The sequence below is a fragment of the Topomyia yanbarensis genome, chromosome 2, assembly GCF_030247195.1.
Source record: "Topomyia yanbarensis strain Yona2022 chromosome 2, ASM3024719v1, whole genome shotgun sequence".
Lineage (NCBI taxonomy): Eukaryota > Metazoa > Arthropoda > Insecta > Diptera > Culicidae > Topomyia > Topomyia yanbarensis.
The window spans coordinates 20,941,710-21,049,920 of NC_080671.1; the positions used below are offsets into that span (position 1 = coordinate 20,941,710).

The 108,211-nt window shown below is 39.6% G+C and overlaps 7 protein-coding genes across 10 annotated transcripts; 3 read left to right on the top strand and 4 right to left on the bottom strand.

The window, feature by feature from the left end:
- Nucleotides 1-20,071: 20,071 nt before the first annotated feature.
- LOC131679223 (chromatin complexes subunit BAP18-like) lies at nucleotides 20,072-28,535 on the bottom strand. Of its 4 annotated transcripts, XM_058959887.1 has the most exons (6): nucleotides 21,644-23,843; nucleotides 21,261-21,375; nucleotides 21,109-21,200; nucleotides 20,936-21,037; nucleotides 20,626-20,863; nucleotides 20,072-20,553 (listed from the first exon to the last, which is right to left on the bottom strand). In XM_058959887.1, the coding sequence occupies exons 2-6, from the start codon at nucleotides 21,276-21,278 to the stop codon at nucleotides 20,437-20,439; spliced, it is 567 nt and encodes a 188-aa protein (XP_058815870.1). In that variant the 5' UTR covers nucleotides 21,279-21,375; nucleotides 21,644-23,843; the 3' UTR covers nucleotides 20,072-20,436. The 4 variants fall into 4 exon arrangements, with proteins under 4 accessions (XP_058815870.1, XP_058815869.1, XP_058815871.1 ...); XM_058959886.1 differs by lacking the exons at nucleotides 21,261-21,375; nucleotides 21,644-23,843 and adding an exon at nucleotides 28,240-28,535; XM_058959888.1 differs by lacking the exon at nucleotides 21,644-23,843 and having other exon boundaries at nucleotides 21,261-21,384.
- A 14,111-nt stretch (nucleotides 28,536-42,646) lies between these two features.
- Nucleotides 42,647-78,281, top strand: LOC131679221 (WD repeat-containing protein 75). The gene is made up of 6 exons (XM_058959884.1): nucleotides 42,647-42,921; nucleotides 42,985-44,011; nucleotides 44,067-45,354; nucleotides 45,414-45,574; nucleotides 45,637-45,837; nucleotides 77,859-78,281. The coding sequence occupies exons 1-6, from the start codon at nucleotides 42,752-42,754 to the stop codon at nucleotides 78,210-78,212; spliced, it is 3,201 nt and encodes a 1,066-aa protein (XP_058815867.1). The 5' UTR covers nucleotides 42,647-42,751; the 3' UTR covers nucleotides 78,213-78,281.
- LOC131679232 (uncharacterized) lies at nucleotides 54,194-69,170 on the bottom strand. The gene is made up of 2 exons (XM_058959906.1): nucleotides 68,332-69,170; nucleotides 54,194-55,247 (listed from the first exon to the last, which is right to left on the bottom strand). Exons 1-2 carry the CDS (start codon nucleotides 68,449-68,451, stop codon nucleotides 55,119-55,121), a joined length of 249 nt encoding a protein of 82 aa, XP_058815889.1. The 5' UTR covers nucleotides 68,452-69,170; the 3' UTR covers nucleotides 54,194-55,118.
- On the bottom strand, nucleotides 77,617-79,590 carry LOC131679229 (uncharacterized). Its single transcript, XM_058959902.1, has one exon. It carries the CDS (start codon nucleotides 79,575-79,577, stop codon nucleotides 78,318-78,320), a length of 1,260 nt encoding a protein of 419 aa, XP_058815885.1. The 5' UTR covers nucleotides 79,578-79,590; the 3' UTR covers nucleotides 77,617-78,317.
- A 9,620-nt stretch (nucleotides 79,591-89,210) lies between these two features.
- LOC131679231 (uncharacterized) lies at nucleotides 89,211-90,837 on the top strand. The gene has a single exon (XM_058959905.1). It carries the CDS (start codon nucleotides 89,409-89,411, stop codon nucleotides 90,648-90,650), a length of 1,242 nt encoding a protein of 413 aa, XP_058815888.1. The 5' UTR covers nucleotides 89,211-89,408; the 3' UTR covers nucleotides 90,651-90,837.
- A 5-nt stretch (nucleotides 90,838-90,842) lies between these two features.
- LOC131679230 (uncharacterized) lies at nucleotides 90,843-92,211 on the bottom strand. Its single transcript, XM_058959904.1, has one exon. It carries the CDS (start codon nucleotides 92,151-92,153, stop codon nucleotides 90,894-90,896), a length of 1,260 nt encoding a protein of 419 aa, XP_058815887.1. The 5' UTR covers nucleotides 92,154-92,211; the 3' UTR covers nucleotides 90,843-90,893.
- Nucleotides 92,212-99,390: 7,179 nt separating this feature from the next.
- Nucleotides 99,391-101,007, top strand: LOC131679227 (uncharacterized). The gene is made up of 3 exons (XM_058959900.1): nucleotides 99,391-99,670; nucleotides 99,732-100,163; nucleotides 100,221-101,007. The coding sequence occupies exons 1-3, from the start codon at nucleotides 99,488-99,490 to the stop codon at nucleotides 100,893-100,895; spliced, it is 1,290 nt and encodes a 429-aa protein (XP_058815883.1). The 5' UTR covers nucleotides 99,391-99,487; the 3' UTR covers nucleotides 100,896-101,007.
- The last annotated feature ends 7,204 nt before the right edge of the window (nucleotides 101,008-108,211 follow it).

The window sequence follows — 108,211 nt, forward strand, 5'->3', positions numbered from 1 at the left end:
CACTGGAATTTCCCATATAAATCGGTACAATCGTAATACCTCAGAGGCTAAAAACTATTGAAATGGTCACCAAATTACTTCTAATCGCAGATCTAGATCACTGATTGCCAATCAAACATTCTTTGAATATATTGTCCACTATCGACGATTCCGGAAGTCCGGAATTCCGGGCATATTCCACAAATAAAGTCACATTGGTTCTTCGGTGATGACTGAACCGATTTTCTCAAACCAAGTCTCAAATGGAAGGCAAAATATGCAGCTGAGTATTGCATCAGAGCCCCTCCGCCCCCCCCCCCGCCTTGCCCTTACATCTCCCTCCTTCATCACTACCGTCCCCTTGGACCACCCTCACGCCCGCATTTCCTTCATCCACCCCGTATACCAAAATAAGATGAGGGATTTCTGACGCATCCTCCACTCCCACTCTACTAACCCCCCATTCCCTCCACTTTTAAACCCATTCCACCAACATTTCAAAATATAATCACATGAAGATAACATTGAACTCATGCTGATTAAGCTAATTAAATACTATTCTTTTGCCTTTCTCATATAGAAAGGTTACGCAATTGCTCCAAAAACCGACTTGCTAACCGAGGCCCGGAGGGCCGAGTCTCATATAACATTCGACTCAATTCGCCGAGATCGCAAAATATCTGTGTGTATGTATGTGTGTATGTATATATGTATGTATGTATGTATGTATGTATGTATGTGTGTGTATGTGTGTGTGTATGCGACCAAAAATGTCACTCATTTTTCTCAGAGATGGCTGAACCGATTTTGACAAACTTAGTCCCAAATGAAAGGTGCAACGTTCCCATAGGCTGCTATTGAATTTCTAATGGATCCGACTTCCAGTTCCGGAATTACAGGGTGATGAGTACGATCACGCAAAAAATGTCGATTTTAAGAAATTCTGCAATGAATGTATAATGGTGAAAATTTTTCCAAAATGTGACCACAACTGCTTCGATTTGTAGTACTAGGTCATTAACAGCCATTCAAAGTCTCTTTGGTCACATTGGCCACCATCATCGGTTCCGGAAGCCCCGGCGGAAGTATCTAAATTCAGAATAACAGTCACATCGGTTTCTCGGAGATGGCTAGACCGATTCGGCTAAACTTGGTCTCAAATGAAAGGTATTGCGTCCCCGTAAATGGCTATTTAACTTCATCCCGATCCGACTTCCGGTTCCGGAGTTACAGGCCTGGGCGTGCGATCACATAGCAAATTGTGATTCAAACCGATACTCCGATGAAAGCAAAAAAGGTAAAAATTTCGCTAAAATGTCTCTCAAACAACTTAAATTTGCTGTTCTCGGTCACCGACGGCCAACCAAACTTTCGTTGACTACATTGACCACCATAGATGGTTCCGGAAGTGCCCGGGAAAAGCCACCTTTCAAAATTTACGAACTCACATCAGTTTCCCGGAAATGGTTTGGCCGATTTTCACAAACTTAGTCCCAAATGATAGCTATAATATCCCCACAGATGTCTATAAAATTTCGTACGGATCGCTTATATGGGTCCGGAAATATAGACTAAATCGTCCGGTCACATATGAAATTCCCATATAAGCCGGAACTCATTTTTTTTTTTTCAAAGGGGGGACCCCATGAAATTTCAGAAATCGAATTCGTATTTTTGATGCCAAACATCTTAAAAATGCATGAAACGTCGAGATTTTATGTTATCTCGAAATTTTTTTTTATAAAGATCGACTTTTTGGGACTGCCGATTTCGCACCTTTTTTTCAGTTCAATATTACCATGGCTGTTTTTTCTTTTTCAAAATTTTAGAACTCGAATAATGATTTATTTTCCTGTATATAGTTGTCATGTGATGTATAATAATAAAATGTAATATATGCATTTAAAAGTTTTTAATGAATATAAACAACGCACACATTCTCGTGATTCATGATTGAGAAAGGCACAATTGCACCGCTAGGTGGATTAAAACAGGTTTTTGTATTGTAGCATAACACTAAAACATACTGTAAATCATTGTAAAATTACTGTACTGTCACGGTGAAAATCATGGTTTTGTTACTGTACATTTCTATTCGGGTTGTCACCTATTTTTAATGGCGATGAAACGGCGGTGCTCTCTTTAAAAATGAGCCGCCTTGAATATTCAACAGTTTTTTAAGCTTTCTTATTTTATTGCAAATGAGTAGAGGTTTTAACGCTTTTATATTCGGGATTGCAGATATGTTGTCGCATGTAAATTTTGGGTGTTCGTTCATGTTATGGCACTGAACACGTATCCGCCGATCGGCCAACTTTTCTTTGGACTGAGCAAACTAATTGCTATGTTTGTTTAGGGTTTATTTTACCAACGGGGGAACCGATCCACAGAGCATAGGGAAAACACATGGCCTTATTTGAGTGGGATGATTTCTTCAATCATGTATAAGGTTTGAGAACTAGCAATTCGCGAGAGGAATCGGGGACCGGTTGGCAATTACCTTCAGTTATGTCAGCACGAAGAATCAGTGTTTTGCTGTCATGTTCATTGGTTAGCTTTCAATTCTATCTCATGCCCCCACGCGAGTCTAGGTCTATTGATGACATTTGGTCCTTAGACCGGCTCGACTGGGTGCTGTCGGCCTTCTGCCGATAGTGGCAGAATGAGAAAGTGCGAACGGATCTAGCCCAGAAGACAATACCGTAAAAATGAATAGTTGTTCGGAGGTCGGCTCCAATGGGACTTTGGTCACAGACTAACAGACATAACACTATGAGGGAATTCCCTCAAAAAACATCGATCCGACAATTTTCCCAGAACACTAGCTCCACCTTTTATTCACAGTCCCAAACACTCATTTACTGGTGGGTTACCCCTCAGGTTTGGGAACAATTTTTCACTAGTGGTCTATCCCCCATATGCTTGTTCATTTGTCAGTGGCGCCATAATTTCAAATGTGGCCACAGTCCCAACTACAAATATATGTAAAATGACCGTTAAAGCGGGCGAAGCTTCGTTTTTGAGTGTTATGTCTGTTAGTCTGTGCTTTGATTTAACTGGTATCGATGATCGCAAGTCAATACGAACTGAAAAGTCGCCGCGTCTGTTTTAATGAATCTAATTTCAAGTTCCGTTATTGGTAACAAGCCCGTGCCTCAGGTTAACGATCCTCTGTATTTTCCTTGAATGTTCGATGTAATCGTTCGTATACGTGTATTTCACAAACAATTCGATATGAAAAATAGGAAATACTTTCGTTGATCTCGAGCTATCATAACTCTTTGTCTGTATAACGTGTAGTAAGCAAAATATATCGTAGAGAAGGAATAGTGAAATTAGTCTAAATAATGTCGCAATAAATAGTGATCCGGCCCATTACGCAGATAAGATTAGTTTTTCTAGGCAATACTCCCACGGTCGGCTGTGTGGAGTTGAAATTGCTTTTGTTTAGAAAACATAGGATACATAGGATCTGGGTAGCCGGCTACCCAGAGTTTAAAAAGAACCAAAAACTAGACAAGATCCTCTTTTTCGAGCGATCGTGTTCTCGAAAACTAACTAAACTACAACCTTATAGCTATGCTGTACAGGTCGCATCGCTTGCTTGGAGCGATTCCTAGACCCTATTCCCTTCCAAACCACCAACTCCGCGACACCTATGGAAGAGTCTGATGAACCGTCGTCCTTCCGTTAAGTAGGTGGAGCATCAACACTTCCCGTCTACCTAATCCTTTATCCTTTCCCGTGAACGATGGAGATGGGGGCGGCCGGCAATGATGGCTATCGTGTTGTTGAGGTCTTAATATGGGTCGGATTGGTATGAATTCCTACTGACCACTTCCTACGCAACTCTTATTAGATAATCAGCAGTCAAACATGATGAAGTCTGTGTGTCTTCACAACGCAACACAACAACGAAAACAGTTTGCATTCCTGTTTTCACACTTCTTAATAAAGTTCAATATTAATAAGAGGCCCTCTTACTACGAAATCATTATACATGTGCAATTCCAACTATCTACAAGAATAGTACTCGACACAAGAAAAAAAAATAAAGACGCAGGCAAATACCTTCTGTATAAGATTCCGCATTTTATTCAAGCGATCGCCGGGTAAAATCAGCACCGACACGATAGAAACCACGAAAAAATCCGACGCGTGATTGAATATTAATAAAAAATATAAGCAGTGCTGCTTATAGCCGGCTATCCGGAGTTCAAGCTGCTTATTTTGTTAATCGTATTAATACAACAAATGATAAATTTCCCAAACTCTCGGAGCCGGCTGCCCAGAGCAATTATTACATGATAACGCTATTGGCACACTTACTAACAACTCTCCCTTTCCGGGATACATGTGGAGATGGAGAGATTTTCTCGGTCTCTAATAGCAACATGTATCGGACTAACATTCCTCCTTTCCCAGAAGATCTGCATTCGGATGTGGCCGGCGTCGGTATTGATCAGTATGCAGGGATCAAAATAGATTGTACAATGTGGCTCATCATGTTATTCTCAAGCATGTTGTTCCAATGAACATTTTGATTAATTTGGCTAATTTGGTTCTGGTCAATAACGGAATAGCAACTACGGGCGATCTCTTATGCTTATGCTTGTATGTTCACTAGACTGCCCAGAAAAATAATGAATTTTTGAAAACGCAATCGGCCCACCCCTGATTAGATTCCTAGTCTCACCAGGAGTACTTGCATCAAATTTGAAGCAAATCGGACAAGTCTAGCTACCGGACCAACGTGCCTGAAGTTTGTATGGGATTTTTCGACAATTTACATGGAGAAAACCTACTAACTCGCATTTGTGTCGCTAGGTGGCACTACTTGTATCGTATTATCACTGTAAGTGAAAATAAGAAAGATTATTTAATTGTCTACAACTTTGTCGAAGACTGCTAGTGAATCCGGCTTTGCTAAAAGAAGTTATTAAACTTTTAACGAAGTGATGTCTGAGTCAGTTTTGCATGGGGCCTAGCAGTGCATGGTTGTGTATCAGTACTCGATTCCCACGAATTATGAATTTTTGTGAAAAAATCGTTAGGTTTAGCCCAATAGTATGTTCAGAAGAATTATAAGACATAATACGAGTTATGTTTTGGTTGGAAAATTTTAGTTCCAAATGTGACCGCATAGAGGGCGCCAACACTAACTTTTCATAGAAGAAAGATAGAATATCACGATATTCGAAAGAATTATTGCAAAATGCCTCTTCTACAACTTTGTAGAAGACACCTAATTTCTATCTCTTTCCGTTGAAAAGTTAGTGTTAGCGCCCTCTATGTGGTAAAATGTGGAACTAAAATGATCTAACCAAAACATGGCCCGTATTCTTTACTACAATTCATCTGAACATACCATAGAGCTAAATCTTATGATTATTTCACAAAAATGTTTAGTTCGCGCGAATCGAGTACTGGTACACAACCATGCACTGCTAGGCCCCATGCAAAACTGACTCAAACATCACTTCACTAAAAGTTTAATAACTTCTTTTAACACAGCCGATTTCACTAGCAGGCTTCGGCAAAGTTGTAGACAATTAAATTATCTTTCTTATTTTTACTTACAGTGATAATACGATACATACAATGCCACCTAGCGGCAAAAATTCGAGTTAGTGGGTTTTCTCCATGTAAATTGTCGAAAAATCCCATACAAACTTCAGGCACGTTGGTCCGGTAGCTAGACTTGTCCGATTTGCTTCAAATTTGGTGCAAGTACTCCTGGTGGGACTAGGAATCTAATCAAGGGTGGGCCGATAGGGGTCATTTTTTCCCTGTCACTCTAATGTTCACCCACATTAAGTTCTTGAAATCAATGTTTTCATTTAAATGTTTATTTAAGCTAATTCTGAAAAGATACTCATTGTTAAATAGATGTTAATTGGTATTGTACAATGTATTTCAATATACTCTAATTCTGAAAACTTGTTCATCCACTAAATTTAATTTATTTCAGCGGTTTATCAATTGACAAAGAGTTTCATCCATTTTAACACGTTAGAGTATGGAATAGACACTTTACGAAACTTCGTCAAAATCAGGTAAAGTAAAATATTGGATTTTTGTGTATTTTGTACTCAAAAATCGCACATTATGCTCAAAAAGCATAACAAATCACTACTTTATAAGCTTAGAGTAAAACTCAATTCAAATGGGAATGATTAGGTACAATATTCTAGCTAAATAAGTAATCTACGAAAAAAGTTTTGAGTGATCAGTCTCCCCGATGATCAAAGTCACCCCGGTTTACGGTATGTTAGTCTGTGCATACATGTTAACAGAATGGTTACGAGTATACTCTCCGAACTGCAGAGGAAGTGGCGAAGGGACCGGCTCGTTGAGCAGACTAGGTCCACCGACGGGGACTAGACCGAGTCGACGGGGCGGGGAGCTAAATGGCTCATAGAAAGGTACATCGGTATCGGGAGCAATCTACCGCCTGGGAATTCACGGTAGGGTAGATTCGCCGCCGTAGACTACCCGACAGAATCGTAACGAAAAGGGGAGCTAATTGACTCACAAAACAGAGAAATCCCGCTGCCGGAGAACTCTCAGTTGAAGTAGGATAATATCCGAGTTGATCTCGATAAAGCTGGGAGCTAAATGGCTCAAGGAAGCGGGCATCGGGGTCGGGGGAAATCCTCCGTCCTCCGTTGGGGATTTATCAATCGGAGTGCGTAAGCTCTATCCATGTAGACCGTGATAAGGCGGAGAATTGAATGACTCACGGAGACTTGAGCTAAATGTCTCAAGGAATCAGCACCTAAACGGCTCACGGGGACGAGAGCTAAACGGCGACGTAATAGATGAAGACAAGAAGCAAGAGAAGAGCCGAGAGGTAAATCAAAGCTCATAGGTCGAGCCACTCCATGAACCAAGTGAGGCTCCGAGATAGTGCATAAGAAAGAGATGCGACGAAAGCACAACGATCCCCTCCACGAAGTAATACCTTGTCATAGTTCCGTGTGGAAGAAGGGCGTAAAAACTAAGGATTGTTTTTGGTGGTTAGGCACGAACGTGAGTCCCACACAGTGCTAATACACTACAGGCCAAGCTTTTGAAGCTTTTTAAACCTTACTACAGTCGTGATTCGCTGGTTGGACACTTTTTAACTGGACCGCTTTTTAGTTGGACCTTTAGTTGAGGTTAGTTAATTCATTGGAGTCAAAACTGTCCATATTAACGATTTCACATGTTCTACAATGCCTGTGTGTGTAAAAAGCGCCATCTTTTGGTGACATTATTTTTCTTTAATTGACCGTTTTGGAAGATGATAATGACGATTGCAGCATTCTGAGGTCCGGAAAACGACGGAAAATGACTACTAAAAAAACTTCCAGAAACGAATCAAGTGGTGAATTAACGGCTGCGTGCGAAACGCCTGTGAACACGTCAAAGTTACAGTCACTTAGGCCAGTTTCGCATGTTGCGAAAAACAGTGCAGTCTTGAAAATGGAGCAAACTGTTCTGTTCAAACCGAAAGTTGTTCAACTAGCGGAAATAACAAGGAAAGACATTCGTGAGAAGTTGGATCCAATTGTCTTCGATGTCAAAGAAGTGTACTACCGTGAAAATGGAGAAGCTACTATACGGTGTGGTTCGAACGAGCTTGCACTGAAAATGGCTCACGATGCTAAAAATAAGTTCTCCGAGGTATATGAGATTGAAAACCTGAAACCTCTGAAGCCAAGATTCAAGATAATAGGATTAAGTGACGAAATGCCAGAAAACGAAATAATCGCCAAAATGAAACAACAAAACAATTTGCCTGAAACGGCTGATTTGAAAGTTATTCGCGTACAGAAGTCCAAACGAACTGAAAACACAAGAGTGGTAGTGTTTGAATCTGACCCCTCGACGTTCTATTGTCTGATGAAAGCGCAACGGGTCAATATTGGCTGGGATCGCTGCCGAATCTTCGAGGTTGTTGATGTAATGCGCTGTTACCGCTGCTCTGAATATGGCCACAAAGCAGCGACATGTAAAAATTTAGTATGCTGTCCAAAGTGCGCAGAAGAACATCCAATAAACGAGTGCAGCTCTGATTTCGAAAGATGTGTTAACTGCCAACTATTTAACTCAGAGCAGGAACTTGATGCCGACAAGCTTGATTTTATTCATCCCTCTTGGAGCTCTGAATGCCCGCTGTACCAAAAACGCTTGAAGAAAGCCAAACTTAGAATTGACTACTCGACATAGCAACCAATGAAGCTAGCCATCCGCAATCCAAATGACGATGACTGCACGACAGTTTCTCCAGGTAAAGCCAAAGAGGGTATATGTCCTCCCGAAGTTACCTACGATACTGCACCCCCTCAAAATAATTTCTGGTTCCAGTCTACCGTTGAACAACCTACTTCCGGCTCCGTAGCTGATATTCGTCTAGCCATCCGCAATCCATATAATGATGACCGCAAGACTGTTTCTCCAGGTAAAGCCAAAGAGGGTATATGTCCTCCCGAAGTTACCTACGATACTGCACCTCCTCAAAATAATTTTCGGTTCCAGTCTACTGTTGAACAACCTACTTCCGGCTCCGTAGCTGATATTCATCTAGCCATCCGCAATCCGTACAATGATGACCGCAAGACTGTTTCTCCAGGTAAAGCCAAAGAGGGTATATGTCCTCCCGAAGTTACCTACGATACTGCACCCCCTCAAAATAATTTCTGGTTCCAGTCTACCGTTGAACAACCTACTTCCGGCTCCGTAGCTGATATTCGTCTAGCCATCCGCAATCCATATAATGATGACCGCAAGACTGTTTCTCCAGGTAAAGCCAAAGAGGGTATATGTCCTCCCGAAGTTACCTACGATACTGCACCTCCTCAAAATAATTTTCGGTTCCAGTCTACTGTTGAACAACCTACTTCCGGCTCCGTAGCTGATATTCATCTAGCCATCCGCAATCCGTACAATGATGACCGCAAGACTGTTTCTCCAGGTAAAGCCAAAGAGGGTATATGTCCTCCCGAAGTTACCTACGATACTGCACCTCCTCAAAATAATTTTCGGTTCCAGTCTACCGTTGAACAACCTACTTCCGGCTCCGTAGCTGATATTCATCTAGCCATCCGCAATCCGTACAATGATGACCACAAGACTGTTTCTCCAGGTAAAGCCAAAGAGGGTATATGTCCTCCCGAAGTTACCTACGATACTGCACCACCTCAAAATAATTTTCGGTTCCAGTCTACCGTTGAACAACCTACTTCCGGCTCCGTAGCTGATATTCATCTAGCCATCCGCAATCCGTTTAATGATGACCGCAAGACTGTTTCTCCATGTAAAAGTCAACTCAAAATGTACTATCAGAACGTGAGAGGACTACGCACAAAGATCGATGAGCTGTTCGTAGCTGTATCCGACGCAGAACATGATGTCATTATCCTGACAGAAACATGGCTGAACGACGAAATCAACTCGCTGCAGCTATTCGGACCTAGATATTCGGTATATCGTAACGACCGTGACCCGATCGCTGCTGGTAAAAAAAAGGGTGGTGGTGTACTTATAGCTGTTTCCAATCGGTTAGCATCTAAACAAAAGAGTTATGACAATAGAGGTCTAGAACAACTCTGGGTAAACATTAATAGCCAGGGTACTAACACATGTGTGGGCGTCGTATATCTTCCTCCGGACTCCGCAGATAACATAAACGTTATTCAAAATCACATTCAATCTGCACTCGACATCGCCAATTCGCTAGAACCCCAAACCTCTCACTTGTTATTCGGAGATTACAACCAGCCTGGTCTTGTCTGGAAAAGCACTTCCTTCGGCTACGCCTATGCCGACCCCTCTGACTCATCCCTTTCGAGATCCAGCAGTGCTTTACTAGACGGGATGTCTCTACTGAACATGCTGCAAATGTGTACGATTAAGAACGGACGAAATCGCACGTTGGATCTTCTGTTCATAAACGCAGACGCATACATGAACTGTCATGTGTACCAAGCAAATGAACCACTCGTTAATATAGATTCCCATCATCCGCCCCTCTTAGTTGAGCAGACCTGTCCACGACAGGTTATTTTTGATGAGATGCTGGAAGATTTCAAATATAACTTTTCAAAAACTGATTTTCTTGGACTCAACAACTCACTGCAAACTATTGACTGGATTACCTCGCTTAACAGTGCAACCGATGTAAATAACGCAGTAGAAATATTTTCGTCGATACTGATACAACTGTTTGAAATATATGTCCCAGCACCGCGTCCTAGACAGAAACCACTTTGGTCCAATCGACGCCTTCGAGAACTTAAACGACTGAGAGCAGCCGCGCTTCGTCACTATACCAATCGACGGAATCCCAATACAAAACGTGAATTCATTTACGCCAGCAACAGTTACAAAGCTTATAACCGCTTCCTCTATTCTCGGCACGTGCTACAAATGCAATCTAACCTTGAGCGAAACCCCAAACGTTTCTGGTCTTTTGTTAACGGGAAGCGCAAGGAGAGCGGACTTCCTTCCAGTATGACTTTAGCTAATGAAAGTTCTAATACGACTCGTGGCATTTGTAATCTGTTTGCAAAACATTTTTCGAGTGCATTTGAAACAGTTCCGACTACTCCAGTACAGGTTGAAATCGGACTACGCGATGTTCCCAGTGACGTGATGAATCTAGGTAGCATCCGTTTTTCCGAAGAAGATATTGTTGCTGCCATTGAAAAATTGAAATCCTCGACATCGGCTGGTCCAGATGGGATTCCTGCTATTATTTTAAAAAGATGCGCTAGAGCCCTTTCTGCTCCTCTAAAACTGATCTTTAATCAATCGTTGTCGCAAGGGACGTTTCCTCTGTGTTGGAAAAAGTCAGTTATGTTTCCTGTCTTTAAAAAAGGTGATAAGCAGGACATAGCAAATTATCGAGGCATAACCTCTCTCTGTGCGGGGTCTAAGCTGTTCGAAATTTTAGTAAGCAATGTGTTGTTCCGGGAAGCCAAAACATATATATCGACGGATCAACATGGGTTCTTCCCAGGTAGATCAACATCAACGAACTTAGCGCAGTTCACTTCACATTGTATTAAAAGTATGGAAGGCGGAGCACAAGTAGATACTATTTATACTGACCTTAAAGCAGCGTTTGATCGTGTTGATCACTCGCTTCTACTGGCGAAAATAGAAAGGCTGGGTGCCTCACTCAACTTCACTAAGTGGCTGGAGTCATACCTTGTTGGCCGTACCCTATCTGTCAAACTAGGAAATATCGAATCACACAACTTCATAAATTTATCAGGTGTACCCCAGGGTAGTAATCTCGGACCCTTGCTGTTCTTCTTATTCTTCAATGACGTTTGTTATATCCTTCCACCAGGATGCAAACTTATCTATGCAGATGACCTTAAACTGTTCCTCATTGTGCGATCTGAATTGGACTGCATCGAACTACAGCGACAACTAGATGAGTTTTGCAACTGGTGTGCTCGAAACCGGTTGACTCTCAGTGTATCTAAATGCTCAGTAATTTCTTTCACGCGTAAAAAAAATCCAATCTTGTGGTGTTATACTATCTCAGGGAAAACACTTGAAAGAGTGTCAGTTGTCAGGGACCTTGGAATACTGCTGGATTCTAAATTGACGTTCAGAGATCACTATTCCCACATCATTGCGAAAGCCAACAGGAACCTTGGTTTTATCATCAGAATAGCCAAAGAGTTTACTGATCCATATTGCCTGAGAGCACTGTATTTCTCTCTCGTTCGCTCTGTCCTGGAAGCTTCAGCTATCATCTGGTGTCCGTATGCGAGTATCTGGATTAACAGGATTGAATCTATACAAGCTAGATTTCTCCGATTTGCTCTTAAATCTCTGCCATGGCGCAACCCGATAGAGCTGCCACCTTACATTGATCGTTGTCGTTTGCTTGATATGGACACCCTTTCAAAAAGACGAAATATCTCCAGAGCAGTGTTTGTAGGAAAAGTTCTAACAGGTGAAATAGATGCCCCAAATATACTTTCACAGATAAATGTAAACGCACCCCCTAGAAGCTTAAGATCGTGGGATTTTCTAAGACTCGACTATCAAAGTACTAATTATGGACAGAACGAACCCGTAAGGGCGATGTGTAGTGTTTTTAATAGTGTGTATGAATTTTTTGACTTCTCTGTTTCATGTGATATTTTTAGAAATAGGCTTAAGCGGTTGACTTAGTGCATTAGATTTTGATTTGTTAGATGTATTATTAATTAAGTAATGTAATGTAATTTAACGTGCAATATTATTTAATGTGTATGTGTGAAAAGATAATGAGGTTTTTACGCCCATTTGGAGGGTGTCACACTAACTGCAAATGGGCTTTTCCTCATTCCATATTTCATGTAGACCATGTAGGTCAGATGGAAAATCAATAAATCAATCAATCATAGAAGGCTACAGAAAATTTGCCTTTTGAACCGAAAGAGTTAGCGCTTGGCCATCATCGACAAAGTTGTATAGGAGAGTATGTTTATAAATTTTGCAGAAGACATGTTGTCTCTGTCACTCGCATCCCTATCAGCTGTCCGCCAAAACACGCGATCTAATGATTATTAGTCTCGAGATTCAGAGATCAAAGACCCAGCACTCGCTCGGATCTCCCACTCTTATCAACCACCCAAGAGTACGCGCCCTTAGGCTCATCATCGAAGCCCAGGGATCTTGACCTCTGAAAAGTTTTTGAACATTTATTCCACTTTAAGCGTGACTTTATATTTTCATACTTCATGTTTTTTGTTAGACTAATTTTGTTTCTGAAGTTGCAATAATTTATCAAACTTATAGGCGGACAATTAATCAACGGAACCAGACCTACGAAAACACGGATAATTCGGACGAATTAAAGAGTTACACGACCGCGCACTTTGAACAACGTGTTTTATTTCGATGAACTCAGCGCAACTAGCAAACGTCAAAATAGAACAACATATTTCTTGAGCGTTTTTTCAAAACGTCATATCTGCAATGAGTTACTCTCTTTGTTTACTTTCTCTTTCGATTTTTACGGCGTCACTATAACACTTTTCACTTATTTTACAGTACAGATCGAAAGACGGTGTTTTCAACTAGCATATTATGCAAAGAGCTGTGGGATAAATGTTAAAGTGACCGAATTATTAACAGAAGAGAAAGTAAACAAAGAGAGTAACTCATTGCAGATATGACGTTTTGAAAAAAACGCTCAAGGTTTATGTTTTCTCTACAGAGTTCTGTTCGAGCATAAACATCTAGCGCAACATCTGGAAAGGGCGCAACACTCCTTCTCGCGAACTCCCGTGTCTCTCTAACGGCATCCTCCTCGATCGGCACGGTTGCAAATCCCATCTTTTCAGCGAACCTCTTGACCTTGGTTGACCCTTGCAGCTTAACCAAGATATCTGCAAGCATGTACTTCGATGCACAGTATTGAAGCTCGATACCGCCCGATGAACTGCAGCTCCTGGTGAAGTGACAGCGCGTGTCTATGTGCTTAAACCTTTTCTTCTGCTGATCCAATACGACGAAATCTAGGCAACGCCTGTTATCATCTCTCGTTCAGTGTAGCTAGTAAACGTCATAGCCAAACAACTTGCTGCGTAGGCTCTGAGAGGGCCACGTATTCGGCCTCCATGGTGGATAATGCCACGCAGCTCTCCTTCCGGGTCACCCAAGTCATGGTCGTTCCTCCTAGACTAAACACAACCGGTACAAGATTTGTAGTCAATACTATGGCCCGCCCAATCAGCATCGCGATATCCAGATAGCAGTAGCTTTCGTCCACTCCTTCCAAGTGTCAATCCGTAGTCAACCGTGTGTATCAAGTAGCGCACTATGCGCTTCGCTTCGATCCAGTCGGTCACCGACGGTCAACTAACTTTCCGACCCAAGACTGCCGCTGAGACGTCTGGACGGCTGTTGACGGACAAGTACAGCAGGCAACCGATCAACTTGCGATATTACTTGCTACTCTCCATTTTCGGACTATCCTCGGTCACCTTGTAGTATCCCGGATCCATTGGGTACTTCGATCCTTAAGCGTTGTCCAATCCAAATCGTACCACCACTCTGTTTATAAAAACACTGGGAAATCACGAAGAATCCGTCCGAATTTCTCCGCACACGAATGCCTAAGAAACTTCGGATGTCACCTAGCCCTGTAATCGTCAGTCGCTCCTGCAACGCTTACTCGACCTGGTCGATTTCCTCATCCTGTGAACAGACCAACAACAAATCATCCACATATAAGAGCAGCAAGATCCACCCATTCTTCCCAATCTGTTTTTGAAATTAACAAGAATTGGAACTACACTGTTCGAATCCAAGCAGCTTCAGTATATCCGTTAGTGTCTAGTGTCAAACTCTTGCCGATTGTTTCAAGCCATAAATGCTTCGCTTTAGTCAGCACACTTTCTTCTCACATCCGATCGCTACGTACCCCTGAAGCTGGCGCATATACACCACCGTGTCCAGATACGCAGATTTAATACCCAAGTGTTCCACGTACATTTGTCGATGGCCTGCAACAGATAACAACACACGGAAGGTAGAGCATATCACCACTGGGGCAAATATTTCTTCGAAATCAAATCCAAAACGATGGCTGCATCCTTGCGCCACGAGTCTGGTCTTCATTCTCTCGACCAAGGTGCTTAGAGTTATAAGGTGATTCGTCTTTGGCAGTAACTAGGAGAGAAGTGAAGTAAACTTGCAAGGGATCATCCATAAATGACGTAGCATTATATGGGGGAGGGGGGAGTTTTGTATTTTGTGATGAAGTGTGACGACAGCGGGGTAGGGGGTCATGTCATGCTACGTAGCTTTTTTAAAGGGGAATAATTAACATCGTTTTTTATATTTTCAAAAAAAATTGCGGGTCAAGGGGGAGGGGGAGAATTACCGTCAAGCTACGTAATTACTAGGGGGTATTTATAGGTTTGTGACGAAATGCTACGATGAGGGAGGGGGGTGTTAAAAATCACTCAAAAAATGCTACGTCATTTATGGATCGTTCCCAACATGCTGTGGGGGAGAAAAATGACAGCAAACAACTTTATGTGCAAACCGAAATCCAAGCAAACATTTATTGAGATGTATGTATCTTCACTGGTAACTAGTAAACAACGTTTTTGGCTGTCGAGTTTGAAACCAACTTGGCTGATAGGGATTTTTGATAATCGTATCACCCGAATGAAAGCTCCTTGCTCTCGACCTTACTGTCCGCATCAAACTTCCTCTTGTACACCCACTTGATACCGACAATGTTGCAAGCAGGCGGCGGGTCCACAAGCTTCCGTGTATCGTTCGATACGAACGACTCATACTCAGCATCCATTGCCGCAATCCATTCCTCCTTGTCAGAGCAGCTGACTGCTTGCTCGTACGTAGCCAGCTCATCCTGATCCACCGTTGCCATGCCAACAAAATAATCTCCAAATCGCGCCGGCAACACTACCCGGGTGGAACGACGAGGATTCTCTCACTGGTTTTCATTCAGCAGAACAGGAGCATCTCCACCGCTACACTTCTTCAGACGATTCACATCTATGCAAGTCTTCTTCATCCTCAGGATCTTCTTCGAATGCAGGCACGGGTGATTACCGGAGGAACCGATAGTGGCTCCAACTCAACCTTTATGCTATAGGTCTTATGCTCTTTGGAGTAGTCTGCAAATACCATCTTGCGTGCTTTAGGCTCCATTTCCCTGCGTGGCTCGGCTGGAACGCGTACCCAGGCTTCGCAGTCGAAAATCCGGAATTGCTCATGCGATGGAAATCTTCCATACTATTTCTCGTAAGGACTCATCTCGATGGATCTGGAAGGTACCCGATAATGAATATAGTTTGCCGTCAGAATCGCCTCTCTCCAGTACTTTCGATCCAATTTCTCCTCCAACAGCGTACAAAGTACCATCTTTTTCAGGTATTGATTTTGCCTTCTTCCGCAACGTTTTTCTGCGGTAAGTAGGACGCGCTAAGCTGGCTCACACTACCTTCCACTTGGAGAAAGTTCTGCAAATCCTTGCTGGTAAACTCTCCTCCACCGTCTGATTGCAGCACCTTACCCATCTACATCCTGCAGAAGCAAATGAAGTCCTTGATTTTCTCTGCAGCGTCCGACTTCTTCCTCAGAAGGTACACGAACGCCTTTTGTGTATGGTCATCGACCAAACAAAGAAAGCATTGGTTTTCATCGGACCGCTAAGGTCTGCGTCAGCGATATCCAGCTTTTCCTTGGAACCTCACACTTTTTAGAAACGGTGCCTGTGCCATCTTTTCCTCTAGGCCAGTGATTCTTAACCTGGGGTCTTGGACTCCTAGGGGGCGCGAAGTCGTTGCTGGGGGTCCGCGAAGAAAAATGTATGTTCCGAGTGCAGATTGAAATTTCAAGTCTTGTTTCCTAACAAACTGAATATAACATATTGATAGCATACAAAATCGATGTTTATCCGTGGGGGTCCGCAGCAACCCAAGGCGATTTCTAAGGGGTCCGTGGTACGAAAAAGATTGAGAACCGCTGCTGTACGCACTCCGCAGTCCATGAGCTTTATCCCATCCGCTTGCTTATTAACGACCAGGCGTCTGTGCCACGTATACAAGCAATGCGACGTGTGCGACGTCTGGACACTAATCATCGCCTGCTCCGGAACACACAAACGGTACAAGCTTCGGTGTCGCTCGCCTACCGCCTACCGCACACACCGATTCTCAGTGAGCACCACATCAAAGCTCTTATTCGCAAGGATATTCACCGACAGAAGTCCACTGGTAAGTTTCTGCACGTACAATACCTCGCTCAACTCGATGTCTATCGGTTCTCCGGTAGCGGTCACGCCAACGATGATTCCACGACCAATACCAGCTACTTCGGCTTGCTCGCCATCGGCCAACATCACGCTCGCACCACCGGTTTGCTCCAACACAGTGAAGAACTTCCGATTCTCCGTCATGTGCTGTGAAGTACCACTACCAATAAACCAGCTCGACGGTTCAGCTTGTCACACTATCCACGCCAGCGGTTCCTCGGAAACTGATTGCGCCTGCTTGGCTTTCGGTTCATCTGACTTTTTCTTTATCGGTTTCGTCGCGGATTCGCCAGCTGCACCATTCGAACAATCTTTCTTCAGGTGTCCCGGTTGTTTACACTAGAAGCAGGATCGCGTCTCCGTTTATTTACTTCCGGCACCAGCAAACTTGCTGCCATCACTTCCAAGTTGCAACGCCTGTCTACTGCTCGAAGTAGCACCTCCGCTGCGCTTCTAGCGTTTTTCTGCTACCGCCAGCAACTTGAACTTCACCAGTTGTATCGTATATTCGTCCCGTGGCCGTTGCTCCGACGCTGTCGCAAGATAGTCAAAGGAGTCTGGCAGCGAACACAACATTGCGACTTGCAGCTTTTCCGGAATCTTAGTCACCAACATCGGCGATCCGTTGCAGCATATCGGAAAAAAGTCTGCAAATGTTGCTCAATATCGTCGCCCTTCTTGAGCTCCAGATGTGTCAGCTTCTTCAAGAGGTAGACCTCCGACCCCTTGTCGTGGTAGGTCTTCAACGCATCCCATGCGTCCTTCGCATTCGCACAATTGCGCACCAAACTTGCCTGGTCGTCTTCAATGCAGAGCCCGATTGTCGCCCGAGCTTTTGCATCCGCTTTCGTCCACGCATCTGTTACTGGGTTCACTTGGGGTTCGGAGATGGCGTACCATATATTCTCCCGGATCAGGAATATCTCCATCTTATATTTCCACGACCGGTAGTTGTGGTTGTTTAACATCTTCAATGCAAGCCTCTGAGAATCCGCTATTTTGCTGCTTGCAGGAATCTACCGGCCGGAGCTAGACGCCGCAAACATATGACCGATAAAACGAACCGTTCCGTGACTTTTCTCTTTCTAACAAATATCAAAATGGAACACCATATTTATGTTTTCTCTACATAGGTGTATTCGTGCACAAACGCCTAGCGTAACATCTGGAGAGGGTGCAACAAAACTTTCATAAAATTTAAGCATTTTCTAGAAATCAACGATTCTCATCTAAACAAACCTCCTCCCACCCCCTAAACCAACTTTCTAGCTACGTCACTGTGTTCTCGAGAAGTTTATGTTTCCGTAGAATTATTATTACTGTAGCATACGCAAGATCTCACGGCTCGTACCTACCTACCTATCTTATCTTGTTGGCTACAGCGTCATCTTGCCAATGCTGGGCGTATCGTAGAGCTCTATCTTTGACAATCTTGGAGACTTCCTTCCAATTCCCCGTACGACTGAGATCGACGTTTGCAGGTTGCGGGATCTAAGCTGGCTATGTAGACCGTAAAAGCTGCTGCTGGCAGCTGCAATAAGCCTTTTTCCTTCACGGGAAACATCGTTGTCGCAAGTCACAAGTGTACCAAGATAAACGACGACTTCAAACACGTCACCATCAAGCACTACCTCGGAACCAACACCACTAGACCAGCCTCTCTCTCTGTACCTTCGACCATGTACTTTGTCTTGGCTGAGTCGATGACTAAGACTATTCTCGCAGCCTCCCTCTTAAAAGGCACGACGGCCTCTTCCACTGCTCTACGATCGATTTCAATTACATATATCAATAGTTCCGTTTCTTTCATGCGCTTCAGCGATCACACTTTCTTCGTTCTGCCTTTTCTTTTCGCGGTGGATTTGTTTCTCGGAACTTCATGTTTCCCCGTACCGCTCTCTGCTGAAGCGTATACCTGCCACTAGTATCCGACTTCTGGCCGCATTCTTCTCGTTCGTCACTCTTCATAGAACCTACCGCTGAGCTGTACCTATCGCTTCTCGCTATTTACTCATCCAGATTCTGGCGATACTCAGTTGCTACAGCTTCAGCCGAAAGACGTTGGATATAAAATCGCATCGTTCTGTTCTTTCTTGGACTCGTGGCGCTGAATAATCGTGCGCGAATTTTTGCTACTACTAGATAATGATCCGAGTCGGTGTTTGGGCCTCTGAAGGTCCTCACATCAATAATGCCGTTCATCTACCAGTGCGTGGTCTATTTGGGAACAAGTACTGCCACTTGGGTGTCTCCAGGTGTGCTTTCGGATATCCTTACGTGCAAAATAGGTATTACTTATTGCTATCCTCCTAGCAGCAGTGAAAGTTACAAGCCGCAGGCCATTATGATTGGTAGCAGAATGAAGGCTCTGCGTACCAATAATTGGGTGAAAGAACTGCTCCCTCACAACATGTGCGTTAGTATCGCCGATGACTATTGTAGCATCTTGTCTTGAGTAATCTCCGTAGGCTTTATCTAAGCTCTCATAGAACGCGTCCTTCATATCATCGAGTTTTTCGTTAGTTAGGATATAAATACTGATCAGGCTGTAGTTGTAGAACTAGCCCTTAATTCTTGACAAAAAGATTCGGTCGTTTATCGGTTTCCACCGAATAGCTCGCTTCATCTGCTACTGCTTCTACTCTTTCACCACCACTGTAGTAGATGTGGTACCTGAGTTAAGTATTCGCAATGGGGTCCACTGCTCTGAATTCGCGTTCTCCGGTTTTCAGCCATCGTACTTCCTGTATTGCTGCCACCTGAACGCCAATATTACGCAGTTCGCAAGCCTAGAGCCCTGCGCGTTCGGGTACATTCAAAGTTCTTACGTTCCAAGATCCGAGCTTCCAATCGTTACCCTTTATTCGTTGTCGGGCTAGTACGCTGCATAAAGAAACGTTCCTGTCGAAATTTAAACATGAAACCAATTTTTTCGTACACGGAAATCAACTTCAACAGTTAAATTCGAATAGTTACTGTCCATTGATCTATTATTACTAATGCCGTGTTTGTTTGAAGTGAAACTGAGACTTACCTTACCAAACAAAGGTCCATTGCTGTATTAAAAATTCGACTCGGCAATCAATCAGCAATACTGCAAAAATACTCTGCATAAGCTGATTGAAAGATCGATTTTACTATCATTGTTCGTTCATCTTTAAGTGTATGAAATGACAGCGATTGGGATTGAAACCTGACTCAGTTTTGGGGTCAAATAAAACCGGCATAACTTTTCTCAGTGTAGAACCGCCCATATGCATCGGTTATTCTAACCTGAAAAAAATGTATAAAATTAAAGTCAGCACAGTAAAAAACTACAAAAATGCTTCATATCTATTTTTATTTATGTCATCATGACTGGCTACAACATGAAAGCTACTTTCTTTTAGCGTATTTGTAAGAGCATCTCAAAATTCGTCTATACTATAAGAAGCCCAGTATCGATTGATTTGTTGCTAAATTTAACCGCAAAATTCATTCAGCATTTGTTGATTATATAGTTCGTCTTTACTTTACCATTCTCTACAAACATCATACTAAATGATATACGTTTAATTAGAACAATGTTCGAACTAATATAACTTATAAGTGTAATATTACAAAAAAACAAAACGCGAAACACTGTGCGCCTACACCCGCGGAGACACACCAAAGTAAAAGGCCACCTCATCTCACCCGGCAACTTCCTCCGCACCGGGCTCGAACTCTAGCTTGACTTCAGACGTGGCAAGACCCTCGACGTCAGCTTCGGACTCCTGTACATTCAGCCGGTTCAGTGTCATCATCATCTGAAGCGAGAAGAAATGTATGATTAATTTGTTTGAAAATTATCTACGTTTTAGCAGGAAACCAATTATTACATTCGGGGGCTGATTTAAATAACCTGCCTCCCCGACAGAATCGTGCTCTTCCTGTTTCACAATTAAAGTCGGCTGCTGATCGGTTCCGCTGGTGGTCGGCTGTGCGCTTTGCTGTTGCTGCTGTACTAGAATGGCTTGCTGTGATTGTATCGGTTGTTGCTGCTGCGTCGGTTGTTGTTTCATTTGAATTCCTGCATCTTCAAAGGCTTTTTTCTTTAACGTTTGTCGAATTTGTGATCTGAAAAAAACGGCAATTAAACACTGAACTTTCGTCTGTCCGTAACAGGACAGATGAAGAAGCAGAACTTACACCGTCCGTCCCTTGATTCGTTGGCTGACTTTGTTGAGATCTTCGCTAAAGCGGGTCACAGCCGAGCGAAGCATTTCTATTTCTTCATCTGTCCATTTACTCCTGGGAGGGGGAGGCAATCGTTTAGAGATCGTAATGTGGGTAACACAGATAGTTTTCCTGCAGGAACTTACCCTGTTGGAGAATCGGAAGATGGATGTAACTGCATCGTCAGTTCGCCCAAGCGGTTGAACGCGGCTCCGGCAGCGGTGAAAATTTCACCCACCTAAGGTAAGGATGCATATGGTTTATACTTTAATTAATCTAATCGCACAGCAATATTCACTTTGGTGGCTGAATTCATGGCAAAATCACTTTAATTTGCCCAATTTCTCAAGACAAATCTAGTAAACAAACAGTCCGCGAGCGGTGAAAATCGATTCGCTTGCGGAGCAGACAGGGCAGCTGTCCAGAGATGCCAGGTACTTTTTTCAAATGTCTGCAATAATAATTTTAAAAGTCTGGGAAGAACAAAAAATGTGAGGCAAGCTAGTGTAACCAAAAGCCTTTATATTCAAAAATCTGCAAATATCTGCAACCAAACTAAAAAATCTGCAAATATCTGCAACCAAACGGAAAAATCTGCAAATATCTGCGTCATCGAAAAAATCTGCAGCTTAAATTAAAAGTCTGCGAATTTGCAGACTTGTCTGCAAATCTGGCATCTCTGCAGCTGTCAAACTTCAAACCGCGGTTGCGTGTGGAGACCCGAGAAAAAAAACAATTCAAAATGATACTGGCGCATACAGCGAAGTGAACAACGAAAAGGGCGAAGTCGGTTACACACGTGTCCATCAATTGATATTTTTCAGTTCGATAAACTTTTGAGAAATTTGGCATTAGGTTATGTTACAATACAAAAACGACGATTTTGGCAAACCTTTTTTTTCACATACAGGCGCTTAGTCAGAGCTTCTACCACTTCTCGTATAGTTCAAACAATTTTCTAGCAAAATATTATACACACAACCTACTGTATGTTTCTAACAATACAGGAAATGATAAGATTGTATTCTACTATACTGACAGTGGTGATTATCGTGTATTAAATGGTTTGATTATCTGTCTGTGTCATTTGAAACCAACAAACGACCTCTCAAATCCAATATCACATTTCACTAAGAGCCTTAAAGAAAGCATTTTTAACAGATTTTACTACAACAAAATTCAGTGTTCACTATTACAGGAATGGCGTAGTTAACGTATCTAAATGAAAAAAATTGTTTCCTACATTACATACTACTTACTTCAGCAATACTGTATACTAGCACTATATCAGATATGGATACCACTTAATAAAATGTATAATTGAGTTTTTTCTGTTTGCAACAATATTTAGGTTTATCATTCCATCAACCTATTATCATACTAGAATTTATATACTTAACATTCTAACCTTCTACTTCAACGATGCATTACACAACATCAGGTATTAGCACAATTGCAAGTATGTATTTTTTCTTCACTCCATGTACATGATATTATTGTGAAAACAAACTAAATTAAACTCAGGAATAGCCGTAGTCCACACCAGCTATCATTATGAAAAGGCTTTAGTCGAATGAAAGCTGATGTTTTCTTTGTGTCACTTTTCGGCGAAGACTGATACCTGAAATGGTGTCTACATTGGACCAGGAAATAACTCGGTAAAATGATTGCCTGTTAAGGTTTCAATGAAGGTTCCGATGTTATCAATATTATTAGTACTCCAGCACCGTCCAGGATACGATATAGCCCAGCGACTATTTACAGCATTCGCTGTATAAATCGGGATCTCAACAGGACCGATTACTATTCCCGTCTGAAAATTCCAAAGCTAATGCGTTTAACGCAAAATAACTTCACGGACGTCGAAATTCGTTTGCGATTACACGACAGATGTCTTTCCGGCGGCATCCAAAGAACCCGACTGGCGGAATGAAATTCTCGGTGAAGAGAAGAACCGCAATCGATAGTCGAATCGCTAGCAGCGGAAAAAACTCCCATTGATTGATGTTATGCAAGATATTTTAGACATTTGACGATGCCTAGTTTTGAGAAGTTAGAAAAAAATATATTGAGTACACCGGTGCACGGTTACTAAACTATAGTTTTTAACTAGCTTAGATATACATTTTCGCAAAGTACTTCACAATACTTGCTTTGCTTATATGCTTCACTGATCTATTACTACAATTCTATATTGTAATAAATACAATACAATAAATACAATTGAAAATAATTCGATACATACTCGCAATGGTATGTAAAACACAGAATACTGCAGTGTTCAAACTTATTTTCTCAGGAATGTGATTCAATCTAGTGCAATTAATTCGAAAACTTCACCCCATTAGATTATTTTCTCAGATATTGGTTTGCAAAAAACAATCCAGAATTAATTTCAGTTCAAGCTATCCACATTAGTTCAGTTACTGGTTTGAAAGCAATCACTACGTGAGCGCTGTAATTTCCCTATAGGTGTTCGCTTATATTCTATCTTCGTCTCTTTTATTATTTTCTACGAAAGGATTTACAATTTCTAAATCCTTTCGTATTTAAATACAGTATTGCAATTAGAGTTCAGCGAAGAACTTGAAGAACCTATGTTCACACTGCTCTACTTCCCGTACAAATTGCCTAACCTTATAATATAATAAATTTATAAATAAATGGAATGCATAGGATACAATAAACTCCAATAAAAATTTCTTGTTGAATAATTTGTAGTCTTTGTGGATGCTGATGAAGGTCCCAAATAGTGGTCAAAATTTGTGCGTAATTCGTCCATATAAGTAAAATGACAGTTGAATTAAACGATTGAAAAAGTCCTCGGAATGTTTGCTCTACCAAAAACAAATGTTATTATGGTAAATAACAAAAAATAAGCAATTCAATATCTTAAACATCTAACATCTCGTCCAGATCATCACTCGCTCACATTGCGTACGTACTGAATCATGATAGAGAATCCATGTGCCTCCTTACAATGCTCCTTGTACTGTTGATGCACATTGAACTCCGCCATGCAAACTTCACACGTGTACAACTTGGCGCCGGTGTGCAACCGCTCGTGTAACCGGAGATCCCTATTTCTGATGAACCCTTTATTGCATACTTTACAAACAAATGGACGGATACCCTCATGCACCTTCGCCTCGTGTCGCTGCAGATCCGACCGGTGTGTGTAGGCGTTCGTACAATTTTCATAACAGCACTTGTACTTCCGTACGCCACCATGCATTTTCGATATTCTATAGTGTCTGTTAAGTGTCTTCTGGTCCCAGAAGATATATCGTCTACCGGCTGTTTTGCACAGCTCACACTCGAACTTTTCAACCCTGTTGTGCGCTCGCCAATGGGTCCACAGATTTTCCTTTACCGTAAATTCCTTTCCACAGATTGTGCAAACGTATTCTTCCACGCTGGTGTGACCCCTTTCTTTGTGCCGTCTTAAATTTTCCGCATTAACAAACGATCGCTGACATTCGTCACATTTAAAGTCACGCTGAACTTCAATTTTCTTGTGAATCTTTTTCATGTGTTGCTGCAACTGGAAAGAGGATGCCATCGTTACGCCACACTTATCACAAATGAAATCTTTAAACTTTGACTTCCGGTGAAGCTTGAGGGCTTTTCTTGATCCAAAATTGCAATGGCAGATCAAGCACACATTGGTGGACTTTTTCCGACGCAGCTCATTTTCCAGTCGCTTCGCTTTGTGAACCTGGTCAACGTGTTCCATTAAGGCCTGCTGAGATTTAAACATTCCTAAACACTTCCGGAAGCAACATCGTCGTTCGCTGTTGTCATTCGTTACGTTTGAATCGTCTTTCGGTTCGACTTTAATCTTGTGATCTTGACTACGAAGATGAAATCTAGCAAACACAATACAAGCTGTTCGGTAACTGCAAAACTCATATTTACAATAGTATATCACTTTAGCGCTAGCATTGCGAAGGTGGACTTCATATTTGCATTTATTTTTGAAGGCTTGGTGGCATTTCATGCACCAATAACCTTCGTTTTGTTGTGAATCTAGTCTATTTTGGTGATGAACATCCGCCAAGTGTTCGTTCAGTAGCTCTTCCTCGGGAAAACATTGGAAGCATTCGCAGCACAAATATCCTTCAACTGGAACTTCCTGAAATACTTCTTTTACTTTGTCGAAATCTAGCATAGGCTTGTTGTGTATGACAGCAGATTTCATGTGCCGATCAATAGCACCTTGGTCCCAGCAAATGTAACCGCATAAGTTGCAAATGTATAGCTTTGGAATGGCCCGTATACTCTGGTGTCGAATTTTGTGGTTTAAGCTTGGATAACTTTTATGGCACAGCTCACAGTAGTGTGCTTCAGGTGGATCTTCTAGATGATGCTTTTCCCGACAGTGTTCTTCCAGTGATTCAGTATTTATAAAATATCGATCACATCCACAGCATGATACGCCATTATAATAAATCACTCCGTACTCTCCATGATCCTCCCGATCAGCTATCATTTCTTGTGGAGGTAGTTGACATGCCGCTCTTTTCCTTAATGGTCTTTCATTATTGTCATAAACTTTGAGAGCAATTCTTTCACCTTCTAAACTAGACAATTCAGCTTTAATCAATTCCGTCGGCGAACTTCTAATAGAACTTTCTTCAGCGCTTAAGTCATCCACTTCAGCTACTTCATCACTTGCAAAGGAAACAGTTTCTGGTTCATCAACGATTATTTCGTCAGCTTCAACAAATTCATAATTTGAATGAGAAACATCTTGCGGCTCATCAGCAATCAAATCGCCAGCTTCAGCTAATTCATCACTAGAAGGAGAAACAGGTTGTGGTACACCAGTAATTAGCTCATCCAAATCATCATTTGAAGCAGACATAGCTAGTGGTTCACTAACGAATTGAACTAATTTATCAATTGTAATAACAACAGCTTGTGGTTCATTAACAATTAATTCGTCGGCTTCAGCTAATTCGTCACTTGAAGGAGAAACAGGCTGTGGTTCACGAGAAATTAACTCATCAGCTACATCAAATTCATCAACTGAAGCAGACATAGCTAGTGGTTCCCCAACGAACAACTCATCAGCTTCAATTAATTTATCATTTGTAGTAGAAACAACTTGTGGTTCATTAACAATCATCTCGTCGGTTTCAACTGAGCCAACTGGAAGGGAAATAGTTTGAAGTACATTTTTAACTAACATATTATTAAAATTTTGATCTATTGATATAGGCACTAGTTCATCTGTAGTCTGTAATTCATTTTGAAGATCGCAATTCTTTAGTTCCTGCAACTGCAATTCATCGTTAAGAAGATCATCTCCCACTTCGGAAGGAACTTCGTGATTCTCCAGATCGACATTTTTGTCCAGAACGTCTCCATCGACGAACCGTTCCTCCTCGATTATTTCGTCAAACATCTCCTCTGCCCGTCGTGTCATTAAGTCAACTAAGATTTCGTTCTGATTTTTCGGTTCCGCCGCCGGTAGCTCCATCAACTCGTCAACAATTTTGTCCGGCAGTTCTTCGTCCAATTCGAACTTCTCCTCCCCGTTGGAGAGATTGGGTAACGGTAGTGATGCACCCGATTGATCGCGCAGTTTGTCATCGCCCGCGCGACAACGCATGCAGAACCGATAAGCATCTACCAGTTGCAACCAGCACCCAGTGCAGATGATCTTCGGCAACGCATCCTCGGCTGTGATCTGAACCGTGAAAGGAACCGTGAAAGGAAATGTTGCTGTAATTTTCATTTTGCTGATCTGATTAAGCCAAAATTAAATCACTTTTTCGAACGGTAAGCATGCTCAGAATATCTTGGTGCGCTGAAAATCAAGAAATGTGCTAAACGGAAAGTTTCTCTTAGAAATAACCGGCTACAACCAATAAATTTATGTGATTGAAGCTCGAATCGATGCATCGGAAGTAAAATTTGCATGAACACAATCATCTACAAAGAATAACGATGTGTTTAAATGTCTTAAATTATCAAATAAAACGTGAGTTATTAAAACAAGTTCAGATAAGCAGATGATCGTTGCGTTTGCTAACATTCCATACAATCTAAGAAAGTGTTTCAAACAAGTCACAGAAATTAACATGAATAAATATAAAGTTTATTGCGGAACCCTGCATAAATGAACCCTGATTCGATTTGTTTTTGTTATATTCTAACGACATTTGATTAGCAAGGGACTGAGGGATATGAAATGTTTATTTAGAGCCATGGTACCAGAGAGCCTCTGGATAGACATCGGCTGTGCGAGAGACATTGAACACTGCAGCGGCAGCGTTTTTAACTTTAGTACCATGAGCTTATTTGTTCGAACATTTCTGCTAAGTCTACTCTTTGTACTCAATCCATTGATCTTATTATTAAGCAATTTATAAACAATTGTTGCCCTGGTCTAGCTGTTCAAAGTCACTAATTTCATAAGCCACTCGTCGTACGTTCGAGCCCCAGCCAGTTTGATTGCACCACTAAGAATCGGTTGCTGAGTCTGACGAAGCAGCCCGGATAGAACTTTACAATAGCATTTACCCTACAAACAATTATAAAACAATAAAGATTATAGTTATTACTGTTTCAACATTGTTCGATGCCAAGTTCTCACAGTAGATTTACAATAAAATGTCATGTAACAATAAATTTCAATGTTTAGCAAAAAACTGATACAGTGCCTTCACATTAAATTTTACTGTTTTCGAGAAAAAAATGCATGGAGAAAAATTGATTTTTTTATTGTTAAGATACATAACCACCCCTCTTTTTCACTGTAAAAATCTATTTTACATTGAAATTTACTGTAAAAACGTTAAAGATTATTGTTTTTGTATTTGGTTTTTGTATTGTAGCATAACACAAAAACTTACTGTAAATTATTGTAAAATTACTGTACTGTCACAGTGAAAATCATGGTTTTGTTACTGTACATTTCTATTCGGGAGGCCAAGTTCTGCTACGGAATGTAATATCAAGGCTTTCCTGTGCATTTGTTTAGGTATCCTTACACGAGGTGTTAGTAATATCATTACTAAGCAGTAATGTCACTTTTTATGATCGTATTTAGCTCGGAATTTCTTCTCAAAATATATTTGTAAATGACGTGAGTCTGAGAATCACGCCCTTTTACATAAGAACCGTTACATAATAGGGGTATAATTTTTGCTCGGGTCATGCAATGTTGGTAAACAAAAAAAATTTAAACAACTTGAAATAAATATTTGCCAGGAACCATCAAACTCATGCACGTAAATTACTAATAGAATGGGAAATCAGACACTTACCAGAAGCTGCCCGCAGAAGGAAATCATTTCGGCAAGAGATTTCCCGTCGTCCCTCTCGTAAATCGATACGTACTGCACTTGGTCACAATCGATCGTGCAAATACGACACAGCATTGCCGTGGTGCTCTCCATTTCGGGGTAATCAATTAAAACTAGCACTCTGCAATATTACCACAGAATGTTTCGAGATTTCCGGTCAAAATACTGGACCTTTCCCGAATTGTTGAAGTTGATATCAGAGCGTATGAACTATTTCCGTGACCTGATGACCTGATCGATGGATCAATAAAATATAAAAAAAACTATTTTGACTGTACTGCGACCGCGAGGCTCGACCTTTCATAAGGGCGTGCGCTGAATCAAGTGAATTCGACAAAATGTTAAAATTCGAGCAGTATGTTATGTTTTATTGGAAACGAGACTCTCTGGTGTTTTTCCAATAAAATCATCCGAAATTTAAATCAATTGATTTTGAATGATTTTCTTCGGGATTTTTTTTTCATTTCATATGCAATAACTGATTCTGAAACCGAATCAGTCGGAAGTATTTCGAGCATCATTGGTAAAATCACAGATAACAGACATTTAGGCTAGAACAAAATTTCTTAGAAAACATGTGTAAAACTTTTAAATTGATAAAACGTACACTGAAATAAATCCAAGCGTTACTTCTATTTGTTTCAAACCACTTAAAATCTATATGAAGAAGAAATGCTAATGTTATCACGCCCACATACCTTCTATGTGTGAACTGTATAAACTATGTTTGAGCACACAAAATTTATATGTGCGTATTGTTATAGAATCGGGTTTTATGTACCATATAGTTGTGATTGTATGATTAATATGTCTTGGAAATTCACACATTAGGTTTATGTGCCAGCAAATAGTGTCTATCTGCCTTCGCTAATTGCAAAAATCTATATGTAAAATCAATAGGCATAACGTTTACATTTTTTTGAGTGTGGGAAATCCGTGTTTCACTATTGCCATCTACACAACCGTTTGCTACACATGTTTGACAACTGCAAATTCCCGAAATTTTCAGAAAACGGCTTCAGCAAACCAAGGTTGTACAATTTTCATTCGCCTGAATGCGAAATGAACTCATTTGCCGAATTGCTTCGGGTGCAAGATTTATCGGAAGGCTTGAATACTTGAAAGAACCATAGCACAGATTGAAAACGAGAGCCGAAATCAAGCTCGAGGGAGTGAGAGCTTCGGGAGAGAGAGAGTATAAACAAACTCACAGCATAGGTTCATTCATATGTCATTCTCCTCAATACATTTTCGTTTAGGCCGTGAGTCCACGCTCGCACGAATTTTCGGAGTCTAGAATCATGAGAATGAAATTCGCAATAATTGAGTGAATCGCTGTTCGTGAGCGACAATTCGATGCCAGTGCTGCTGCTCTTCTTGTACGCATTGGTTGTAGATCCTAATTGATTCGGAATACTGCTAGTGGATGGAGACTATAATGTGTTGTGCCCAGCGATGCCAGATTCTCGCGACATTAAATCCGTAGATTTGCTCTGCACTCAACAAAGAAACAAAAGTATTCTGAATTAGGTTTTACACCATCCGACATAACCCCACAAAATGATGAACTTCGTTTGACAATTCTCGGTGGTTTGTGTACATAGGAGTTACGTGAGTTCGAATGTGATTTTTTTCAATAGGCTAGTATTAATTCAATAGGCTTTTTTCAATAGGCTATTATTAATTCCCTCGCACGCAATCAACTATTGCGCGCGGAGCTTTTTTACGTTGTGGGGGGCATTTGTAGCAATGCATGACGGTCATTCAGTCTTTGGTCGTCACTTCGCCCATGCTAACAACGCAGCAGTTGCCTTGAATTTAACGGTCGGTTGGTTTTGTATGCTTCTTCGATTTGCTGACTACGGTCGTGAAACCTTCTGAAATGTCCCACATCAAATTGCACCACGGAAAAACGCTGTAAAAAATTACCTAGTTTGTCCGATTCTTTTCAAACTTTCAGACAATGCAATATAACCCATTAGTAAGTTTTTGGCATATTTATTTTATTCAACTACAACACCTCAACCTTACGCTCGCACATTACGCTTAACTTCCCTCATTAGTTTCTGTACAACATCTAGCTGCAGATTCTCCTGTACGGAAACCCATTTTTTCTTCATGTCTTCCTCAGTTTTGACTGCCTTGGGATGCTTCCGTAGTGCCTGCTGTATTTTTCGATGGGCCTTAGTTCTGGTTCATTTCCTTGGGTACGAAAGTAGCCCCGTTGGCTTCGTACCATTCCAGGACAACATTTGAATAGTGGCTCGAAGTTAGATCCGGCCAGAAGATCGTAGGACCCTCGGGTTGTTTCAACAGAGGAAACAGACGCTTCTGAAGACACTCTTTGAGATAGATCTCCCCGTTTACAGTCTCGGTAGTCAGGAAAGGCGTACTCCGTTTGCCACAAACGCAAATCGCTTGATAAATCATGTATTTATTGGCAAACTTTGAAAGTTTCTGCTTCCTTACTTCCTCCGGAACATCAAATTTGTGCTGGGTGGTGAAAAATAGTTGCCCCGGAAGCTACAGAATGTCTGCCTTGACGCAAGTCTTATCATCCATGATGAGATAATGAGGCTTCGTCAGCATCTGGGTGTACAGTTTTCGCGTCCATGGCTTTCCCATAATATTTTTCCGTTCGTCACGATTTGAAGCCTTCTGCACTTTGTACTTTGTCTCTCGCAGTCTTTGTCTCTCTGAACCAAAGACTTGGACAGATTCAACTTTTTGGGCACACCCCTGACCGAAGCATTGGATTACGCTTAAACTCTTTCACAACACGTTTGTGATCTTGACCACTAATAGAACATCCATTCTACCTGCATTTCTCCTTCCATTCGATGCTCACAGTTTAGTAGAACCTTTTAATCATACGACTCACGGTTGATTGTACAATTCCCAATTGTTTTCCGATGTCCCGATGAGTGTCGCAAAATGAATTCGCGACGTTACTTTTCGTTCCAATTTTCGAAAAACTGACAGCTAAAGACGCAGAATTACTGAATAAAGCCTCGCCATCTTATCCCAACTAAATAAAATGGTTTTCTGCAAACTAGCACCACTGTCACAGCGTTAACTTTTGTTGACTCGTACACTACAGTTACCGAAGAGTTGCAACGTCGATAATTTTTTCATCATGAAGTGCTGTGTGAAGTTTTGTACCTATAAAACTACCACCGGTTTTAAAAATATTGGTTTTTTCGCTTCCCGGTAAACTACAACCTTCATGCGGAATGGGTTCGGTTCTGTGGTTTACCAAAAAATTACAACATAACGGATAGCTGCAATGGTTAAAGCAGCTTTTAGTATGCACCGTAATTATAAAAGTTATATGTTTTATCTTGCCTTAGAGATTCGATTCAGAAATTTATTCCAAATATTTTAACTCACTGTCACAATAGTTTACAAAATTCATTAATAAGATTGCAAAATTTGACAAGTCTTCTGCTCGATTGGAATGACACTGACAGATAAATGGTAAACAAACGATTGACGTGACGAGTCTTTATCCAGAGGGATTCAGCGTCGTTCTGGCAGCGATAAAAATACAGTGTAATAAATACTTTCTAAACCACTTCTTCTCACATTTTCAAGAGACAACATCCCGATGTGTTGTTTTGTGCAGCTTTTTTTTTCATGATGCAGTTTAATGAATCTTTATCTACCATTTGCATCTTGTTGGGCGGTGCTATTTGTTGCTATAAAAGTACTGGATGTAATCGTTGAAGATTCAATATAAGATTTTGGTTTAGCTGTCGTTGCGGGTTGGACCACTTACGTTTTAGCTTTCGGAGTTGAAATCGAGATTTTTTTTTGGTTATGGCAAAATTCAATGTATGCCCGCCGCGCTGGAGGAAATATTGCAGTTGTTGTCCTTAGTTCGTTTGAAGCAGCGCGTTCATTCAGTTATTTTCGATTCAAATTCAACTTCATAGATTACACAATTCACTTTTTCTCGAATATGTAACAGATGCTACCTTCTGCTTTTAATTAGGTGAAAGCATTAATATTGCCTCCGAGCTGAAGGCTTTAGACTCTGCTTTAAACTTCAGTCAAGATGCAGATTAAAGAATGAATAAGGCGTTGAAACTGAATCCTGGTTGCGGTTAATGCAGCAGAAATGGGCAACAAAGGATTTTATATCACTGTTTTCCATAGTTGTTTGTAGAATTGAAACGTAACAGTTTGTTGGTTATATGTGCCAGTTGGTTCCATTTTCCAGGGTCACGAAGAAAGGAATGGAGTGTTCTATCCGCATTCTCACAACCCGGACAGCTTAGGAAATGGGGAACAAATTCCTGAACACGTCTTTATCGGAGACAACCTCATCGTCTTGCGACATGAATCTACGGATAACGCCAGGTGTACCAGGAGACAAATCATGTAGTCTTCCGTCGATTGCACCGCCCTCCTTGTAGACGGGGACCTTAATCTTAACTTAATCCTGTTCATAAAGATGTGTCATGCTGTTACTGTAGATAAATTGATCTAGTGAGGCACGAGCTATGCAAACCAGAGCCAAATTTCGAACATGTTGAAGCTGATTAACGTTATATCTGGCAATACACATATTCCCTTTTAACGTGACGTTGGTTGCTGGAAGATTTAGCTAACTCTAATTTCTTTAGTAATAAAAGTTTTTCCTTATCGTGTTGTTGATCACTTTCACGCGTCATTCATGGTAAAGATTTCCTGATTTTTGTTGTACCCTCATTCGTACGATGTGGACGACCATATCGCTCCTTTTTTACGTATAACCGCTGTAAGCATTCGCCTTCTAGTTTGGTCAAGTACAAATCCCACACACTACCAGAACATGGTCAGAAGCGACGTTTGTTTCTCAGAAGGTCCTGACATCAATGACATCGGAGAAATACCCAGCTGATTTTGGATCGCGTTTTGCCACTCAGGATTTCCAGTTGTGCTTCTCAATAGCATTTCGTCTTAAAAAGTGCTACAGATATTCATATTTACATCGGGCCGCGCCGAGGTTGGTCAACCAATATTTTCAACTATCAAATACAACTGTCACGATACTCAGTGTCCTTTTTGCTTTTGCCTGAACCAGAGCGAATCCATCGACAAATCAGCTGTTAGGCTGCGTGCACGAATCAAATATACGAATTAAAACAGTTATCTGGATCCAAGATATCGATTCATCAACAGAGGGGAGAAAACGTTGCTTGAATTCTATAAAATAAACAATTTATCATTTGCAGATGAGACAATAAATTAAATTCTATTCAATACGACTTTACTGGATTTATTGATTTGAATTACATATAATTTCCCCGACTCATTATCGCCGAAATGCGGTATAAGTTTTGGAAGGCGTTTTATAAAGCAGGGTCTATATTCTCGAGTTGAATTTTCGATCGCTGGTATTTATTATCGCACAACGTGGTTTTGCGGATTCTCCATTTTGTTAAGATGATTATCCAATAGAAAAAATAACTGTCGATCATTGGCAACCTTCTTCAAAAGTACACTGAGATAAATCCGTAGATTTCCGTAGAAAAAAATGGATTTCCGTAGATTTTATCTACGGATCCGTAGATCCGTAGAAAACCTCCAAATCCGTAGATCTACGGAGATATCCGTAGATCTGACATCGCTGGTTGTGCCTCGTTTCCCTGAGTAGGAAGGAACTGATTTTGGTGGGCGGCTGCTGTCTCCGGGAATTGAAATACTGCGTGCAAAATTACCCGATATACTAAATGAAAGCACGCACTTCTGTCGTGAAATGGAGCATAGTGTTCAAGGCATGCCAATAACCTGCCAGACATGCCACTCGAGATCACCAGTGTTGCAAAAATTTAACGGCCTTTTCAAACGTTAGATTACCATTTCCATAACATTCCGTGCTCACGGCAAGAGGCGCGCGACCTCGGGGCAGATCACTCTAGAAATGTATAACAAATTTGCATCAAATTAGAAAAAATGCATTTAATTTCCATTTTTGCATCAACTTTGCACTCCCTCGCAGAAAAGTTTGTTTAACAAACGTCCTACGCTGATTCACTTTGTTCGACGTTTTGTTGAATGTAGGGCTAATTTTTTGTAGGGTTTTGACGTCTTACACGCAACGCAAAATACATTACGAATTTCTATTTTGATGGAAAGAAATGCATTTAATTTAGCTGATTTTTAAAAATGCATCACAAGTGATCTGCCCCTAGCGCGCGACCGTATGCCATGATTGACAAAAATACCCAAACATATACCATTAAGCGACCGCGTTTTGTTATTGCCGTTATTGTGCTAAATGAACTATGCTAGGAACAAACAAAAATAAATTGGTCCTCTACAGTTGATTGTAGTAACCGGTCGTCTTGAAATCAAAACTTTAAGGTGCTTTCTGTATGAACAAAACGAGGGTAAACTTTAGAGGAGCAATATATGCAGGAAGCAGTGGCCATCAAAATGCACCGCGAAGACGATGATTTTGGCAGAGCTTGCAATTAATCTGCTGGCCATAAAATGAGAGTCGATTAGGAAATTATTTGACACATTGTTAAGAGCTAATATTAATCCAGTTGAAAACAAAATAATGAAAATCAAATGGCATTGTGTGGAAACATTTTCTTCAATTTCAATTTAGTCAAATAAGCACTTTCCACAATCTTCAGCACAACCTGTGGGGAACAGTTCACATCAGAGTTAAAAATATTCAAATTCATTGAATGAAAATTGATCATATTCAGCCGCGTTCATTTTCAATATTCAGTGACGCAGCTGAAAACGTCAAACGAACAAACCGCTCATTCATCATCATTCGGCTCCGATTATTACACGAAGTGACCGTGCAGCAACGAATCAAACGCATCAAAGTAGGCCCTGGCACAATGTAAGCGATGATGATTGTTGTTTCATATGCTTTATCGGCATTTGAAAACATTTTCCTAGATAATTAGTGTAATGAATATATTGTACGATATTCAACCGAATGAATAAGATGGATAGTTGAATGAATATTTTTACTATTCACCGCAAGTCGCAACAGGTTCATTTTCAGCCATCAAAAAAGAGCTTCGATTATTTTTAACTCTGATCATAGATGGTTTTACATTTCTTATAAAAGAAATGTATAGAATTCGCTCAAACTCTCAAGATTTTTTCCGAGGCCCGGAGGGCCGAGTCTTATATACCAATCGACTCAGCTCGACGATTTGGGACAATGTCTGTGTGTGTGTGTGTGTCTGTGTGTGTGTGTATGTAACGGACAAATTCTCATGCGTGTTTCTCAGCAATGGCTGATCCGATCTTATCCAAACCAATTTTAAATGAAAGAACTAAAAAACAATATGAACGATATTAATTTGTTTTTGATTCTGATGTTTAGTTTCCAAGATATGAATGTTTGAATGTGTAAAAATGGCGTTTTTTGCAGTTTTTTTAAATTATCTGCCGAAATTGACAACATAGATTAACACTTTATATGTTTTTAGACAGCTTTAACGAATACCTTTCAAACAAGCTATAGATTGTTGAAATCGGACTATTATCAAAAGAGATATTTAACATTGAATGCGGACGAAAGATTTTTATCATTTCCCATTGCCAGAAATATGACCAAAAACATGTAATCTATTATTAACGCCAAAACGGTTTATTTTAGGTCAATAGTATCTTCGGAGAATATAATGGAGGCAATACGCCCTTTCTTTTGGTATTGTGCTTTTACTGATTAATCTCCCTATGAGTGAGATATTTTCACAAATTTTCTTGGAAGTGGTTATATCGAAATGATGCCTTCAGCAAATTTGTAGCTCTTACTTTTGCGAATAACTTTACTGAAGACATAAAATATCTATTTTGAATACTTTAAAAGTTATGGCTTGTTGTTTGTGGATTACCTTTTGTCGCCCATTTATTGTTCAATATAGTAATAATCCATTGAAATAAGCCAAACATTATTACGATAAAAAGAATTTTGTATTTCATTTTTTCTATCTACAACCGCTAGAAATAATCACCGAACACTTCCAAGTTGTCTGGAAGGAACTTGTTACCTTATCAGTGCAAAAATGTTCATTTGTACGAACCTTCTGACTGCAATTTTTCTAACTTATAACCAACGGATCGATCGGAAACATATCGGAAAATGAAAGTGAAGTAAATAACTCCAAGCAACGGCGTAGCCAAGAGAAGGTTTTGGGGTTTAACAATTTCCCTCCCTACCACACCCAAAAAATATATTGGATTGCAATTGAAAATTTATTGATGCAGACTGATTTAATTCAGTATTACAATAACAATTATCTGAGCCGTACATTGATAACCTGTTGTTGTAAACATCATGAGGACTTTTGATAAATTGTCAAAATGGGGTCCTGATATGTAATTGATCTATTGGTCTTGATTTCACAGTTGCCTAATAGCATCAATATCAAATTCCTGCCTGAAAACATTCCAATAGAAAATTCCAGAGTTCTGTAATCAATCATAATCCTCAGATTTCTTTTCAAATTGAGCTCGCTTTTGTAGAGATGTACTGTAATGAGGGTCTTTATTTAATAGAAAGCGAAGTTAAGATTGATTTAATGTCTATGAAACATTTGCTAAAAATGTTTTTGCCTTTCTCATTCACTCTAAAATTCGTCAATCTAATCCCGACCCGAAGAGCCGAGTGTCATATGCCAATCGACTGAGAACGTCGAGATCGGAAAATGTCTGTGTGTGTATGTATGTGTGTGTATGTGTATACGTGGAAAAAATGTGACCCCTGTTTCTCAGAGATGACTGGACCGATTTGCACACAGTTAGTCTCAAATGAAAGGTACAACCTTCCCATCGGCTGCAATTGATTTTTTTTATTGATTGGACTTCCGGTTCCGGAGTTAGGAGTTGAAGAGTGCAATCACACAGCAAATTCCCATATAAACTGAAATGAAAAATGTTCAAAATCAAATTTGTATTTTTGATGCCAAATGACTTTATAATGCATGAACCATTGAGATTTGATATAAACTCGAAAAAATAATGTTTGAAAAAAATTGATTTTTTTGGACTTTTTTGCCTTTCTCATATAGAAAGGTTATGCAATCACTCTAAAAATCGTCAATCATACCGGCCCGGAGGGAGTATGCAGTGAGGGGTTGCTGTTTTAAAATTAAAACTAGTTTAAAATTTTTTAACAAGTTGAAAATTTTCGGCAGGACCCGGACCTCCCGGATCTTACTATGTGATACTGAAACATCGCTTGAAACCAGCGGCGGTCAAGCGTTGTTTCAGTATCACATAGTATCTCAAGATCGTGGCTGTCGATCCATTGTACGTATGTGCAAATCGTACTGAACATGTAATATTCATTTCCACCATCGTATTGAACATAACCAGCCATGGAATCGTATTCTGGACAAATGAGAAAAGCCCAATTGCACCACTAGGTGGATCAAAATAGGTTTTTATTTTGGGAATGCGTCGAGTTGAGACGAAAACGTAATATGATTAATAACGAGGATAACACTTTCCGAATGTAGAGCGAAATTTATGAAAAATGACGATTTCCATTCGACTTTAGCAGGTCCTGGTCGATTTTGATGAGAATTTGATTTTTGTTGTATGACCAATTATATGTATAGGTCAAATGTTCCAAAACAATAATTTAAGGTCAAGATAGCATCATTTTGAAACCGCCAATTTCGGAGGTTTAGTATCTTCGATGAGTTTTACAAACGAACAGCGCATCATTTGATAAAGTAATTTTGACGGTATATCGTCCAAGAAATATTTATGGTGAATTTTCTCAGGTTAATATTCATGACTACAATAAAGTCTCAACAAATTTGCTAAAGACACGAACTCTGTTACTATTGTCTGAAAAATTAATTCTGCATAATTTTAAAACTTCAAAAATTACGGTTTCGGAATTATGCCGTTTGGACAGTAAGATCGATTTTCACCAAACTCCCACAAATTGTAAAATTGGTATTGTAAAAAAACATAAGGGCGATACTTCAATGCTGATAGGTGGGACCGAAAAATTAACCAACGCCAAAGGGACTATATTCTATATATACTATCATTTTGTCAATTTCAATAGCAAACACAAATTTTAATTTAATAATTTCAAATACTTTATGAAGTTTTGGGTTTCGATCACTGAATCATGCAATCTAGGATGTAAAAAACACAATAGTTCTTAATTAGGAAATAAAACCAAGTCTGGAAATATTCACTGTTGATTTTCTTTGAATGGTATCACTGCTACTATCGCTTTTTTTCAAGAAAAAGCGTTGATTTCTTAGTTCTCAGTCGCGTTGTAAATTTGAGTAAAGTATAAACTTCAAATCGATTAAAAAAAAATCGATTTTTTGGCTCAGTACAATATACATAACCCCTTTAGGAAAATTCAGTTTTCCCACCACAATGCGTTTATTGAGGAATTTAGATATTTTATTAAAAGAGCATTAGCAATAATTAGTTTGTATGTCTATTTTATTGGCCATTTTTTCGCTTTCCCATTGATTTGGTTTGAGATTTCTAGCACTGATGTTGTCCTATGCTGATTTGAGCGATTCTCTGAGTCCTGCCACTATCCCATGTAGTATGTGTTATCAAAAACATCGCGAAGCATCAAGTTCTAAAAGTTCTCAAACGATATAATATCCGAAGAGAGTGATAAGAGTTATAAGAAATGTCTCATCACACTGTTAGGTGGATTAAACACGTTTTTACAATTGAACCTTACCGAGAAAATTGACATCAATCATTACCGTGATCACGAGACAGTCTTCCTGGAGAGCTTAAACATTATGCTTTTTATGTCGTGTTCGACACAACAATAATGACTGTTAGCACAACAGATGGGTACGTCATTATTACGGGCTGTCGATTTAGCAGGACATGGGTGTGAAGAAAGGTACCGGGAATATATTTACAGGAATAATACTGCTAACGTCTGGAGGTTCAGGCACAGACTGACAGACACAATAATATAAAGAAATTCCAATTTTCCTCATCGCTTTCTATGTTTAAGATTATTCTTTCTAGGCAACATGACCTACCCATTGCTCAGTTTCCTCATATAGTGGAGTTGCCCGTAAAGAAGCCTCTACCTCTCCTAGAATTCATTCATTTCGGAATACAAATTTAAAGGTCTAATCTGACTACCGTTTAATTGATGTTTGTTGTTAGGTGCATTTGCCCATAATAACTACTTACGAACACCAATGTACCGTCATGTCAAATGTACAGATGTGTCAAACAGATGATATAGTTCAAAGAATCTCCACGAGGCGGTAATAGTATGCCAAGCGAATTTAAATTGGAAATGATGATCACGTTTTATTCAGTGAACTGTTCTCAGTGTCATGTCTGGTAGGTCTGTGCAATAACATAAATCATAAATTAATTTGGTGGAAAAAAACATCGCACGGAGATCAATACTTCACGCTCATTGAAAATAGCTCAAAAGTGAGTGACCAGCCACTCAATTCCATAAAAGTGCACATGGTCAAAAATTGAGTTTTTCTCACTTACTCAGTTTTGAGTTCGGGTACAAAATGTCAATTTTGAGTACTTTTTACGCAAAGACAAAATTTGAAATTTAACCGATCTGTATTTTAAATAATACTAACAAACGCTTTAATCTGTATATAAAATTCCACTTACCTGTATCTCTAGTTGTTAATACGATGCTTATAAATAGGATCTCGTGCTACTGGATATGCAAAATAATAAAGTATGTTATTTTAAAAAAGAAACCACACTTGCGAAAACTTACCTTTTAGTATTCCGAATGTCTCCTCGTTGATTCTTTTGCTGTTGAATCAACATTTGAAACTATTTCTACAATAAATTCTGGTTTTGACGTTTCAAGATTTCAATCACATCGTCGGTTGAATCAACAATATTAATGTTGAAACAAATTCCAGTATTATTGATCTAATGTTTTGAATGCGATTGGTTAAGCAACATAATTTTGTTGAAACAACAACGAATATAGTAAATATTTACTCTTGATGTTTGATAATAAATAGAATATTTTTATTGGTGTACTATTAACTTTGCTGTAGATTTGTAAATGTAGCAGAATCGTTTGCCAGCTATTTATTTCCAATATGTTGCGGTTGTTCTGTAAGTTCAAAGGTTATGTTACTTACATTGTTAATAATTATTTCAACATTGACACTTACCACAGAGTTCAGCTTGCTGTGACTGGACAACGAAATTTATCGAAACCGGAATTCCAAATTATGAACAAACCAAAATTAATTAAAATTTGGTTGGAATAAAAATAATATTGTTAGTTCAATAATAAAATATTGTATGTTTGACAATTAAAGAGTTTCGAATCAAAAATAGGTCGTCGAATAAAATCAAAAATGAATTTTGTTGATTTAATCATGTGAAATTTCGCTGCGTGTATTTAAACAATTATATATTGCTTTCGTCTTCCACTTTTTGGGATATCATCACATTCAAAACATACAAAAGCATTCAAAGTATATATACTTCCCATCAACAATTTCTATCTAATAAAAGCGTCTCGTATGGAGCACAAAGTAGCTAAAGCGACAATTGGGTAATCTAAATTTTGTTTCTCGCGAAAACTTGGTTTTTCTGTGGTAGTTTTTTTTTTCACAAATTGGGTCATTAAGCTATATATCTAGGGGCAGATCACTCTAAGAATGTATAACAAATTTGCATCAAATTAGAAAAAATGCATTTAATTTCCATTTTTGCATCAGCTTTGCACTCCCTCGCAGAAAAGTTTGTTTAACAAACGTCCTACGTTGATCCACTTTGTTCGACATTTTGTTAAATGTAGGGCTAGTTTTTCTGTAGGGTTTTGACGTCTTACACGCAACGCAAACAACATTACACGCAACGCAAAAACATTGCACGCAACGCAAAAACATTGCACGCAACGCAAAATACATTATGAATTTCTATTTTGATGGAAAAAAATGCATTTAATTTCGCTGATTTTTAAAAATGCATCACAAGTGATCTGCCCCTAGCTATATATAGTTTTCCGTTCCATTCGATAAATTTTAGGTCCAATATACATAATATAACATTATTTAAAAAAAAATTCGTTGTAATACGTAAAAACGATTTTTTTGTTTTTTAAAATAAATCTTATGTAAACTTGGCAACCATACATAGGAAAACTGCGGTTGTTTACACCTGGCCTATCAGGACAACACCCAAAATGAAACAAAACTATATGCAATGGATGGTGCTTATCTCAAATAAAAATAACCCTGCGGGAAAACCGAGAAATCATGCCTTAATTTTTTCTGACAGGGCATCATTTGTCGTGAAATTCGATATGTCAAATCCTTCCTGTAGTGTCAAATCCAGACTGTCAAATTTTTTTCTTTATTTTAAATTTTAATATTATTTTCACGTATCCTGAGTTGAAAAAAACATTGTTGCAATCACGAAAATCAGTTTTATCGATGTAAGTAATAAAAAACGACTTTTTTTCTCATTTAATGACCCAATTCGTTCTGTAAAAAAAAGTTTTTAAATATACCCAGGGAAGTTCAGTCGGAAATGAACCGGCTGGTTCTAATTCGTACTCCTACACAACCGATTCAAGTTGTGTCACTGGAGTCTGGAGTTTTAGTTGACTATTTTGCCTACGGATCGAATGTCGTTCAGCTGCTGAAAGATAGCTCGGTTGGCTTTAAGGCCAGTGCGAGAATTGTATCGTCTAAAAGTTTTACCCACTCAAGTGCCCATTGAACTTACGCAAAACTGATCTTAGTGACATTGGAACGATTTACACAATCTTCATGAAAATCAATCAATGTGTTCGGGGCATTGTTATACTGATTAAATTCGTGCAAATTCTCCAAATGGTGTGCAAAAGTGGATGTTTGTTTTCAAACATGGCTCAAAATGCATTTTAACATGTAAAATACTAGAAAAAATTATAGCGCTAGTTTGGTTTGGCTCTATCACAGATAACAGACATTTAGACTCGATTTGAATGTGTAAATACCCGCTACTGAAACTCCGAATAAATAAGACGCCTGAAACACGTTTGGCAAACGTTTGTAGATGTCGCAGTGATCGATACAATGCAGTTAGAGTGCAGCTGTCAAACATGTGTAGCAAACAGTTGCGCAGATGGCAATAGTGAAACACGGATTTCCAACGTTTATCAATTTGAAAATTTACACAGGTTTTTGAAGAAATTTTGTTCTAGCTTAAACGTCTGTTATCTGTGGCTCTATATAGGTTTGGCTTATCGCAAGGCAAACTTCACAAAATTTTCTTACGTTGTTCTAAAAAATTTCGAAGCAAATGATTCGAACTGCTCGAATTATTAACTGTAGGTGAGGAGCTGACGGCGCCCATGTACTCGCTTGACATTTTGCTCTAACCTTAAAAGTCACGTGCTTTTGTTTTTGTTTTGACATCCACTCTTCACCGCAGTAGTATCGCGTGTGCTGTGGACTAGGTGCCCATAGCTATAAATTTCTATTCCTATTACCGGTCAAAATTTAGTAAAATGTGCATTGAAACCAGTGAAATTGTACAGCCCAAACCCGTAACTAGTAACATGAACAAATCGGTCCTCTCAGATAAGTGCGAACAAGATAATGGTGATGGATTGCGAATTCGTCGAATTGCCGGAGGGTGTATGATAAATCGTCCACCGTTGTTTTCATCGGATGGGGAGTGAGTATTGCATAGTTTTTCCTTTCTTTCTCCGGATATTAATCAGTTTTGGTGGATTTGCAGTGTAATTTATGTTATCTGGGACAGAGTCGTTCGGGCGTTCAGTGTGACTACCGGTGAAGTTGTACGAGATTATGACGGAACGGATGACGATATTTTTGGTATTCTGATCGATCGAAATAACCGGAAGTTACTATACGGATGTACCCACAATGGTCTGATTTTGAGTTGGAATGTTGATTCTGGTGTACTCCACGGCAAGAGAGAAATTTTACAAAACACTAAACTGCAAGTGAACCACTTCAGCATATTGTACGATGAGAACGATGTAGCAACATTTCTCATTAGTGGTCAATCGAGCAAAAAGCTCATTTTGATCTACTGCCCTGCCAAACAGAAAATTCTCCAGTCTTTCTCGCTAGATGGAAAGGTAAACAGTACCAAAATAATACTAGCATCCGGTGGAGACAAATTGAACTTCTTCGCCTTCATCACGGATTCACTGTGGCACTGGGCAGTAATCAAACCAGAGATTCGAATAACAACGCGAAAGCACTGTAACGATGTTCCGCCGAGGGTTGTGGCTTGTCATCCGACGCAGGATATTGTGGCCGTTGGCGATAACATCGGAAGGGTGGTTTTGTATAAAAACTTCCTCAAAACAGCACAAGCCGTCCCGGAAACATACCACTGGCACGCAAACCCGGTGCAGTGTGTGACATTCTCTCACACGGGAACGCACTTTTATTCCGGCGGACTGGAAAGGGTACTGGTTAAGTGGACGGTAGGGGATCAGGCCAATAAGGAAATGCTTCCCCGGTTGTCGGATTCCGTGGTGCAGATTGCCGTGGCACCGGAAAATGTTCGCCTAGCATTGTGTACCGCTGACAACGGAATTCAAATTCTTAATGCACTGCAGAAGAAAACCGCCACGGTGCAGAGCTTTTCGAGGATTTCCGATGATTATACTGGGCGGAATCCTTTCCCCATCGGGATAAGGGTTAATCCCAGGACGCAAACGATGATTTTGAATGGTAGAATCGGATGTATTCAATTCTTTTCGACTTATAGTCGATCCTTGCTTTACACGGTAAGCTTAACATGTTTTGACTAATGTTTGCTTCATACCTTTCCTCACTTTGCAGCTGGATATTACACTGAAAAATTACAATACCGTAGAGCAAAAGAAAGTCATCTATAATACCGTGGTCACGAAGGTTGCCGTCAACTCCTGCTGGTTGGCTACTGTTGAAACGTGGAACGATAACCGTTACTCGACGGAAACACGACTGAAGTTGTGGAGATATGACGAATCCCGCCAAAATTACACACTCAACACAAACGTGGAAAATGTCCACCAGGACGGCGTCAACGGGTTGGAATTCTCCAGCAGCATCAAAGAGAAGAATTTGCTATGTGCCACAGCTGGAAAGGATCGTTGTGTAAAAGTATGGTCCGTTGAGGAGATTGAAATCACCGGCGGAGGAGAGAAATTGGTCTGGGTGTGTGTTGGTCGAGTGGACTATAAAAATTTTCCGGTGCAAGCGATTTCCTTCTCCCAAGATGGTTCTTTGCTGGCTGCTGGTTTTGGGAATGTTCTGTGTGCTTGGAGTGCTGAAACATTACGACTAAAATGCGTCCTGTCTGCTCCCGCTGGTTACGATGGTGGTGTGAATCGAGTAGTGCTCTCCGTTCCTAACAAAAAGAAGACAATCAGTAAAAATGAGTACATGGAAAAGAGATCGAAAATCATACAGCAGATGCTGGAGGTGCTGGAGAAGAAGGATGCCACTGCATTGTTTAAAAATGCAAAAGCTAAGAAAAAAGATCGTTTAGTGAAAAACAATACTAATCAAGTTGAGAAACTTTCTTTGGACGAGAAAAAGCATGCTTTCAAGAGAGTCCAGCAGCATAACGAACTTTCACTGCTGCAAAAAGCGGAACTCTTCTACAGACTGGGTATTCAATGTAAAACAACTGAACAAATGAAGCAAAAAATCGAAAAGAAATTGACTAAAGCAAAGAATATATCGACACAAGCCGAAAATCACCTTCAAAAGGCTATTAATGAACTTTGTACGGATGTTAAATTTCGAAGCAAAAGAAAATTGCACTGCTACCAGCGACGAAAGGCTTTCAATCCAGGTTTAGCTCAATTTACCTCTTTGTTTGACGGTGGGAAAAAACAGCAATCGTCGAAACAGCCGCAGGAAAGTTACAATCAACAGCCTATAAAAACCGTAGCTTACGTCAAACATGTTCTTTTCTGTCACGGAGAGTATTCACACTTGGTTGTGATGTGTACGGAAAGCAGGCTACTGGTTTGGAATTTATTGACCCTAAGGATTCAAGTAACTGTTAATCTATCCGTGGAAATGATTGTCATTGATTCATTCACAAATCTGATTGCTGCCTTTACCAGTGATAAAGAATGTGAGTCTTTATTTGTCTAAAGTTCATTTGACGGAGCTAATCGAGTACATTTATTTTAGTGTATATTTTTCTACCAAACATACCGATGCCACTTTATCACCGGAAAGATCTACCAACGGTTTACGGTTCTGCTTGGATACCGCGCAGATACCCGAAATCCCAATCGCTTAACGTAGACTGGCAGGCGGTGTCGCAGCTTTACTTTCTAAATCAAAATCAGGTAATATCGGTGTTGCACTATTACGGTGCCCTTGAGTACTAACTTTTCCCATCACACCATAGGAACTCCTTCATTTGGTGTCCGATAGCGACGAAGAATCGCTTGGCCCTGTTGTATACATGAGCGAAGTGCTCGGCAAAGGACTGCCCAATACACCATTTGCGGCTATGTTGACAAAGCAAACTTCCGGAGTGCAACCTTCGGCGAACGTGAATACGTCTGTTGGACCAATTGGAGTAGCTGGCAGGAGCAGTGTCAAGGAGGTAAGTAAAACTAAAACAGCGTATACCGGTTGCTATTTTATAGGCCTTTGTGATTTTAAAATGTGGATTATGTTCGATTTCTATGAACTTGAAAGGTATACAAACTTTAAGGAAACCCTTCAAACTTCGAGAGAACTCAAAAAGCCTGTCATGTTACACCTGCAGGATCAACGACAAGATATTATTTTACTGCGCATCAAGTATTTGTCCCGTTCCCAAACTGGCGACCGCGATGCGATGCCGGAAAATTCAAGAAATTTTACAAAGACAAGAATGGCTGATGCTGTTGCGGTGATACTTCCAGATTTTGGAAGTCGGGTGCTCTAATGTGGTTCGTCCAAGCTGAGGTTCAATTCTTCTTTGCTGGGATCCAAAATCGGTTCTTCGCAATATTTTTGATCCGGTAGCACAACTACTAAGAAGCGAACTAATACAAAGCAGTTAAGGACCGTCTAATCTCTCGAGCTATCAACGCAGGCTAAATTAGAATATCTTTTGAATTCTTTCGATTCGGGCGACATGCGTGCGATCCATCTCCTTGCTTCAATGGAAGAACTTTCTGCTGGGTTTAATATAATTGAGGAACTCCTAAAAATACTGTTTTTACAACGAGCATAAAAGCTATCCTCTCCATCAGCGACGGTAGTCTAACCAAACTTGCGGGAATGGCGGATAAAATATGCGTTTCATCAGGTCTGCAGGATCTCGATGCTCATATTGTCGCACTCTTTGCAGAGGTTCGCCAGTAGAAGATTATATCGACCGCTAGCCGAAACCGAAGCCGTTCATCTGTTCGACAGCAAGATGCCATCTGGTGGTAACACAGAGAATTTGGTTCTAATGCTCAACAATGCCATTCGCCGTGTCGTTTTACAACTACAAAAAACTAGGCACCCTCTCATCGCAGACGGCGGAGCTGGGAAGTTTTGAATTCAGTACTATATCAGCCGTCTTATAGTTTTTGTTAGGTAAGCAAATAAGCTTTTTCTGATCAACATCGGCTCAAATCATTCGATCATTCCTGCCACGTCGAAGGAAAAACTGAAGTCGACCGAACCTGGCCAACTTCACGCTGCCAAGGGAAGTATTATAAAATCGTATGACAGCTGTTTTATAACCACCGACCAAGGTCATCGCCGAATATTCAACTGTAATTTTATTATCGTTGATGTTAGCACGAAGCTGATTTTCTGATCGCCTTTGGAGTTATTGTTCATCTTAAGTATCGTCGGTTGATCGACTGGAAGAATAATCTGCATTCACTTGGTGGAATATCAAATACTACTTTGCATAGCGTACCGACAATTAACATCGAAAATCCCTTTCGCGAAACGCTAGTTGATTTCCGAGACATTTCACTACACAACACTCGGGATCACATAATGATATTCCTCACCATATTCAAACCAAAGAACCTCCACAATCGTGACAAGCTGACGGTGAGCTTCAGACAAGTTGAAAGCCGCTAAGAAGGAGTTCAAGTAGATCTGAAAACTTGGAATCTGTCGCCGTTCCAGTAGCTGCTGGGTAAGTCTTTTGCATTGTATCCCTAAAAAAGGGTCAGTGAATGTTCGTGGGTGAAACTGAACGCTGTAACAATACCTGATCGCTGCCCGGTACCGCATATTCATGCTTTGATGAATGTCCTGCACGGTAAATCGATCTTTACTACTCTAGATTTTGAAGGCGCACATTATCAAATTCCAGTATGTGATATACCAAATGGACTGTCATTCAATTTCGCAAAAAGTATTTTCGCACAGAAATATGCAGAATTTCTGGGAATCAAAAACGATACAAGGAAACTGAAATAGGATGAGCAAGCCTTATCGACATTTGCTACTGCGTAACCCGGATCTCTCCAAGCGATTAGGATTGAAGATAGATCCTTCCTTATCTCAGCACACCGCAAAAAGAGGAGGATATCATGCCCACAAAGTCTTGTGGGTGCTTTGCTGTATGCAGCAGGAGTGTACGAGACCAGGCCAGAAATGTCCGCGTCCATATCCTGACGAAAGGTCAGCAAACTGACGGATACTAACTGGACTGAAACGAAACAAGCGCTACGATATCTGAACTGGCACTGCGCAGATTAGGCTCTGTCTCGGCGGTCCGTGCCCTCCAGAAGGATATGCTGATGTCGATTGAGCGGGTGATTGTTGGGATAGAAAATCGAATCACGGATTTTTAATGAAGCTAGGAATTGGACCGATTAGCTGGGCTTTGAGAAAACAATCGTGTGTGATTTTCTTGTCGACCAAAACGGAGTTCATTGGGCTGGCGGGAGGAGTTCCTATAGCTAGCAAAGTTGATGCGTGACCTTGGCGAGGATGTTCTGTAGTAATCCACGAGGACAACCATAGCTGCATCAGCATGCTGCATAGAAAAAACGATACTCGGCGCACCAAACTATGACTTTTCGATGAAATATTTCTCAACGGAAACGGTGAGAGTCTACTCGAACCTTCAAGAAGGCCTGAAATTCGTAACCAACGGCACCCTCAGCCAGCTTAAGCTCAGCTTTCGGATGGATCAAAAACGAATGACTAAAAATCACTCCAATTTGTAACCTCCAAATTACTACGCTACTACGACCGTCAAAAAGCACCGTTCGTCGTCAATGTACAAACCGCACAAATGCACCTCGAAATCCAACGAGAGAAGGCCATTGTACGCAGTTTTGTCTACTGGCCTCAACTCAACGAAGAAATAGCAAGCTACGTTCGATCTTTCTACAGTCGAATCTTTGCTGCAATATCTGCATTAAAAGCAGCAATTGCTTATGATTACGCAGGCCCACTGGAGGGCGTGTTCTACCTAGTCATCGTGGACACATACAGTAAGTGGTCGGAGATTCTTTAGACTAAGTCGATCGTTGCAAAGGCCACAATCAACCTCTTATAAAGTGTGTTCGTCAACAAGAAAATGTCATATATTCTAGTGTCAGATAAGAGCACAGTTTACAAGCGCTGAATTGGTTAATTAAGGTTGGACAGAGAAAGGGTAAAATTCGCAAACGAAAAAAGCAGTTTTTTTCCACACCGTATGTCAGATCTTCATAAAAATCAATCAGCAGTACTGTAACAACATTCTACATACGCTGATTGATTTTTATGAAGATCTTACATACGGTGTGGAAAAAAACTGCTTTTTTCGTTTGCGAATTTTGCGCATTCTCTGTCCAACCTTAAACCATATGCTGCTTTTGTCTTTTTCGATCCAGCTGACGTTAAAGATACGAACTTTTTATTCGCTTGTGGGTACGTAATATGACAAAAATAAATTATTTTATAAAAATGAATTATTATGAGCACACCTTATATTCTATCACGTTGGCTCCTATCCTTTTGCTGGATTAACTGCCAAAGATGGCAATAAGCCCGATGGAAGATCGCCTGCAGAAGCTGATGTACAAAAGTTGACTCAGAACGTCGTTAGAATTCCTACGTGTACCACACAACCGAGCAGCAAAGTCGACGAATACGGACACGGATCATCAATTCTGGTTGTTCGTTTCGAAAGACACCATGTACACCAAAGTATACGCTTACAATAAGTGCACCTGGACTGGTTGTGGAAAAATCATTACTTTGTCTGAGTAAATAACAGCAAGATGATCCGATCGCACATAAACCAGTTTCAGAATTACGGTATAGAAATCCGCCGACCAAGAGAAAAGCATATTTTGCTGCTGGGCATTTTGCTGAGCGACTCGTAATCTAGTACAAACAACATCCTCGCCGGAATCCCAAATGGAACTACAGACTCGGATGTCATCTAATTCGGAATCAAGGAGATAGAATGTTTCGCCGTGAGACGATTACGCCATACCTGATTGTACAATACAGTGCAGCGAAACAAATTATGGCAGATAATGTTGCTATTGAACATGGCTTTTCGACAAAGCTGATTAGGCTGTTTTGTGCCAAGTGAACCACAGGCCTCTAGATTTAGTGTGAATTGTCTCGAGAACAAAGGAAACAGTGGATTATTCTTGTCATCATGAGTAAAGTTGACGAAAAAGTTTTACTTTGACCCAACGTTGCTGCTGGAATTTTGTTCAATACGACCGAGTTTTTGTGAAGTGAAGGTGAAAATCAACACGTTAGCACAAGCCGAGTGTCCCGTTTTACAGAAACACGTGGTTTAAAGTTACAACGTAGAAATCAAGATTTCCGCGTATAAAGAAAATGAGTAGATAGATGCAAGGCTACGTGACCTATCACTTCGTACCCCTGCTGAGCCAATTGCAAAATGCATGTCGCAATAAGGAGCAGTAGAATCCGTTACACCTGATACTTGAAGAAACTTCTTCTTCCCTGCCTGAACCACAAACGGTGTCCAAATTTTTGGCAGCTGTTCAGACCACAATAACAATCACAAAAGAAGCATCCGAAAAAATCATTTGTAAGTCATCGGCAAGGAAGGTAATAGCAATGACGACGGGTTTACACGGGTCAACCGAAAGAGCGAGAAGTAGAGAACGTCTGATCGCGGGCTCTAAGACAGCTTCAACGATGATGATCTGGACGCGAAAAACAAGAGCTAATTAATTGACTTCCTTCCTCAGACATATGTTACGCCCGCGAAAGAAGGTCTCCAATAACTAACAATAAAAAGTTACGAGATCCAACGGATAAATAACATTTGCTTGTTTTTTGACATTGAAAGTGTCTTACTGCACTATCTGGGGTGCGGTGTCATTCTAAAATCTAAAATCTACGCTTCTATGAATGACGTCATCCTCGACTATTTAAAGAATATTGCTCGAGCGAGTTCATTCTCCCGTCGAACGTTTGGTCGTAAAGAACAGCAGTAGCAACCAGGTATGTTGACAATGCGCTGCGATGAGTGCTGCATTTGATCACTGCTACCGCTGGGGGTGGGGACGACGGCAGGTCTAGGCATCCAGCGGCCAAGCGCTCGCGATGTCCTCTTTCCATGGCTCTGATTGGCTGTATTGATTTTGCCGATGACATCATCCTCGGATATATCTTGAGCGTTTTTTCAAAACGTCATATCTGCAATGAGTTAATCTCTTTGTTTACTTTCTCTTCTGTTAATAATTCGGTCACTTTAACATTTATCCCTCAACTCTTTGCATAATATGCTAGTTAAAACTACCGTCTTTCGATCTATACTGTAAAATAAGTGAAAAGTGTTATAGGGACGCCGTAAAAATCGAAAGAGAAAGTAAACAAAGAGAGTAACTCATTGCAGATATGACGTTTTGAAAAAACGCTCAAGATATAACTTTAAGCATTTCTCGGGTGAGCTCATTCTCTGGTCGAACGTCGGAGCGGAGACGAAAGCAGTAGCCGACAGATATATTTAAATTATGCAGTGCGCTGTGTACTGCTTTGCTCATCACAACTTGAGAGTCACGGCACTCAGTGCTAGTTGAGAGCATGCCGTTGCGATGAATCTAGTACCGCGTTGCTTTTGCGACACTAGAGCTTATAAACTGACAAAAAAAAACAAATCGGTTCTCAAATTGGGAAAGCCGATTGTTTTCAGCTTCATGGAACACCTTAAAGCTCGGTGTATTTACACAGGCACACTCTCGTTCATTTCGATTTATTAACCGCACTGGCTGTTGTTTAAAACGGTATGCATAGATCGAAATGGTAAAACGAAAATCAAAGCGCGACTAAAATATTCGCTAATTTTAAGTCATTTAAATAAAACGAAATATATTATAATTAAAAGAAAGAAATATATTATAATTTAACTCGAAGTTGAACCATGGCGACTGAACAAAAGTAGGTTTCAAAGCAATTGTTTAAATACGCAATAAATAAATTTTCAAATGAATGCATATCATATGCATGGTTTAGCACTGTCTAAGTACCTAATAATATATATTATACACGAACTTTAATCCATGTAGTCCTACGATTCCAGGCTCAGGCTCTCGAATCACAACATGTTTATTAGGGTAGTTCTTTCTAGCTTTCATATATGTGCGGTAAAACTGTACACACTTTTAATATTATGACAAACGATTTAAAATGTTTGAAGTATTCGTAAAATATATCGGTCAGCGACTTCTCGACAAAATGAATACTTTGTCCGACCATATCCGTGAAGAGAGTAAACGTGCGATATTTCGATTATTGTATCGATTTTGCGGGCTGCTTTAGGCAAGACTAAGAGAAACGAAAGCAATGAAATTGAAAGATAGGTATTCTAGAGCAGTGGTTTTCAACCTTTTTCGTTCCATGTACCCCTTTCCGAATATTGATCCCCATGATGTACCCCTTTCTGAAAATTGTTTACCATCATTACCCTGTAGGGTTGCTACCCCTCCGGGTTTGACCCGGAGACTCTAGTTTTTGGAGAGGATCTCATGGCCTCCGGGTTTTGCATCTATTTCTCCGAGTATAGTGATACGATGAATAATTTTAATTCAATATGTTAAAATAAAATCTCCGGTGTTAATGTTGACTCTCCAGAAGCGAACCTGGCCAGGTAGAAAAAATTTGCTACTTTGTTGGAACCTTCCTAGCGACTATGATGACGAATAACCAAATAATTTGAGCCCAGCAAAAATTTCTCAGTGTGCTTCACAGATGCTACCGCTTTCCTGCCTGCTTCACGGTACTTAGCTGGGGCAGAGAGCAAAGGTTGTTCGGCTGCTCCTCCGCAGCGTGAGTAGCCGGTGCTTTTGGATTTTTTTTTCGATAGCCAAGGAAGTGAAATTTCACACCTATCTAAGTGGACAATACGGTTTACAAATGCGATAAATTTACAGCTAATAAAAAAGCTCAAAGTAGTGGTGTGCATCATGCTTTGCCAAAACCAAACAACAAACGGTCAATGTGAGTCAATATTGCTGATTGATACTTCGACGAGTTACAAAAAGAATGAAAGAGTTTTTACTTGTCTAATTTAAACTCAGCAGATAGATCAGATAGGTTTGAAGTGATTCTATAAAAGTCTATTCCAGGTGAGTAAAAAATTTCTGGCGAAGACCTTACCAAAGGTGGTAACCATATTACCCTGTAAAAAAAGATTTTTAATTGGATGAATGCCACAATTTTACAATAAGAAACCTGTTCCAGGGCACTCTCAGTAAGCATCTCAATTCTTGACATATTGACACAATATATAAAGACAAATACCCGACGGGAATGTTTGGATAACAAGTTAAAATTTGTCCTGCATAATTCACCCCCAACAATCATCCAATTTACCCCTGGGGGTGAATTCACCCCCAGTTGAAAACCGCTGTTCTAGAGGGAATCAGTTTTAAACATAACACAGAAAACTAGGACTAGGCAGGCTCATAAGGCCATGATCGAAAGGATATGTGAAGAATCCATTGCCTTCTGCTGGTGGGCTTTCCAACCAAGTCTGTCGCATGGTCGCTGATAGAGTATAACTCATCATCATGTTTTACCGCCAACGCCGCGAATTATATTGCACACTATACATTTTCAATGTCACCGTGCTCGTGTCCTGCACACAACCTTTTAATTTTTTTTATTTATGCATATTGTAAACATATAAAAGGTTCACGGCTCCGTTAAGCTACCGCCACAAGCCATGTCAAAAAACGAATTACAAAAAAGGAATTATGTAAACCGTGAGGTAAAAAGGCATGTTGCGGCTGCAAATTCGACTTTCTATAGTTTGCGTTGTCAGCTACAGATACGCACAAAAACTCCTCTATAAAAAATCTCGGATGCTCCCTGTTGCTCTGTTCGCCATGAGACGTAACCGTTGAAGGGAGCAGAGTATCGGGTGCTCGGTGTGTGTGTTCTACATTCAATACTCGGCGGCTTAGTTGTACATGGAGGATAGCGCAGACGCATGTACCATGAACTGAGTTGGACGTGTAGTGCGAATGCCGGAAGATTGGCCATCTAAAGCTATACTCACCAGAGAACCTGTAAGAAGCCGTCAACTTCGGCGTAGATCCCATCCTCGTTGGCTGTGTGCAATCTTGGAAGATGAGCGTGCGGTGGGCGTTCAAAGAGACTGGCGAATGGTTTTATCTATTGTTTTGTCAATAACTCATTTTCTCATAACATACACAAAGATTCCTCATGGGATGGCAGAAAATACAACGAGTGGCTTTCAAATGAGTGTATCATTTCCACGTTGCCACCCTGTATACCAACAATGTGGAAAATCCGACGGAACGTGACTTGTATTTCTTCAATTGTGTTATTTTTTAGGGGCATTTAATTTAAATTTTATTATAAATTAAAAGTTGATATTAAAATGTATACGAACATTGTTACATTTTATTGGTATAGTAACATGTTCTATGCTTATGAAACTTAAATTATTGATTATTCACAGCATTTTCAGGCCGGTTGCATTCAAAAATGTGGAAGTTATATCTGTGTAAACACCATTGTCAAGCAAATGTCATACGTAATAGCATCGGAATTGATCGCATATTTCAATATAAATTTTTAATTTGACTGCTTTCGATAATGGTGTTCGATCCGTTTGTAGGAAAGAAGGGAATGCAATTTTACAATAACCGAACGCATCACCATACGACTGCATTAGCAATAGATTAGTTTATAATATTTTTGTTTTGTTGTTATCTCGACAGTTTTCTGCATTTTCTTACGCGTATTTGTCACATAAAAACCGGAACTGGTGATAATTTGCATACTTTTAATGCAGAGTTAGTCGCGGTTTTTCCATATGGTGGTCTTGCTCCGCGTTTCCATACGAGTTTTTAAAAGCTGTTCAGAAATTGTCCATCAAAGATTGTACATACATTGAATTGAATTATACTATTATAAGTTTATTATTGGTTTGCGTTGATAAAATAGCTATCATTTATTAAAATAAAATTACAAAATAAAACTAAAAACAGCCACAGTATTAAAAAATGTTATGCCATATATGGATAAATAGATGTTTGATTTGTGCTTGCCAATAAAAGCGCTAATTGCTAATATAGTATAAAATTGAATGCCACTTGAAAATTGTCCAATTGCTATGCGTCTAATCTAAACAGTGTTCATGATTCTTCAAATTTGTAGTTGGTTTTGCTCTGTTTTAAGGATGATAGAGATAATTGTACTGCTCTAGCATATTACTATATATCATTTTGTGGTTATTATTATAATCTTTATTATAACTGTCTTATGACTGGAATAGATGACTCAATTCTCATGCTACTGCTACGAGATTGGCTTCGTTTGACTGTGCATTGAAAGTGTTCTTCTATATACTCGTTTGGAGATTCAATTGCCTGTTCGCAACAGGGACGAAGTCGTTTCCGCCTGCAGTGACATATCTCCCGCTCCATTTCACATCATATCGTTCGGTCGGCGTAGCATATGAAGGCGATAGTTCCGGCAGCGCCGCATCAGGTGGACATCGTGTTTGAAGTATCGCAAACAGTGCCACTGGGGTATCTCTCGCATCGATTGAGCTGCCTGTAATTGAAATAGAGGGAAACTGTATTAGTGATCTTTAGTGGTTCGTTTGAAAATGACGCTTTTCATGAGGATTTAATACTATTCTTAAAGTTTGCTTGAAATCGTAAAAAAAAGAGTTTCTTCTATCCTGGTAAATTGGGCTCACACCAATCTTCCAAACTAATAAAATCAAGTCAAGTTTTTCTTAGTGACTTGCAATAAAGGCTCTGTTGATCGATTATCGTTCCCTTTTAACCTGATTGTTTATTTCATCGCCATAGCATATATCCACCGGGGCTATTATGAACCAACCAGTGGAAAATCTTCTCATATCTAACACACCTCACCGCATACGATTTTTAAGCAAATATTTGACGTTTCATTTCCATGGCTATTTTGGGCGTTCCATGGCGGCCAACCGCGGAGATGGTGTTGTTTACGTGATTGTTATTTTCAATATTATCGATGTATCATCTACTCTGTACTACTATGTATAGTAAATCATGCCTCGGCGCAATACCGAATGGATGTTATTGAGCCATTTATTGCGATATTTTTTTTGGTAGTGCATTCAACTCTTGATATGAACTCCTTTGAGCAAACAAGTCACGAGGAACGAATTGCCAGTTATTTTTCATCAATCATTCAAAGCATTTTTTCTTGCCAATGATGAAAAAACGAAGCGTAAAAAATCATCCATGAAAAGAGGATTCATCAAAACATATTCATTTTTTTGTTTTTTTAGCAATTAAAATTTACGCAAACGGAGTTTTTTAATAGTAATCATGTCTTGTTTTCCTTTTTATGGTGCGTTTTGGTGGAGTACTGAGAATAAATAAAAAATAAAAAGTGAAAGTTTTCCTTTTGATTCTACTTGGTAGTAATTATTGAATTGAATGACGTGAATGAAATAATAAAATGCATAATTTGAATTAAAACAATAAAATATATGAAATGCATTCAAGAATACAATGAAAAAGCGGTTCAAATAAATATAATAAAGATTCGACAAAATCAATCAAATAAATAAATTGAATGAAATGAGAACACAAAATTAATAAAAATTGCAATACGATTTGGATAAAATATAAGAAACTAACAAATCAACTCAAGGGTGTTACAATCAAAAATTGATCGAACAAGAATGTGTGTAAATCGGTCAAACTTTTCACTAAATCAAATCATGTTTCATTTGCAAATTCAATTCACACAGGACCAAGATAAAAAAAATTCACTCCAGTTGCGTTATTTAGCAAATGCGATTTTTCGGGCCTTTCCAGGCATTCCTCCGCATATATTTTTTTACAGGCATTCCTCCGCATATATTTTCTAGACGATAGTCCCAGTAGCGATGTAAATGTCGCTCTTCAAGTCGCACGAACAGATTGCCTGCAACACGAGATATTTCTTTGCGAACTTCGATATCTTAATAATTAATTGACGAATAATAATCCTGGCCAGGAAGCGTAGCTTGTTTGTTGTTGTTTCCAAAAGCAAGACGCAACAACCGGCTTCTCATTTTTCTTTTTTCTCGGTAACTTGCACTACTGAAATATTTTTGGCATTTGGTGAGCTAGATTTACAGTGCTACTGTTTTCATGTTGCATGGATTCACGTATAGAGTGCTTCGCAAGTTCGTATAAATGTTTACACACACGCTAAGGCTAGATGCGTAACAGGCCCTATGTGCATTCTACCATCAACTGCGATGTTGGTAGACTTGATTGATTCGTAGTTATGCTGCCTAAGCTCGACTCCTGCCAACAGAAGACAAAAGATTAGCTCGATAGATTTTAAGCTTGTTCCTAATGACCCAGCCACTTCTAGTTTTCCGATCTTTATTACATCTTAAATTAGATTCGTACTAACATTCACTAACACAATCAATTTCTTATTCCCTCATATACACTCTAAATCTCTCCCATTCCAAACGTGCAAATGCTTGTGGCGTTCGCGATAACACAAACGCGAACATGTAATTGCAATCGTCTTCGCATACTTATGCCCGCGATCTCGCCTTTATTAAACCATCCTGGTAACTGAGTGAACATTTTAGCACAGTGGTTTTCAACCTTTTTCGATCAACGTACTACTTTCCGAATATTGATCCCTATGATGTACCCCTTTCTGAAAATTGTTTACCATCATTACCCTGTCAGAAAAAAATAATTTTTAATTGGATGAAAATCATATTATTACAATCAGAAACCTGTTTCGGAGCACTCTCAGTAAGCATCTCTATTCTGGACCAGTGAAACAATATATAAATACAAATATTCGACCGGAATATTAGGATAACATGTTATACTTGTCCCGCATAATTCACCCCCTACAATAGTATATTTTACCCCTGGGGGTGAATTCACCCTCTGTTGAAAACCACTGTTTTAACACCTAATTTACAATTTACAAACGTGGTCTCAAACATTAACCCACAGGTCACGCGATCATGAATCGTCCGGATATGAGGAAACTTACTCTCTTCCAGTATCTGAGTCATCCACTAAAAATTAACTATCCGATTTACGGTCCGCGCGCGATTATTCAATATTTCACGCGAATATGCGAATGTCCGCACGGTTATAGAATCAAATGTGTGCACGAGAAGTTATATACACGCTAGCACACGCGAGAAACACGTTAACATACAAACGCTCGAGCGCTTCGCGATCATCTACGCACACCTACGTCCGCGATCTCGCAAACAGGAAAACACTAAGTGAATGTTTTAGCACTTAGAAATTTACAAACGCAGTCTCAAGAGTGAATCTACAAACGCCCGTGTTCGCGCGATCATGAATCAGTTACATCCGGAAGTCCCTACTCTCGGCTCTAGCAGCCTAGGTCCATGCCTTTAGAAGACGTTCATATCCACTGGAAAACACGTTCCATGGAAAACATAGAACTCTAGTAATATGGGAGAACCTACTTTTCTAGCATCTGATGCTTAATTTTCAGTGTACAATACTGAACATTAAGTATCACATTCATGCTCCGAGCGATCATCAATGAACAGACGTGAATATGCGAGTTTATATACGCGAAGTTATATACACCCTAACACATACGAAATACAAATGTCCACGCGACATACAAACACTCATGTGATCGAACACTTGCAAACGCCTCGAGCCCTTCTCGATGATACGCAAAGACGAATATGCAATCGCGATTTAGTGAACGCTACAACACTTATAATCCGATTAACGCGGTCTTAAGCGCGTATAAATATACGCTCATACTCCGGCGATCGTAAGGTCTCTACGCCCGCACATCTGAACCGTACACTCAATATCACAGTCAGAATCACGGCTCGCTGCAATTGGCCTTAAGCAGTGTTTTAGTGTTAATAACACCATTTAATCGAAATGTTATTGGTTCCATAAGGCTTATGTCAAATATCAAATTGATCAATTGGTTCTGGTTTGCTCACAAGAATTTTAAAGTTTGTATGAATTGGATAAATTCAGTAAAAATTCCAGTACAGGTCGGACTCGATTATCCGGGGAAAATGATTCGATTATCCGGGTGTTTCGAAAAAGATTCAAATTTCAACTACACACTCAATTTGGCCTCGGTAATTTCCCAACAGCTGTGAAGTCAGCAAATCTAGAAACTGATATCTCAGTAAAGTGAGATTAGTTTCCTGATTTTCGGTGAAATATGTCCCGAATCACAGCACTCAAACGTCACTTTTACTGAGATTTCAGCAAAGAAAATTGTTTGCTGTATTTCAGCTGTTGAGATTTCGGCAAAAGATGCAAAAAAAGCTGAAATTCGGCAGAAAAAATTAAGTGTGTAGAATGTCTGATTATAGTGCTAATTCGATCATTGCAGTCAACAAAACTTTTTTTCGGGGGTCTAGGGTTAACCCAACGTTGGTTAACCTCCTCACAAAGTTTGGCATACCTCAAAAAGCTTATATATGGGTTATTCCGCGCAGTGGCAAAAAAACAAAAATTAGAATCGACCTTCACGAATTGGAGCCAGCTTTGAATAAATTGTTCATCTAGAGTCAATATGTAATATCCTAAATTATTGTGTCATATTCAACCACCACTCGGTTAAAAAAAATAGTTGTTCTTCGGATTATATCTCTGGTACTCTTTGCACTAGAAGCAATCAGAGAGATGATTTTTGAAGGATTTGTTTAATGAATTTGGAAAAAAATGTTAGTTTTACGGCAGTGTTGCCAAATATGCAACTTTTTAGTTTTAAACTAAAAGTACATTTTCTTGTAATACACATATCGGTTACTGCAGGCCTTTTTTACACATAAAATGTCATTATACTTATTCGGTCGGTTTCTGACACTCTTTTGGGATAATGATGACACGCTGTTCAGGATTTTGTTTGGATACTATCTAGGATTCTGATCGAAGTATTCTTAGCATTCCGATGGAATCTATTTCAAAATTTCCGTATCCGTATTTCTATGTTTTTTTCTGAATTTTGATGAATCCTGCTCAAACTAGCATTCTGCTGAAGATTATGATATTTTCCAGATGCTGATAGAATCATGATCCTATTTTCAATGACATCCGGTGTAAAATTCTGATGAATATCTTGCTTTGAGTTCCAGTTGACTTTGACACAATATTGCTCTTCTTCCATTATCCCCTTCAACAATTGATTCCTGCTCCGAATTCCATTGGCATTTTTAACCCATTCGTGCCAATGTTGTTGATATATAACCACGTTTTTAAACGACTATAACTTTTGGTTTGCTCAACGTATGTTTACAACGACAAGTAAGGCTAATAACTGGGACTAATATCTTTCATTCGAGCAGTAACAGTTATTAATATGATGAGTAGAAAAAAAGTTATCACAATTAATCTGATTGGGTTCCGCTGAAACAGTGCTGCCAGGGATAGTTTCTGTTAATGGTGAAAGTGAAATTTTGGAATATTTTCGTAGTCAATATGTAAATATTATTGTAAACTGATAGAACTTTCTAATTTAGACTGCCTTCAAGTACCTTTTTCATGAAATTGGACTTGATCGGAAGGCAAGTATTGAGCAACTTCTAGTACTGCGAAAGAAGCACCTATTTCTATTAAACCAGATTTTTCGTGTTTCATGATGCCAACAGTTCTAAGAAAAAATAGTTTTGGAACCCTATATGCGGTAGAAAAAAGTTGGTCGAGAAATGGTTAACAAGATTCTGATAAGACATCCGGCAGTCACTGGAGGCAACTTCAATTCTTGGGTAACTCAAGCAAAAGTGGATGTTAGGCTATGTAAAGAGGGTGCTAGCAGTACTTCTGAGACTGCCGGGAACCCATTATCTACATAACTTTCTGTAGTTCTTCGCTGGTGGCAAACATGAACAATAAATTTAATTGTCTACAAGTTTGTTGACAACTAAAAATTGATCTGAAATCACCCGGAAAAGTTGTTTAAGATTTTAACGAAGTTATATCTAAGATAGTTTCACACGAGGCCTAGAGGTTTGGAAATGTATTTTCTCGTACTTATTTCACTACCAAAAAAATAATTGGGTTTATTGACATGAAAATATTTGACGGGATTCATTACAACTTCTTCGTTGACAATTCCTATTGACCTTCTGAAAATTAGGATGTTTGACAGAGACAGAAAACTATTTGTGCTTTTGGTTCAAGTTTGTAATCTTTCCCGATAGGTTCGAAGGAACTACCATTCATCGGAAGGTATTGCTTGGTTACAAGGGTTCGCTTACACTTATGTTTTAGAAAGGATCATACGTCGCATAATTTAGGTTATGATCGTTTAAGTCAGCTATTATAATTCTGTTCAATACGAAATGTTGGGACACACAGTTTATAATTGAACGCAAACCACAGAAGTAACTGTCCAAATTAGTGGTTAGCGTGAAACGATTTATTCAAATTTTTTCGGCAAAGTATATTGTGGCAGTTGGATTTCACGGCCATTTCCTATCAATTATGCGAGAAATCGTTAATAAATTGATCCTAGATTATGCGAAATGTATTACTTTTGAAAACAAAATATGATTTGAGTACAAGAAAAACCTTATATACATACAAATACACGAATATATCTCAAAAAATATCTTTATTCAAAAACTCAAAGTTTTTTGTGCACTGTTTGTCACATTGAGTTAATTTTGAAAAAGATAATCAGCGTTTCTAACCAAGCATTGCAATGAAATTTTGCGAAATATTGCAATGGTGTTAACAATTTTATTGAGTTTGTTCAAATATAAAGGTTGAAGTTCAGAGCAAGTGAATTTTATACGAAGATGCTAGCAAAGTAGAAGGCTCATGCAAGAATAGTCATCAGTCATCCCCGAGAACAATCGAAAAAATGAAAAAGGTATGCCTTCTTTTTCATCATTGAAAAAAGCTGTTTCTGCGGGAGGTATCACTCACCATCTTGGGAAAGTATAATAATGTCATACTAGTTTGGTCAACACTTATCTAAGACTTTTCATCCCAAAAATATTAATGGTGCCCTATATCAGGAGGAATCTGGAATTATAATTTTCAGCTGGAAGATGAGACTTTCCAAGCTCTCAAATTCCGCTGAATGCACTGTTCAACTAAACACAGGTATTTGGCAAATGCAAAAACAAACCAGTGGGGTTTCTGTGAAGTTGTTAACAAAGTTGTAGACGATTAAAATATCTATCAGATTCTCACTTTTAGTGTTGTCCGAATGTCTAAAGCACCATCTAGGGACAGAAATATGAACTAATTTTATTGTAAAATCTATGTTTTTACGAAAAAAACTTCAAAAAAAAAGTTACTCTAGGCCCCCCGACGGATTATTTTGATGTTGGTTTCAAATGAAAGGGGAAAGCCCATTCTTTCATATCCTGAAGTTTCAGAGATGCTGAATTTTTTTGCATAAAGTTGTTAAAAAAAGACACCGTGAACAGACGACCCTCCGTTTACTTACTTTAATTTTTTCTAGTCTACGAGTAATCGAATCATTTACCCCGGAAAATCGAAGCCCCAGGTAATCGAGTTTGCCCTGTATTACAGAAGACACACCTTATTAAAAAGTTTGTTTTAGAATTCTTGCGAATAAAGCTATGAACAACTGATACATACTGTTAACTAGTTACGAATATACAAAATAAATGAAAACCAACTTAAAATACACGCCTTGAAATTCTGAGAAATCGACTAGGGTCAAAATAGGTACATTTACATTTACCATGATAGGAAAATTTAACCAGACCATTTTAATTCCAATTTCTTTGCGCATAAAGCTTATATTCATAAAATAACACAAAAAAAAGTTTGATTCAATTATCCGGGTGATTTTTTTTTTAAATTTCCGGATAATCGAGTCCGACCTGTATCACCTTGTGCATTCATAATTCTCCAGATATACAGGGTGTTTGGTTCATGAACCTCTCGAGGGGTGATAGACTATAATATTTGGAGAAAAAAATCGTTCTACACATACCATCAAATCTCAACCGTTCCAGCAACGACACGACTAGACACTGCATTCCAAAACTGTATCACAAATATGACTACCCCTCAGTGACTCAGGTAACTGGTACTATCAAATTTGATGTTTGATCAGAAAATCCATGAAACTAGCAACATCGGTGAATCTAATGTTATTTTTTTCAAATAGCCTATTAGGTTTTACACCAACCGACATAACCCCACGAAATGAGTCAGATGAACTTCGTTTGACAAACCTCGGTGGTTTGTTTACATAAGAGTTACGTGAGTTCGAGTGTAACAGATGAGCACCCGTTGCACTCGAACTCACGCAACTGACAAGTAAACAAACCACCGAGAATTGTCAAACATGAACTTCATTCATCATGAGTTCATTTGTGTCGTCATGTTGTAGAACTCAATAGTAACCATCGCAATGCTTGGTTACACAGGGAAAACAAATGTAACAACAACAAAACAAACTATTAGTTCTGACGGAGCCTCGAAAATCTTCCTGTGCAGCACAGTTCATCGCTTGAAATTGTCACCTGATAGGCAATTGCTCATAAAGGGTGCTCTTCGTAAAATGCCCTGCCACATAATCAGGATGTGCTACAAATTGGGGAACGAAATATTCGAGCAGGTGTCCTGGGAAGTGCTGTGCTGAAAATGTCATGTATAACCGATAGGAAATGATAGTTGGATCGGGAGTGTTGCTCCATTTCTCGAAGGTATCCTTATGCAGGCACTGGAACCGCCGGAAAGTATACAAAGTAGTACGGTCGATTTTCATCACCTTGTGCTGGTTTCATGCGATTGATGATTTAGCTTGAGTTTCCACGATAAAGTTCGCTATTTGGCAAAGAAACGGTTCCAAGTCGCTTTAGTCATGTATGTGACCAATTTACTAGCACGGGCATCTTGTGTTTTCACGTGAGTTTGTTGAATATTTAACAAAAAGATTATTAAATAAAAAACATTTGAATCGACAGAATCAGTTTCAAGGATCTGCCCCTGCCATTGGTTTTTTTCACGGCGATTAAAGTGAACAATGTTTTACGCAATGAATCCCTGTAGGACTGTAAAACTCTGTGCAATACATTGGCCGTTGGTTACGGAGAGAATCTATAAACAGTTATTAGTTACTGAAGAAACTGGGATAAACAGATTTCCCCTGCTACTGTTTTTATTTGAGACTGAAACTGAGTCTGTTGCTACACCAATAGCTGAAAAAGATTAAGTTTCGACTCAACAAAAATCACAATAAGAACACCAAAGCTTCACCAGGATATTGACTCAAGTTATAGTATCGAAAATTTGCCTGAATCGCTGTCCAGTTTACCGGCAAAACCGAATTGTAGAAACCCTATATTCTGAGCAGTATGGGAAAAAGCTATGCTGTCAAACGGTCGGGAAAGAGAAGGATAACAAGGAAAACTTTAAAAAAGTGGAAAATAAACCACGAAAGTACGATGTAAATTTGTGGTGTTATAATGATGTCGGAGAATAGCCCTTATTCTTGTTTACGACGAATGGGAGATTCGTTCGAAAGTGGTTTGTATTCCCGTTTACAGCAGCAAAATTAAATGGGTTTACTATTAATTCGATTCGCTTTCAAACGAATCTCCCATTCGTCCCAAACAAGAATAAGGGTAATACCAACGACACGACAAGACATACAATTTCTTTAAATGTCTGTGATACGAGACACAGGCATTTTGAGACATACAAAAATCGTAAAAAGAACAACCGAAGTCTCTGAATACGTCTACGATGGCTGCTGGAGTAAGAATTGCACGTAAAATTTCTTGTACGACACGGCGCATTGGAATCGACCATTGTATCTCGGATGAAGATTTCGAAAGTACATTGCTAGTCTGAATTTGAATCCGGATCACCAGCTAGGATAACGCTACCAGCCGTATCACGTAGAGTATTACGTTGATTGATCAAGGCCAGAGAAGGCAGACAAAGGCACAAAGCCATCCTTATCGAAAATTTTATAAATTATAGTTTGTTTCTACTTCTATTCCGTTGATTATGTTGGACAAAATAGTAAAATTACAACAAAGTGTTGTGCGTGAGTAAAGATAGCTATTTATGGATATTTTTTGTTGGTTAAATACAGATTTGCTTACTCTTATAAAAATTGATGCAGGATTGGTTTTTGGATCCGAGTCAGAGTAGGTTCGCTCTCATATTTACGAAAATGAAGGTTTATAACTACTAGAGGTCGCATGTCGCTCCTACATATGCTAGGCCCATTAGTTTGACACATATTGCCCCGGATACACATATGTCAAAGCAATGGGATACAATATGCTAGAGCGAGACCACATGTTTCAGTCCGTGAATACATGGAGACAGTAGCGCTTTGCTTTGCTAGTAGTTATAATCTCTTTTTTTTGTACGAATTTACCCCGATTCGAATACAAAAACGAAAACAGTATAAAACGACGTAATATGCCATGCCTCGGGGAAACTGCTCAAAGAACTGGGAAACTAGAAATTCAGTATTGCGCAGGGTGTATTATTTGGTCCTTGTATGCTAGTCATAACGGTCAGCACTTGCTGGACTATTTTTCATATTGTCCTGAAATCGAAGGTTTTAGTAGAAAGTAATTCATTAAGTTTAAAACACTTCGCAGAGGATTTCCGAAAAGACGTTTACAATTTCATTAACTAGACTCAATATAATTTGTGGTTTCTGAAGTCTTGGTTTCTGTAATCGCTTCCGATGGTCTAGCATTCCCGTAGTTCTATCATTCCCGTACGCATACAGAGTGCTAGTGGCAGAACGGTGTCGACACTGCCCTGAAAGCGAATCGATTGATCGTGATGTTAGTCGCCGACATTGCGACGATTCGATCTGAAGCGTAACCTGGTCGCTGAAAGGGGTGTTCGTGAGCGGCTCCAGGAGTGGGTCTTGGACTGCCGTGGTGATTTAGTATAATCACGAGTAGTCGAACGATCGCGGGTAGTCTTCCTCGGTGTTTTGGATCGGGCACGGTGGTCGAGGTCATGGCTCGGCTGTAGATATTCCTATGAGTTTACAGCTCACGACAGCGCGAATGTGGAATCCCGGGTAAAATGACTTCCGGGTATAATGACTTCGCCCTCCACTCGCAGCATCTGTCGTCCGGATGGAAATTACCCCGACCTCATTTGTCACGCCCATGCCGGTAGACAGTTCGACGCGAGCACAACGACCGCAGATTGTTTTTCCAGCACCACGCATCGAATCATCTGCGTCACGGGCATCTTCAAATTCTACAAATGAAAACCCGGGTGGATTCCGAGAAACCCAAACGTTTCTTAGCGTACCGTAATAAGAAAAGGCATCCTCAATCTCTTACTTGCAGGATCCAACAAAACTTTTCCGCATTCGCATTCGATTCTTGCGGCAAGCGAAACAGAATGTTTTCTTTCCTAGCTGTTACGGATTTTTGTTGCTAGGGTATGCAAATAAACATTAAGAAAATTGAGGCAGTGTTGCGTGAAAAATTCATATTTCACCACTACCGAGGGGTCGCTCAATGTACTGGTAACTGGCAGTTAATTTCGTGGACACTTTTTCTTCGGAATTTTTCATGAAGTTTCAGGTCGTGTCGTTGGTTCCAGAGTTATTGAACTTTGTTTTTATGTAAATATCTAATTTGCTTTAAAACACCTCTAACTCAAAAAGTTTGGAGTAGAGTGGGGTCAAGTAGGTCAGTTTTTTTTTTGGCGAGCTCGTGCTCTGATATTTTTGCACTGACTTTGACGAACATGCACTCATTGGAAATGTTATATATCTGGCAACGTTTTGGCAATAATGATTTTATGCATGGTTGATTATTTTTCAACCTAAATTCAATAAGGCCAAGGTACTTTTTTCGATGTTTTTAAATCTGGGGCTAGGATGGGTCACTACACTGCTAAAAATCCAAACTTATATTTTATGTATTCCACACACATGATATGCATATGCATAAAAAGTGCCAAAAATATAAATAGTATTAATCACACACATACATTTTATGCGAAATCTGCTATGACACAAATTTCTATGTGGCAAAATTTCATACTTTTGATGTACGCCACATGAATTTCAATAGTTTTCACATGCTTTTATGAGTGACATATAATTTTTATGTGCTGCTAAAAATTGCAAAAAATATGTGTGAAATCTATAGATTCAATATAGTGAATTTTATCAGTGTATATTTGAGGTGCAATAAAATAATGTACACACCTAGAAAATCAGCGGTTCAACTGTTTTTTTTTTCATGGTGAAACCTTTAAACATCTTAATGTAAAGTCCTTCACCTCCCCTTTTTAACGTATTTTGCTATGTTGGAGACGATTGATGTGCCTTATTGCAGTTCTTACATGTTGACCTTCTTCATCGACAATATATAGTTAATCGTATATAGTGTTCCGGAATCGTATATGAGTTATTGATATCGTATAAAATGTGAAATTGTCTCGATTATGCATCTGTAAATGTCTCTAGAATCGCTTTAATACGAGAACGAATCGCATTCAAGGTGTATATTGCTGACAGGAATCGTCAATTTTAGCAGCTTTGTGCATATATGGCCTCCAGTTTGGAACGCATATGCCATTTTTCTGCATTTAGTGCGACTCTTGTGGAGGTATATCAAAACTTCTTATTCAGTTGCAAATTGAATTTACCATCAAAAAGGCTGGCTGTGATGCTAATTTGATCGATATAATATCCGAAGAGGGAGTTCTAAAAGTTATAGGAAATGTCTCATCACACTGTTAGGTGGATTAAAACTGTTTTTGTTAAAATAATAATAATACGAGATTTTGAGAATGTATGGTGTATGGTATACAGTATGGAAATTGACTTAAAAGACAAACACACTTTGCATGGCGGAAATTGTTTAACTTTTAACTGCACTAAAAGAACTGTGACGAAAAATCATAGCAACTTTTTCAAAAGCAGCATTCAGGAAGGTCAGTAATATTTCCAGAAAATATTTTGCATAATTTCAATCACGATTATTTAATGAATCTTCTGCTTTTGCAGTTTGATAAAGGTTTTGTATTAATAAACCTGGGACATTGTTGAGCACATTTTTTCTAGACCTGCTATCAAAGGTTCTATTCTTACACACGCTCAATCAAAGTTTCTGGAACCCTTGTACCTTGTAGCACCACCGTAATTTTTTAACCTGCTAATAGATCAGAGGTATAGTGGGATAGAGTCGAAAATTCCATTCAAATACCAGACGCATTTGCACAGGTCATTTTTGGGGCCCATTTCCAAAATCTGTACAGTCCTCCTAAATGCTTTACAGTTGATAAGTTTGAATTATTCCAATCCATCCAAAGTTTTAACATGCTATGAAGTTCAAAGCTCTTGCACATCGTATTCGACATTTTAATTAATTTATTATTTTCACTGTTTCTATAGCGACACAAAATGGCAAACACAGCCAATTCAATTAGAATTTATTATGAAAGATAGTTAACCACGCGCTATTAGGGTAAGTTGTTCGGAACGCGTTTCATGCTCAAAAACATCGAGTCAAATTCCCTTTTGGTTTTGCGATGAACTATTCGATTAGAAAATCATTATTCTATATACTCAAAGCATTAACCGCAACCAAAAACATTTTTGAAAAACAAAGCGTCATTTTCAACGTGGGAAATTTCTATACTCTTCATTAACAATACATTACCACTTCCGGATTGGAGAAAATTAGGTTGTCCACCACGTCGGGGTTGACTGGCAAACATCGCACTGTTTCGAAGCAGCACAGAGCCAGACCGAGCGATATCAGCAGACCCACGATCTGCATGGCGATATTTGACTGGCAGTCAGCTAACTTTCACCACAATCGGTTCCCGCGTTCAATCGGTTCCGACCACCTACACAAACTGACTGAACAGAAGACCGATGTTTGCAATTCGAGCCTGCCAGCAAGAACTAGGCACCTGCGTTGTTTGTGTTGACCCCGCTATGTTACACTATCTATATCCTTCCTATCTCGTTGTAATTGTCGGTATATAGTTCAAGTGTTTGTTGTTTTCAAATTCACGATTTACAAACGTAGTCAAGTGCGAGGAAATTCGTGTCACGGCTCGCGGATGAATAGAGAATTGTTCGCCAGGCAATACTTCACCTCTTTGTCGATTTGATGAAGAAGGAAAAAAACGCGCGGCTCGAGCAGTTCTGCTTTCCGACAACTAGCACACCACTGTAAAAAGGATTTCCCGGTGCCGTTCGGCTTTTATATACGAACTGGCGCGGCACTTTAAAGACTGCGCGCAACCCTTGTTGATTGTATTTCTGTACTTTCACCTTCCCGAGGGTAGCGCGAGATAACTACAGCGGGGTGAACCTCTTAGCAGCAGATGCACCTACTTTTTGTTATTCCGGCTTATCACTTTGTTAATTATAAGTGATGAGCAAGTGCCCACACACGCACACGCCAGCTAGTTCGTAGTCAGTTAATCCTGTTTTCTAATCGGTGTAAGTCTGTTCCTTCTAGGTCGGACGACCAATACCGATTGATTGATGGAACCTAAGGAGGATATCCTTTTTATAGGCACGCATCATACACCAGAAAGATACCGCTTGTGGCTGGCTCAGGTTGTAATAGTCTTTCCACTCACTGGCAGTGACACACATTGTAGGACCGCTTAGTTGGTTGGATTCTCCCGAGGCAATAGTTTACCTCTTGCCCATGCTCGAATTCTTCCTGCTGCTGCTGGTGGCTTATGTAAGGAGGAAATATGCCTGACTTCGGTTTATCAACTGCTCGCGCTGCTTCGGTTGTAGCATGGTTGGTAACATGTGACACCGATCAGGTGCATTAGGGTTAGGGAGGAGCAAATAGATGTGTCAATTTTCGCTGGATAGAAGCATTTATTTGTACACTGCAAGGCAATCCCTGTAATTTGTTGCATTGCAGTAAGGGTTTTCCTATTGGATACTATGAACGAAAAAAAGGATTTTGTTTCTCTAGTAGATTTTGGTATAATTCTGAATAACCATTTTTAACAAATCTTTAGTGATATGCGAAAACTCCTTTATCACCTCTCTTCGGGTCCTTAGAAGTGGTTTTATTTAGTTTGTTTATCTGATCTGGCAGGTTTGCGTTGGTTTGATTGCGCCAACTTCTTTTTTTCCCAGCAGACTATTTAAAATTAGGGGACTAGAGTTTGAAGTTATTCTAATAAGAAAGTTTATTTGATTTAATAATTTAAACTAACTAGCTATAAATTCGACTTGTTGTAAAAGACGAATTTCGCGCCAAGTCGAACAAATGTTGGCAGAACTCTCTCAGATTTTAATGAAACTTTCTGTACATGAGAACTTTGACACAAAAAGCCACTTTGCATTTTTTGTTTTTCCAATAATGATCTAGACTGTGTTTTAAAAAGGGTCAAACTTTTTGACGTAGGACTACGTCTTTGTTTTCGATATAGGGGTGCACGTTGAAAATTCTGCAAAAATGGTATGTAACGAAATGTGGTCTAATTTTAAACGCATATAATTCAGCCATCTCACGATAAATTTTCAAATTTTTTGCACAAATCGCCCCGAAATACTTCTAAGAATAGATTCCAATAGATAAACCCAAAGATTTTTGATATCATAGCATTAAAAAATTCAATAATGTACAACCTTGTCAAAATATCGCGCATTAACATACAGAAGATAGCGCTTCCCAAGTCCAGCACGACAGATTGGTGTACCTAGCGCGCTACGCTTCTATGAATGACGTCATCATCGACTATTTAAAGAACGGACTTGGCCAGACACGCTCAGTTCCCTGTTGAACGGCTGGCGAAGCAGATCACTGCGCTGTGTTTTTTACAGCCAGTGTAGCTGAGTTAGAAGTCCGTTACACTAGCTGTGGAAGGACGCTACCCTGTGTCGTCCAACAGGCGACCGCTTCAACTGCTTCCTAAATGCCGCTGTAATGTTGCCAGTAAATTTTTGGTTTAACTAGCACATGTATTTGCTATTTGCGCTTGAAATTAAGTAATGTAGTGGTAGTAGTAAGCTTCCCATTTTGGTTTAAACGCAAGGACAGTTTTTAAAACAGGATTTGATAAATTAGTTTAGCTCATCTAAGCAATTTTATCAATTTTGTAATTTAAAAGGAATTTTACGGAACTTGGTGAATTTGGACCCACTTGCAACTGGTATAATCAACCTGCACAAAGTGTTGCATAACGCAGGGCTGTTTTTTGAAACAAAATGTGTTATCATTCAGCCTTTCGCTATGCAAAATCACGATATTATGACAGATGGGCTAAGCGCGGCCGTTCCTTTCAATCGGGAAAGGCCGCTTGGAATTTTGGTGAAAGGCGCTAATAGTGTCGTGGTGGTACTAGTTGTCTCTTTCGCTCTACCCATCATCATCAGCGTTGACTCATTTTGCATTGTGCGCTTGGGTTCAATGTTTGGGGCGAATGTGTTAGTAGGTAGGGGAACTGGCGGTAAAATGAACACGTTAAGCAAAGTCATTATTTTCTAACTAATAAGTGAATGAGATATTACAATTACCTTATATGTTTCTTGTTAGACATGTTTTGTACATATCTGGTAAAAATACTTCTTCATAAACACATTTTTTCAAACATGATTCTTGATTTCTAAACATGTCCAAAACTGAGACATGTTTATAGCGAGTGGGTAAAATGAACATGTGGCGGTGGTAAAATGAACAGCTTCTGGTGACCTGCAAAATGTCCTGTATGTATGCGCAGCGTTGGAAAGCATTTTCCGATCAATGCAACAAATCATGAGCTTTGCATACACACAGGGCATTTTGCAGGCAAAAAAAATTGTCACGGAAGAATTGAATTTTCATGACGTAATATTAACCATTTTACAATCCTGTGGCATCGAAACACATCTACAAACTTGGGGTTATCCATGGGTGTTTGAACTTTTAGGATCTGTTTGAGAGCAACTAGAAAGCTTGGTCTATACATGAGATGTGATTATATTGTCTAAAATTTGATTTTTCTTCACCGGTCCGGGTGTTTTTTCCCACACACTAAGTACTAAGAAAATAAATATTTTACATTAAGTAGTATAGTCCTACGTCTACAGTTCGTGCAACCCCATAGGGCTGCCCCTTGTAGTTTTTCCCAATTTTTTTTTTTCAAATGGCTATAGTTTGAAAACGACAAATCCTTCAGAAAATGCTGTAGGAGTGATTTTTATATAAATAGTCAATTTTTTTAATTAAAATATTGAAAAAATTCTTCGTCGACTCCTACACTGAAAAAAATCGATTTTAAAAATTTAAAGTCGATTTGCAAAAAAAACTCATCTTTGATTTGGATGAAATGTTGTTCCAAGATAGGTAATTATGTTCCCTACCTACCGTCAAAAATTCAAGTTAGGCACTTTCAAGAACAAAAGTTATTTGAAAAAAACTTTTCCTTGCCCAAACTGAATTTTTTTCAATGTATTTTTATCGAAAACTAAACCAATGAAAGTTATAATCATCTCAGAATTCATTTTCCCAACTGCTAGTTGCCTGATACATGCAAAAAGTATCAGTAACGAATTTGGTATAAATTCAGAACAAACTTGAATGAAGACTGGAAGACTGGAGGACTGGAAGTCGGGAAGACTGGAAGACTGGTGGACTGCAGTTCAGTTGTTCATCTCAAAAATAATAAATTTTATGGAACAATTGACAAACTTTTTTGAAATTTATTTTATGTCTGATGGAGCAGTAAAACAATACAAAGCAAAACTTTGTACGCTGGCATTTTTGGCATTTTTAGCAACAATATGAATAGACTGATAAAAATATCACAAAACAAAATTTCTGCTACATATCTGGCACTTGGAAATTCCACTGTTTTGTGCCTATTCCTGGTGGCAAAGTAGAAGCAAAAGGGTATTCCAATTCAGAAGATGAACCAAAAATATTCTCCTTGTATAGAAATAATACAAAATAGCATGCATGAAGATAGTTTTAAGACACATGCTATATATAAAAATAAATAAAATAGTTATGTAAAATTCAATACATAATGTTGTGGTGGTTATTTCTTTCTCTGATCATTTATCGGAACTAAACAAGAAAATAAAGAAGTAATAATGTAATATTTGTTTTACGACAAACTCTTTTCAATGGGATTCTTGATTAATAAAAATATACTTAGTTGCTAAATTAGACAATATCTTCTCACAATTATGATTTTCATTGGTTTAGTTTTCGATAAAAAAGATTGAAAAAAAAATCAGTTCGGACAAGGAAGTTTCTTTCAAATAACTTTTTTTCTGGCAAGTGTCCAGTTTGAATTTTTGACGGTGGGTAGAGAACATAATTACCTATCCTAAAACAAAATTTCATCCAAATCAAAGATGGTTTTTTTAAATCGACTTTAAATTTTTAAAATCGATTTTTTCAGTGTGGGAGTCGATAAAGCATTTTTTTCAACATTCTTAATTATAAATTTGACTAATTTTGCGAAAATCACTCCTACAACATTTTTTGCAAGAATTGTCATTTTTAGACTATAGCCATTTGGAAAAAAAAAGTTAAAATAAGTTTGACCCTTTTCAAAAGACAGTCTAGATCATTTTTGGAAAAACAAAGAATGCAAAGTGGCTTTTTGTGACAAAGTTCTCATGTACAGAAGGCTTCATGAACCTTCCGGCAATCGCGCTAGTGCACTAAGTGCACGCTGCTCTAAAAATCTAGCGAAATCGTCTTAAGGCACCAGCGGCTGCTCGTTCAGTGGGCCATAAGCGCGACTTCCGGAGGGCTAAAATCTGAGAGGGTGCTGCCAACTTTGAATACGATTTAGCGCGAAATTCGTCAAAAGCTTAAAATTTCCCTGACGTTTTCCGTGGGAAATTAATTCTCACAACCGAGTAGCAGAGGCCGTATCAAGGAAGGGGAAGAGAGGGCTTACCTTTGTGGGCGAATAACGTTTAAGTTTGAAGCCCCAAATAAACAAGGGCGAACCTTAATGACAGGTAAAAAGAAAAACACAAACTTGTAGCTTTTTGGTAAACAAAAGATTACTGCCACTTTTCCTTGCAGTCTCAAAATAGGGTTCTGAGAATAGCCAGTTACAAATAGGTAGATAGGGACCCTAAGGGGAGATCTCAGGTAGTCAACACATCCCAAACTGGAACGCTGGATGGTCTTCCTCGGGTCCGAACTCGAAAGGAATTGTTTAGCTGATATCTGGCACCACAATACTCGGCGCATGACCAGACAACATGTGCGATGTCGCGATAATCGTCGTTACGAGCGCACGAACCCAATACAAGGACCCACATCCATGCCTTTGAATCACGGTTTCGTCGTTACTTTGGAGATAATAGAATGTACCTTTCCAAGAGTCCAAGTGACTTTCGAGCATCCTTTAATGAAAACTACTGAAAAATTGGTTGACGCTAATTGGTCTTTCATAAATATCACCTTCTAATGCGGCCGTCTAAAGCCCTGTCATTACCCGGTACGGAGCAATGCGAAGGGACGCAAACCAGGGTAATGGTATGATTTTTCGGATAACGTACATAGCAGCTCCTGTATTTTCCACAGAACGCTTCATCGAACAGAGTGCCTCTATGGCACTTAAGCTGAAACTTAAGTTGAAATTTTTCGAACAAATTAGGAAGATACACTATGCTGTGTTTAGTCTTTGTGGAGACAAAAAATTAGGAATTTGCGTCAATCCCATGCTAGTTTCTCCCTGCCACTAAGTTAGTGTTGGCTTCTGATGAGACGCAGTCGAAACGCAAATTCCAAAATTAATTTAGGAAGATAGTTTTGCAATCGACCGGTACGAGTTGTGGTCGGAGGTTAGTTTTTACTGGTTTTGCAATAGTAATGACCTTCACTTGCCTGCAATCATGAGCGACAAGGTTACCCTCAAGGATTTTTTTAAATAAATTTAACAAGCGCTTCTTCACAGAGTCAGACAGATACCTCAACAAGTTGAATTTGATTCTGTTTAACCTTGGGGTGCTATTGCTGAATGATAAGGGAGCAAAAAAGAACTTCATCATAAAAACCAGTGATTTATTTGCAGTATTGCGGGGAGACGCAATGCGCTGGGTTTTCTGTGTCGGGGCGGATTCCGGACAAACCTTGGCGAAATCGAATATGCAACGATTTGAATATTCTACGCTATCGTTAGTAATGTTAACGATTTACGGAAATTTTCCCTGATAGGTCTCCAACAGAGGTACCTTGCCTCGTCATTTACTAAATTAGTCATGGAATTTTCGTTTCGACTTCGTCTCATCAGAATTCGACACTAACTTAGGAAACGGAGACACAATTTGTGTTCCTGAGCAAACCCCTAGTCAAGCGTAATGTACCGCAAGAAAAGAAGCTCATTTTAAGCTACGATATTCGTACTTCAGACCAGGTTCAGCGACAACGACATCGATCTCCACTGCCTTTGCAGGTACGTTTATACGAAGTTGCTTCGTAAAACGCCCGCAGTAAGCAATCTGGTTTTCCTGATCGAGGTCACTCACTATAACATGTATCTTATTAAATCACTGAGCTCCCGTGAGATCTCTAAAATATTCAATGATTTCGAGTTGGGTCAGAAGTAGGTCATCCTGGGTCCATTTGTACTGACTGGATGGTTTCTATGTGCAGAGTATTGGGACAATCAGGGAAGGGAGTTAATTTTGGAACATCAATGGTACTTTGACCGGCCATATCTCAGCTGTTACTTAATCGTTTTTAAATCTGTGTTCTTCACTGCAAAGGTATATCTTTTGTTAATGCGTCGCTAAAAAAGCAGAAGAATAGAGGCGGCTACCGTAAGTTATAGCAAAAAGAGTAAAATAAAGTCAGCGAAAAAAAAATGGGAACGCTATTTTGACTTGCCATATCTTAACTGTTTGTTCACCGATTTCAAATTTTTCTTCACTATTGGTCAGGTATACTACCCATGATCGCATAGTTGTCCCGTTTTCTATGGGTTTTCCTATCTTTATGGGACTGATATGCGATCATGGGCAGTATATCTTTTACAAAAACGGTGATCACAAAATAATGCAAAGCAAATTTGTATATCCAAAGTAATTGTAAAAACAGTAACTGAAAGTCAGTACAAATGAGCTTTTCTGTTGAAGCAATCGTATCTCGGCCGTTTGTGAGTCAATTTCAATTTTCCTCGCACCAATGAATTCCTTAGAGATTCTAGATTTGTAATGGATGCAAGAGATAGTAGATTTTCAAAAAATGCTATACTTTTTTGAGGATTTAGGCGGTATGATTTTCACAATACACCACACACGGTTATTTAGTTTTACGGTTTGAAATGTAACATGTTTACTCAATAGTTCTACATATTACATATGGATATTATTATATCGAAATGTTCGTACAAACGTGGAGAATCGCAATTTTGTATGTAAGTTACAAAATAATAGTGTGTAATAGGAAAAAATTAAGTAAATACGAAGAAGTTCAGTATTTTTTAAATATTCGTCATATAACTTTATATATAATACGATGACCTATGCCTTTTTATATATTAATCAATTGTAATTGATGACGGCTACAATTTTTGAAAGAATGAATTCAGAAATTTCATTTAGTTGATAAATAACTTCGAAATCAAAACGATGACCTATACCGTTTTATGTACCAATCGATTGTAATTAATTTCGGCTACAATTTATGAAATAATATTTTCATATTTTCTGAAAAAAATTGACAAAAATACGCAGGACTATAGAAAATTCCTTTAGTTCTCAAATATCGTCGAATTGAAAGGGACGATTTATACCTTTTGTCTATTTTTAGAAAAAATATAAAAATTGTTCTTTTAGAAATTGCTGCCGAAATCAATTTCAGTCGATCAGTTTATACAGATGGATAGGTCATTCGAATTCGAAATTATTTGCCAACTAAAAGAAATTTCTGTAGTTCTACGTATTTTTGTCTATTTTCTGAGAAATAGAAAAATTGTTCTTGCAGTAATTGTAGCTGATATCAATTACAATCGATTGGTGTATAAAGATGTACAGGTTATCGCTTTGAAATCGAAGTTATTTGCCGACTAAATGAGTTTTCTGTAGTTCTACGTATTTTTGTCTATTTATGTTCCGGAAGTCCCGGGCTCCGCACATATTACAGAATTAAAGTCACATCGGTATTTCTGTGATGACTGAACCAATTTTCACAAACCAAGTTTCAAATGGAGAGTATAATATGCGGTGGGGTGTTGCGCCCTCCATCAAGCCCCTCCCCCTCCCCCTCCCGTCACCCTTTCCTATAACAGCCATCTTCTCTACATAAACCACCCACTGCCTTCTAACATGCCCTTCATTCGAGCCATTACCAAAATAAAGTTAGGGGGTTTCCGACGCTTCCTTCCCCCTCACATTTATTATCCTCCTCCCTCTGTATTCCAAAATATGTTAACATGAAAATAACATTTAACTCGCTGATTATGCTAATTAAATATAATATTTTTTGTTTCTTCGACATGTTGCTCATCAGATTCGTGGCCAATGAGCGCTTGTATAAACGTGCCAAGTGTAATGAGCATGTAATTTCCACAGTTATATTGAACATAGTGAACTAATGAATCATAGTTTGTATAAATTAGAAAGATACAATTGCAGCACTAGGTGGATTAAAAGAGTTTTTTTTAACTGTAGCAGGCGGACAATTTGAGGACTTTGGGACTCAAAAAAAATGAATAAACTTGAAAAAAAAGTGTTGCGTCAAAAAATATTCAATGAATAATTTGAAAAGGGCTCAAAGTCGCCTCGGTTTACCGTACACAAAAAGAGTGACAATTTTAACATGTCCTTAGTATTAGTCATACCCCCTTTTTAGATTATCGCATTATTTTCGTAATTTATTCCTATTCTTAGGATTTATTTAACACATGTTTTAGAACACATTCAAATCACATTCTAACGCCGTTTTTACAAAAGCCATCTCCAATTTTTTGCTTCTACTTGCGTCATCATTAGGTGTATTTCAAACTAAATGTTTTGGGTTTTCTTATTTATATTTCGGTAACTTATCAATGAAGAAGACAAACTCGACTAAATTGATCTAAATACTCGTGCGTGTGCAAATACATGTGACTTTGCAAAACATTCGTTCCATCAACGCTGATCAGCAGGAGGGCATCTGTTTCCGCCGTCTGCTCCGGACCAATAATCACACACAGCTGCAACAGACACTGACAGAGTAATCTTTATTTTTTTCCCATCCTTGATTATTTCCAGATTGCCTCCACCGCCGCCCATACGATGGCTCCGATCAGTCTGCTATGTCGGGACTTTCTCAAATCGCTACTAATAGTCGAGAAACGACGACGGGAGCGTGATTTACTTGCCGTTGTGGATGGGACAGCTGCCACAACTGCCACGAGTCGTGCCGTTAGTGATGACGACGATGCTACTGAGTCGGATAGTGAATCAAGCCAGACGGCAGAGGTCAGCGCAAAGATTGCGCACCGAAAGGTGGCACTAGAGTCTATCGAGCGGGCTAAGTTGAAACCAGCCAACCGTGCCGGACAGCTCGATCAAGATTCAAAACTCAGGAAGCTGCTGGAGGATAATGTTGACATTGAGTTTTGATTAGCTGTAAGTAGTATATACGAATATAACTTCCGTAAAAAGTTTTTCAGATCCTTATTCAAAACTATATGAGATAATGTTTATATAGTAGGATTGAAAGAAGTTCTATTTTAATTCCAGTCCAAAAACGTCGACCATATTTTCAATAATGTCTATCATACGAGTGCGGTAGTCTAGTTCTTTGTCAAATGTTTCCAAGATCCTCTTAATTTTAGCCTGCCCGCAAAATTTGGCATAACTTTCTGCAGAGGAGAAAATGTCATCCAAAATACTCTTCGGAAGCAGAGTAATGTGACTTATAATGAAATTTTCAATCGCTGCTGACTTCCGGTAGTACTGGCACGATTCTCGAAACTCATCTTGTGATAGCATTCGCTCAATTTCTATCTTATGACGATTCAGCTCCGCTCGTAGAGATTGATAATAGTAACCTTGAAGAAACGTGTAGTGTTTACTTCGGAAATCACTAGTCGTAGTCAGTGTGGTCAACATGTTGAAATCATAAGCTGGTGGTACGTACCGGGATAGTTGATAGTCCACGAGCAAACTCTCGACCGGGATTCCTGAATCGGAGTAACGGAACATAACGTTGTTATTCCAAAGATCTCCGTGGCTGACTACATTTCTATACATCTGAGATGTCTTCACCAATTCGTAGATTTCCCGTACACAATTCGGCAGCAGTTTGATCAGAGTCCCAACTCGTTTCGAATTCTGTTCCGAGTGTGCCACTATTGCGCAAATCACGTCTATAACACCTTCTAATTCGGTCACTCGCGGATAGTTCTCTTCAAGCAGCCATGAATTCTCTTCCAACAACCCAGGATACTGCTCGACAATGAGCTTGCCTTGTTGGGCTTCCAGCGCAAAACTTGTGGCGTGAAGCCTTGCCAGTGCCCTGAGAGCCTGTTCCAAATGAACCAAATCAAGCAGCCCGCCGTTATGGCTCAATACACGAAATCCCTCCAGTTTGACGTTCTTGAACACAATCAAATTATTACCCTTTACAAACACGGCCTCCGGGCAGAATCTGCCGAATTCTGATAGCCGTGGAATCAGTTGACTAAACAGCTGCGCTTCTTTTGTGAAAGCTCTCATTTCCTCCAGGTATATTGCCAGTGTAGGAATTGCAGTGGGTAATGCTTTGACGAACAGTTGGATATCTTGTTCGACGCGATCGGTTTCTCCGTTACTCATTAGTACGGTAAGTGATAGCAGGAAATGATCTCCTAAATAACCGGTTCGTTGCTCATCCAAGTTGATAACCGTCGATGAAAGTATGTCGAACTGTGCTGAATTGGGTTTGAGATAATTTTGCACAATTTGTCTTTTGTCGGAAGCCGTTAGATCGAGTTGGTTTGCCATCTTTTACATATGCTAGGAGGAGAACTACTGACATAGTTTAAATGCGATGCACACTGGAATGGCGCGTCGGGTAAAATAATTTATGGTGATTGTATATTATGATGTAAGGTGTGGATGTATTCCAAAGTAAATTGGCGTTGAAGGCGATATTTGCACGTGCATCAGGTAGGAGATTTGATTTATAGCAGGTAGTTTTAATTCGATCAAGCCGCAAGTTATTTCATAGAATTTCTCTCTGTTTGGGTCCCTAAAGAAATGAAATGAAACGGAAGCTAGAAATTCAAAACTTCATATAGATGCTGAATGCAGTAACGATTCAACTGCATTTGGCTTGTTTCATGATATGACGAGGAAAAGTAAACTAACAAAAGATTGGTTTACGTTTAATTATGTAATAACTTTGTTTTCCTTTTCTTATAAAAGCAAGGTACAGAAATCGTAGAACGCAGTGGCGGGCACAGCGTAGTTGGTATTGCTTGTACGCAGCTCACCTGGATTCGATTCTCGATCCCGCACACAGGGTTAGAGATTTTTCTAACCCCAAACCTTTGAAACCAAAAGAGTTAGCTCCGACGAATTTGGACAATGTCTGCGTATTCCGCAATCCCAGGTGTATTGCTCAGGAATGGTTGAATCAATCCTAATCAAGCTCAAAATGGAATGGTTTGTATTCGGATAGTACGCTATTAATTTCCTTTACTTTCTGAAATGTAGTACTCCAGATACAGTAGTAGCTTAATGTCTACTTTTTCCTCGACAATCAGAATAATTCCTCCAAAAATCTCAATGGCTTCTTTTGAAGGGTCTCTTCTATCCCCTATGAATAATTTGCATGCTAATAAAATAATTTGTGTTGAAAATTGGTTGGGGGGGGGGGTTGCTTCTCCAATCTTCCGGTCATCACATCACATGATTTGGTATTCTTAGTATGCATAACAAACATAAAGATGTGACACAAGGTGCTAAAAATGCACAAAAATCCTTTTAATCCTGGATTTTCTGTTCTAAAGATATTACCAAGGGCCGTTCATAAATGATGTCGCGTATTGACAGTTGGGGAAAAGCCATGAATTAGCGAGAGAAAAACTAAAAATTTGAGACGTACTAGTGGAGCAGGGTAATAAAACCAATAACAATTTGAAGACTTTTTTCTGCGAGACATTGTTTATGAATGGACACCAAACAAACAATATTCCGTAACGAATATAACGTAACATCGATGACAGAGCAGTGGGATCAAGGCCAAGTTTCCCCTGGGTCGTGCAAAACTGAGAAGCAACATCAATTTCGGCACAGAGATGAGAGAACAGACTTCCATCTCAACCATAAAAGTTGAGTAAAAGGCACATCCAAAGGTAATCGAGAGGTTACCACCAAAGGTGGTTCTGTCATGCAGTTCAGTGCGTGAGTGCTCCTGAATTGATATCCAAGTGATTGTTCTAATTATGGGAAACAAAATAAAATTTAAAATAAAAAAAGCTATTCACGAAATGGATAGAATGATTAACATAAATCAAATTAATAAAATAAATAAATCAAATTAGCTCAAATTAAAATTAGACAATATTAAAAAAAGTAATGAAATTAAGAGAGTAAATTAAATTATTTCAAGATAACAAGTTGTCATACAATAACAAAAAGGACTGGCTAAACCGAATTGATAAAAAGAGGAAACTGAATAACTGTGAACTGGGAAAATAGTTTTAATAAAATGGATAAAATAAACAAAATAAATAATATGAATAAAGGGCGAACACGAAATTATTGCGACACATTCAACAGGGCATAACTTTTTTTACCATAGGGTAAAAATCAACCAAATTTTGCACACTTTCTCATTGATGTGTATTGTTTACATGCTGTCAAACTCGAAGTCGTGTTTTTCGATTCAACGAAAATGGAGGTGAACCAACGCGAGTCGAGAGAACAAATTCTTTCCAAACACCTGGAATTTCCTGACCTGTCGCACCGGCAGTTGGGAAAAATGTTGAACATTCACCATTCAACCGTCTGCAGAGTGTTGAAGCGGTTCCAGGAGCGGTTGACGTTGGACCACGGCAAAGGAGCTGGAAGAAAACCGGGACCGTAGAGCAAAAAGACGGAGGGAAAGGTGAAGCGGATGATTAAAGCAAATCCCAACGTCTCAAGCCGTGACTTGGCTAAAAAGATCGGCATGTCGCAGAGCTACGTCCAGAATGCAAAGAAGAGAGCTGGACTACATACATACAAGGTACAGAACCTCCCAAACCGCGATGAGCGGCAACAATCGACGGCTAAAACTCGGGCATGGATATGGCTGCTGTGTGATGGACGACGAAACGTATATAAAAGCCGATTTTAAGCAAATTCCGGGGTTAGAGTTTTTCACCGGCAAGAGCAAGTTCTATGTGGACGACAAATTTAAGAAGAAGAAAATGTCGAAGTTCGCCTCCAAATATCTCATTTGACAGGCCATCTGCTCTTGCGGACTGAGGAGTGAGCCTTTCGTGACAAAGGGCACAGTAAATGGCGAGATCTACAAATCTGAGTGCCTCGAGAGTGCCGTTCTTGCAGCAGCACGACGAAGCTCCGCTATTTTGGCCAGATTTGGCATCATGCCACTATTCTAAAAGTGTCCTGGAGTAGTATGAGGCCAATTCTGTCCATTTTGTTCCAAAGGACATGAATCCGCCAAATTGTCCGGAGCTGCGCCCGGTGGAGCAGTACTGGGCAATGATGAAGCGGAAACTTCGGAAGAGCAAGAAGACAGTCAAAGACGAGAAGGACATGTTAATAAAATGGGAAAAACTGAGAAACTGGTGCCGGATGACACTGTAAAGACTTTGATGGAGGGCATCAAGCGAAAATGCGTTCAATTTTACACTCAAGGCTCCATCGATTAACTTTTCTTTTGATTTTTGAAGTAAATATATATATGAAACTACCCTAAAATTTTGGTTTGATTTTAAACATTATAAGAAAATTGGCATGACATTTTCGGTGTCGCAATAATTTCGTGTTCGCCCTTTAGTATGGATTAAATTAACTCTTTCATACCTAATTATTTTCTAGCACATATAGGGTTCCAAAACCGTTTTTCTTAAAAGTGTTACAGTAAAGAAACACGAAAACCCTGTTTTGATCAAGATAGATGCTTCTCTAGCAGTTTTAGAAGTTGCTGAATTTTTACATACCAATCTTTAACACACATATCCTGCAAAGTTTTCAATAGTTCGTTTGGGCAGAAAAGGTAGCCGAAAGCTGTCCAAATTAATAAGATTTATCAGTTTTCTAAAATATTTCTGGCAGCACTGCTCCAGTGAAATCCAATCAGAGCAATTGCAATAACTTCAGTTCTACGGATCTTTCTTGTAACTATTAGCGCTCAAATAAACGGTGATTGTCACAATAGCTTTACTTTTTTGTGAAAAAATCTTGTCCAAACCCAAAGTTATACTGCCCATGAACGCATATTTGTCCCGTTTTCTATGGGATTTCCTATCTGTATGGGACTGATTTGCGAGCATGGGCAGTAGAGTGTCCAGAAAAATGATGAATTTTTGAGAACTTTATCGGCCTACCCCTGAATCGATTCCTAGTCCCACTAGGAGTACTTGCTCCAAATTTGGAGCAAATCGGACAAGTCTAGCTACCGGACCAACGTGCCTGAAGTTTGTATGGGATTTTTCGACAATTTATATGGAAAAAACCCACTAACTCGCAGTTTCGCGGTTAGGTGGCGCTGTATGCATCGTACTATCACTGTAAGTGGAAATAAGAAAGATAATTTTATTGCCTACAACTTTGCCGAAGACTACTAGTGAATCCGGCTTTGTTGAAAGAAGTTATTAAACTTTTAACGAAGTGATGTCTGAGTCAGTTTTGCATGGGGCCTAGCAGTGCGTGGTTGTGTATCACTGCTCGATTCCCACCAATTATACATTTTTGTGAGATAATGGTTAGATTTAACAGAATAGTATGTTCAGCAGAATTGTAGTACATAATACGTGTTATGTTTTGATTAGAAAATTTTAGTTCCACCTGTGACCGCATAGAGGGCGCCAACACTAACTTTTTATAGACGTGTGATAGATTATCGAGATGTTCGGAAGAATTATTTAGAAATGCTTGTTCTATAACTTTGTGGAGGACACCTAATCTCTATCTCTTATCGCTGAAAAGTTAGTGTTGGAAGACTCTATGCGGTAAAATGTGGAACTAAAATTTTCCAATCAAAACATGACTCGTATTATTTACTAGAAATCTTCTGAACATACTATTGACCTAAACCTAACCATTATTTCAAAAAATATTTAGTTCGTGCGAATCAAGTACTGATACACAACCATGCACTGCTACGCCCCATGCAAAACTGCCTCAGACATCACTTCATTAAAAGTTTAATAACTTCTTTTAACGAAGCCGGATTCACTAGCAGTCTTCGACAAAGTTGTAGGCAATTAAATTATTTTTCTTATTTTTACTTACAGTGATAATACGATGCATACAGTGCCACCTAGCGGCGAAAATGCGAGTTAGTGGGTTTTCTCCATGTAAATTGTCGAAAAATCCCATACGAACTTCAGGCACGTTGGTCCGGTAGCTAGACTTGTCCGATTTGCTTCAAATTTGGAGCAACTACACCTGGTGAGACTAGGAATCGACTCAGGCATGGGCCGATAGGGGTAATTTTTTCCTGTCACTCTAATGGGCAGTATAGCTATTTGAAAATGTTGTTGTTCATAAATAACAGGATAAACAGAGAGTTAATAAAAACAAAAAAATGAATGGAATGAATAAAATAAACAAAATGAAGAATTTTTATCACAATAAAAATGTTTTCTGTCTATACTTTTCATAATTTTTTTCATTTTGTTTGTTTTTAAGCTGGGAAATTTTTTAGGCGCATTTTGAAATTGATTTACGAGCCATTTTGCCAGTTTTTGGGTTCGGACACCTACAGCCGAAATAATTTCCCTGATTTCGTTGCTAGGCTTATGAATTTTCGAAAGTCCATTTATTCTGGGTAAGGAAGGGTTTGAAATTTTAAGTCCTGCTCCTGCTTTTCTCCCAGGATTGGTTTGCACTATTTGAGGGATTTATCCACTCGGTTGATTATTTCCGGGAGAGGGTTTATTTTCTGTACTCTATATGGGCCAGATGCAATTTTCTATCTCATGTCAGCGTAGTATTGTTCTTTGTCCATGACTACTACTTTGTTTCCCTTGTCAGCCTTAATATGAAAGACCGGCCTCTATTCTTTAATTTTTGATTCTTTTGTATGTTGTTTTCTATGACTAAATCTGCTGTTATAGTTCTAGCGTTGTTAATTTCTAGAATAGGAAGCTTATTCGGTCCTGCCTTGATGTCAATAACTCTTTGTTGAAATTCGGTTTTGATGCTATCGCATAATTAAGTCCTTGGTTTAGTAATTTTGATGTTCCTCAGTGAATAACGGTTGATCACAAATATCTCGACAACCTGTGCCGTTGGGGGAGCGTTCAATGAAATATTTCTATTTTAACCCTCAAACGCTATAACCCCAAAATTTTCTATTGCCGTTATAAAGGGTCATTTTCGACCCGTCGTTAAATTCACGACAATTTTTATGCTTGGAGATTTGTAGCGTGGAGACCTTGGATTCTGGTGGTCCCTAGAATCTAGTAGCAAGATGGCTCGTGATTCAGGTGGTGGATAGAAGCTAAGGGATACCCTGATGACTGGCAGATTGAATTATTTTTGCTGTCAATTCAACTAGATTCAGACCGATGTAGTATCCTATGGTTGTTGGTTCATTACACTTAATCGAAATTAAATATTCAATTTGCACAATGTTTTAAAAGTGAATTAGCCAAACTATTGGGTTCATACCAATTCAAATCAAAATTTAACGTAAAAATCACTCAATTGCATCATGTATTAAATTAGGAAGGATTACCCACAATTGTATCATATACGTCAGCTATGCATCCATTCCTTCAGCTGTCACAAATACTCAGACGAATACATGCTGATCACGATTGCCGAAAAACGGACGAGATTCGGTCGGGTGGTTTTAACATTCATCCGTCGGAAATGAAAATAATTGAAATTACTGAAAATTTTCATCTTTTCCGAGTTGAAAAGGTGAATTGACGGCAAAATTATTGAAAATTTTCACCTTTTCGTAGTAGTTTTCTAAAGATTTTTCAGAACACTGTTTTTTCGATATTAATGCATGTCCACACGAATATCATTTAATTCAACACTGCTAGACATATTTTCAACAAAATGGAACGATATGAACGTGCCAAATTTTACACAGCTTTCCTTCCGAAATTTTGAAACTGGTCCTCTATACATATTGAAAAGTAAGTAGTTAGGCACGACAGATGATGAGTCTATGTGGATAATTCCCGTATCCCACTCTCCTCTTCATGGACAAGCGTGAGCTTTTTCGTACCTCCTATCATCCCCTAAACTGTTTGCATATGCGGATGACAAAGCACATTGTGCAGTGCTTTTGCGACATGAATTTCGATGAGAATTGAAATTTAATTTATTTAATAAATTCTAAAAACAAGCACTTTTCATGAACAAATTCAATTAACGAACCCCCGTTTCAGTGTAGTTCATAAAAAAATTGTTCAAAAATTCTATACAATAGCTTTCCTTATGTTCTGCTACAGTAAGCTGCTTAAGGGGTTGTATACAAAGTTGGAACTCAAAAAATCGATTTTTTTACTGAATATTCTGAAAGTACATACTTTTGAAAATATCTGTGCGAAATTTCATTCAGATCGGAGCATTAGATTTTAAATTACAGCCGTTTGCAGCGCGCTGGTTCTTCTACGAATAAAGTGCACACAAAACTTTAAACGCAATTATCTCGGAATGAAGTTTTTTGGAAAATACCGTTGCGGTGAACGTAATATCTCAAAAACTATTCATCCGATCTTCAATTTTTTTTTGCGTTGTTTGTATTTACATTCTCGTGTACTTGAACGGTTTCTTTTTCATCCAAAAAATTTCGATTCTTTGCAGTGAATTTTTGTTTAAAATTTTGAACACCACAAAACTCAATTTATTGGTCAACATGATTTTTTTTGCAAAAAAAACAAATTTTTATTGGGAAACCGATCCATTCAAGTACATCACAATACATTTTTCCTCGCCATTCTTTTTAGTTTTTGGATTTCAGTTGAGTGGTTCGGCTGGGAGAGTGTTCACCGCAAACCTTTGCCAAAAAACATGCTTCGGGGGATGGGCCATAACTCCGACAACCTTGAATATTTTTTTTTAATTAAACTTGTTTTTTTTCTATCTTGGGGGGAGTTGCTTCTCTAATCTTCCGGTCATCACATCACATGCTTTGGTATTCTTAGTACGTATAACAAACATGAAGATGTGACACAAGGCGCCAAGAGCGCACTAAAATCCTGCCAACCCTATTTTTCATTGGATTGTCTGCTCTAAATATATCACCAGGGGACCATTCATAAATGATATCGGATATTGACAATAGGGGAAAAGCGAGATAAAAACTAAAAATTAATAAAAATTAATTTTAGACGTATCAGCGGATCAGGGATAAAAAACGAACAACATTGTTTATGAATGGCCCCCAAACAAAGAATATTCCATAACGAATATCACGTAACATCGGTGACAGAGCATTGGGATCAAGGCCCTCCTGGGTTGTGCAAAACTGAGAAGCAACATCAATTTAGGCACAGATAGCAGACGTCCATTCATTTTCATTTTTTTGTTTTGTCTTTTCATTTGTTTCTCTTGCTATGATGTGAGCGGCTCGGTACGGGAGAGCTGGACGGCCAAGGAAACGGAAATCCGGTGGCCCAAACAGATCAGGAACAGGAGGGAGGACTGCGAACAGGGAAACAGACAACAGATGAGAAATCGTTTACTTATTTATTATAACTACGATACTAATCACAATTGTTTTGCTTTTCTTGTTTCGTTTCAGCAAACCAAAATCTATACGGACATACGAACAGTTAGGCTTTGTAGGTTCTCATCTTGAGAAATGACAATGACACTGTACGAGATGGCGCTGGGCATGTGGCCTTCGACTGGCATGGTCCATTCTCATTGATTCGTAAGTCTTCTTGGCTGGTTGGTAGATATGTGCTCCTACTTGCAAGTTGATCAATTCGCTTGGGTGGAGGACATGTGGATCCTACTAGTTGTCGACTCTTTTGATCGTGAGTATGAGGCTAGTTCAGGAAAGGAGTGCAGGACTGGCACCTAAGAGATAGTTAATTATTCAGGACTTGTTCTTATGATTACTAAACTCGACCAAGCACACCGGCTCTCAGAAATGATAAGCAACCCTTTCGGGTCGGTGTGGTCTATTCGAGTCGAACCAGGCGGACATTCGGTTCGAGCAAACTTTATGGTTAATAGTGGATAAATATTTCTTACGCCTTTATTGGCAGAGATTCTTTTTGCGAAATCTTAAAATACCTTCACTGATATAGCAACTCAGGATAATAATAATAGAAAAATTAAGGGTTTGCCTGGTCCATAATATAATGAATATGTATATTGACTAGAACAGGGATAATCGAGTTATGCTATAAGATAGAGAAGAAACAGCACAGTTGAAGGAAAAGTATTCGCGAGTAAGGACTAATACTGCTAGTATGTTTACCGTTTCAATTAATAGTCGATTGATCTGCTTCGGACCTAGGAGACAAAAAGGAGATTAGGAAGAGACAGAAGCGGATGCAATACGAAATTTGCCAATATATGACGTTGACCCCAAGGCGACGGTAGGATGATTTTCCATAGGATGACAGACTAGATGACACGACGTTACACGTTCTAAACTTGTGCCAAATAGTTTGAATCTATGTATGAAATTCGCGGACATCACGGTTGACTGCGATCTCTGATTTACTTAACAGTCGATTGATCCGCTTCTGACCTAGGGGACCCATGAGGAGATCAGGAAGAAAATAGAAGCGGAATCAATGCGAAGCTTTAATTGCATCACTGACGACTTAGCACGCGTTGTTAGGAGCGGGATACATTGGACCAGACAAAATAGAGAACTTGACGTTACACACTTCGAGACAAACAGGCGCAAAATTTAGTCCCGAGGACCGGTGTTAATTGGCGGACAGTCGCTAATCTTTCCGATTTTGCAAATTTTTTCTCGCAGGAAGGCACCGAGATCCCTCAAGCTATAAGCTGCAGTCTTATTAGCCCGTTAAAAAAAGCTTGTTTTTTCTATCTTCGGTAGTGTTACCAACGAACAGTCTTTCGCTTTTTCAAATAAAATTTGCATAAAACACTTTCAAAAATTCACAAACATAACTGACTTTTTCGCCACAACTTTGTATATAACCCCTTAAGAATTCATTATGGATATGATTATTAATATCAACCCCGAACTTGCTTTCTAGTCCTCATTCAACATAATCTCTGTACATACGCTTGAATTACTTTTAACATAAAGGCCTATCAAGCTTGTCAAATACTCCTGATACCCTTACTAGCAGCTGTTTAGCAAAAGCCCAAACAGCTGACAAGTACTTACCGTTCACAAATACTCTACCAGTGCGATGCCGCATATGACCATATCGATTACCTTGTTTGCCCAGACAATCAAACATTGGAACGCTGGTTTCCCAGTAGTGGTTTCGTTATCAATTGAGCCACGCTTACGTCCATGCGTCCTACAGCCCACGTTCGTGTTCCGTTCGTGGTACACAGTGATGCGACCTCGAGCCGAGTGACAGCAATAATATTTATTACCATTTCGTGCGCTGTTTGTTCCAGTCCAAGTGTCATCGATCCGATAGCATAACCGTGCCGGGACGAGTGCTGTAACTGTTTGTGATTTTGGTAATGAACCCAGAAAAGTTTAATCTAAATCGAAATGACCTGGAAACCATCGTTGGGCGGTGTTTTTCCGATTTGAAGATGAAATTCAATTTAAATTCGGCTATAGTAAAGCCGTTTAGCGCGAGTCGTGTCGGATATCTCGGTGATCATTTCATCCTTGAACTGAAAGTCAATTCAGTGAGCGGTGAACGAGAGCAGAACTTGAACTTGTTCCTGAAAGTGTTACCAGAGAGAATACCATCTTTAACGCGGTATCTGGAAGCAATCGGTACGTTTCGCAAAGAAGTACGCCTATACAGAGATCTGTTTCCGAAGCTATCTCAATTTACTAGGTTCGCACCGGAGGCTTATCTGTCCAAAGATGATCGATTGTTGGTGTTTGAAAATTTGCAACTGAAGGGGTTTCGAACAATCAGTAATACAGACACGGGAATATTCGATAAGGCACATTTGGAGAAGGCGCTCGAAGCATTGGCCAAATTTCACTGCGCTTCGCTGATGTTGGAAACGAAAACCGGTCGGACACTTCCGGAACTGTGCCCGGGTGCGTTGGATGAAAATTGCTGGATACGTAAGGAAAATAATCCACGAGTTGAAGAGTTGCAGAATGCCATTGACGTACTTTGCGAATTAGTGAAGGTAGTCGAATGTGAAAATGAAAATTTATCTGATATATTGGAAAAACTACCACCATTTATGCTGCAAATTTATGAATTGGTCAAACCTTCTAGCAGTAGTCGAAACGTTGCTTGCCACGGCGATCTTTGGGGTAGCAATCTTATGTTCCAGTACTCAGACGATGGCGTTCCGCTGGATTGCTTAATAGTAGACTTTCAATTTACCCGTTACGCACCTCCAGCTTATGACGTAAATATGCTGTTAACTTTAACGACAACCGGTGAATTCCGGAAGCAGTACTACCGCGAACTGATCGACTATTACTACAGCTGCGTCCGGCAGGAGTTCATCGTACAATGCCTGTCACCGGAGGAGATCTTTCCTGAGCGACAGTTCCAGGAATCTTGCCAACGGTATCGGATATCCGGATTGATCGACAATTTCCTAATGAACCACGTTACACTGCTGCCCAGAAGTTGCGTTGACCAGGTCTTCTCGTCCCCGGAGAATTACAACAACTTTAGCGGTCAGGACAAAATCAAAATGTGCTTGGATGTGTTGGAGAGTGATGCGAAATACAGGACTAGACTTACAGGGATTATCAGGGATTTGGTTGAGGCTTTGTAGAGAGGCTCGGAGAAGACAATAAAACATTCCGATTCGCTGTTTTATACAGTTATTTTAACACAGTCAAAATTTTAACAAATAATCCAATTTTAGCTAACAGTTTATACGTAAAAAATAGTGTGGTTGTGCTTTGTGTGTGTGATATGGTTGAGTATAAATACAAAATTTTTTTGAATTATTTCGAAAAGTCCTTGTATTTTATTTTCAATTACAGAAAAGTTGAGATTATTAGGAAATCCACACTCAAATTGGCCCAGCGTACCCAGGCAGTAGCTCCTGCACAATGTCCAACATCCGTTCGCGAAACTCGACATCCGATCTGAATGCCTGCAAACAGATGTTGATCTTCGGTTGAGGCATAAAGCCGGCATGTTCTTCGGAACACACGAACACCTCATCAAGATAACTCTCTGGCAGAAGGACTTCTGGACCGATGATGCAGCCATGGATTTGACCCGCCAAGCGATAATATTTGCAACTATCGAGGAACGATTCTTTCGTATAGATGCTGGTTGGATCTATTTTACTTTGCTCCATAATCTGTTCGAAGGTTCGGTAGTAACTATCTAACAAAGAACTCATCCGTTCAGATCGAAATTTTCCCGAAGTGGTTAGCGATAATAGCAAACTAATATCGTAACCAGGTGGAGTGTATCGAGACAATTGAAAATCTACCAAAATGCATTCCAACGGCACTCCATCCGAACTATTTCGAAACATTACATTATTGCTCCAAAGATCTCCGTGTCCGAACACGTTTCTCCAAGTCTTGGATGGCTTAACGTAATCATAGATACTTCTGATAGTTCCAGGCAGCTCCGCTAAAATCTTTTCCAACTTTGCCGAATCTCTCTCAACGATTCGCATGAATTCACACCACAAAACGACAACGTTCTCAACATCTCTGGTTCTGATACTACCTTTTATTCCGGTCCAGGCATTTTCCTTCAACGCACCAGGAAACATTTCCGTTAGCCGTCTACCTTCCCTTTCTTCCAGCACAACGGATCCGGCATGCAAGTATGCTAATGCTTCCAGTGCCTTCTCCAGCTGTTCAGCGTTCATCATTCCTTTATTATCCTTCAGAATATCGAAACCTTTTAGCTTGACATTTTCCATGACAATCATCCTGTCCTCTTTGGTGAGTAGATATCTCGGAACAATTTGTTTGTCAGCAATTTGCTCTTGAATTTTTGGAAGAACATTTTCACAGATCCTGACTTCCTTCTTGAAGGTATCGATGTCGATCAGATACTGTGCAAGAATGGGTTTTCCGGCGGGGACGACCTTCAGGAAGAATGACAGCTCTTCAGTTCTGCGGCCGCTGAGGTTGATCTGAATCTTCAGGTCGAAATGATCGGCCAGAAAGCCATCCGGATTGCCTCCGAAACTTTCAATCCAAGTATTTCGGATGATTGGCTGAACTTTCTCACTAGCAAGGTATCGGGTCACAATCAGTTCCACATCCTCACGAGATAGGCCTAAATCGGTTGGCTTCAACATGGTGTATTTCGACAAGTTAGTACTTATCAACTGAGGCGGACAACTATCCACAAATTGTCCCAGCTACTACTGATCATCCTGCACAGATTGCACTTCTTTGATATATGGCATAGTACATCTTGGGTTGGATTATGCATGATGCTTTGGATAACAGCTGGCAAATAAACGCCAAAGTGAGATAAGAGATAGGGAGATAACCTTTGGTTTGGCTAGTCCGGGGAAATTCTATCCGTATATTTGTTATGTATCTACATCGGATGATTTCTCATATCTTTTGAGTTCAAATGATGAAATAAGCTTAAGGGGCATAGGAGTATTTTACCTTAATTACTTATGGATTTTGTGTTTCGACTTCGTCTCAATCGAATACGAGACTAACTTAGCTGGCGCCGGATTGACGCTAGCTCCAAAAAACGGAGACACAGTTTGTGTTCCTGGGTAAACTCCTAATCAAGCATGATGTTCCGCAAGAGAAACTCATTTTATGCTGATGAGAGCTGATGAATCCGTTAACCAAGTTTGTCGGATTCTGATGCGACGAAGTCGAAACGCAAATTCCACAGCTAATTTAGTTATAGGTTTTGTGATCTTCACGCGCAAAGATCGCTGACAATATCGTTGTTTGGTACAGCCTGGTCAGGTCTCCTGGGTGGGCACCCCACCATGTTCCGGTTATTGTACGGAGAAAGTTGATCCTTTGTTGGCACTTCTGTTTGAGATACCTAATGTGACATCCCCAGGTTCCAGTAGAGTGGAACCAGACCCCGAGATATTTGAAAGTTGAAACCTGAGCAATAGTTTGACCGATTAATTGAAGCTGTAGTTTCGCTGGTTCACGCTTCCTAGAAAATATGACTAGCTCAGTTTTCTCCGTGGAGAACTCGATACCCAGCTGGAGAGCCCAAGCAGACAACAGATTTAGCAAAAAGTTGTTTAAAATTGGTGAAATGTGTAACTTCTCATAAAGAATGTTGATAGAAACTGAATCAAAAGTCCCCTTAATATCCAAGAATACTGATGCCATCTGCTCTTTTTGACATAGACCAATTGAATTTCTGTAGAGAGCAGCGCATGTCAATCGTTCGTTCCTTTGCCTTTGCGGAAGCCAAATTGTGTATCTGATTGTAAGCCATTTGCTTCGACCCAATTGTCGAGGCAAAAAAAGATCATTTTCTCGAACAACTTCGGAAACATTTCAATCGGACGATACGAGTTGTGATCGGAGGCTGTTTAGTTCTAATTTTTGGATGGCGATTACTCTCACTTGTCTCCAATTGTGTGGGACAATGTTTCCCTCAAGAAACTTGTTAAATAAATTCAACGAGTCTGGCAGATTCTTTAACAAGTTGAATTTGTTTCTGTCTAGGCCTGGGGCTTTATTGTTACATGATAAGGGAGCAAGTGAGAACTCCACCATCGAAAAAGGTGTTACGTTCGCGCTATCGTGAGGCGACGTGGCGCCGTAGATCTTAAGTGACGGGGCGGAATCCGGACAAACCTTCTTGGCGAAATCGAGTATCCAACGTTTTGAATATTTCGCGCTCTCGTTAGTACTGTTTCGGCTTCGGTTACGTCGGTTACGCCGAGCCGGGTCTCAAAGAGTGCTCATCGATGTTTCTCTCGTTAGTCCGCCAATGAACCGGCACCAGTAACTACGTTTCTTGGCTTTCATCAAATATTGCAACTGGCGTTACTAACGTCACGTACTATCGATAGCTGGCGGATAGACCGTCGTCCCGGAAGATCTTATACGCGGCGGCTTTTTCCGCGCACACGTCTGAGCACTCTGTCCCACCATGAGTTAGAAGTCCGTCCGCGAGAGTTCGCGTCTGCTGCGCGTTTAGTCTGAACTGGATCCGTACTCATCCTTCGGAGAAAGCTCTTGTGTGAACTCCATTTTGCTGGATATCGTGGACGCGTAGCATTTCCAATCAATATTTTGTGTGAGGTCATACGAAACATTGATTGTATTTCGTGTCTCTGAATTGTTAGCAATAGTAATTACCGAAGTCGAGCAGAGGGACAAGTCTAAGGCGCTCAGATGCGCTGGAGGGGCACGAATCCGTGTCATTATTTTCAAAACGATGTTGAAGTTGTCGCAAAGCTGCATTCGCAGACATGATTCCCACCGCATTTCCCACAAAGAGCCTTAGTGCTACAATGGGAGGCTAAGCGTCCCAGTTGTTTTCAATTAGCACACTTTAAGATCCGCAGTACAAAAAGACGCACAGGTTGACGAACCTTGCCAAAGAGGAGATAGTTGGATAGAGCAGACCCTGCGAAGGTCACCCGATAGGAGTCTGAGTTGACATATGTTCTCTTCCCGTCAACTACGACTGATACTGAATAGAAACGTTTGCACTCCAGTATCTTTACTGGCTGAAACAGGGCGTCTTTCAAATAGCCAACCCCATGTGTCAGCAGATTCGCGCAACTTAGATTCAAATCGAAAACGACCCCACAGATTTCCACCCGATTTGCTTATACATATACTCTGTACTCCTTCGTAAAGGGTTCTTAGTCAGTAATATCATTTGCCTGCTTCAAAGTATTTACAACCACCCAAAGCTTATGAGACCGAATTTTCGATAATTTTGTCACGGTCGAATATTGTTCCGTCAGAACTCGAGAATACTGCAATAGATTTAAACACTTTTTGTCTTTGGCAGCGCAGATCACGTATGGTCCGGTCGAGGAGCCTGGATATATCTTGAGCCGAGGAGTCGATTTTATTTCGACATTCGTCTCACCTTGAGATGAATTATTGTCAGGGGAAGTTATTTTGCATGGGCCTAGGGCCCCAGACTGAAGGCTGCTTGAAAGAGTTACCGCAAGTTTTGAGGTAATATCCAATGAATTGAACAATTTAAATGAAGAAAAAGGCTAGCAGCACTAAAACGCCAGCACACTCTGAAATTATCCAGTAGCTTTACTTAATTCGTTTTAACCGCAATAAGGTTAATAATTAGAAAGTGTTAGAAAAAGCAAGCTTCCACGTGCTGGAAATCTGGGAATATTATAGATGACATGGGGGCTCAAAATCTGACCCAGTTTCGTCGATGCCAAGGCTTTGGACACGTCACTAAAAGTGTCAGTTACCCAGTAAAGTTCAGCCGGAAATGAACTGGAATTCTGACTGGCTCCAGTTCGTATTCCGGCTCCAGTGATACAACCGATTCTAACTAGAATCGGTTGTGTCACTGGAGCCGGAATGCGAACTGAAACCAGCCAGAATTCCGGTTTATTTCCGGCTGATCTTAACTGGGTATATTCCAAATGCATGATTTGTGGTGATAATTCGCACGCAGAGGGCGCTTGTCCGGCGAAAGTAACCAAAGAAACATTCAAATGCGTCAAATTGTCGCAAAAACTATACATCGACATGTCCTATTACTTCAAAATAGTAATACAACTTCTCTACCAATACAATCATCTTCTACCTCCGTCTAGTGGCAGGTAACGCGGCTAAAAGAACGATGACTACCACGCCTCCAATTTCATCTCCACACAACGCTTCCTTTGGATCTGGGTAGCATTAGGAAAGAAAAATGGATTTTTTGCAGCAATCAATGTTTCAATTAATGACTGCAATGCTAAATTCTACCTACATGTTTGCATAAAACTGTTGTGACCGAAACTTTCTTAAAACCAAATATTAAATTGAAGAGTAATCCTAATTTTGCCATTAATCGATTTGATCGAATTGTTGGATTCGGCGAAAGAATCGCAAAAGCTGTAGTACTACGATATGAATGTAAATAATATCGAGCGGCCCCTCGAATAACTGGTCCGCTCAGCATGGGTAAAAGCTTCTGTAATTTCTCCCGAAATTTGAATGAGAGTGAGTGGTTGGTTGGAGTTCCTTCGAATGAACTGTCAGATGAGTGGTTGAGCACCCACCGGATCCAGCCGTGGTTGGAGCCGAGTTACTTTTGGCGGGTGGTCGCGACGCAGGCGTCGCCTCGCTTTTGAGATAACCCTTTCTGCGACCTTTACCCGCAGAATAAGCTTTAGTGAGAGGAAACTATTTGTCTCTGGGTTTTGAAAACCATTCGACAACACCCGGGATTTGGTGGTAGAGGATCGAGGTCTGGGGATATTCAAAAGAAATTGAAGCCGTATACAAAAAGGCTTCGGGGAAGCTTGCGTAATTTCGTGAATGATTACGTAGTTCCGGTCCCGAAGATATGACTCATGCTTTAAACTGAGGACTCCAAAGATCTGATTTTTCACTTTGTTCTGGAAGAGGCAGGAGTGGTTTAGATTTTTTTTTCTCGCGCCTCGGTGTGGTTTTATAGGTAAAAGATAAAAATCGTTAGATTCTCTATATCAGTAATTAGTTTTCCCTTCCCAGTTCTAACTCGTACAAGTTAAGTGGCTTCCCGCATATCGAAGCAGTGGTTTAGAGCCGGTATTCCCGAATTAAGGTAAGGTGCAAATGGTGGCCAGTGTAGTGCGTGCCCTAATTCCAACTTGTCGTTGGATGCGAGTTTTTCGTGCAGGTTTGAAGCTGCAGCATCCCGTCACACCGATCATCATCCGTCATCAACCGCTTCTGACCCCGCCATCTAGCTACAAAGTTCCTGGTGAACCATCCGGAAGAGCAACGACCGTCAAAATTCGCGCTAGCTAGGGAGCAGCGTCGTTGCCAGCATAGTCCAGTTGCTGGGCACCGACTATCGATCAACCCACGTTATGCAGTGACCCCCATCAGGTCAGACTCTGCCAGCAAACGACCGGGCAAATCGTTTGTGGCAACCGGATCAGCATCTCCAGCGGACTGGATCTTCGAGCAACCCACGTAAAACCATGGTAGTGTGAGTATTCATTTCCTTTTTTGACATGCGCATGATCAATTATGTTTAAACCCGCAAATGCCGGTTCAGTGAGCTAAGTGACAGCGTTTTCGTGACAAGCTCAAAAAGCCCGGGTTCGAAACCCGATTATCAATTTTTTTGTTCGGTGGTTTTATTTTTCCCACCCCGTAAAAATCCTAGGTCAGCGATGAAATCGCTGTATTACACGCAAACACGCCGACTGTATATGCACGCACCATAAGTTGAGCCACTCATTTTCGGATGAACACCACGTTAGGTAGTTTTTGATATGCTTTGGGAAGGGAGAGAGACAGGATAGGCAGTGACCATGTTGGGTAGCGCGCTGCGAGGAAATTAGCTAGTAAGTTGGAAGGCCCTGGGTTCGAGACCCGAAATGTGAAATAAATATTTTTTTTGTAAGCGAATTATGAGTTGAAGTGAATTAAACAGTTTTTTTTGCAGTAAACTATTTTTTGGTATTTTCTGGTGTAGGTAGTTTCACGATTTTCGGTCGTTTCCGTTTTTAGCGAGCAGAGTTGTCTCCTTTTTCCTTCGGCTCCACCTTTCCTAAATCGGCCACGATTGGGGACCTTGTGTTTGAGTAGATCTTTGTTCGTGATGATAAAAAGCGTTAGAGCTAATCAATTATACCAGTCTGAGGCCTTCTTTGTATACTGTTGTTGATTTCTAGCGAATGTTTTCAGACTGGTAATCAAGGTACCTGAGTCCAGTTGGACCATTCTGGAGCCAGAACTCAGAAACAAATAGTACCCGCCCGTAGGAGGTGTCTCAATAGCTGGGCAAACCGAACAAGGCGAATGGTCTCCTTCGGGAGTGGCGCTGAAGCCATCAGCTAAATATTGATTGAGGCTCCGGCTCCAACTGTCTCGGGTTACAAAGCGTTTAATCGCAGCATCAAACATCGTGTTTTACCCTCTTTTGACACCCAGGTGATTGAGAGTTTTGGTATCGAAGTTGAAACCGATCTTGGTATCATTTTTATTTCTGCAACTAATTTGCCTTTTCAATGCACTGGTGATCCCGAGCAGAGTCTGATAACAAATTGAGAACTAAACTTGATGTAGTATGGAATGATTGCTCAGGTTGTTATCATTTTGGTCGTTTTAACGGTTAAAAGATCAAAATCGAAAGCAGAAAAATTGCACTATGACATTAAACAGAAAACTATTCATGCTATCAGTGAAAGCAAATTGAAAACTCATTGAGATGGTGAAATATTTCATTGATAACAAAATAAGTAATCAATTTGATGTTTGTCAAAGAAATAGAAACAAACATTTTTTTCTAAAAATGTAAGCACATCAAAATGAGATCAAAATATGATGTCATATCTGAAAAAGTTTAAACTGATATCAAAATAAGATTTCAATTTGATGCTTGATATCAAAATATGTTGTCTATTTGCTGTAATTTTGATGTTGGACGCTCGGGGAGCAAACTAATTTCTTGAAAGGACACTTACAAAAACTTACAAGAAATCGGTCGAAATTCTTTGTAATCGGCGATTTTTATTATTGTTGGTATTTATTAAGTTTTGTTTCCAAATGCACTTACGTACTATTCGTCTGTAAGGAATTCATATACGATTGATTTGGTTATGACAAATCAAAGTCACATGAAAAAGTTATAGGAAGATGTTCAGATTCAAAGTCAACATGTGTAATCAATTTGGGTTCACATAATTGCTTTCGTTTAACTTGCCATTTCGATCTGTTTTCCCCTTGGATACGACCAAAAAGTCTGAAATAAGGTATTGACACTTACGTCATAAAGCAAGCCAAATGATTTATTGTCATTAAAGCATCTTTTTTTTCTGATTTTGTTGTCAATTTTATTACTCTCAAACCGGTTGCATTACAGATTTGTAGAATTTTTTCTCTAAACACTGTGGGACAGCTTCTGCCACAAAACACACACCTTCAAAATTGACAGGATGTAAACAAAAAACTCCAAATAGAAACTAAAAAGTTTAAGCTAGTTTTAAGTGTTGCAATAATTTCGAGTCTATTTTCCCCAGAGAAATTCGTGAAATTTACTGAATTAACACTCCACATTATCGTGTATCTCGCGTCACCATCTCACTTCGAAGATGGGTACACATCGCGGGCAGCTAGTTTACACGTCTTTGTTATCTAATAACTTCTCTGGCAAGCGTGATCCCGTTTGGAAATTTGCCATTGAATTAATGAATGAACTGCACTGGCACTGAGTAGATGAATAAACAACGACAAGAAAACACACAGATAAATGTTTACTCAAAAATGAAAGATTACTAGATAAGTTTACAGCATTGGAATAAAATAATACCTGTAACATACATGGTCCATACAGCACAACATTTTCTCTGGGTGTAATATAGTGCTATACTAACTCAGTTTAGTAGATTGTGTAAAGTAGGATAAAACGGTCGCTCAAACTCAAGACGTCAAGAATAGAATAGTAGTGCTCAAAACTTTTCCGCACAGTTCACACAGTCCACCTCGCTCGAAGAAACGCATGTTCGTGAAAATGTCCAACATGAATGATCTCATATCAATCGAAGAGTGCGTTGAAGTGATACGCAACGCACGAACTGCAACTAACGCCACCTTTAAGGTTCTAAATTATCAGGTGAATAAAATAGGCGGTCAACTGGGCTACCTGGGAGAGTACGCTTATCTTGTCGTAACGATTGAAGAAGTAAGTGATGGTTTCGATAATGAAAAAAGTGCAAACATTCGAACAATGTGATTCATTCTAGGAACATGGACAAACTGAAGACTTGAAATATTTCATGAAGTGTCTGCCATTCACGGATCCTAAACAACGGCAGATAGTTGAAGAAGTTGGGATGTTCAAGAAAGAAGCCCTCACATATCGGGAACTGTTTTCGAAATTCAATCAGGATGCAACGAAAGTAATGAAATGGCGACCGTCCTGTTGGCTGATCCGAGATGATTTATTGGTCATGGAAGACCTTACCACAAAGGGTTATCTAGCAATGGCATATAGGAAAGATTTCAACAAATTACACATGCTTAAAATTTTCGAATCTATGGCCCAGATGCATGCCTGCTCGCTCGATTTAGAGTTCAATCAGATGAATAGGGAAAAACTAGGTTCAAAATTTGAACCAATGTTATATGAGACAACGTTCATGAAGGATAGCCAGTGGTTCACAGTTGGATTGATGGTATGTTTGATAGCGTCTTTGTATACGTAATTAATCTGAAATTTTCCCCTTACGAAGGGTATTATGAAAGTGGCACTGGAAGGATCCAAGTATGCGTTGAATGCAACCTATAAAGAACGAATATCGTCAGAAATGATTGCCAAAATGGATGAAATCTACCAGTTAATGGAACCATCAGATCGCTTTCAATCGGTTGTAGTTCATAGGGATTTATGGTTCAACAACATGATGTTCCAATTCGAACAGCACCCGAGTAAGGGAACAATCGATTACGACAAACCAACAAGCTGTACCCTGATAGACTTTCAAATTGCACGATATTTGCCGCCAGCAGTGGACTTCTGGTGCGCAATCTACTTGCTGACGCGACGAGCACACCGTGATCAGTACTACGAAACCTACAAGGAGTATTACTACCAAACATTAGGCGCTAAGTTGAGAAAATTAGATCTTGATATACAGCATATTCTTCCGTGGGAACAGTTTGTGGAGAGTCTGGCCCACTATCGTTTGGTGGGACTACTCTGGTCAGGAATTCTACTGGGATTTGTCAATTTACCGGAGGAATTTCTGTGCAATCTACACACGAACGACACAAAAGCCTACTACGAGTTTTGTCTCGTCAACCGCGATGAGATCATAATGGACTTTTTTCGAAAGGATCGCTACTACCGGGAACGATTACTGGATACGGTGGAGGAAGCGTTGGAGTATATGTTCAAGTTCCAATAAAATAACATCTGTTTAGTAGCATATTCTTTGCTTGTTAAAATTAGTACATTGAATCTATTTGACATATAAAGTTGACAATTTGAAGAAAATGAGAAAAAACACAATTTTGTGTATGACAGTGCAATTTGAAAATATATCACGAGTTTTATTTGGTAACCTTTTTACCTTTCTCTTATAAAGAAAGGTTATGCAATCACTGTTAAAATCGACTCCTTAACCGAGGCTAGGAGGGCCCAGTGTCATATACCATTCGATTCAGTTCGTCGAGATCTGAAAATGTCTGTGTGTATGTGTGTGCGTCGTTTAAACTCACAATTTTCTCAGAGATGGTTGAACCGATTTCCACAAACACAAATGAAAGCTATAATGCTCCCATCAGCTGCTATTGAATTTTTAGTTGATCTGAATTCCGGTTCCGGAGTTACGGGTTGAAGAGTGCGGTCACACAGCAAATTCTCATATAAACTGGTACCACCATGATGTCCAAATGATGTAGAACATTTAAAATGGGTGTAAAATTAGTTTAATTTGCGGGTCTAGATCGCTAATGATCAATCAAAGTACCTTACCACATTGGCCACCTATGACGGTTCAAGATGCCTCCGGGGAACTCACCAAGTTCCTAAACTAATATCACACCTATTCCCCAGCGAATTCTTGACCGATTTTTACAAACTTGATTTCAAATGAAAGATTCAGTAATCCCACTGACTACTGATGAACTTCATTCGGTTCTGACGCTTGGTTAGCAAGGTTACACTGAAATAATAATCCCATAATAAATTGTTACAACCATAATACCCCAGAGGCTGAAAACTATTGAAATGGTCACCAAATTGCTTCTAATCGCGGATCTAAATCAATGATTGCCAATCAAACATTCTTTGAATATATTGTCCACTGTCGACGATTCCGAGAGTCCCGGATTCCGGGCATATTCTACAACTAAAGTCACATCGATTCTTCGGTAATGACTGAACCAATTTTCTCAAACCAAGGCTCAAATAAAAGGCACCCCCTTGCCCTTACACTTCCCTCCTTCATCACCTCCCCCTCTCTCTTGGACCACCCTCACACCCGCATTCCCTTCATCCACCCCGTACACCGAAATAAGATGAAAGATTTCTGACGCATCCTTCACTCTCACTCTGCTAGCCCTCCCCCTCCCTTTCCAAATCAATTCCCACAGCATTTCAAAATATGATCGCATTTTTAACATTGAACTAATGCTTAGCTTAATCTGCAACTTTTTTGTTTAAAGTGTGTCAGCGTCGTCTTTCGTAGGATACGTGCTAAGCATAATAAGAATGTAGTAGACATTTTCACAATTATTTTGAACATAACCAGCTAATGAATCATAGTTTGGATAAATCAGAAAGGCACAATCGCACCACTAGGTGGATTAAAACAGGTTTTTAAAATAAAAAATAATTAGTAGGTTGTTTAATAGTAATGCTCTTACCGTACCTGTGAAATTCTGTTTTGAACTTCTTGGAAACAATAATATTTAGCAAAAATCTTCTGCTTCAAATTGCGTTGATGTTGAGCTACTTGATGGTGCCTAGCGCCCCCATCAATATAGACTGTCCTTTTCGATCGGAGAATCCGGTTGGTTCGACACTTATGTTGTACTCTTATCGACAATCAATAGAGCACAGTCTACCTTCTCATCTTGTACAGAGCGAAATCTAGCAAGAGTTATAGCTGTCAGTAAAGCGAGCAATCAAATTTATCTAACGTTTCGTTGCTTATCCACTGTTCAAGCAGTATAGTATTGTTTCCTCCGGATGTGCAGTGATGAGTAGCTAAAGGAAATAGAAGTGCCGGTACTGCTTGAAAACATAAATCCGACTGACTTTAAGCAAATTTTTATTAGACGGTGCACGACGTGGAATAGTTACCAATTGTGAAAGTAAAGCTTAATCTCAAAAAAGTGACCTGTGTACAACCACATCACATTCGTAATTTTGTATTGATAACGTATGGAAGCTAACCAACTCAGAAAACTAAACTTTAGATTCCAGTCAAGATGGAAGAAAATCAGCAAACCGTTCGCAAAAAGATTTTTCCCAAAAAACAGACTCTAGACCATTGCGATGACAGAGCTATTGGCAACAGTCCCGTATAAATAAATACCGTTCTAGTATTCTTTGGAACCATTTCTAATGTATTCATATAATGCTCACCAAGGAAACCACCGATATATTCCAATCATTATAATTGAACTGTTGTCAACCATACTTATTTTACCCTTTCTAATATGTTCGTGTATCCTACATCTTACATTGTACTTTTGAGGTTAATTCTGCTCTGGTAATTTTTGTTATTCATAATTGAATTTAATGAAATGACAAAATGAACTCCGGTCACTCCTGAATGCACTGAAACAAACAGAAAAAAAACGCAAGATAGAGTACAAAGGATGAGAATAAATAATTCTTGAAATAGACGGACCTCAAAGGAGTTTAGTATTGAACTGAAAATGGTGGATGGGTAATGTCAGAGACACAATCGAAGTGAAGTAGAATACCTTTTAGGCTGATTATACGAATGCTGTAATTTTTACTATCTTCTGACAGGTTGTATTAAAACCAGTTATTACGGCAATACTGGAATATCGGTACACGTACATGAAAATCTGAAACATTCAAACATAATCGAACATATGGAATCTCATATAGCAACCCTGAAATGGTCATGTAATAATAGTGAAACAATTCACGTGGCAACGTCGCGTCATCTAGACTGTTTGTTCTGTTTATATTTTTACTTGTTCAGTTTTAAAATTGCTAACTATGAATTTATTCGTTTGTTATGGCAACAGAATCACGAAGCATATTTGTTATTGACTTTCATTGTTCTGATTTAAGAGTGCATCAGTATGACGTTTGAACTAGTTAAAATTTTGAGTCTGGCTCATGTACACCGTTGCAAGCAAGAACACACGAAGCCAATCGTACAATGCTTTTTTGAAGTAGTGGTGTATGATCTTTCACCTGTGTGGTTCTCTTTTCAAGTAGACTGGCCCGATTTCATTGCAGTTGTATAAAATTTGGAATACAGTGGTGATATAATCGATTTTCACCCCGTTTTTGGCACAAACATTTATTATGACAACTTCGCTTAAGCAGAAATAGATAATTTCTTCCGAATCTTAATCCAGGAGTCAGTATCTGAATCTCAGTCCAAGGCTTACAACATAAATTTTTGGTACTTTTCGGTCACAAATTCTAAATATTTGTAGTTTTCAAGGAATGTTGTGTGGTATTAGCGTCGTGATGGCAGAACAACAATTTTATAACAGTTTTGTTGTGAACCCAGCATGTTCCGCTTGTTTTTGCACAAGTTGACCAAAAAATCGAAAGAAAACGAAAAGTTGTACTTGCTTTGTCTAACGTAAAAAGTACTTTTCATAAAAATTTGCTTAGTGTGCCATCGTTGAAGAATTTATTACCGTTGAAGTGTCGATTGTACGCCTCACAGAATCGCAAAGATTTTTGCTTGCAATACGGTGTAGTGTCTACCAAGCAAATTAAATTGGTTTAATCTCATTTCACGACAATAGACACCAGCACGACCCTACAATAAAGATCCGTCAGTGTATCAAACTACGTATTCTTCAAGTTGTTGCTCCATCCAACCAGACAGCCAATCCTCTCGGGGAGGAATTCTCACATTGAATATTTTCAATGGAAAACTACATGTTAGTGTAAGGTCACTAAAAGCAAGTGTATACTCTTCCCAAGTAACCATTTGGGGCCACAGTTTTGGATGGCTAGTTGCACGATCTATTGTGTTACTGTTCCAGGACCCAGTAACCTTCAGACGGAATGCACAAGAAAGTGCTTCTTGTTTCAGAAACACATGTTTTATGTTCAAGAGTGCTTCTAGATCAGCGCAGCAGTTGGTGTTGTCGAGAACGCACCAGTCGTCGCCATCTAAACCATCCTCTTCTCCCTTCTGCCTCTAAACAAAGCACTCGTATGCCAGTATTAGTCTAACAATTATTGTGTAGATCCACTGAATGTATTGGGGTTTGAGTTCCCAAGATTTGCATTTTCCGAAGGCCATGCAAGCTTTCTTGTTTCGATTTGAGCTGTCCAATTAAGTTTTGAGTCGAGAAATACCACAACGTACTTAACTTGACCTGCGATAATAATTTCAGAGTCAAATAAATGCAACGAACGAGCTCCGGTTGTAATCCTTCGTTGTGTGAAAAGTACCATTTATGTTTAATTTGGATTAACTGATAGCCCAACATGAAGACCATATGTCGCAAACCTACGCTCATTAAGTTTCCTCAACAAGCCATCGGCGACAAGGTATCATAGAAGTGGCGATAGCACATCACCTTTAGGAAATCCGCAGACACTCAGTTTCCTTATCTCTACTTGTTTTAACGATGAGCACAGATGTCGGTTGTTAAGCATTGCGTGTATACAATTCGTGATATATTAAGATACTCCCTGGCATCGTGCTGCTTCCAAAATGGATTTGAAAGACACGTTTTCAAAAGCACCTTCAATATCAAGGAAAACTCCTAAACTTGGTTGTTTTTGCGAAAAAGCTTTTTCTCTATAGTAGACAATATTGTGTAACAAGGTGGTAGTAGACTTCCCTCGTCGATATGCATGTTGTATTGCATGCAGCGAATGCTCACCCAAGCTAGCATCCCGAATGTAGTGGTCGTTTAAACGTTTCACCGATTTGAGAAGGAAGGAGGTCAGACTGATCGGTATAAAGCTCTTTGCTTCCTCATAAGTGACGAGACCACCTTTGGGAATGAATTTTACAGTTGTTTCCCGCCACGTTTATGGAATTTGTCCTGTTGCAAGACTACAAGTAAGGACTTTTTTCAAAATATGATTGAAGTGTTCATATCCTCTTTGTAGTAGAACTGGAATGATTCTATCTTTTCCCGGAGACTTTTACGAGGCAAAACTTTCAATCGCCCATTTTATCGATTTGGTTGTCACAATTCTACGAGCAAATGCCCAAGAATCGGAACTATTTGAAAAGAACTCAGGGGCAGAAAGACAGTTGAGTACATCTTCGTCAGACGAGTATTCACCGTTAGCAGTTGTAATTGAACAAACATGAAAGTCTTTCGATATAGAAATACCCTTATTTAATCTACTAGTCTCGTTGAAACTTGAGACATTTATGCAGAGGCTTTTCCAACCGCTTCGCTCAGAGAATCTGTATACTTTGCGAGCGAACTTAAATGCTTCCGATCGGTCCCTGCGTTTGCGATTCCAAGCTATTCTAGATATTTTTTTAAGTCGAACATGTTCGGTATTCCTCTAGAAGCACGAATCACTCGAAGCGAACAAGCCTCTTGCTATGCTTGGTAGTGCGTTTGTTTATTCATGACCTCATCCAAGTCACTTGGAGATTCAATTGTCGGATGATACCCATGAAACCTAGTCGCCAAGCCCTCTTCGTAGAGGTCCCAGTTCGTAGATTTGGGATTACGATAGGTGACGATATCTAGTGAGACGTTTAAATGGTCAACGGTGATGTACTTATGATCAGATAATGACAGTTCGAGCTCGTTTGCTACGAGCCAGTTTGCCAGCTCATGCGTAATACCGTCAAAGCAGAAAGTTACATCTAACAGCTCTTCTCTGCCAGATAGTGTAAATGTTCCTATATTAAGTATATGCAGATTTGTACTACTTACGTATGCCATCAATTCTGTGCCTCTCAGATTGACAAATCAGAATCTAACAATAACACTATTCGCAAGTATACATGCACGAGGCATTTCACGTGGAAGCTACGATGACGGGATTAAGTAGCTTTCCATTTATAGAAATACGGTTTTTGAACCCAAGCTATGGAAGCTTTTCCTTCCTGCACCAGGCGGGATAGATTCATAGTTGCTTTATGTATGTTTTTGTTGAGGATTAATTTGTCTCTAACCATACTCGATCACAGAACTACACATTTAATTTTCAGTACTTGTTGTACAGCTACTACAATATACCAAACACGTTGGCTTTCAATCCCACGATAGTGATCTCCTGAAATGGGTATTATCATTTGAATCATTTGAATCCCACGGTTTGCAAAGAAACAAACGTCTATTGAGTCAGAGGTTCGCATAACACAGCAAGGGCAAGACTCACGACATTCCTTGCGCGATTGGCATATTTTAGTACTAACAGCCATTCAGTTTTCGGCACGGAACAACACTTTGACTTCACCACAGTCAACCATGAATTGAGTCTCGAAGCGTCAGCCACATCTATAGATAACTTGTATTCGTACTAGTCAAATGAGCGAGTTCGAGAGTCGGAACATAAACCACATAACTCGTACTCGGATATACTTTTCTTCTGGCACTTCTCGGGAACAGCTGAAAGAAGAGCAAGGAGCTGAAGGAAGAAAGTTTAGCAAAGCGTGGAATAGGATCATATGAGCAAGCTTAGAGTTTCCCGGTGACTTAACCTTTTGTCTTCTACCGCAGGAGTCGGGATATCCGGAGAAGCGTAAAGTAACTTTGTACTTCATGCTTTCAAAAGCGACTAAATGAAATACAGCACAACATGAAGTAAAGAGTTACTTTACGCTCGTCCGGATATGCCACAGACTCAGGTGATTCGCTTTTCAAAGATCAAAATATATGACCCTATCCCACGAACTACGCTACGTCCACCCCTACTATGGCTCTTAATACACTCAAGTTTTTTTTACGCGGTTTTTTTTTGCGCGGTATTTTTTTACGCGGTTTTTTTTACGCGGATTTTGAAATTTACGCGGTTTTCATTTACGCGGATTTTAAAATTTACGCGGTTTTCATTTACGCGGATTTTGAAATTTACGCGGTTTTCATTTACGCGGTTTTTGAAATTTACGCGGTTTTCATTTACGCGGATTTTGGAATTTACGCGGTATTCATCAATGAGGTTCCCTTTATCGCGGATTCTTAAATTTAAGAGGTCTTCATTTACGCGGATTTTGAAACTTACGCGGTTTTCATTTACGCGGATTTTGAAATTTACGCGGATTTTGAAATTTACGCGGTTTTCATTTACGCGGATTTTGAAATTTACGCGGTTTTCATTTACGCGGATTTTGAAATTTACGCGGTTTTCATTTACGCGGTTTTCATTTACGCGGCTCGTATCCCCCGCGTAAAAAAAAACCTGAGTGTATACTTCACCTTCCAGTCCCTTGCTAATTGAATGCCGTTACAACAGTTCAAAATTGACTCAAGTAGTCGTTAATGCAAAAAATGGAAAAATATGCTGAAAGAAGCTACTTACAATTTGAAACATACTCAAATTCCACAGGTGAGTCATTTTTTCGCT

What these genes read in the sequence shown, in the direction of transcription:
- LOC131679223 (XM_058959885.1), bottom strand. Translation starts at nt 28,371, where the DNA reads ATGGAGAGCACCACGGCAATGCTGTGTCGTATTTGCACGATCGATTGT. An exon ending in CCTTCTGCGGGCAGCTTCTG is followed by an intron (nt 26,658 to 28,239) that starts GTAAGTGTCTGA and finishes TTCACGGTTCAG; the next exon opens with ATCACAGCCGAGGATGCGTT.
- LOC131679221 (XM_058959884.1), top strand. Translation starts at nt 42,752, where the DNA reads ATGTGCATTGAAACCAGTGAAATTGTACAGCCCAAACCCGTAACTAGT. An exon ending in GTCGATCCTTGCTTTACACG is followed by an intron (nt 44,012 to 44,066) that starts GTAAGCTTAACA and finishes CTCACTTTGCAG; the next exon opens with CTGGATATTACACTGAAAAA. An exon ending in ACTTTCTAAATCAAAATCAG is followed by an intron (nt 45,575 to 45,636) that starts GTAATATCGGTG and finishes ATCACACCATAG; the next exon opens with GAACTCCTTCATTTGGTGTC.
- LOC131679232 (XM_058959906.1), bottom strand. Translation starts at nt 68,451, where the DNA reads ATGCAGATCGTGGGTCTGCTGATATCGCTCGGTCTGGCTCTGTGCTGC. An exon ending in TTTTCTCCAATCCGGAAGTG is followed by an intron (nt 55,248 to 68,331) that starts GTAATGTATTGT and finishes TTTCAATTACAG; the next exon opens with GCAGCTCAATCGATGCGAGA.
- LOC131679229 (XM_058959902.1), bottom strand. Translation starts at nt 79,577, where the DNA reads ATGGCAAACCAACTCGATCTAACGGCTTCCGACAAAAGACAAATTGTG.
- LOC131679231 (XM_058959905.1), top strand. Translation starts at nt 89,409, where the DNA reads ATGAACCCAGAAAAGTTTAATCTAAATCGAAATGACCTGGAAACCATC.
- LOC131679230 (XM_058959904.1), bottom strand. Translation starts at nt 92,153, where the DNA reads ATGTTGAAGCCAACCGATTTAGGCCTATCTCGTGAGGATGTGGAACTG.
- LOC131679227 (XM_058959900.1), top strand. Translation starts at nt 99,488, where the DNA reads ATGTTCGTGAAAATGTCCAACATGAATGATCTCATATCAATCGAAGAG. An exon ending in TTGTCGTAACGATTGAAGAA is followed by an intron (nt 99,671 to 99,731) that starts GTAAGTGATGGT and finishes GATTCATTCTAG; the next exon opens with GAACATGGACAAACTGAAGA. An exon ending in GGTTCACAGTTGGATTGATG is followed by an intron (nt 100,164 to 100,220) that starts GTATGTTTGATA and finishes CCCCTTACGAAG; the next exon opens with GGTATTATGAAAGTGGCACT.